The sequence below is a fragment of the Mobula hypostoma genome, chromosome 11 (genome assembly GCF_963921235.1).
Source record: "Mobula hypostoma chromosome 11, sMobHyp1.1, whole genome shotgun sequence".
Classification (NCBI taxonomy): domain Eukaryota; kingdom Metazoa; phylum Chordata; class Chondrichthyes; order Myliobatiformes; family Myliobatidae; genus Mobula; species Mobula hypostoma.
The window spans coordinates 80,013,508-80,157,686 of NC_086107.1; the positions used below are offsets into that span (position 1 = coordinate 80,013,508).

The following is a 144,179-nucleotide window of genomic DNA, read 5'->3' on the forward strand; positions in this document are numbered from 1 at the left end:
TAGCCCTGTACTCAACCTCATCTCCCTTGCTGATGCATCCGACTATGGCAGAGTCATCCGAAAACTTCTGAAGATGACAAGACTCTGTGCAGTAGTTGAAGTCCGAGGTGTAAAAGGTAAAGAGAAAGGAAGACAAGACAGTCCCCGTGGAGCCCCAGTGCTGCTGATCACTCTGTCAGACACACAGTGTTACAAGCACAAGTACTGTGGTCTGCCAGTCAGGTAATCAAGAATCCATGACACCAGGGAAGCATCCACCTGCATCGCTGTCAGCTTCTCCCCCAGCAGAGCAGGGCGAATGGTGTTGAACGCACTGGAGAAGCCAAGAAACATGACCCTCACAGTGCTCGCTGGCTTGTCCAGGTGGGCGTAGACACGGTTCAGCAGGTAGACGATGGCATCCTCAACTCCTAGTCGGGGCTGGTAGGCGAACTGGAGGGGATGTAAGTGTGGCCTGACCATAGGCCGGAGCAGCTCCAGAACAAGTCTCTCCAGGGTCTTCATGATGTGGGAGGTCAATGCCACTGGTCTGTAGTCATTGAGGCCGCTGGGGCGCGGCGCCTTCGGCACAGGGACGAAGCAGGACGTCTTCCACAGCACAGGAACCCTCCAGAGCCTCAGGCTTAGGTTGAAGACATGGCGAAGTACTCCACATGGCTGAGGGGCACAGGCTTTGAGCACCCTGGTACTGACACCATCCGGTCCTGCAGCCTTGCTTGGGTTGAGATGTTTCAGCTGTCTTCTCACCTGTTCAGTTGTGAAGCCCACCGTAGTGGTTTCGTGTGGGGGAGGGGTATAGTCATGAGAGCAGGGTGGGGGACTGTGAGGAGGGGAAGGAGGGGAGAGTGGAATATGTGTTGGTTGGGGGCCGACAACGGATGACTCATGTGGGGGATGGGCAGGGGCCACAATGTCAAATCTGTTAAAGAACAGGTTAAGTTCATTGGCCCTGTCCACACTGCCCTCAGCTCCTCTGTTGCTAGTTTGCCGGAGCCCAGTGATGGTCCTCATCCCCCTCCAGACCGCTCTCATGTTGTTCTGCTAATAACTGTTCCTGAATCTAAGGCTCCTGGACCTCCTCCTGAAGACAGCAGCAAAAAGAGAGTATGACCTGGATGGTGGGGATTCTAATACATGAGAATTAGTAAATAACTGTCCAAAAGTCAGTGTTGCCCCAGAATCCTTCATTTGTATCTTTATCTTGGCTTGCTGACCTTGGGTACCAGGCTTGAACAGAAATGCTGTATGAGAGTTAGGTATTCAAGAGCCATGTTCAGCCGGGGTGACCGCATTATGTCTGCACACGGTCCCTGTCCACTTATCCTCTTGACTGTTTCCACACATACATAAGGCTGTACAAAGTGTCTGCACTCTTTTCTGTTCATACACCATCTTATCCCTCTCCTTGCCCAACTTCCACATTGGCATTGGTATTGGTTTGTAATGACCACATGTACAAATACACAGTGAAAATCTTGTTCATACAGATCAAAAGTACCCAGACAAGAGTAGATGTGCAGAGGATGTTTCCGATAATGGAAGAATCTACCCACCACAGGACACAGTCTCAGAACAGAAGGACATCCCTTTAGAACAGAGATGAGGAGGAATTCTTTTAGCCAGAGGGTGGTGAATCTGTGGAATTCATTGCCACAGGCAGCTGTGAAGACCAAGCCATTAGGTATATGTGAAGTGGAGGTTGATAGGTTCTTGATTAGTCAGGGTATCAAAGATTATGGGAGAAGGCAGGAGAATGGGATGAGAGGGAAAACAAATCAGCTGTGATCGAATGGTGGCCTCCAAGAGGACCATAACCTTGTTGTGGTTTGGAGGCTTGCATGTCTCAATGACCTGGAGAGCTGTGTTAGCTGCAGTCCAGGCTTTATGCTTTGGCTGCACACTCAAAAAGTGGGAGAAACACAGAAAGCCAGGCAGAATCTAATGAAAAAAGTAAACAGTTGATGTTTCAGACGGAGACTCTTCATCAAGACTGGAAAAAAAGATGAGAAGTTAGAGCAAGAAGATGGGGGAAGGAAAGGAAGAAGTACAAGGTGGTAGGTGATAGATGAAACCAGGAGAGAGGGAGGGGTGAAGTAAAGAGCTGGGAAGTTGATTGGTGAAAAAGATAAAAGGCTGGAGAAGCAGGAATCTGGTAGGAGACGGTTGAAGACCATGGAAGAAAAGGAAGAGGGTGGAGCACCAGAGGTAGGTGATCGGCAGGTAAGCAGGTAAGGTGAGGGAGGGAAACAGGAATAGGAATGGTGAAGGAGTTCGGGGTGTGGGGGGGGGGAGAACAATAACCAAAAGTTTGAGAAATCAATGTAGAGATGTTTATGCTTTGGCTCTTGGTTGGGTCACCCATGCCAAGCAGGTCAAAGGGTAGAGGCCAGACTAAGAATGGTCACCGCTCCTCCAGATTCAGGGTTCAGCTTAGGGCTAACAACCCTGACTGGTAAAACGAAACTGTTACAGAAACAGCAATGAAGAATCTTTCTATATCTGAGTGAGGCAGTATTCCCGAGTCTCCACCCAGGTCTTGCATGACTGACAATAGTGAAAAACAAGAGAAAGCTACTGATGTGATGAAGGAAGATCTGCACACCACCAGCGATGAAGGACCTTAATTTCTTCCCTAAGTGCCAGCGGTAAGTAAGTAAGCAGGTGGTAAGTAAGATTGAATGGTGGAGTAGACTCGATGGACCGAATGGCCTAATTCTGCTCCAGACAGGAAGCCTGAGGAATGATGTGGATAGTCAGCATTAGAACCGGCCTTCAAAAATAAAACCTTGTTTGAGTGTAAAACTACTAGGGGTGATCAGTTTTGAAATTAAAAATACAGTAATCTAAATAAACAGTACTCCCTGCAGAATGCAGGCTACTCGAGAGATGTGGTTTGCAAACTGACCAAAGGCAGCAACGTCCTCCCCAGGCCATGTGGGTTTCGTCCAGCTGCTCCGGTTTCTACCCAAGCTCCAAAGACATATGGGTTAGGGTTAGTGAGTTACCGTCATGCTATATTGGTGCTTGGCCACAACTCACTAAAATAAATTTATAAAATAGTGAGGTAGTGTTCATGGGTTCAGAATTCTGATGGTGGAAAGGAAGAAGGTGTTTGTAAAGTGTTAAGTGTGTGTCTTCAGGCTCCTGTACCTCTTCTCAGATAGTAGTAATGAGAAGAGGGCATGTCCTGGGTGGTGGGGGTCCTTAATGATGGATGCTGCCTTTAGAAGGTGTCCATGATGGTGGGGTGCCTGGTACCCATAATGGAGCTGGATGAGTTTTACAACTCTCTGCAACTTTTTCTGATCCTGTACCAGACCGTGTTACAAGTTTTTTAATGTACGTCAGTAATGTGACAATAATGAAACTATTTCTCATATGCATCAGCCACCAGGATTATACTAATTGGTTCTCATCAAATCAGGTGTCAGATACCTGTTTAAGTTATGTTACACCATTGTGACTGAGATCAAGGAAGCTTCAAGACGAGGCTTAATATTTTTTAGCACGTCAAACAGAGTTATAGGCATACACTTTATTAGGTATTTGTATTAGGTATATGTATTCCTGTGTATGTTCATGTTCTTCTGCTGCTGTAGCCCATTCACTTCAAAGTTCAAAGTGCTGTGCATTCAGAGATGCTGTTCTGCATGTAACGTGTTGTAACGTGTGATTATCTGAGTTTCTGTTAGTTTCCTGTCAGCTTGAACCAGTCTGGGCATTTGCCTCTTATTAGCAAGGCACCTTTGTCACCGAACTGCTCACTGGATTTTTTTTTTTGTTTTTCACACCATTCTCTGTACACTCTAGTGACTGCTGTTTGTGAAAATTCCCCGAAATCAGCAATTTCTGAGATACTCAAACCATCCCATTTGGCACCAGCAATCATTCCATGGTCAAAGTCACTTTGATCACATTTCTTCCCCATTTTGATGTTTGCCCTGAACAACAATTGAACCTCTTGACCAAGTCCGGATGCTCCTATGCAATGATTAGTTGATTAGATGTGTGCATTAATGAGCAGGTTTACAGGTGTACCACTGAGGGTGTTTGCTCTATTCTACAATAACTAGAACATTTCAATTCTGGTACTGTACTGTAAGGAGTCTCTGTATGTTCTCCCTGTGGAATGTGAGGGTTTCCTCTGGGTTCTCCAGTTTTCTCACGCAGTCCAAGGGCCGTAAGACGTAGGAGCAGAATTAAGCCATTCAGCTCATCAAATCTGCTTCGCCATTCCACCATGGCTGATCCCGGATTCCACTCAAGCCCATACACCTGCCTTCTTGCCCTATCCGTTGATACCCTGACCAATAAGGAAACGATCAACTTCCGCCTTAAATATACCCACGGACTTGGCCTCCATCACAGTCTGTGGCAGAACATTCCACAGATTCACCACTCTTTGGCTAAAAAAACTTTCCTCCTTACTTTTGTTCTAAAGGGTCGCCCCTCAATTTTGAGGCTGTGGCCTCTTGTTCCAGATACCTCCACCATAGGAAACATCTTCTGCACATCCACCTTATCCTTGTATCCAGATCCTTTTAACATTTGGTAGGTTTTAATAACATCCCCACACGTTCTTCTAAATTATGTGCCAGGCAGGCTAATTAGTCATTGTAAATAGTGCCATGATTAGGTTAGGGTTAATTGGGTTTGTCAGGGGTTGCTGGGGAGGGGTGGTTCGAAGGACCAGAAGGATCTACTCTGCACTGTATCGCAAAATAAAATAAAATTTGTGGACTCAAACCATCACCATGCCACTTTTGTGTGCCCAGATTCTGTCTTTAGAAAGCTTTTAGGTGATTTTGTGAAGTACTCTGTAACAGCAAAGTGTTTGAACACTCAGAGGCTTCTTGCCAATTACAGTGTGCTCCCATTGTAACCATCTAATTCTGGAGAAGTATTTGTCAGACACAAAATATTGAAGCAAATGATGTCTTTCTAGCATTGAATCACTCAGTGTTATTTTGTTCTTGGGAGTAAAGAAACCTGATGCACTGAGATTAGAAAATTTTGTACTGAGTGGAACTCGAATAGAATGGCGACTAATTATGATGAATGAAAGTCTATTGATGTCCCAGAATCAGGTTGAATATCAGCAGCATATGCCGAGCTTCAACATCTTTAGTGGCTCAACACCCTCAAATAAATTGTTGAAATAGATGAACAGCACACACAAAATGCTGGAGGAACCCACAGGTCAGACAGCATCTTTGGAAATGAACAAAGAGTCAACGTTTTGGCCAGGACAGGAAAGGAAGGGAAAGAATAAAAAGGTTGGGGGGGCGGGGTGGTGTGTGGAAGGTGATAGGTGAGGCCAGGTGGGTGGGAAAGGTAAAGGGCTAGAGAAGAAGGATCTGACAAGTGAGAGGAGTGAATTATAGGAGATATTGAAGGAGGAAGGGCACCAGGGGGAGGTGACAGGCAGGTGAGGAGAAGAAGTAAGAGGCCAGAGTGGAGAATAGAAAAGGAAGGGAAGGGGAAAAATACTGGAAGGAGAAATGCCATCAGGCACCTAGAGGTGTTGCATCTTCACCCCAAGAGTAGCCTCATCATGGCAAAAGAGGAGGCCATGAACCGATACGTCAAAATGGGAATGGCGATAGGAATTAAAATGGCTGGCAACTAGGAAATTCCACTTTTGCAGCAAAGGTGCTCGACAAAGCACTGCCCCAGTTTACGTCGGGTCTCAGCAGTGGGGCATGGTTCTTAGACCTGCACAGGATCAACAGTGGAGAATAACATATTAGGATATAAACCTTTTACAGGTTTCAGAAATATAATAATGCATTGGAATAGGATGAAAAACATAAGTAATAGACTATAATAATCAATAATAATCGCCTGTATTAATGCAAAAAGTAATAAGAATAAAATAAACGAGCTGGAATTATATGGAAGTGCAAACAAGTATGATATAATAGCAATAACTGAAACCTGGCTGAGCTCAAAGGGTGGTGATGAATATAGTATTAAAGGATATATTTTACTGAGGAAAGACAGGGGAGGTCGTAAAGGTGGATGAGTAGCCATATACATAATAGAGAATTTAAACATGAGGCTGCTTATGATAGGAGATGAATCAAGACTTAGTGAAGACATCCGGGTGAGAATTGAAAGCTATAAGGATAAATTGAAAAGCTATAAGGAGAATTGAAAGGCTATAAGGAGAATTGAAAGCTATAAGGGGCAGCGTAGTTTGCGGGCGGCGGAGTGAGCCAGGAGCAAAGTGAAGGCTTAAGGGCTTAACAGGCTTAGGCGGAAACAGGCGAGGCGAGGAAGGTTTGGTATTCATTTTTTCCTGTTATTTGGGGAGAGGGGGAAGCATGAGTGTCAAGGGCAGCTTGTTATTCTCAGTGGAGCCTCCTTTATTCTCCCAGCCTCCGGACGTCCACATCTGTGCCAGGTGCGCCGAGATGCAGCTCCTAAGAGACCGCGTTAGGGAACTGGAGCTGCAGCTCGATGATCTTCGTCTGGTCAGGGAGAGTGAGGAGTTGATAGAGAGGAGTTACAGGCAGGTGGTCACATCGGGGTCACAGGAGGCAGACGAGTGAGTCACGGTTAGGAGGGGGAAGAGGAAGAGTCAGGTAATAGAGAGTACCCCAGTGCCTGTGCCCCTTGACAATAAGTACTCCTGTTTGAGTACTGTTGGGGAGGTGGGGACAGCTTACCTGGGGGAAGCAACAGTGGTCGTGCCACCAGCACAGAGTCTGGCCCTGTAGCTCAGAAGGGTAGGGAAAGGAAGAGGAGGGCAGTAGTAATAGGGGACTCGATAGTTAGAGGGTCAAATAGGCGATTCTGTGGACACAGTCCAGAGACCCGGGTTGTAGTTTGCCTCCCTGGTGCCAGGGTCCGGGATGTTTCTGATCGTGTCCAAGATATCCTGAAGTGGGAGAGAGAGGAGCCAGAGGTCGTGGTACATATAGGTACCAATGACTTAGGTAGAAAAAGGAGAGCGGTCCTGAAAGGAGAATATAGGGAGTTAGGAAGGGAGTTGAGAAAAAGGGCCGCAAAGGTAGTAATCTCGGGTTTACTGACTGTGCTGTGCGACAGTAAGCGTAGGAATGCAATGAGGTGGAGGATAAATGCGTGGCTGAGGGATTGGAGCAGGGGGCAGGGATTCAATTTTCTGGATCATTGGGATCTCTTTTGGTGCAGGTGTGACCTGTACAAAAAGGACGGGTTACACTTGAATTCTAGTGCGACCAATATCCTGGTGGGGAGATTTGCTAGGGCTACTGAGGTGACTTTAAACTAGAATTGTTGGGGGGTAGGAATCAAATTAAAGAGACTAGGAGAGAGGAGGTTAGTTCACAAATAGAGAAAGCAGGTAGACAGTGTGTGAGGGAGGATAGGCAGGGGACAGAGATCAGGAGCACTCAGACCAAAGATTTAGGGGACAAGGAAGAAAAAGATAACAAAGTTGTCTGCTCCATTAAGGATAAACAGAGAGTAAGCGGTGGAGAGTTTCTTAAATGCATCTATTTTAATGCTAGGAGCATTGTAAGAAAGGTGGATGAGCTTAGAGCATGGATTGATATCTGGAAATATGATGTTGTAGCTATTAGTGAAACGTGGTTGCAGGAGGGCTGTGATTGGCAACTAAATATTCCAGGATTTCATTGCTTCAGGTGTCATAGAATAGGAGGGGCAAGAGGGGGAGGTGTTTCATTGCTTGTCAGAGAAAATATAACAGTGGCGCTCTGGCAGGACAGATTAGTGGACTCGTCCAGGGAGGCTATTTGGGTGGAATTGAGGAATGGGAAAGGTGTAGAGATGCTTATAGGGGTGTATTATAGACCACCTAATGGGGACCGAGAACTGGAGGAGCAAATTTGTAAGGAGATAGCAGATATTTGTAGTAAGCACAAGTTTGTGATTGTGGGAGATTTTAATTTTCCACACATAAACTGGGAAGCCAATTCTGTAAAAGGGCTGGATGGTTTGGAGTTTGTCAAATATGTGCAAGATAGTTTTTTGCAGCCATACATAGAGGTACCAACTAGAGAAGGGGCAGTGTTGGATCTCCCGTTAGGGAATGAGATAGGGCAGGTGACGGAGGTATGTGTTGGGGAGCACTTCGGGTCCAGTGATCACAATACCATTAGTTTCAATATAATTATGGAGAAGGATAGGACTGGACCCAGGGTTGAGATTTTTGATTGGAGAAAGTCTAACTTTCAGGAGATGCGAAAGGATTTAGAAGGAGTGGATTGGGACAATTTGTTTGATGGGAAGGATGTAAAAGAGAAATGGAGGTCATTTAAAGGTGAAATTTTGAGGGTACAGGATCCTTATGTTCCTGTTAGGTTGAAAGGAAAGGTTAAAAGTTTGAGAGAGCCATGGTTTTCAAGGGATATTGGAAACTTGGTTCAGAAAAAGAGAGGGATCTACAATAAATTTAGGCAGCTTGGAGTTAATGAGGTGCTCGAGGAATATAAAGAATGTAAAAGGAATCTTAAGAAAGAAATTAGAAAAGCTAAAAGAAGATACGAGGCTGCTTTAGCAAGTAAGGTGAAAATAAATTCAAAGGGTTTCTACAGTTATATTAATAGCAAAAGGATAGTGAGGGATAAAACTGGTCCCTTAGAGAATCAGAGTGGACGGCTATGTGCGTAGCCAAAAGAGATGGGGGAGATTTTGAACAATTTCTTTTCTTCCATATTCACTAAGGAGAAGGATATTGAACTGTGTAAGGGAAAGGAAACAGGAAGGGTAGTTATGGAAAGTATGATGATTAAAGAAGAGGAAGTACTGTCGCTTTTAAGGAATATAGAAGTGGCTAAGTCTCCGGGTCCGGACAAGATATTCCCTAGGACCTTGAGGGAGGTTAGTGTGGAAATAACAGGGGCTCTGACAGAAATATTTCAAATGTCATGAGAAACAGGGATGGTGCCGGAAGATTGGCGTATGGCTCATGTGGCTCCATTGTTTAAAAAGGGTTCTAAGAGTAAACCTAACAATTATCGGCCTGTGAGTTTGACGTCAGTGGTGGGTAAATTGATGGAAAGTATTCTTAGAGATGGTATATATAATTATCTGGATAGACAGGGTCTGATTAGGAACAGTCAACATGGATTTGTGCATGGAAGGTCATGTTTGACAAATCTGATTGAATTTTTTGATGAGGTTACTAGGAAAGTTGACGAGGGTAAAGCGGTGGATGTTGTCTATACGGACTTCAGTAAGGGTCTTGACAAGGTTCCACTCGGAAGGTTAGTTAGGAAGGTTCAGTTGTTAGGCATTAATATCAAAGTAGTAAAATGGATTCAGCAGTGGCTGGATGGGAGATGCCAGAGAGTAGTAGTGGATAACTGTGTGTCAGATTGGAGGACGGTGTGTAGTGGTGTGCTTCAGGGATCTGTACTGGGTCCAATGTTGTTTGTCATATATATTAATGATCTGGATGATGGGGTGGTAAATTGGATTAGTAAGTATGCAGATGATACTAAGATAGGTGGAGTTGTGGACAGAGAGATTTAGGCCAGTTAGAAGAGTGGGCTGAAAGATGGCAGATGGAGTTTAATGCTGATAAATATGAGGTGCTACATTTTGGTGGGACTAATCAAAATAGGACATACATGGTAAATGGTAGGGCATTGAAGAATGCAGTAGAACAGAGGGATCTAGGAATAATGGTGCATAGTTCCCTGAAGTTGGAATCTCATGTGGATAGGGGGGTGAAGAAAGCTTTTGGCATGCTGGCCTTTATAAATCAGAGCATTGAGTATAGGAGTTGGGATGTAATGTTGAAATTGTATAAGGCATTGGTAAGGCCAAATTTGGAGTGTTGTGTACAGTTCTGGTCACCGAATTATAGGAAAGATGTCAATAAAACTGAGAGAGTACAGAGGAGATTTACTAGAATGCTGAGCAACACACATCAAAGTTGCTGGTGAACGCAGCAGGCCAGGCAGCATCTCTAGGAAGAGGTACAGTCGACGTTTCGGGCCAAGACCTTTCGTCATGATGTCAGAATGTTGCCTGGGTTTCATCTCCTTAGTTACAGAGAAAGGTTGAACAAGTTGGGTCTTTATTCTTTGGAGCGTAGAAGGTTGAGGGGGGGACTTGATAGAGGCGTTTAACATTATGAGGGGGATTGATAGAGTTGACGTGAATAGGCTTTTCCCATTGAGAATGGGGGAGATTCAAACAAGAGGACATCAGTTGAGAGTTAAAGGGCAAAAGTTTAGGGGTAACATGAGGGGGAACTTCTTTACTCAGAGAGTGGTAGCTGTGTAGAATGAGCTTCCAGCAGAAGTGGTTGAGGAAGGTTCGATGTTGTCGTTTAAAGTTAAATTGGACAGATATAGGGACAGGAAAGGAATGGAGGGTTATGGGCCGAGTGCAGGTCGGTGGGACTAGGTGAGAGTAAGTGTTCGGCACGGACTAGAAGGGCCGAGATGGCCTGTTTCTGTGCTGTAATTATTATATGGTTATATGTTAAAGGAATAACATTGGGTGGATGTTATAGACACCCTAATGTTGATAGTGATTTCAATAAACAACCCAATAAGAATATTAGTAAAGCAAGTTCTGAGGGTTATAGTTATGGATGACTTTAATTTCCCAAATATTGAGTAGGAGAACCCAGTGACTAATGGATTACAGCAAAGTGAATTCATTGAGCTATTGAATGATTGTTTTTTGTCCCAGTATATTAATCAACAAGAGGACAGGTCTGTCTAGATTTGTTATCCTTTAGCAATCAGGACAATCAGGATTTGTTATCCTTTAGCAATGAGTACAGAAGTTGTTGAGCCGTTATGAGTGATCATAATATTGTTAGTCTCAAAGTACTTTGGGGGAGTATATCAGTAAAAACAAAAGTTATTAAATTAAATTTCAGAAAATTAGAATGCAGCAACAACATCTAAAGGAAAACAGGAAGGATCTGCTTGGACACTGAGTCAGTTGAGGAACAATGGGGTCGATTTAAGGAGGTAATACACATATTGCAGGAAATGTTTATACCCAAGTTTAGGAGAAGCAATAAAAACAACAGATCAACTACATGAATTAATAAAGATATACATAAGAATTTTAGAGAAAAGACAGCTATATAAGAAATACAGAAACAATAGTAACAACATTAGCTGTGGGGCATATGAAAATATGGACGCTATAGTGAAGAGGGAAATTCAGATTGCTCAAAGGCAGGTCCAGAAGGCTATTGCTGATAATGCTGATTGACTCTAAGAGATGTTTTCAATGCTTTATCAGTAAAAGAAAAGTCAAGGAGGAAGTTAAGCGTATTAGGAATAATAACAGCGTGTTAAATTATGCAGAGAAGGACATTGTGGACACTCTTAATTCATATATTGCTAAAGTATTCGCCTGTGAAGAATGTAGTCAATATGCCAGTAAGTGTAGAGAAAAATAAGGTTGTTTTAAGTGACTTGGTGATCTTAGAAAGTGAGGTCCTGCTTCAGCTGAAAAGGCTGAAAGCTAATAAATCTCCAGGGTCAGGACACGTATATCCAAGGGTACTTAAACAGGTCTGTGATTATATATACAAACACCTAATATTTATTTTTCAAAAGTCATTGAAGACTGGTGAAATCCCTAAGGACTGGAAATGGGCTAATGTTGTCCTGGTATACTGTATAAAAAGGGTGACTGTACTGACCCTGGTAACTGTAGACCAGTAAGGTTAACATGTACCACTGGCAAGATAATGGAAACAAACATAAAGAATGAGCTGGAAGAGCAGTTGATAAGAACAGGCATGTTAACAGAAAGCCAGCATGGGTTCAGAAAGGTGAAATCATGTTTTACTAATATGCTGGAGTTCTATGAGGAGGCAGTAAAAGCTATGGTAATATTAGAGCGATTGATATCACCTAGTTGGATTTTCAGAAGGCTTTTGACAAGGTACCCCATGAGAGGTTAATAATCAAATTACAGGAGGTAGGGATTAAGAGAAAGGTGTGCGAATGGGTGCAGAATTGGCTCAAAAATGAGTTATGGTGAGAAGATCATTTCCACACCTAGAAGATGTTAGAAGTGGGACTCCGCATGGATCAGTTTTGTGGCCGCTGCTGTTTATAATTTACATTAATAATTTGGATAAACCAGTAAAGTTTGCCAATGACACAAAATTAGTGGAATGGTCTAATAAAATTCAGGCAGCAAAATCAATACAGTTAGATCTAAACAAAATCCATTTGTGGATAGATAAATGATAGATGAAATTTAATGTAAGTAAATGCAAAGTATTACATATAGAAAGTAGAATTATTAGATATAAATATACAATGGGGGGGGGGTCTTGAGCTAGAAAGTGCACTGTATGAGGAGGATTTGAGTGTCCTGGTAGACTCATCATGATCAACATCTAGACAATGCACAGAAGCGATTAGGAACACTCATAGAATGCTGGGCTATATTGTGCTATCAGTTGAGTTCAAGTGCAGAGATGCTTTCTTGAATGAGGCCATACCTTGAGTACAATTTTGGCCCCCATATTGTGTAAAGGATGTGAAGGCACTGGAGAGAGTCCAGAGAAGGGCGACTAATCTCATTCCAGGTCTGCAGGATATGACCGATGAAGAAAGATTGAAAGAATTAAATCTTTTTAGAATGAGAGGAAACATGACAGAAGTGTTCAAAATCATTAAGGATATACTATAAGTAAGATGGATGCCAGCTGCTACTTCAAAATTAATCCATCATCAAGGACACGGAGCCATAGGTGGAGAATGGTTAAAGGGAGATTTCGGATTAACATTAGGAAGCATTTCTTTACACAGCGAATTGTGGACGCATGGAACAAATGGTCTAGTTGTGTAGCTGAGAGTAGTAGCTTAGAGACTTTCAAATCTAAACTGGATAGTTATTTCAACACACGATGTGAATAGGAATGTGGCAGGCTCTGAGGGCTGAATGGCTTGTTCTTGTCAAAGACTTTTCAATGTTATAATGTTCTGATGTAAAGAAGGTTGCATCGGGAGCACCAGATACAATAGATGACCCCAACAGATTCGCAGGTGAAGTGTTGCCTCACCTGGAAGGACTGTTTGGGGCCCTGAATGGAAGTGAGGGAGAAGGTGAATAGGCAGGGGTAGAATTTCAGTTGCTTGCAGGGATACGTGCTGGGAGGGAGATTAGTGGGGAGGGACGAATGGACAAAGGAATCATGGAGGGAGCGATCCCTGTGGAAAACGGGGGAGGGGGTTGGGTTTGGTGGCAGGGTTCTGTTGAAGATGGCAGGAGTTGCAGAAGATGGTGTGTTGGATGCAGAGGCTCCTGGGGTGATAGGTGAGGACAAGAGAAATTCTACTGTTGTTGTGAAGCTGGGAAGAGAGGGTGAGTGTTGATGTTCAGGAAATGGAGGACATGGGGGTGAGGGCAGCATCAATGTTGGAGGAGGGGAACCCATATTCTTTGAAGAAGGGGGACACCTCTGAGTCCTGGAAAGGAAAACCTCATCCTGGGAACAGATGTGGCGGAGACGAAGAACTGAGGAAAGCAAATAGTATTTTCACAGGAGGCAGGATGGGAAAAGTTATACACAAGATAGGCATCGTTTATAAAAGATGTCAGTACACAGTTTATCTCCAGAGATGTGAACAGAGAGATCATGAAAGGGGAGAGTGGTGTCAGAAATAGACCAGGTGAAAGTAAGGGCAGGGTTTAAGTTGGAGGCAAAGTTGATGAAATTGACGAACTCAGCATGGGTGCATGAAGCAGCACCAATGCAGTTGACAATGTAGCACAGGAAGAGCTGGGAGGCATTACCAGAGAAGGCTTGGAACATGGACTGTTCTACATAGGCAATGAAAAGGCAGGCATAGCTAGGACCAGTGCAGGTGCCAATGGCCACCCTTGAGGTGAGAGAAAGTGGGAGGAGTGAAGGAGAAATTGTGAGAGTGAGGACAAGTTCTGCCAGACAGAGGAGGGTGGTGGTAGAGGGGAAATGGTTGGGCATTGGAGAGCTTTAAAGCCTTTTGAAATGTATAGAGACAGAATATCCATAGTGAAAATGTAGTGATCAGGGCCAGAGAATTGATAGTTTTTGAGGAGATTGAGAGCATGTGAAGTGTCGTGGATGTCGGTGGGAAGGGACAGAACTAAGGGGAACAGAATGGAGTTGAGGTATGCTTACTTGAGTTTAGTGGGGCAGTAATAAGCAAAGACCGGACCCATTGTTGAAATAGATTGTGGCCAAAGGCCAACCCCGGCAGTACCCCAACAGCATAAACACAAAAAATTCTGCAGATGATGGAAATCCAGAGTAACACATACAAAATCCTAGAAGAACTCAGCAGGTTAGGCAGCATCTATAGAGGGGTGGTAAATAAACAGTCCATCTGAAATAAATTTCCTACAGCTTGAACATCCATTTTGCTAACTTACAGTAATGTCTATCCCTTTCCCCCTTCTTCTTCTAACGTTCCCCATTCTGGTTCCCCTCCACACCTTCTCTTCTCACCTGCCCATTACCTCCCTCTGATTCTCCTCCCCCTTTCCTTTCTCCCATGGTCCACTCTCCTCTCCTATCAGATTCCTTCTTCTTCAGCCCTTTACCCTTTCCACCTATCACCTCCCATTTTCTTACTTCATTCCCCCCTCTCACCTACCCACCTTTCCCCTCACCTGGTCTCGCCTGTCAGCTTGTACTCCTTCCCCTCCTTCCACTTTCTTATTCTGGCTTCTTCCTGCTCCTTTTTGGTCCTGAATGAAGGCCTCAACCTGAAACGTCGACTGTTTATTTCTCTCCATAGATGCTACCTGACCTGCTGAGTTGCTCCTGCATGATGTCGTTTGTGTGTTGCTCTGTATACCAACAGTCACAGCCTGCCAGCTAAGAAGGATCTATTTACACAGGACCCCTCTGCTGTCTAAAGATTTAAAGATTAGTTTTATTAGTCACATCAAGACATCAAAACATACAGTGATATGTGTCATTTGCATCAAAGACCAAAGATATGATGAGGGGAAACCCACAAGTACCAAAAGCCTGTCTCTTCTCGGGGCACACCAGCTCAGCTGCCGTCAGCATGCATGCTTTGATGAATTCCCCCTCTGAGTATAGCTTTGATGCAGCAGCTATCAATGAGTCTCCCGACTTTTGGTGAACATTGATTGCTGTTTTTTCAGAGCTGCTTCGATGTCAATTTTTCTTTTCTTGGAAAGCATTTTGAACCACAGCAGCAAACAGTCTCAGCCTTGCTACAGGTGTTATTTACCTGAGTACTCTGTATGTTTATACTGTGTCTGATGACGTAAGTGGGGTCCTAGTGGTCTTCAGTGCAGGGTGGTAGGTGCTTATGCACAGCAGGTGGTTAACTGCTGCCTGTTGTTTTCCAAGTACACACAACAAGCTGCTGACGCAGCAAGCAGTACAGACAGCGGTGGGAGAGAGAGCGGCTGCCGTACAGATACATAATAAATGGTTGTGAATATACTTTTTCCCCCCAAATCATCCCGCGGGCCGGATTGGACACCTTCACGGGCCGGTATTTTGACACCCCTAGAATAAGGTATGTTTCAAATCTCTCTCTTTCATTGGCTACTGCAGATTTTAACATGTTTTCTTGTTAACCCAAGCACAACTGAACAACACCAGCGGCAGCGATAAGATGGGGGTTATTTCTTGTTGCTGTCTGTGAGAAGTTTGTATATTCTCTGATGACCATGTGTGCTTCTTCCAGGTGCTCCGGTTTCTTCCCACATTCCAAAGACACGTGGGTTAAGGTTAGTAAGTTGTGGGCATGCTGTTTTTGTGCTGGAAGCAAGGCTATAATATCAGCTTGTCAAAAAATATTGTGGCAGAGAGAATCGGGGACCTTGCAGGAGATTTGAACAGTCAACTAAAAGACAAAGTGAAGTCATTTATTGCCTTCTCTATTGCAATTGATGAGAACACCGACGTGACTGATGTAGCTCAATTGGGAATATTTATTCGTGGTGTTGATGCATCTTCAACCGTCACTGAGGAGTTTGTGGAGATGGTGCCCATGACAAACACCACAACGGCAAACAACGTTTTCTTCCGCCTCGTTGAGGCCTTGGACAGATTGGAGTCACGCTGTTAGCGTGGCAATAGATGGCGCACCGTCCATGGTTGGGGAAAAAGGCAGGTGTTGTTACGAAACCCAGAGAGAAAGTTCAGATAGAGAACCCAGAGCAGGAATTCTGGAATTTTCATTGTATTATACACCAAGAGGCGTTATGTAGCAGGAGCCTGAAAATGGACAATGTCATGGATGTAGTAATCAAAGCGGTTAATTTTATTAGAGCCGAGGGACCCAACCATTGGCAATTTGACACTCTTTTGTCCGAAAGTAATATTGGACATGGCCTACCCTACCACACCGAAGTCCGCTGGTTGAGCAGAGGGGTTGTGCTCAAACGTTTTTTTCAATTACGTGCAGAAATTGGACTATTCATGAACGCGAAAGGGAAGCCAGTGGCAGAGTTGGATGACCCAGTCCGGCTTCACGATCTTGCATTTTTGGTGGATATAACAGAGCACTGAAATGTACTTAATGTTTACATGCAAGGCTGCAACAAACTTGTTACGGAATACTAGGACAGCATTCGTGCCTTTCACATTAAATTAGACCTGTGGGAGATGCAACTATCCCGGAACAACCCAGCTCATTTCCCCTCTTTGCAGTCTGTGCGTGTCACTCATGGGAATAATGACAACATGGACAGGTACAAGGACAAAATATCACGGCTGAAGAGTGAGTTTCAGAATCGTTTCCAAGTCTTCACTCAGCTCGAGAAGGAACTCTCACTATTTTGCTCGCCGTTTGCCGTCAACACAGCATCAGATGTGCCGGAAGATCTCCAAATGGAACTAATTGAAATTCAGTGTAACTCGGCTTTGAAATATAAATTTGAGACTGTGGGTCTGGACTCATTCTATCATAACCTGGGACCAATGTACCCCAAGATGACAGACTTTGCCTCAAAGATCCTTTGCATGTTCGGGACAACATATCTCTGTGAGCAGGCGTTCTCCATAATGAACATTAACAAATCCAAACTGTGCTCGCAGCTGACACACAGACATCTAAATGACATTATGAAAATCACAACTGCTCAGAAACTGGTCCCTGATGTTGACAGGCTGGTTAAAGCCAAGAGATGTCAGGTGTCTGGAAGCAGCAAGTGAAAAATGAGTGACACTGTTCAATGCACTGCGACATTAAGCAAAATGCATTATGAAATATTGAGTGTCATAATATTGTAATTCATTCATTTTCTGACTATTCTATTATTGTAAATGTGATCACTTCAATAAAAATTAGAGGCTAACAGTGTTCATTGTGTGAGTTTGATTGCTGGAAGCAGGCTAATAAAAATTAGGTGCAGTTATGTAGCCGACATTTACAATTTATTTCGTTAGGTCTACATTTGTGTCTGCTAATGTTCGATTTCAAATGGTTTGATGGAAAGGATGTGACTCCCAAAACAATCTTAGCCAAAATAGCATGGTTTTTTTCTCTCTCTTATTACAACTTTCTTGTAGCCTACGACTGTAAGTTAATACCAATCATAAAAATAATGCTTGCTAGGCAATCTTCTTCATAAGAAACGAGATTTGTAAAGTGAAGCACTTTGTAGTTATAGCAGAGGCTGAGACACATGAAAGCAAGTTGAAAAAACGAAAGCAACGAAAGCTGTGGGAGCACACGTGCGTGCGTTCAAGCGTGCATAACTGATCCGGCCTGCATGAAGTCGCATTTTGCCCAATCTGGCCCGTGTCCTAAAGTGAGTTTGACACCCTGCCTTATTCATACTTCATCTCTCCCCCTCCAAGTTTCACCTATCACCTCTTTCCTCTCCCCCACCTCCTTTTAAATCTATTCCTCAGCTTTTTTTCTCCAGTCCTGCTGAAGGGTCTCGGCCCGAAACGTCGACTGTACTCTTTTCCATAGATGCTGCCTGGCTGGCTGAGTTCCTCCAGCATTTTGTGTGTGTTGCTTTTGGATGTCCAGCATCTGCAGATTTTCGCTTGTTTATTCTTTTAGTGATTTTTGTGTGGGTGGGCACACGTGTGTGTACATGTGAGTCTATACTCACAGGAATGAGGAGGAATTGCTTTAGCCAGACGGTGGTGAATCTGTGGAATTCATTGTCACAGGCCAAATCATTAGGTTATTTAAAGCAGGGATTAATAGGTTCCTGATTAGTAAGAGTGTCAAAGGTTATGGGGAGAAGGCAGGACACTGGGATTGAGAGGGATAAAAAATAGCCAGGATGGAATAGACTCAGTGGACTGAATGGACTGTCTGCTGCTATGTCTTATGGTCTTGTGGTCAAGGACAGAGAGGGGTAAGTTGACCTTGTTTCAACCAATGGGAATGGCTTCCTCAGGTTATGGTTACTCAATGGTTAGGTTAGATTAGGAAGCCTTAGACACACTTTAAATGTTGTCAGAGTTTTCGATCTGGCCTTGAAAAACACTGATACTTCACACAAGATTTGAGAAGTTTAACCAACGGGAAATAAATGAGGCCAACAAAAACAGCAATGAAACAAACTGTCATGTATCAGGTATAGGCTCCGAGCTTCAGAGGTACGGGCACCAAACAGTACAGACAGCAAGTTGTACATGTACAGGCACCTGCTAATACAGGCACTGATGTGGTCAATACAGGTACAGTCAAGATAGTACAGGTGTAGACACTAGGTTGTGCTAGTCCAGCTTTTACAGGTAACAGAAAGATACCCAACAATAGACAAAAGGGTATTAGGCAGTACAGTGTAACAGCCAGGCAATGGAGGTACAGGCATAATGCAGTACAGGTACAGGCACCCAATAACAGAGTACAGGCACCCAGGAGTACAACTGTCAGCACGGTACAATGACCAGGCAGTTCAGGCACAGGAGTCAAACAGCATAGACAGGCACCTTGAAGTACAGGCAAGGGCACCAAGCACTTAGTACAGGCACCTGCCAGTACAGGCACATGTATCTGGGTGAACACGGAATGCAGTACAGTTACAGAATCTATATGTGATACAGTACACAAAAACATCACTGCAAATGGCACAAATGTCCAGGTGTCTGGTCATGACGGCAACAAATCACAGCATCAACTTAGATGTCAGATCTGATCCCACTGCTACTGGCAGGCTCCAAGTTCTTCACATGTTCCTTCACAAGGTGAAGATCAATCCACTCCTTGTGTATCACAAAGTATGACTTGCATTATACTTGCATTCAGGGTCTTAAAGGTGGTAGAACATTGCACATTTTCACTGGCTCTTACAAAGATATCTCACTGTTTTATTTTCCTTGAAGAACCATTTTCCACTCTCACCTTGACCAGTTAGGTGTATGTTGGTGGAACTGGATGCCAGCACTTGGTGTGTTAGGTTTTGGGGTTGGGAAAGCAACTGTCTGTGCCACTGAACCCCACCTCTCAGTCCACCTAATCCTCAACATGGTGCAAGACTGTAGAACATTGCCTCCAGTGGACAAAGGGTTCTAACCATCCCATCTCCCACCTGGAAAAAGTTCAGCTAATTCGGCCCAGAACCTTTCTTGCTCTGGGTGGTCCAATCCCAAGGTGGAAGGGTTTGATAGATACAGATCTGTTCATCACAGGAGGAGAGTGGAAAGAAACAGACAGTCCTTCGATCCTGGCGGGTTACAAGTCACTGATCTCCAGTGGCCCACTTTTGACACTGTTGGGCAGGACTTCCCCAGGCATTTGCTGCTCTGGGCTCCTCTCCACAAAACCCACTTGGGCTTGCGCCTCCTGCGCGATATTGTTGACGTGGCACATCTCCACGTAGCTGCTGCCCGTGACCTTGCTGCCAACGTTCTTGTCGTCCACTCGTCTGGTGGTGCGGCAGAGGATCTTGCGGAAGCCCTGCTTGAAGTTGTCCGAGAGGAAGCTGTAGATGAAGGGATTGGCGCAACTGTTGGTGTAGGACAGGAGCACCACGAAGAAGTAGAGGCCGACCAGTGATGGCTCTGAGGGCATGGTGGACACCAGATTGACAATATTCATGACATAGAAGGGTAGCCAGCAGAAGACAAACACAGCCACCACGATGACCACCATCCAAGTTACCTTCCTTTCCGACTTCTTCCTTTTGGTGGAGGTGGCCCTTACCTTCCGGCCTGAGGACTTTAACTTGATCACAATGAGGAGATAACAGAGGCAAATCACCAGCAAGGGTCCAAAGAAGCCCAGGGTGGCTGTGTAAATGATGAAGGCTGTTGACCAAACCATGATGGGCTCTGGCCAGTTAATGTTACAGGTGTGCATGCCGATCTTCACGCTGGAGAAGATGATGACCGGGAGGACCACGACAAAGGAAATGGCCCAGACCATGACATTGATAACCTTAGCCACCTGAGGCTTGCGCCACTTGATGGACTTCACTGGGTGGACCACAGCCAGGTACCTGTCGATGCTCATGACAGTCAAGCAGAAGATGCTGGTAAATTGGTTGATGCCGTCCACTGTCATCACCAGTCGGCACATCAGTGAGCCAAAGGGCCAGTAGGACAAGGCATTCTGAATGGCAAGGAAGGGGAGGCCAAGCATGAACAGCTCATCGGCGATGGCGAGGTTCAGGATGTAGATGTTGGTGACCGACTCCATCTTGGCATAATGCAGGATGACATGGATAACGAGTGTGTTGCCACCCAGACCAATAATGCAGACGGTGAAGTAGATGACGGGAATCAGGATGGCACTTCCACTGGTACTGGCCGTGGGTTGCACGGTGCTGTTCTCGGATATATTTTCGATCCACAGCGTGGGAATGTTGAATCCTTTGGAAGGTGCTGCTGTGGCCAGATATGGTAAAGGTTTCTCCATTTCCTCCCGAAGTGACAAATGCAGATGTTGAGGATTCCTGCAAAAAGAAACAACATTCTTCTATTTGTGTTACGTTATTTTATTTTATTCAGAGATTTAGCACAGTTACAGGCCCTTCCAGCCTAACGAGCCCACATTGCACTCATGTAACCAATTACCCTACTAACCTGTATGTCTTTAGAATGTGGGAGGAAACTGTAGTACCCAGAGGAAATACACTGGTCACAGGCAGAATGTCCAAACTCCTTACAAACAGCAGCATGAATTACGAGGGTTAATATCTACCCTGTCCTCTGATTTTCCACACAAAAATACCTTTATTCACAGAGTAGATTTTGCGTTACATTATTCCTTAAAAGTGGTGTCACAGTTAGATAAGGTTGTAAAGAGAGCTTTTGGCACATTGACCTTCATAAGCCCCTATTGACATCAATGGAACTGGGGTTGAGAGAGTAAACAGCTTTAAGTTCTTCGGCATCCACATCACTGAGGACCTCACGTGGTCCGTACACACCAGCTGTGTGGTGAAAAAGGCACAACAGCGCCCCTTTCAACACAGACAGCGGAGGAAGTTTTGTATGGGCTCCTAAATCCTAAGATCTTTCTACAGGAGTACAACTGAGGGCATCCTGACTGGCTGCATCACTGCCTGGTATGGGAACTGTACCTTCCTTAATTGCAGGACTCTGCAGAGAGTGGTGTGGACAGCCCAGCGCATCTGTAGTTGTGAACTTCCCATGATTCAGGACATTTACAAAGACAGGTGTGCAAAAAGGAGCCCAAGGGATCATTGGGGACCCGAGTCACCCCAATCACAATCTATTCCAGCTGCTACCATCCGGGAAACGGTACCGCAGCATAAAAGCCAGGACCAGCAGGCTCCGGGACAGCTTCTTCCACCAAGCCATCAGACTGCTTAACTTATGCTGATTTGAGTGTATTTCTATGTTATATTGACTGTTCTATTTATTATAAATTATTATAAATTACTACGACTGCACATTTAGATGGAGACGTAATGTAAAGATTTTTACTCCTGATGTACGTGCAGGATGTAAGAAATAAATTCAATTCAGTTCAATTCAAAGTATTAAGTACAGGAGATGGGATGTTATGTTGAAGTTGTATAAAATGTTGGTGAAGCCTCATTTGGGGTACTGTTTGTAATTCTACTTACCAACCTACAGGAAAGATATCAATAAGACAGAAAGAGTACAGAAGAAATTGACAAGGCTGTTGCTGGGGCTCGAGGACCTGAGTTATAGGGAAAGGTTGAATAGGTTAGGATTTTATTCCCTGGAGCACAGAATGAGGGGGGATTTGATAGAGGTATACAAAATTATAAAGGATATAGACGTGGTGAATGCAAGCAGGCTTTTTCCATTGAGGTCAGGAGAGACTCAAACTACAGCTGATAGGTCAAAGATGAGAAGTGAAATATTTAAGGGGAACTTCTTCACTCAGAGGGTGGTGCAAGTTGGAATGAGCTGCCAGCAAAAGTAGGAGATGAGGGTTTGATTGCAACATGTAAGAAAAGTTTGAATAAGTACATGGATGTGGAGGACTATGGTCTATGCAGGACTTAGGGACTAGGCAGAATAATAGTTTGGCATGGACAGGATGTGCTGAAGGTCCTGAGCTCTATGACACTTTGACTAGTTAATTTGTGCTATTTGTAAACTTTATGCTACTTTAACTATTCTTTTTTGCACTGTTTATTTATTTTTATAATTTATAGATGTTTCTGTCTTTGTACTGTTTGTCTCTTCTGCCACAAAACAACAAATTTTATGTTGTATTTCAGTGATAATAATCCTGATCCTGATTCTGACGTGAACAATATTTATTTCAGTCAACCATTTTAATCATTCCAATAACCAATAAACTTCACCTCCATTGGCTCCATCTGCTCTTCGGGAAAGCAGCCAAAGTAATCAAGGACCCCTCCCACACTGGTCATTCTCCCTTTTCACCCCTTCTATCAGGAAGAAGATACAAGGGTTGAAAGCATGTACCACCAGGCTGAAGGACAACTTCAATCCCACTATGACCAATCTCTAACAGACATCTCATACACTAAAAAATGTAGTTTTGATTTCCCAACCGACCTTGCAGTGGCCTTTGCATATGAGAGAATGGCAGGGCAGACTCAATGGGCTGAAAGGCCTAATTCTGCTCCGCTGTCTTATGACCTTATGGTCTTATTTGTCTACATGCACTGCACTTTCTCTGTAACAGAAACACTGTAATTCTACACCTGGTTTCCTTCCCTAAGTTTGAAACATTAGAGATGTGACTAGTGGTGTGTCTCAGGGATCGGTGCTGAATCCTATGTTGTTTGTCATCTATATCAATGATCCAGATAATAATGTGGTTAACTGGATCAGCAAATTTGAAGATGACACCAAGGTTGGGCGTGTAGTGGACAGTGAGGAAGACTATCAGAGCTTGCAGAGAGATCTGCATCAGCTGGAAAATGGGCTGAAAAATGGCAGATGGAATTTAATGCAGACAAGTGTGAGGTTTTGTACTTTGGTAGGACCAACCAGGGTAGATCTTACACAGTCACTGAGGAGTGTGGCTGAATACAGGGATCTGGAAACACAGGTCCATAATTCATAAAAAGTGCAGGCAGATAGGGTCCTAAAGAAAGCTTTTGGCTCATTTCCCACCGCTGTCTGTAAGGAGTTTCTATGATCTCCCCATGTCCACCTCTGATAGGTTTTCTCCATGGTACAAAGATGTCCCAGTTGGTGGGTTAATTGTCCTGTGATTAGGCTGGGTTAAATCGGGGGTTGCTGTGCAATACGGCTCGAAGGGCCAAGTCCGTGCTACCTCAATAAATAAATCAATACTTTGAATGGGTAGTTTCTGGGATGTGTTGATACCTACCTTATGAGTAAATATGGCCAATCTGGCTATGACAATCAATCTGTGATGACACCATCACCCCAAATACATTGAGAAAACATCTCACAAATAACCTCCAGGTGTAAGAAGGGAAGACCGGCCTTCAAATCTTAGCATTTTTACGATCTCCTGAAAGAATCAGTGAACTTAACTCTCAGGAATGCAGGTATGGCACCTTACAGACACTGGCGGAAAAGAGAGCACCCATTAAAGCAACAAGCTCGATGAAAGTCCTGAAAGTGTTGAATTCTTAAAGCAGAAAATGAAGCAGTGTTCAGTCCCGCTACCCCAAGCCAGCCAAGATACCCCACCTGAGCCCGGTTTGTTTGCATCTCACCCATATCCCTCTCTTCTTGCTACGGCCATCGAGCTGGAGCTGCAGGAGCTTTGAGGTCCCATGTCAACAGGTTCAGGAGCAGTTGGTGCCCTGCACCCAATGGGCTCCTGGACTGGCTTCACTCACCCCAACGTGAACTGTTTCAGGTGTGGACTCACATTCAGGGACTCAGACCTCAAGTTCTAAGTATTAATTTGTTTACCTGTTTTATTATTTACATGATTTGTCCTTTCTTGTTTCTTGGTCTTTGTTAAGCATGGCTTCTCGTGGGTTCTATTGTATTTTTTATTATCTGTGGGAGCTCGCAAGAAAATGAATCTCAAGGTTGTATATGGTTTATACACTTTGATAATACACTTACTTTGAACTTCGGCATCAAAATAGGACTTGATATCACTTGGGCTCCACGTGGACAGAATGTTGAAAACCAGCGAATTAAAACTTTTTGAGAATTCTGCTCAGGGGATTTTTTTTTGGCTGGTTTAGCCCATCAAAGACAATAAAAAAACACAGGGACCTTTGAAAAAGACAGGTCAGTTTACATTATTTCACACAACCACCTAGAAATCTACTGTTCTTGGTGTTTCTTTATCTCTCTGTTCCCTTCTGAAGAGTGTTTGTGCCAAATTCAGCAGTGCTGGCACGCACAGGGCTCACAGCCTTTGGTCATTCACACCCAGGGTGTCAGACCATGGATCATCAGATGCCATTAAATGCAAACATGCTCCCTCCTATCACTGGAAGTAGATGTCACGCTGGAATTTAACTCTTTCCGTACTCCTAACCCTGAGTGGTTGTGCACTAGTATTGAGTGCCCTTACAAAGAAGGCACAGCAGTGCCTCTCCTTCCTTAGTTGTTGGAGAAGAATCGGCACGTTACCTAAAGCTTTGACAGACTTCTATAGACCTGTGTTGGAGAGTACACTGACTGCTTACATCACAGCCTGCTATGGAAACACCAATGCCCTCGAACAGAAAAGCCAACAAAAAGTAACGGATCATAAACACAAAATAATCTGCAGATGCTGGGGTCAAAGCAACACTCACAACACGCTGGAGGAACTCAGCAGGTCGGGCAGCATCCGTGGAAAGTCCTGAGGAATGGTTCCGGCCCGAAACTTCGACTGATCTTTTCCATGGATGCTGCCCGACCTGCTGAGTTCCTCCAGCGTGTTGTGAGTGTTGCTGAAAAAGTAATGGATACAGCCCAGTACATCGCAGGAAGAACCATTGAGCAGATCTATGTATAGCAGTGTCGTAGGAAAGCAGCATCCATCATCAAGGACCCCACCATCCAGGTCATGCTCTCCTCTTGCTGCTGCCATCAGGAAGGAAGTACTGGAGCCTCAGGACTCACACCACCAGGTTCAGGAACAATTATTACCCTTCATCCATCAGGCTCCTGAACCAGAGTGGATAACTTCACTCAAACCAGTACTGAACAATCTATGGACTCACTTTCAAGGACTTTACAACTCATGTTCTCAATATTGATTAGTTATTAATATTCTGCTTTTGTTCTTTTTTGTATTTGTACAATTTGTTGTCCTTCGCACATTGTTTCTTTGAATTGGATTGAATGATCTTCATTGTCATTATACACAGGTAAAATGAAACTCTGTTTGGCTTCCTCTCAGGCAATTAAACAAAGCGGTAGATAAAAACAAGACAGTAATAGAAACACAGTATTAAATAGATAAGTAGCAGAAAATAAGTTGCAACAGCACCAGAATATCACAGTAATGCACAAAGTGCCATTAGGGCAAGTATTTGAGTCCTAGTTTGTGCTTGATGTGCTCACAGTTTCAGTCATTGCTCTGTGGGAGTGCTGTGATGGAGGCCACAGCTCTGGGCTAGAAGCTGTTCCTCAGTCTATTTGTCCTGAACCTTTTGCTGGATGGCTTTGTGTGTCTTTGCGTGCAGTATTTCATTGACTCCGCTGTGTTTCTTCGTATTTACTATGAATGCCCACAAGAAAATGAATTTCAGGGTAGTACGTGGTGACATGGTAGCATTTTGATAATAAATTTACTTTAAATGCTGGCCTTTGAGCCCTGCTGTACCACTGTTCATATGGTGCATCAAACTGGTGCCAATACCTCAGGCATTCACTCCAACACTAGGATTTAGATATCGATTTATTTACTATGTGTACATGAAAACACATGGTGAAATGCCCTGTTTGCTTTAACAACTAACACAACTGAAGGAAGTGCTGGGGGCAGCCCACAAGTGTCGCCACACATTCCAGCACCAACGTAGCCTGCCCACAATGCTTGGCAGAACAACACAGAATACAACAAACAACAATAGCAAAACAAGCTCTGTTCCTCCCTTGGTCCCACCCAGACACAGACAGTCATTTAACCGCATAACACACAGTCTTTTTCAGCCTCCAGTGGACTCAGATTTCGACTCGGGCCTGCAGATACTGGGCTTTGACTTCCCCAGGGGACTTGCAGAGATTCGCAGACTTGGCTCCGGCCAATGGGCCTCGACATCTGGACTTCCAATTTAACCCTCAGGACTTGATCCACTGCATTGATCTCAGAACACACCCATCAATGAACTCTGAACACTGGCTATCAAACACCAGACTCACCGATGATGGGAACCCAATCAGAAAGCCTTGAACTCTACATCCAGTCTCGTCCATTAGGGTCAGTGATCAGCATCAGTGCCTGGACCGGCTATAGTCCTGGGCCTGCGATTTCCCCATTCCACTGGGTAAGTCAGAGGCCCGATGTCTCTATGTCCATGAGTTCACAGGAGGCTGAAGGGCTGGAGGCAGCCTGTCCTGGGGTTGGAGTGAGTTGGTGAGTTGGTGAGTGGGCAGGTGGGAAGGAGAAAAGGGGCTTGTTTTGTAGCTGTGGTTATTCCTTGTGTTATTCTGCCAAGCGTGGTGGGCAAGCTATATTTGTGCCAGATTGTGTGGTGAAACATGCAGACTGCCCCAGTCCATCCTAGGTTGTGTTGATTAACACAAACAATGCTTTTCACTGTATGTTGGATGCAGATGTGATTAATAAATAAAGCTGAATCTGAGTCACTGTTACGAGGCACAATACAGGTTTGAGGAACAGAACTCCTTCGTGCGGACTCAAAGGTGAATTCTCCAGATAAGTCACGTTTTCTGTCAGTCTGTAACAGAACAGTACAGCAACGGATGAGGACCTTCAGCCCACATGTACATGTTCAGCACAATGCCAATTTAAACTAATCCCATCTGCCTGCACATTCAGATCCAGATATACTTATTTGTCACATGTACATCGAAACACACAGTGAAATAACAACCAAACACTCAAAAGCATTGACCTTTTAGGGATAATCAGCATGTCTTTGTGCAAGGGAAGTTGTGTCTTCTTTGAGGAGGTGATGAAGAGGTGGAGATACGTCTTTGCCAAAGGTGCTCCTTCCCTCCACTAGCCAGCAGGTCACCCTCAGGCAAGGTGTAGCACCTGCTTAGCCCTCCCCCACTCCCCACTCATCATGGTCACGTGATGCCATGAAGACATGGCAGCAGGTGGTGGATGGTTGTATGAGCAGCTGTTGCATATCACAAGTCCTGGTTATGCCACCACTGATGCCAGATAGACAATCCCTGAAGAGTATTGATTATGGCTGGGATCATGTGTCTTGTAAAGACACTGCCCAGAAGAAGGCAATGGTAAACTACTTCTGCAGAAAAATGTGCCAAGAATAGTCATGGTCATGGATTAGACCCTGATCGCCTACGACATACGAAATGACACACAATGGATGATGGTGAAGATGTAGGGTAGAGCAGTGGATGTTGAATGTATGGATTTCAGTAAAGCTCATGACAAAATTTCCCATGGCAGGCAAATGATTAAGACACTTGGCATCCATGGAAACTTTCAGTTCTACACATCTATCCCATCTTCCTTGCAAATATTTTGCTCCAAGATGTTCGAGCTACAACTTCTACTGCATTGCAGCTCAGATTTAGTTGGTATTTAGTTTCCTTTTTGGTTCATAGAGATGGTTTTGGGGACAGAGATGGGAATTAGGGGTCAGGTTAGAGTTTAGAAGCAAGGATGTGGGAGAATTAGAGGTCAGACGAGAGCCTAGGTCACCGCTTCACATTCAAAGGCCAGTGAAGCAGATGTGGGACATATCATGATAAGTAAACTTGAATCTTGAGATGAAAACTAACAGATTTTCTCTCTTTCACAGTTCAGATGAAGGGTCTCAGACCTGAAATACTAAATCTGTTTCTCTGCCAGCTGACCTGAGATGTGTTTCCAGTATTTCTAGTTTCATTCGAACATCGGGGATATTGACTCACCTACCAACACCAATATTTAACATACCAATTTCAATCTCTCCCTCTCCCAGTGCAGAGTGCTCTCCTGCTTCAAACATCCACCATTGTCCCTGTATCTAAAAAGACCAAGGTAAGATGCCTAAACAACTGGCGTCCTGTCGCACTCAACTCGATAATAAGCAAATGCTTTGAGAGGCTGATCAAGGGCTACATCTGCAGCGTGCTACCGCACACACTGGACCCCCTACAATTCACCTACTGACACAACCAATCGACAGATGATTGTCCTTACATACCTGGAGAAGAGGGGTGCTTATGTGAGAATGCTGTTCTTGGTCCACATTTCAGCATTCAACACCATAACACCCCCTCCAGGCTTGACAAAAAGCTCAGAGACCTCTGCCTTCACCCTGCCTTGTATAGCTGGATCCTGGACTTCCTGTCAGATCACTGGCAGGTGGTAAAAGTGGGCTCTCTCATCTCTGCCCCTCTGACTCTCAACACAGGAGTTCCCCAGGGCTGTGTCCTAAGCCCCCTCCCTTACACTCTGTATACCCATGCCTGTGTTGCCACGCCCAGCTCCAATCTGCTAATTAAATTTGCTGATGATACTACATTGTTTGGCCTTATTTCAAATAATAATGAGGCAGCCTACAGAGAAGAAGTCATCACCCTGACATAGTGGTGTCAAGAAAACAACCTCTCCCTCAATGTCACGGAAACAAAGGAGCTGGTTGTGGACTACAGGAGGAATGGAGACAGGTTAACCCCTATTGACATCAATGGATCTGAGGTTGAGAGGATGAACAGCTTTAAGTTCCACAGTATCCACATCACCAAGGATCTCACTTGATCTGTACATATTGGCTGTGTGGTGAAAAAGGCACAACAGCACCTCTTTCACCTCAGACGGTTGAAGAAGTTTGGCATGGGTCCCCAAATCCTAAGGACTTTCTACAGGGGCACAATTGAGAGCATCCTAACTGGCTGCATCACTGCCTGGTATGGGAACTGTACCTCCCTTAATCGCGGGAGTCTATAGAGAGTGGTGCGAACAGACCAGTGCATCTATATACGTGTATTTCCCACTACTCAGGACATTTACAAAGACAGGTGTATAAAAAGGGCCCAAAGTCAAGTCAAGTCGCTTTTTATTGTCATTTTGACAATAAATTGCTGGTACGGTACACAGTAAAAATGAAACAACACTCCTCCAGGACCATGGTGCTACATGAAACAACACTAAACTACACTTGACTAAGTGAGACAATACAAGGCTACACTAGACTACGTAAGACAACACAAAAACTACACTAGACTACAGGCCTACACAGGACTACATAAAGTGCACAAAACAGTGCAGGGCAGTACAATAAATAATAAACAAGACAGTAGGCACAGTAGAGGACAAATTACAATATAATAATAAACGATGTAGATGTCAGTCTAGACTCTGGGTATTAAGGAGTCTGATGGCTTGGGGGAAGAAACTGTTACATAGTCTGGTCGTGAGAGCCCGAATGCTTCGGTACCTTTTGCCAGATGGCAGGAGGGAGAAGAGTTTGTATGAAGGGTGAGTGGGGTCCTTCAAAATGCTGTTGGCTTTACGGGTGCAGCATGTAGTGTAAATGTCTGTAATGGCAGGAAGAGAGACCCTGATGATCTTCTCATCTGACCTCACTATCCGCTGCAGGGTCTTGCAATCCGAGACGGTAAAATTCCCGAACCAGGCAGTGATACAGCTGCTCAGAATGCTCTCAATACATCCTCTGTAGAATGTGGTGAGAATGGCGGGTAGGAGATGGACTTTTCTCAGCCTTCGCAGAAAGTAGAGCTAGGCTTTCTTGGCTATGGAGCTGGTGTTGAGGGATCAGGTGAGATTCTCCGCCAGGTGAACACCAAGCAATTTGGTATTCTTAACGATGTCAACAGAGGAGCCATCAATGTTCAGCAGAGAATGGTCGCTTTGTGCTCTCCTGAAGTCAACAAGCATCTGTTTTGTTTTGTTCACATTCAGAGACAGGTTGTTGGCTCTGCACCAGTCTGTTAGCCACTGCACCTCCTCTCTGTATGCTGACTCGTCGCTCTTGCTGATGAGACCCACCACGGTCGTGCAATCGGTGAACTTGATGACGTGATTCGAGCTGTGTATTGCTGCACAGTCGTAGGCCAGCAGAGTGAACAGCAGTGGACTGAGCACACAGCCCGTGCTCAGTGTGATGGTGTTGGAGATGCTGCTCCCAATCTGGACTGACTGAGGTCTCCCAGTCAGGAAGTCTAAGATCCAGTTGCAGAGGGAGGTGTTCAGGCCCAGTAGGCTCAGCTTTCCAGTCAGATTGTGTTGAATGCTGAACTGAAGTCTATGAACAGCATTCGAGCGTACGTGTCTTTTTTGTCCAGGTGGGTTAAGTCTAGGTAGAGGGTGACGGCAATGTAATCGTCTGTCGAACGGTTGGGACGGTACGCGAACTGCAGGGGGTCAGGCGAGGGGGGCAGCAGGGTCTTGATGTGCCTCATGACCAGCCTCTCGAAACACTTCATGATGATGGATGTGAGTGCGATGGGACGGTAGTCGTTGAGGCAGGACACCAAAGACCTTTTCAGCACGGGGACAATGGTGGTGGCCTTGAAGCACGTTGGAACGACAGCGCTGCTCAGGTAGATGTTGAAGGTGTCAGTGAGAACATCTGCCAGCTGGTCTGCACATCCTCTGAGCACTCTGCCAGGAATATTGTCTGGTCCAGCAGCCTTCTGTGGGTTGGCCCTGCATAGAGTTTTCCTCACATCAGCCACAGTAAGACACAACACCTGGTCATTGGGAAGGAGGAGTGGTCTTCCTCACCACCACATCATTTTCCGCCTTGAAACGAGCGTAGAAGTTGTTCAATGCATCTGGGAGGGAAAGGCAGGTGATGTTATCCTGTAGTTGGTGATGTCCTGGAAGTAGCTATGGATTCGCTGGGCGTGTGCGCGCTTTGCCTCTCTGATGGATCATTGGGGACCCATGTCATCCCAATCACAAACTGTTCCAGCTGCTACCATCCAGGAAACGGTACCACAGCATAAAAGCCAGGACCAACAGGCTTCTTCCACCAGGCCATCAGACTGATTAATTCATACTGACGCAACTGTATTTCTATGTTATATTGACTGTCCTGTTATACGTGCTATTTATTATAAATTACTATAAACTGCACATTGCACATTTAGACGGAGACGTAACATAAAGATTTTACTCCTCATGTATGCGAAGGATGTAAGAAATAATGTCAATTCATATTCAAATTCAATGGAGATGTGATAAACTACAGATGTTGAAATCCAGTGCAAGAAAAATACAAAATGCTGGAAGAACTTGGTGTGTCAGGCAGCATCTGTGGAAGGAAATGGATATTGAAAGTTTAGGGTCAAGATCCTTATCTGGACTGAACTACTGGAGGAGAGAGGGAGGTGAGGGTTGAGTTGGCAAACAATGGGTTGATCTAGGTGATGAGGAGGCGGCGATGGCAGAGGAGGGGAGAATGGAGAGAGTGACAGAGGCTGGGAGGTGAGAGGTGGGGGTGACAAAGGGCTGCAGATGGTGGGATCTGAAGGGAGAGGAAGGTGGAACATGAAACCGAATAGGGGAGGTGGGGAGGGCAAATGGGAACATATCAGGAGTGTATGCAGTGGGAGGAGTGTTTTGGTATGTGGGTGGAGGTTGAGAAAGAAATATAATGACAGAGTGGGATGTTGTGGGTGGGTGTGGGAAGACCTGGATAGATTAGGAGGAGCGAGAACTCCCTCTTCTCTTTTGGGCCCATATCTAAGGCCCATTAGCACCCGCTCTAAATCTTCAGCCACCGGCACTAGGGGGTCACTTACAGTGGCTAATTAACCCATCGACCCACGCTTCACTGGGTTATCAGAGGGAGCCCAAGTATCTGAGAGAAATCCACGCGGTCACCAAGTGAGTGTAAGGAAGGGTGTGCTTCCGTTAGAGAGAATCCAAAGGAGGTTTATGAAAATAATCCCAGGAAAAGAAGGTTAACATATGAGGAACATTTGATGGCTCACTGAAGTTTAGGAAAATGTGAGGGGAATTCATTGAAACCTATCCAGCCTTGAAAGGGATACCACACACAAAATGCTGGAGGAACACAGCAGGTCAGGCAGCATCTTCCCCCTTCCTTTCCAGTCACGATGAAAGGTCTCAACCCAAAATGTCAACTTCTTATTCATCTCCATAGATGCTGTTTCTCCAGCACTGTGTGTGTGTTGCTTTGGACTTCCAGCATCTACAGAATTTCTCATATTTAGAATATTGAAGGGCCTAAATTGAGTGAATGTCCAATAGCCAGAGAGCACAGCCTCACAATAGAAGGTTGTCCCTTTAGAACAGAGATGAGAAGGAGGAATTTCTTTAGTCAGAGTGTTAAATCTGTGGAATTCCTTGTCACAGACAGCTGTGGAGGCTATATTATTGGGGATATTTGAAGTAGAAGTTGATAGGTTCTTGACTAGTAAGGGTGTCAAAGATTAGGAGGGAAGGCAGGAGAAGACCATAAGACCCTTAGACATAGGAGCAGAATTAGGCCTTTTGATCTATCGAGTCTGCTCTGCCATTTCATCATTTCATCATGGCTGATCCAATTTTCCTCTCAGTCCCAATCTCCTGCCTTCCCCCCATATCCCTTCATGCCCTGACCAATCAAGAATTTATCAACCTCTGCCTTAAATATACATAAAGACTTGGCCTCCGCAGCTGCCTGTAGCAACGAATTCCATAGATTTACCACTCTCTGGCCAAGAAATTCCTCCTCATCTCCACTCTAAAAGTACACCCCTCTATTCAGAGGCTGTGTCGCCTGGTCTTAGACTCTCCCATCATAGGAAACATCCTCTCTATATCGACTTTATTGAGGCTTTTCTTCATTCGATAGATTTCAATGAGGCCACTCCTCATTCTTCTGAATTCTAGTGACTACAGGCCCAGAGCCATCAAACACACTTCATAGTCAGAGGCTTTTTCCCAGGGCTGAAATTGTTACCACAAGAGGACACAGGTTTAAGGTGCTGGAGAGTAGGTACAGAGGAACACTCACAACACGCTGGAGGAACTCAGCAGGTCGGACAGCATCCGTGGAAACGATGAGTCGATGTTTCGGGCCGGAACCCTTTGTCAGGACTGTAGGGGGAAGGGGCAGAGGCCTTATAAAGAAGGTGGGGGGAGGGTGGGAAGGAGAAGGCTGGTAGTTTCCAGGTGAAAAGCCAGTAAGGGGAAAGATAAAGGGGTGGGAGAGGGGAGGCAGGGAGGTGATAGGCAGGAAAGGTGAAGAAAGAATAGGGGAAAACACAATGGGTAGTGGAAGGAGGCGGAACCATGAGGGAGGTGGTAGGCAGCTGGGGGAGGGGGCAGAATGACACAGGGATAGGGGAAGGGAGGGGGAGGGGATTACCAGAAGTTGGAGAATTCTATGTTCATACCAAGGGGCTGGAGACTACCTAGACGGTATATAAGGTGTTGCTCCTCCAACCTGAGTTTAGCCTCATCATGGCAGTGGAGGAGGCCACGTATGGACATATCCGAATGGGAGTGGGAAGCGGAGTTGAAATGGGTGGCTAGTGGGAGATCCTGTCTGTTTTGGCGGACGGAGTGGAGGTGCTCGACGAAGCAGTCCCCGAATCTGCGTCGGTTTCACCGATGTAGAGGATGCCGCACCGGGAGCACCGGATGAAATAGATGACCCCAACAGACTCACAAGTGAAGTGTTGCCTCACCTGGAAGGACTGTTTGGGGCCCTGAATGGTGGCAAGAGAGGAGGTGTAGGGACAGGTGTAGCACTTACGCTTGCAGGGATAAGTGCCAGGTGGGAGATCCGTGGGGAGGGACGTGTGGACCAGGGAGTCGCGGAGGGACTGATCCCTGCGGAAAGCAGAGAGGGGTGAAGAGGGAAAGATGTGCTTAGTGGTGGGGTCCTGTTGACGGTGGCGGAAGTTGTGGAGGATAATGTGTTGGAGATGTCAGGGGTAAGTTTTTTACTCAGAGAGTGGTGAGTGCGTGGAATGGGCTGCTGGCAACGGTGGTGGAGGCTGATACGATCGGATCTTTTAAGAGACTTTTGGATAGGTACATGGAGCTTAGCAAAATAGAGGACTATAGGTAAGCCTAGTAATTTCTAAGGTAGGGATATGTTTGGCACAACTTTGTGGGCTGAAGGGCCTGTATTGTGCTCTAGGTTTTCTATGTTTCTATATTTCATATGACAAGCTATTCAATCCTGGAATCATTTTCATGAAGGGGTTAAGAGGAAAAGTAAATTGAATGGCAGAGCAGAATCAATGGGCCAAATGAATAATTTTGCTCCTGTAGTCTTATAGTCGTCTAGTGTGCTTAATTTCTAACTTACTTTTGAAAGGTCATTGATCGGAATTCATAAACATGAGAAATTCTGCAGTGCTGGGAATCCAGAGCACCACACAGAGAATGCTGGAGGAAGTCAGCAGGCCAGGCAGTATCTATGGAAATGAATAAACAGTCAACGTTTGGGGTGGACACTTTTCTTCAGGACCGGCAAGGAAGGGGAAAAGATGTCAGAATAGAAAGATGGGGGGAGGGGAAGGAAATGCCATGTCTGTTTCTCACCCCATAGATGCTGCCTGACCTGCTGAGTATTTCATAAGCCAAAATAAATTTATTATCAAATTACATAGAGTATATGTCGCCATATCATACTTGAGATTCAGATTCTTGCAGGTATTTACAGGAAATATAATGGAATTTCTGTATAAAAACAATCCAAAGACCAAGACAGACAAACAACTAATGTGCAAAGGGTCACAGAGAGAAGGTAGGACAATGGGGTTGAGAAGGAAATGGATCAACCATGATCAAATGTTGAAGCAGACCCAGTGAGCCAAATGGCCCAATTCTTCTCCCAAGTCTGAGGGTCTTATGATCAAAAATAAGACAAATTGTGAACAAAAAAGTAATTCTGAGAGTATGAGTTGTAGAGTCCTTAAAAGTGAGTCCACGGACTGTGGAATCAGTTCAGTGATACAATGAGTGAAGTTATCCACACCCAGTTCGGGACCATGATGGTTCCTGCACATGTGAATTTCCTACCAGACCATGATTTACGTTTTCATTTATTGAGATACGGTGCAGAATAGGCCCTTTGGGACCTTGAAACTACACCAGCCAACAACCCCCAATTGAACCCTAGTCTAATCACAGTACAATTTACAATGACCAATTAACCTGCTACCTGGAATATCTTTGGACTGTGGGAGAAAACTGAAGTTCCCAGAGGAAACCCACATGGTCATGGTGTAACCAGTCAGAACACTGAATGGTACATCTGTAGAAGTTTAAGTTGTAGAGTGCCCCACTTTTTGTTTTTAGTCACTGTTGAGGGTATGCCCCATGTAAAACAAATCCTTTAAATATGACAGTTCCCTTTTCTCGATATGTTGCAAACCCACTACTTATTCCTAATAGAGACAGCATGGTAGTGCAGCAGGTAGTGCTGCTGCCTCACTGCCCTGGTTCAATTTGGGCTTCTGGTGCTGTCTGGGAGGAATTTGCATGTTCTCATTGAGACTGTATGGTTGCTCCAGTTTCAAAGGCCTGTGGCTCAGTCAGTTAACTGGACACTGGAAGCTGCTGCTAGTGTTTGGGTGAGGGGCGCAGTTTGTTGGGGGGGAGAGATGAAGGGAACATGAAGAGGATGACTTACAGCGAAAATTAGTAGGGAGAGCCCTCTCCACCACTGAGCACGTTTACATGGAGCACTGCCATAAGAAAGCAGCATCCATCATCAAGGACCCCACCATCCAAGCCATGTTTCCCATTGGGCAGAACTTACAGAAGCCTTCGGTCTCACACCACCAGTTCAGGAACAGATATTACCATCAGACTTCTGAAGTGGCGTGGATAACCTCAACAATGAACTGATCCCACAACCTGTTCTCAGTGTTATTTTTTATTTTGCCCAGATTTGTCTTCTTTTACACATTGTTTATTTGTCAGTCTTTACCTATGTATAGTTTTTAACAAAATTCTACTGTTTTCCTTTAAATGCTGGCAAGAAAGTGAATTTCAGGTTAGTGTATGCTAACATACAGTACTTTGATTATAAATTTGCTTTCTATTATTTGCACAATTTGTCTCCTTTTACACATTAGTTTGTTGGTCTTTGTCATGTAGAGTTTTTTCAGAAGTTCTATTGTATTTATTTATTTTCCAGTAAATGCCCGTAGGAAAATGTATCTCAGGTTTGTATATGGTGACATATATGTATTTTGATAATAAATTTACTTCATGTTTAACTTTGAACTTTTTGTTCATTCAGCAAGCTTTCTCTGTCATATGAAATTGTGTAATATTCAATCTTTTGTCATTGTCCTATTCCTGAAATTATTTTTCAGTTTTAATTCCATTCATTAAAGCCTCAAGTTGGACTGAAGCAAAATGGAATTGCCGTAAGTTAGCTTAATTCTGGAAGGTTAGCCCACACAGATTTATGATGGATTTAACAGACAGATGTCCAAAGGTTCTCTGGACTACTGAGACAAGCTATTAATATGCTTAGAGACACACTTGGCAGGGCCACTCAGCGTATCTTGCCACACTTGGCTGGACCCTTTGAAAGACTCTCAAATCTGTCCCGAGAGATTTGCCAGGTTGTTACTAATATACTTCAATCATGTTTCATAGATGAATTTTTGCTGGCTCATTTCAAATGGCTTTATGTCAAAATAGGTTAACAGGGTTAAGAACATGAAGCTTAGAAAAATAGAGGGCTATGGGTAACCCTAAGTAATTTCTAAAGTAAGTACATGTTCAGCACAGCATTGCCGGCCAAAGGGCCTGTATTGTGCTGTAGTTTCTCTATGTTTCTAACATTACAGGCCTTTCAGTCCACATCCCTCTGCAGTCCCTTGCAATCCTGTGCAGAGGTCCCTCCATACCAAGTGGTGATGCCACCATTCAGAATGTTCTCCAGGGTGCTTCTGTAGAAATTTGCTAAAGATTTTGGTGACATGTCAAGTCTCCTCAAGCCTCTAAGAATCATAGTCACTGGTGTGCCTTCTTTGTGACTTTGCATCTATATGTTGGGCCCAGTATAGATCCCTGGGGATGTTGATGCCCAGAAAACTTATTGTTTTTTTCCTGCCTTGCCCAACCCAGCCCTGCCACAGCAACAGAACACTACTGACCATCTCTCGCACTACCATGGACTTGCCTCTGAATGTACTTCTGTCTGCATCAGTGTTTTGCTTTAGAACACAGAACACAGATGTCGTGCCAACCTCCTAACCTACTCTATAACCATTCCCTCCTACATCACCATCATTATGAGTCGTGTCGTGTGACATAGGCGATTGTGGTCTCATCACCATGGTTATTCTTGGCAAATTTTTCTACAGAAGTGGTTTGCCATTGCCTTCTTCTGGGCATTGTCTTTACAAAACAGGTGACCCCAGCCATTATCAACACTCCCAGAGATTGTCTGCCTGGTGTCATAACCAGGACTTGCAACATGCACCAGCTCCCACACCACCACCCCGGTAGCATATTCCACCCACACACCATTCTCTGTGTGAAGAATTTACCTCTGACAACCCCTCTGTACTTTCCTCCAATCACCTTAAAATTATGCCCCCTTGTAGTAACCATTTATGCCTTGGGAAAAAGTCTCCAGTTATTGACTCAACCTATCTCTAGTACACCTCTATCGAGACACCCCTCATCCTCCTTCGCTCCAAATGGAAAGCTGTCCTGTATCGTATAATTGATATAGAGGTGTATAAGATGATGAGAGGTATTGATCATGTGGATAGTCAGAGGCTTTTTCCCAGGGCTGAAATGGCTGCCACAAGAGGGCACAGGTTTAAGGTGCTGGGGAGTAGGTACAGAGGAGATGTCAGGGGTAAGCTTTTTACTCAGAGAGTGGTGAGTGCGTGGAATGGGCTGCCGGCAATGGTGGTGGGGGCGGAAACGATAGCGTCTTTTAAGAGACTTTTGGATAGGTACATGGAGCTCAGAAAAATGGAGGGCTATGGGTAACCCTAGTAATTTCTAAGGTAGGGACATGTTCGGCACAACTTTGTGGGTCGAAGGGCCTGTATTGTGCTGTAGGTTTTCTATATTTTTATGATATACTGAGGTACAGTAAAGAGCTTTTAGACCACAAGACAGAGCAGCAGAATTCGAGTCATCCAGTCTGCACTGCCATTCCACCATGGCTGATTTATTATCTCTCTCAACCTCATTCTCCTGCCTTCTCCTTGTAATCTTTGATGCCCTGACTAATCAAGAACCTATCAACCTCTGCTTGAAATATACCCAATGACAATTCTACAGCCATCCATGGCAATGAATTCCATAGATTCACCACCCACTGGCTGAAGAAATTCCTCCTCATCTCTGGTCCTAGACTCCCCCACTATAGTAAACGTCCACTCCACATTTATTAGGTCTTTCGACATTTGATAGGATTCAATGTGTTTGTTTGAATCCCCTGCACCACCACCTCTCATTCTTCTAAACTCCAGTGAGTATAGACCCAGAGCTATCAAGCTCTCATACATTAACCCTTTCATTCCCAGGGTTATTCTCTGGACCCGGTTTTGCTCGCCTGCTATTGAGACTGATCTATCCGTACACTAGTAGGTACATTAGGAAACTACAAATTAAGAGGAAAACAGAATATAGAATATACTGTTACAGAGAGAGAGTGATGCAAGCAGACAAATAAAGTGCAAAGACCATGACAAAGCAGACTGAGAGGTCAGGAGTTCATTTAGCACAAGAGGTCCATTCAGACATTGCATTTTGAGCGGCACAGTTGCATTGCTGTTAGCATAACGCTTTTCAGTGCCACCAATCCGGGTTCAATTCCATTACGCTACCAGGCTGCCCCTATAGATACAAAAAAAAAACACCAAGTTCTTTGCTTAAAAATACTTCACTCCCTCTGAGTTAGACAATAAATTATGTTCAGGAGAAGGCCGCCCAGACCTTTTACTTGTATGGCCATTTAACAAGATCAAAGCTGACCATTTGGTATCCACAACAATGCATTTCCTTTGGTTTCTGGTAACCTTTCTCCCCTTGTTTGTCAGGAACCTGCCTCCAAGGCTCTGCTGCCACCACACTTTGACGGTGTGAGATCAGCATTTAAATTATTAGTAATTGTCATTTTCTTGAGTTTAACTTTCTTTAAACTTGTTTTTATGTTTTCATTGTCAGCTGTCTGTAAATGTTCAGTGTCATTTGCAGGACAGCTGGAGTTATATTTTTGTATTTTGTCCATAAGTCAGTATAAAACAAGACTGCAAACACGAGGAATTCTGCAGATGCTGGAAATTCAAGCAACACACATCAAAGTTGCTGGTGAACGCAGCAGGCCAGGCAGCATCTCTAGGAAGAGGTACAGTTGACGTTTCAGGCCGAGACCCTTCGTCAGGACTAACTGAAGGAAGAGCTAGTAAGAGACTTGAAAGTGGGAGGGGGAGGGGGAGATCCAAAATGACAGGAGAAGACAGGAGCGGGAGGGATGGAGCCAAGAGCTGGACAGGTGATTGGCAAAAGGGATATGAGAGGATCATGGGACAGGAGGCCCAGGGAGAAGGAAAAGCGGGGGGGGGGGCGGGGGGAACATTTCTACCTCCTACCCAAGATCCAGAAACCTGCCTGTCCTGGCAGATCTATTGTCTCAGCTTGCTCCTGCCCACCGAACTCGTTTCTGCATACCTCGACATGGTCCTATCCCCCCTTGTTCAATCCCTTCCTACCTATGTTCGTGATACTTCTCACGCTCTTAAACTTTTCGATGATTTTAAGTTCCCTGGCTCCCACCGCTTTATTTTCACCATGGATGTCCAGTCCCTATATACTTCCATCACCCATCAGGAAGGTCTCAAAGCTCTCCACTTCTTTTTGGCTTCCAGACCTAGCCAGTTCCCTTCTACCACCACTCTGCTCTGTCTAGCGGAATTAGTCCTTACTCTTAATAATTTCTCCTTTGGCTCCTCCCACTTCCTCCAAACTAAAAGTGTAGCTATGGGCACCCATATGGGTCCTAGCTATGCCTGCCTTTTTGTTGGTTTTGTGAAATAATCAACGTTCCGAACCTATTCTGGTATCTGTCCCCCACTTTTCCTTCGCTACATCGACGACTGCATTGGCACTGCTTCCTGCACGCATGCTGAGCTCGTTGACTTTATTAACTTTGCCTCCAACTTTCTCCCTGCCCTCAAGTTTACCTGGTCCATTTCTGACACCTCCCTCCCCTTTCTAGATCTTTCTGTCTCTATCTCTGGAGACAGCTTATCCACTGATGTCTACTATAAGCCTACTGACTCTCACAGCTATCTGGACTATTCCTCTTCTCACCCTGTCTCTTGCAAAAATGCCATCCCCTTCTCACAATTCCTCCGTCTCTGCCACATCTGCTCTCAGGATGAGGCTTTTCATTCCAGGATGAGGGAGATGTCCTCCTTTTTTAAAGAAAGAGGCTTCCCTTCCTCCACCATCAACTCTGCTTTCAAATGCATCTCCCCCATTTCACACACATCTGCTCTCACCCCATCCTCCCGCCACCCCACTAGGAATAGGATTCCCCTGGTCCTCACCTACCACCCTACCAGCCTCCGGGTCCAACATATTATTCTCCGTAACTTCCGCCACCTCCAACGGGATCCCACCACTAAGCACATCTTTCCCTCCCCCCTCGCTCTGCTTTCTGCAGGGATCGCTCCCTACACGACTCCCTTGTCCATTCGTCCCCCCCATCCCTCCCCACTGATCTCCCTCCCGGCACTTAACCTTGTAAGCGGAACAAGTGCTACACATGCCCTTACACTTCCTCCCTTACCACCATTCAGGGCCCCAGACAGTCCTTCCAGGTGAGGCGACACTTCACCTGTGAGTCGGCTGGGGTGATATACTGCGTCCGGTGCTCCCGATGCAGCCTTCTATACATTGGCGAGACCCGACGCAGACTGGGAGATCATTTTGCTGAACACCTACGCTCTGTCCGCCAGAGCAAGCAGGATCTCCCAGTGGCCACACATTTTAATTCCACATCCCATTCCCATTCTGACATGTCTATCCATGGCCTCCTCTACTGTAAAGATGAAGCCACAGTCAGGTTGGAGGAACAACACCTTATATTCTGTCTGGGTAGCATCCAACCTGATGGCATGAACATTGACTTCTCTAACTTCCGCTAATGCCCCACCTCCCCATCGTACCCCATCCGTTATTTATTTATATACACATATTCCTTCTCTCACTCTCCTTTTTCTCCCTCTGTCCCTCTGTCTATACCCCTTGCCCATCCTCTGGGTTCCCCCCCCTTCCCCTTTTCCCTCTCCCTGGCCTCCTATCCCATGATCCTCTCATAAACCTTTTGCCAATCACGTGTCCAGCTCTTGGCTCCATCCCTCCCCCTCCTGTCTTCTCCTATCATTTTGGATTTGCCCCTCCCCCTCCCACTTTCAAATCTCTTACTAGCTCTTCCTTCAGTTAGTTCTCACGAAGGGTCTCGGCCAGAAACGTCGACTGTACCTCTTCCTAGAGATGCTGCCTGGCCTGCTGCGTTCACCAGCAACTTTGATGTGTGTTGCTGAAACCAAGACTGGCCTTGTTGTCACACTGGCTGTTCTTATTGAAGAAGGCTCCTTCTCCTGTACACAAACACACAAGTTTCTGCAGATGCTGGAAATCCAGAGCAACACACAAAATGCTGGAGGAACTCAACAGGACTGGCAGCACCTCTGGAGGGGAATAAGCAGTTGATATTTTGGCCTAGACCCTTCATCAGGATGGGAAAGGAAGGGGGAAGGAGGTGGAGGGGCGTGTATGATTCTAAACTGGCAGGTGATAGGTGAGACTGGGTGAGGGGGTAAGTACCACTTCATCCATACGATGTCCTTCTATGCTGAGGCTGTGCCCTCGAGTCCTGGACCCTCCCACTATTGAAACATACTCTTTGTCTCTCAAAATGTGGAAAGGAGCATTGTGCCTGCAGCAAGCTGAGACCCCTGCAGTGAGAACACCCGCTCGTACACATCCCAGCAGTGTGCTTCGGGCTTGCTTTAGCACCCCTGGCACTGCTGCAGTTCTCCAACATGGACAGCAATTGTACAAGTCACCTGCATCAGCTGAAACTGCCAGCATTCCTGCGGCTAATTCCACTGAAAGTGGTCATTTTACTTGTAAGTCTGAATCAGAATCAGAATCAGGATAAATATCACTGACATACACCTCTATGCAAAAGTCTTCAGCACCTTTATGTAGCGAGGGTGCACGGTATTGTATTTGTCAATGTGGAGTTTGGTAATCTGGTGGGAGCAAAGGATGTTGGGAATGGCGAGGGTGAAGTGTCGCGGGAGGGGTGTGAGACAGGTGGCAGAGGAGTGTCAGGGGCTTAGTGTGTTGCGGGTACAGACACACCCAGCCCTGAAACAACAGGCAAGGTCATTTGATTCCAAACATTTGGTTTATTGATAATTACAGAATGTTTCTCTGGTGTTTCCCGCCTCCTCCCTTCTCCCTTCCACTTTTCCTAACCATGATTCCCCTCTCCCTGTCCCCTTCCCACTCAGTCCACAATAGAGACCCATATCAGAATCAGGTGTATCATCACCCACATATGTCATGAAATTTGTTTGTTTCTGTTTTGTGCCAGCAGTACAGATCAATACACAATAAAAAATCTACAAATTACAATAAGAAATACACACACTATATGTATATTATTAAGTAAGAAATTCAAAAAGAGAGCAAAAAGATAGAGAGGTAGTGTTCATGGGTTCATTGTCCATTCAGAAATCTGTCAGTGGAAGGGACAATCAGCGGAATGAACATCACCTTTTGTCAACTTGTTAATCTACCAGTAAAAGTGCAAGTTTATCACCCAATGTACAATCTAAAATTACAATGCAAGGACAAGTCTTGAATGATGTGTTGTTCTCACCGACTGTCTCAGGCTGTTTCTGGCTCCTTGTCACAATCTAAGTGAAGCTTATTGCCATCTGCACAAGTACATGCAAGCACAGGTGCGATGAAAAACTTACTCACAGTAGGATCACTAGCACATAATGTCAGATAAGTAACATTTCCAAAAAAAGCAAACACTGAATAAAAATGCAGAGCATCAAACTGTAAATGCCAGAGGCACTCGTCAGGCCAGGCAGCATCTGTGGGGTTGAATAAACAGTCAATGTTTCGGACCGAGACCCTTCATCGGGACTGGAAATGAAAGGGCAGAAGCCAGAATAAGAAGATGGGAGGAGGGGAAGAAGTACAAACTAGGTGATAGGTGAAACCTGGTGATGGGAAGGTAGATGGATGGGTGTACAGCTATAAATCATACACAACTTTTACAAGAAAGAACACTATTAAAGCAAAAGGTCCAGTTTAGGGCTGTGGTCAATGTGGTCATAACGTTGGTGGTACTGAGATAGTGGTTAGGGTGTTGCCGGTTGGTTCAAGAACCAAATGGTTGAAGGAAGTATCTGTTCTTGAACCTGGTGGAGTGAGATTTCAGGCTTCTGTACCTCCTGCCCAATGGGAGCTGTGAGAAGTTGGCATGACCCAGATGATGGGAATCTCTGATAATAGGATTTGCCTTCCTGAGGCTCCAAGTGGTACGGTACTATGGCACAGGAACAGGGCCGGATTAACCTAGTCGCAAAAGTAGCATATGTTACGGGCCCTGCATTCTCGAGGGCCCCGCACTAAATGCTTGCAAGCTGCGGTCTGGTGAAATTGGCATCTCACCGTATTCTCACGATGATCTGGCAATGCTGTTGTTTTCATGTCGGGGGAGCTGCATGCTACATGGTGCAGTATGTGTGTGCAGGCGTATGTTGGCTCCTTGCTGTGTCGTGGTGACCTTTGTGCTATCTCCCGCGCTCCCAAGCCGCTGCAGCGTGCGCTGTTACGCAGCTGGAGGGTGCCCCGCTGACTTTGACTGCGTGCTATGTTTTGCCGTCTGGACCAGTTGAAAGATTTGTGAAGTTTTTAGAGATGGAAGGTCATAGTGCTGAACAGCTCGCTGAAAGTTTACTTGACTTTATAAAGGAAAATTACATTGATATAAAAGACTGCCGTGGTCAAAGTTATGACAATGTCAGCACATGAGTGGCAAGTATAGTGGCTTACAAGCACGAATTAAAGAGCTGAATGAGTTTGCGGATTACATTCCATGTTTTGAACATTCACTAAATTTGGTTGGAAAAAGTGCTGTGAATGTTGTCAAGAAGCATTAATTTTCTTTCAATTTGTAGAAAGCCTGTACACATTTTTTTTTGCTTCTAGTTATCAGTGGGGTCTCCTTTCTGCTGCATTATCTGATGGTGGTGCTCATTTGCCCATTGTGAAAAGAATGTCAGATACCAGGTGGTCAGCTCGTGCGGATGCAACAAAAGCACTTTTACACAGCTTTTCTGCAATAAAACAAGTCTTGGATGACATCTCAAATAACAATGGAATAACAAGGCAGTGTCGACAACAGGCTCGTAGACTACTTTCAACCATGATGAAGTTGGAAACAGGAATAATGGTCATATTGTGGAATCAAGTATTACAGTGTTTTCAAATGACCAGTGCTTCTTTGCAATCTTCTGGCCAAGACTTGAACACAGCTTGTGCACTCTATGAATCCTTGCATGGATATATTCAAGCTATGTGGTCTACTTTTTCAGACACTGAGCAGAAAGCAAAGGATCTGATCAAGTGTGAAGATTATCAACAGCAAACTCGAAGAAAACACAAGCAAAATCGCGCTTATGATGATTTCAGTGGTTCCAGCACTCTTGATCCACCTGTTGAATTTCTAACACCTCAGAAGTTTAAAAGCCGAACATTTCTTGCCACTATTGACAGCATGCTTTCTGCCTGTCAAAAAGTAAGAAAGCTTATCTAAAGGTGACTGGTGTTTTTGGATTCCTTCATCAGTTACAGTTGTTTACACCTGAGGAGATCATAAAGAGGTCATCAAATCTTATTAAATCATATCCGGAAGATCTGGAAGAAAGTCTTGATGAAGAATTTCTGCACTTTACTGAACTGTTGAAAACTGATCTTGCTTCTCATATTGGCGCCAAACAAGACCTTGTAGAGTTACAGTTGTACCTTTTGATAACTGAAAAGTTTTTGGAGTCACATTTTCCAAATGGAGAAAATGCCTTGCACATCTGTTTGTCACTCATGGTTACCAACTGCAGTGGAGAATGTTCATTTTCAAAACTGAGAAAGATTAAAAATGAACTAAGGAGCACCATGGGTCAAAACAGATTGAACAATCTCACTCTAATGAGCATTGAACAAGAACTTCTGCATGAAATAGACATTTCCAGTATCATCAACAAATTTGCTCATGCTAAATCTAGAAAACGTAACTTTTAAATTGCAGTTTTGTTACTTTTGACATTTGAAATTGATACCTACATGTAAGTAATACTATTACTGAAGAGTCAGACATTTGTCGTGTTATCTGGCTATATAGCAAATGAAAAAACTGAATTACTTTACAATGCAAATAAATAATTTATGTTTTAATACTTACGTGGCCCCTTTATAACATATGCTACATGCCCCGCACTAGCTTAATCCAGCCCTGCACAGGAACGGTTAGCACAGGAAGCGTTAAAGCACTAGTGATCACTGATCAGGGTTTGATTTGTCTCTAAGGGGATGTTTCCTTCTATTCTGAGGCTGGGACCGCTGGTCCTGGACTCCTTCTCTCAATATTCACTCTATCTAACCCTGTCAACATTTGATAGGTCACCCCTCATTCTTCTAAACTCCAGTGAGTACAGGCACAGCCATCAAATGCTCCTCATACATTAACCCTTTCACTCCCAGGATCCACATGCCCATCTTAAATGTCTGTATTGTATCAGCATCTACCGTCACCTTCCAAGTACCCACCACTCTCTACCTCTAATATCTCCCCTAAACTATCCTCCAGTCACCTTAAAGGGACGTCCTCTGGTAGTGGCCTTTGTTGCCCTGGGAAAAGGGTGCTGGCTGCCCACTATCTCTGCCTCTCACACCTCCATCACGTCTCTCATCCCCTGCAGTCAGCCCAGACCATCACGGCACCACACACTGCCTGCGATGACAAGACGGTTGCTCACCTCCTTGTGGACTGTGGGTTTGCCAAGAGGGTGCGGAGAAAGCTGCAAGGACCGGCTCACTGGTTCATCCCAAGCAGCTGTGTGAGAGAGGACTCTCTGATCTACGGACATCAAGTGCAGCTGGAAGGTCACGAGCCCAGTGAAAGGCCCCTTTTGGTCTGCCGGATACTGCCTGCACATCAAGCTGTCCGTGAGGGAATGTCACTGACTGGCACGTTCCAGGCTGCAGGAGGATGTGCTGAATGGGGAGGACCACAGTGTAAAGTTCTTCAGCTACTGGACAGGGCTTGGTGAGGAAGCCTCTCATTGTTTTTTTTATTGATTTAGAGACTCAGCGAGAAACAGGCCCTTCCAGCCCTCTGAGCTGCGGTGCCCAGCAATCCCCCAATTTAACCCCGGCCTAGTCACAGGACAATTTACAATGACCAATTAACCTTCTAACCAGTGACGTGTTCTGGATTAGTTTTGATGTTGAAGGTTACAGGGAGAATGCAGGATAATGGGGTTGAGAAGCAAAATAAACCAGTCATGATGGAATGACAGAACAGACTCAATGGGCCGAATGGTTTAATTCAGCTACCACCTCTAATAGTCTTATGGTCTAACAGAAGGACAGAAGCTGCCCTTGAGCCTGTAGTGACATGTTCCAAAGTGTATGTACCATTGAGCAGAGCAGGTCCCACCAGTCTCATCTGTCCCGCTGTTATTAGACTCTCGAACGGACCTCATGGATGCTAAAAGATGATCTCGAGATCGCCCAGTCTACCTAGCCATGGTCTTTGCTCTTTCTCTGTAACTCTAATACTGTTTTTATATATCAAAATAAACCTTACTCATAATTTTAAAAATTTACAGAATAAGCCACTTTCATTCTTACACCCATGACATCCTGGGGTGGTGCAGTCCCACAATAAGTGAAGGTTTCGTCACCCAACCCACCGTCTCCCTATTCCTGGATTCTGATTTTCTTCCTGCCACCTCATTGGACTGGTGTATGGCATGAGAAGGAACTCCAAAACTAGGGGGCATAGACTTAGGGTGAAGACAGGAAGGATTTAAAAGGGACCTGGTGGGGGCAGCGGGGAGATCTTTTTCACACAGAGGGTGGTGGGTATATAAATCTGCCTTGGACAGTGCCAAGCCTGGCTGTGAAAGGAGGAGGGTTGGGTATGAGGCAGTCAACCCATCCCATAAAAACCCAGGACTACAGAAAAACCAACAGAAGCTCCAAAGTCCTCATCCCTGGATACACCAAGAAGATGAGCCACACCTGGGACAACTTGAAAGACCAGCTCAGGACAGAGTACTCTGGCAGCTGCTTTCGGCGGTCAATGTCCCAGCTGGGGTGATGGGTTAAGAGAAACAAGATGGTGGGTAGATAGAACTGTGATGTTGTGGCCATTACAGAGACTTGGATGTCTCAGGGGCAGGAATGGCTGCTCAGTGTGCCAGGCTTTAGATGTTTCAAAAAGGACAGGGAGGGAGGTAAAAGAGGTGGGGTGTGGCATTGTTAATTAAGGATAGTATATGGCTACAGAAAAGGAGGAAGTCATGGAGGGATTGTGGGTGGAAGTCAGAAACAGGAAGGGGGCAATTACTCTTCTGGATGTTTTTTATAGACCCCCTCCCCAATAGTAATAGGGATATCGAGGAGCAGATAGGGAGGCAGATTCTGGAAGGGTGCATTAATAAGAGGGTTGTTGTGATGGAAGATTTTAACTTTCCTAATGCTGATAGCTTCTCTTTAGTGTAAAGGGTTTAGATGGGGTGGATTTTGTCAGGTGTGTTCGGGAAGGTTTCCTGACGCAATGCGTAGATAAGCCAACTAGAAGAGAGGCTGTACTTGATCTGATATTGGGAAATGAACCTGATCAGGTGTCAGACCTTCTGGTGGGAGAGCATTTTGGAGGTAGTGATAACAACTCTATCTCCTTTACCATGACACTAGAGAGGGATAGCAGAAGACAATATGATAGGGGGAAATATGATGCTATTAGGCAGGAACTTGGGAGCAGATGTTCTGAGGGAAAAGCACGACAGAAATGTGGCAAGTGTTCAGGGAGTTCTGCAAAGGTGTGTTCCATTGAGGCAGGGAAAGGATGGTAGGGTAAAAGAACCATGGTATACAAAGGATGTGGAAAATCTAGTTCAGAAGAAAAGAAAAGCTTATGAAAGGTTCAAGAAACTATTAGAAACTAGGTACTGTTAGTGCTCTAGAAAATTACAACAGTGCCAGGAAGAAGCTCAAGAATGAAATTAGGAGAGCTAGAAGGGACCATGAGAAGGCCTTGATGAGCAGGATTAAGGAAGACATCAAGGCATTCTTCAAGGTGACTTGCAGCGGACTGAAAAGCTTGAGCATGTAGATATTAAGAAAGAGGATGTGCTGGAGCTTTCGGAAAGCATCAAATTGGATAGGTCGCAGTGACCGGATGGGATGTACCCCAGGCTACTGTAGGAGGTGAGGGAGGAGATTGCTGAGCCTCTGGCAATGATCTTTGCATTATCAATGGGGACAGGAGAGGTTCCGGAGAATTGGAGGGTTGTGGATATTGTTCCCTTACTCAAGAAAGGGAGTAGAGATAGCCCAGGAAATTATAGACCAGTGAGTTTTACTTCAGTGGTTGGGAAGTTGATGGAGAAGATACTGAGAGACAGGATTTATGAACATTCGGAGAAGTATAATATGATTAAGAACAGTCAGCATGGCTCTGTCAAGGGCAGGTCGTGCCTTACGAGCCTGATAGAATTTTTTGAGGATATGACTAAACACAGTGATGAAGGAAGAGTAGTAAATGTAGTGTATATGGATTTCAGCAAGGCATTTGATAAGGTACCCCATGCAAGACTTATTGAGAAAGTAAGGAGGTATGGGATCCAAGGGGACATTGCTTTGTGGATCCAGAACTGGCTTGCCCATAGAAGGCAAAGTGTGGTTGTAGACGGGTCATATTCTGCTTGGAGGTTGGTGACCAGAGGTGTGCCTCAGAGATCTGTTCTGGGACCCTTACTCTTCATGATTTTTATTAATGTCCTGGATGAGGGAGTGGAGGGATGGGTCGGTAAGTTTGCTGATGTTTGGTAAGGTTGGGGGTGTTGTGGGTAGTGTAGAGGGCTGTCAGAGGTTGCAGCAGGACATTGATAGGATGCAAAACTGGGCTGAGAATTGGCAGATGGACTTCAACCCAGATAAGTGTGAGGTGGTTCATTTTGGTAGGTCAAATATGATGGCAGAATATAGTATTAATGGTAAGACTCTTGGCATTGTGGAGGATCAGAGGGATCTTGGGGTCCGAGTCCATAGGACGCTCAAAGCAGTTGCGCAGGTTGACTCTGTGGTTAAGAAGGCATACGGTGTATTGGCCTTCATCAATTGTGGAATTGAATTTAGGAGCCGAGAGGTAATGTTGCAGCTATATAGGACCCTGGTCAGACCCCACTTGGAGTACTGTGCTCAGTTCTGGTTGCCTCACTACAGGAAGGACGTGGAAACCACAGAAAGGGTGCAGAGGAGATTTACAAGGATGTTGCCTAGATTGGGGAGCATGCCTTATGAAAACAGGTTGAGTGAACTCGGCCTTTTTTTATTGGAGCGACGGAGGTTGAGAGGTGACCTGATAGAGGTGGATAAGTTGATGAGAGGCATTGATCGTGTGGATGGTCAGAGGCTTTTTCCCAGGGTTGAAATGGCTGCCACAAGAGGGCACAGGTTTAAGATTCGTGGGAGTAGGTACAGAGGAAGATGTCAGGGGTAAGTTTTTTACGCAGAGAGTGGTGAGTGCGTGGAATGGGCTGCCGGCAACGGTGGTGGAGGCGGATATGATAGGGTCTTTTAAGAGACTTTTGGATAGGTACATGGAGCTTAGAAAAATAGAGGGCTATGGGTAACCCTTGTAATTTCTAAGGTAGGGACATGTTCGGCACAACTTTGTGGGCCAAAGGGCCTGTATTGTGCTGTAGGTTTTCTATGTTTTAAAGTATGTGAAGAGCAAGAGGATGAGCCATGTGAGAATAGGACCAATCAGGAGTGAGAGTGGAAACATGTGCATGGAGCAGAAGGAGGTAGCAGAGAGAATTAATGAATACTTTGCTTCAGTATTCACCATAGGAAAGGACCTTGGCAATTGTGGAGATAACCTCCAGTGGACTAAAACACTTGAGCGTATAGACATTAAGAAAGAGGATGTGCTGGAGCTTTTGATAGGTATTAAGTTAGATAAGTCACCGGGACTGGATGAGATAAACCCCAGGCTACTGTAGGAAGTAAGGGAGGAGATTGCTGAACTTCTGGCAATGAGTACCAGAGAATTGAAAGGTTGCAAATGTTGTTCCCTTGTTCAAGAAAGGGAGTAGAGATAACCCAGGAAATTACAGTATAGACAAGTGAGTCTCACTTCAGTGGTGGGCAAATTGTTGAAGAAGATCCTGAGAGGCAGGATTTGCGAGCATTTGGAGAGACAGTATAGCGCAATTCTCATAAACACAAGAGATCCTGCAGACACTGCAAACCTTGAGCAACACACACAAAATTCTGGAGGAATTCAGCAGGGCAGGCAACATCTTTCAGATTTCCTATTCAGATTCATTTACACATGTATATCAAAACATGAAGTGAAATGTACTAACAACCAACAAACACCTCCAAGGTAAAAGTCGCTGCACGTTCCAAGGCTGACGTAGAATGCCCACAATCGTCCGCTGAACAAGACAGAACACAACCAAAAAAAAAGCTCATTTCCTTCTTCCCACCCACGCACAGTTCTGCATTCCCAGGATAGGCTTCCAGGAGGGAATAGCAGAGTTCCTGCATCCATTTTATTTGCGTTAAACATAAACAGATAACGTGGTAGCATTATGACTGCCGCTATCCAGCACTACTTTCATTTTTGACAGAAACTGCTAATAGCGCACATAACGGCCCAATGACAGCTGTTTCTCCTCCCCCACTACTCTAACAGAGCTCAGATATTAAAATGTCTTACGCCTAGTGCCAGCAGCTCGTCATTGCACACTACAGTTAACATTATGGAGAAGATTGCTAGCAGTCAGAATGGTCCTGAGGGGTTGTCGGACCCCCAGGGTGGGAGCTAGTTAATCACAGGCTCATACTTCACCATTCATCATTTCTGCTGCAAAAAAGCAACAGGTAAGGATGTACCTCACTGATAATACCAATGGACTAGCGGCGGATCAATACCAACAACTAGCCACACACATTTAAGTCACAGTATTCAGGGTAGAAACTATACCGTCTACCGTTCACTGTACTGATTTTTCACATACATGGACAAAAGTCGATTCAAAATTTTTCCAAAGCTAATGGTTATAAACCGTTTGCTTTATTTTCCCATAATGCATTGCAGATTAGACTGCATCAAACAAATCAGGGTCCACGGGAGGAGCAAACTCATTTAAACGGTTTTTTCACCTTTGATCTTACGAGTTGTCGCAGGGATTCCCGAAAGTCGGCTAGTTGGCAGCGGGAGTGGCTGAGTTGGCTTGACTGGAAGCTGGCTGTGTTTTGCTTGATGCGTGAGTGTGTTTTGGAACCTGTTGAGGGAAAGAGAGTGGGGAAGGAACGGAAATTGCTGGGAGGTGGTCGTGTGGGTCTGGTAATGGCGGACAAGATAAGAGGCGGGATTGAGGGAAAGAAAGTGGAGAAGGAGCGGGATAGAGACTTGGGACCAGAGGTAGGCAGCTGGGGAGAGGTGGATTATTGTGAAGGGAGAAATAAAGGGAATGAGGAGGTAGTGAGGGGTCGGATGAATAAAAACCAAGACAAAGGGAATAAAAGAATAAGAAATGATAGTGGAGAGAGCTCTGAAAGTGAGGAAGATGAACAAGCTCAGAGAGGAGGTGTTGTCATAATTAGGTTTAATGAGAAGGCTCAGGGACATATGAAGAAAATTAACCCGTTTGTGCTAACAACAACTCTGACAAATAAGATAGGGGAAATAGTATTTGCAAAAGTCCGTAATGATGGCGACTTATTGGTAAGATGTGCGAATGAGGAACAACTTGAGAAAGCACTCAAGCTAAAAGAGATAGGAAAATGCAAGGTGGAATACACTGGGAGGGTGGGAGCACAAAACAGTGGTTGTAAAGGAGTGATCACGGGGATACCAATGAGTATAAATATGGAGGAGATAAAGAGGAATATCAAAGGAGGGAAAGTAATGAATGTTTAAAGACTGAAAACAACAAAGGAGGGAGTGAAAAAGGAAAGTGAATCTGTATTGATTGAATTTGAAGAAGAAAGAGTGCCAAGGAAGGTGTTCCTGGGTTTCATGAGTTACCCAGTAAGGGTGTATGTGCCAAAGCCATTGAGGTGCTATAATTGTCAAAGGTTTGGACACGTGGCTAAAAACTAAAAGGCAGAGGAGATGTGCTAGATGTGGGGGTGATCATGAATATGGAAAGTGCGGAACAGGAGTTCAACCAAAATGCTGCAATTGTGGAGGAGCTCATAATGTTGCATATAGTGGGTGTGAGGTTGTGAGAGGGGAGACTAAAATTCAAGAAATAAGAGTGAAAAGAAAGATCATGTCAAGAGAACAGAATAATGTTCCTAATGAACAGGGAGAAATAGGGATATGAGAGATGCAACAAAGAACAAATGACAGGATTTATGTAGACAAAAAGGCTCTAGTAACATTCATTGCAGGAGTGATTAATAGTACTGCTGATGTAAAGTCAAAAAGTGACAAAATTCAGCTGGTGGTAAAAGCAGCAGTAAACCATTTAGGGTTAGTAGGGCTGACATGGGAGGAAGTGAGGGAGAACCTCAGTAATCAGTCAAGCCAGGAAGTGTCATGTGTTGGTTAATACTAATTATAGTGATTCTTTTACAATGGAATGCAAGGAGCTTACTGGCCAATAGCCAGGAATTCAAGCACTTTATTAAAGAAATGGTTGTAAAACCGGATGTAGTGTGTATTCAGGAAACTTGGTTGAAACCAACTTTAGACTTTGTGGTATATGGGTATACAATGATAAGGAAAGATAGAAATCTAGGGGGAGGAGGGGGTTGTGCTATGTTAATCAAGCAAGGTATACCATATAGGGTACTGGAAAAAGGAGATGATCAGGAATACATAGTGGTGGAAGTGTGGGAGAGAGGGGAGGTAGTGGTTATAATTAACTACTACAATCCATGTAAAAGGTTGGATTTGGACAGCCTATTAAAGATACAAGGACAAAACAGACATAAAGTAGTGTGGTGTGCAGATTTCAATGCTCATAGCACAATATGGGGGGATCGGATTACAGATCCAAATGGAAAGGTAATTGAAGATTTGATGGAAGAAAGGGATTTGGTGTGTATGAATGATGGTAGCGGCACAAGGATAGATATAACAACAGGAACTGAGTCAGTGTTAGATGTTACGTTAGTGTCTAATACCTTGGCTGGCATTAGTAACTGGGGAGTTTGGACTGCTTCAACAGTAGGCAGTGATCACTACCCAGTTTTGTGTTCAGTGGGTGAAAGAGTTGAAGTAAGACCAGGTGGCGGAACCCCAAAGTAGGTGTTTGAAAAAGCTGATTGGGGCAAGTTCCAGAAGTTGAGTGAAGAAGGGTTGACAAAGATTGATATTTCTGGAAATGTAGATGAATTAAACAGTCAGGTGACTTCAGCAATTATCATGGCAGCAGAAGGATCTATACCTAGGAGTAAAAATAGGATGAATAGAAAACTGGTACCATGGTGGACAGAGGAATGTTGTCAGGCTGTAAAAAAACAGAAATAGAGCATTCAGGCTAGTTAAAAGAACCCATAATATGCAGCATTTGGTTCAATATAAGAAAGCATAGGCAGTGGTGAGAAGAACTATACATCAAGCTAAACAGCAAGTTGGAGGAGTTTTTGCGACAAGGTAGGAAGAACAACACCTGTGGGAGAGATATGGGGAATGATTAAGAGGATGGGAGGAGATAGAAGGGAATGGGAATATTCAGTAATGATATCTGAGGAGGAAACTGCAGTCTCCAGTAGGGATAAGGCTGAGGTCATGGCCAAGTCATTTGTACTGATACATAGTTCAGAAAATTTGTCTGAAGAAGGGAAAGAATAATGAGCCAACACCCAGGTGTGTTAAGCAGGAGGGAAGGAACAGATGATATAATTGATTGATCCATTTACATTAGCAGAAATGGTGAGAGCAATAAAGAGATCGAGACCAACCTCCCCAGGGAAAGATCTGATGTGCTCTGTGATGCTAAAAAATCTAGGAGAAGGAGCGCTGTTGAAGTTGCTGCATTTTTATAACAGCGTGTGGGAGGAGGGAAGATTACCAAGTGCATGGAAAGAAGCAGTAGTAATTCCAATAAGGAAGCCTGGCAAGGATCTGTCAAAACCCACTAGCTACAGACCAATTGCATTAACATCAAGTATATGTAAGATAATGGAAAGGATGATAACAGAAAGGTTATCATATGAGCTTGAGAAAAGGGGAATGCTGGCAAGTTATCAGAGTGGTTTTGGAAAGGGAAGGAATTCCATGGACTCAGTGATTATGTTAGAGACTGAAATAAGGAAGGCCCAGGCAAATAGAGAGTCAGTAGTGGCAGTGTTCTTTGACATTGAAAAAGCCTATGATATGATGTGGAAGGAAGGATTATTAATTAAACTGCACAAGATGGGGGTTGGTGGGAGAGTTTTTAATTGGATTAAAGATTTTTTGTTTGGTAGAAAAATTCAAGATCGGATTGGATCAGAATTATCAAAACAGTACATAGTGGAAAATGGCACACCTCAGGGTAGTGTGATTAGCCCATTACTTTTCATGATTATGATCAATGATATCTTCACAAAGGTACCAGTGGATATAGGTAGGTCACTGTTTGCGGATGATGGGGCCTTGTGGAAAAGAGGCAGGAACATGGACCATATAATCAGGAAACTACAAGAAGCAATTGATGAAGTGGTGGAGTGGGGTTATGATTGGGGATGTAGATTTTCAGTAGACAAAACTCAAACTGTATTTTTTTACCAGGAAAAGGGTTGAGGTAGGGAAGAAGTTAAAGATGTATGGGGTTGAATTAGAAAGGGTTGCATCATTTAAATTTCTGGGAGTTATATTTGATTCACGATTAACATGGGCAGACCATATCAGGAAAGTTGAGGAGAAATGTAAAAAAGTAATAAATGTGATGAGATGTTTGACTGGTAGGGAATGGGGAGCAAGTTGTTCAGCTTTGAAGAGAATGTATGTGGCTTTAGTAAGATCTGTATTGGATTATGGGAATATAGTATATGGATCAGCAGCTAGGTCTCTTATAAGGAAACTGGATGTGATTCAGGCTCAGGCCTTGAGAGTGTGCAGTGGGGCTTTTAAAACGTCACCTACAGGTAGAAATGGGAATAATGCCTTTGGAACTAAGAAGGATGCAACTGATGGCAAACTACTGGGCTAACTTGCAGGGGCACAATGATTCTCACCCTACTAAAGGAGTGTTGCAGGAGTGCTGGGAAAATAGGAGGTTTCAGAGGGATACCTTTAGTCGGGTAGGGAATGATATCGCGAAAGAATGTGGAGTATTTGATCTGAGGATAAGTCCTTCAGTAGTTTATCCGGTTGTAGCTCCATGGAAGCTTGTATGGCCTGACATAGACTGGCATTTGTTAGAGGTAAAAAGGAAAGAAAGATATAAAACAGATTTAGTAAATGCATTTAACTGTCATGTGATGGAAAAGTATAGTGATTATACTCACATTTATACGGATGGTGCGAAGGAACCTGAAACAGGAGTGACAGGATTTGGGGTGGTAATACCAGCAAAAGAAATTGGAATCAGCAGAAGAACATCTAATAAGTTAGGGGTGTTTACAGTGGAGATGCTGGCAGTGTTGGTTGCGTTGCAATGGGTGCAGAAAGCCAGACAAGCCAAAGCATTGATATGTTCAGATTCATCCTCAGTTCTAGCAAGTTTAAGGTCTTTTCACACAAACAGTCGGCAAGATGTACTTTATGAAGTCCTCCAGTTAGTTACAAGAATTGCAAATCAGGGAAGTCAGGTAACATTTCTATGGGTTCCAGCACATGTAGGGGTGAAGGGGAATGAGAGAGTGGATGAGTTGGCAAAGAGGGCGTTAAAGAAAGAAAATGTGGAAATGCACATTAGTATCAGTAAAGCAGAGGTTAGGTGTGTAATCTGGGAAAAAGTCAACCGAATGTGGCAAGAAAGATGGGACAGGGAGGGGAAAGGGAGGCATTTATATCAAATACAAAAGAGTGTTGCAGTTACTAGGGTAGGTAATGGAAACAGAAGAGAGGAAATTGTGTGGACTAGGTTAAGGCTGGGGCACTGTGCATTAAACAAAACATTGAAAATGATAGGGAAACACCAGACAGGATTGTGTGAGGAATGTCAGGAAGGGGAGTCAGTAGAACATGTAGTTCTGAGTTGCAGGAAGTATGGGATACAGAGAGAGATGATGAGAAATAAATTAAGGGAGTTGGGGATGCAGGAAATCACATTAAAAGGGTTGCTGGGCATGGGTGAGAGAGCACAAGTCCGGGTATTTTGAGCGTTTTTAAGGGGTACAGGGGTTTTTTATAGAATATGACGAATAAACTGGTCAAAGATGGGAGGGTGAAGTGTAGGATTGTGTGTGTGTGTGTGTGTGTGTGTGTGTGTGTGAGATTGGGTGAAGGGATTTAGAATGTATGTCTAGTGCACATTCTGGAGCAGAGGGTGGCGATAATGCACCATTAAGCTGGATGCCAACTGCCGTAAAACAAGATACAGACAGACAGATCTTACGAGTTTTCCAGCGTCTATCATTTTATTGTAATTGATTGCTCGTGCCAAGGTCGACCAGATGGGAAACTAGTACACATTATGGATTCGTTTGCTTTAGAGCTAGAAGGAGATTTACTTTTCAAAATTAAATAGAACAAAACTAAGTTTTTATTTATGAATTCGAAGTGGTTTATTATTGTCACATGAACTGAGATAGTGAAAAGCTTGTCTTGCATGCTGTTCAGACAAATAAATCAATAAGGTAGATTAATGACTGAATGCACAATAACCTTAAAAAGTTTGAAGTAAATTTAATATCAGAGTACATATATGTCACCATATACAACCCTGAGTTTCATTTTCTCCTGATGGTTGAGGGATAATAACTGCTCCTGAACCTGGTGGTGCGAGTCCCGAGTCTCCTGTACTTCGTGATGGAGGCTGCGATAATGGCAGTGGTCATTCGTCTTGTAAAGACACTTCCCGGAAGAAAGCGATAGCAAACCACTGCTGTAGAAAAATTTCCCAGGAACAATTATGAACATGGTTAGAGAGTAACTGAGTGAAGGGGTCTTCTCCATAGGCAACAATCCCTCGCTCAGTAGACAGATGGAAGACCATGATTGCCCACGTCATACAACATGTGATGAAGATGGCTAAGAAGATTTTTCATCTTGGAAAAGTGTGAAGTGATTCACTTTGGAAGGTCAAATTTGAAGGCAGAAGACAGGATTCTTAACAGTTTGGAAGAATAGAGAGATCTTGGGGTCCACGTGCATAGATCCCTCAACGTTGCTGCACAAGTTGATAGGGTGTGTGCCCTACATTATTCAGAGGATTGAATCCATGTGCCACGAGGAAATGTTTATACAATCCTGGTTAAACTACACTTGGAGTATTGTGTTCAGATCTGGTCACCTCATTATAGGAAGGATGTGGAAGCTTTAGAGAGGGTGCAGAGGAGATTTAGTGAACATGTCTAATGAGGATGGGTTGAGGGAGCTGGGGCTTTTCTCTCTGGAGCAACGGAGGGCGAGAAGTGACTGATAAAGTGTACAAGATGATATGAGACATAGATCTAGTGGATAGCCGCAAAACTTTCCCTGGGCGAGAGGTCGTTCGTTGGTGATGTAGCACGAGGTTTAAAAAGAGCTTGGGTACTTTTTGGCTTCTTTCTCCTCTAGCAATCAGTGCGAGAGGTAATTCAGTTGATGATACAGCACAAGGCTCAATAAGAGCTCGGGTACTTTTTGGATTTTCTCTCATCTGGTGGCAATCAGCATGAGAGGTCGTTCGTTTATGATGCAGCATGAGGTTTAAAAAGAGCTCGGGTCATTTTCGGCTTTTTCTCAGTGGGCAGCAATCAGCTCGGGTCAATAAAAAGAAAGGAGTTTGAAGCAGAGCAGCCATTAGTGGAGGAGGAGGAGATGGTGGCACGACGCACCACTTCGGTGGTGATGTCTGTTATTTGTCAAGTAGGGGACCGTGCACAATTCTGATTCGATGGAGACAGACGTGAGAGTATGGAGGAACATCTGGAAAACTTCTGAAATGCCCACTTGGCTGCCGCTGTTACTGTGTAGTCCGGACTCTTGGAGGAGAAGGCCCCAAATCCTCAGCTTTGCTTGTTTCGGTGGCCGGGCGAGGTTGAAGGCACTCGGCAGAGGATGGCACTTAGGAGGCTGTATCGGAGGGGCTGGTCAGAGGCTCGAAGTTTTCAGACGGACAGACTCAGTGTCGGCTGTGGTCGGGTGCATTGTTTTGCACTGCTGTAACTATATGTTATAATTATGTGGTTCTGTCAGTGTTAGTCTGGTTTGTCCTGTTGTTCTGTGATATCACTCTGGAGGAACATTGTATCATTTCATAATGCATGCATGCATTTCTAAATGACAATAAACGAGGACTGAGTGTTCTCATAATCTAATCTAATTATTGGAGTGGGGCGTTGCTAGAGTGGTCTGGCTTTGACTCAACATGCTTTGGTTCAATAGGCTTGGGCAAGCAAAGGTGGAGGTTCTAAGTAAGTAAGTAAGTAAGTGAGAGAGATTCTAGTAAGTTTTTTTGGTTAGTACACAGCTAGTGCACTGAGAATGAGTCCAGAGTTAGTGCACTATGTTCCTTGTGAGAGCTGTGGGAAATCTGTGAGTCTCCCTGATAACTGCATCAAGCTGCAGCTCCTGAGAGATCGTGTGAAGCTCAGTTACCTTCAGCTGATACGGGACAATGAGGAGGTGATAGACAGGAGCTACTGGGAGGTAGTTACCCCAAGGTTGCAGGAGGCAGGTCCCTGGGTGAGTGTCAGTAGAGGGAAAGGGAGTAGGCAACCATTGTAGAGTACCTTTCAGTAATAAGTATACCTCTTGGTATATCGTTGGTGGAGGGGACAACCTAACAGGAGAACCTGGCACTGAGTCAGGCTCTGTTACTCAGAAGGGAAGGGGGAAGAAGAGGAGGGCGGTAGAGATGGGGGATTCCAGAATTTGAGGAACTGAAAGATTCTGTGGACATGAAAAAGACACCCAGATGGTTGATGCCTCCCAGGTGCCTGGGTCAGGGATGTCTTGGATCGGGTCCACGGCATTCTAAAGGGGAAGGGTGAACAGCCTGAAGTCATCATACATATTGGTACCAATTATATAGGTAGGAAAAGGGAGGAGGTCCTGAAGAGAGAATATAGGGAGTTAGGCAGAAAGCTGAAAAGTTGGACCTCCAGTGTAGTAACCTCTGGATTTCTACCTGTACCACGTGTCAGTGAGGGTAAGAATAGGATGACTTGGCAGATGAATGTTTGGCTGAAGAATTGGTCCGGGGGCAGGGTTTCAGATTTCAGGATCATTGGGAAGGTATGACCTGTACAGAAAGGACAGGGTACACCTGAACCTGAGGGGTCCAATATCCTTGTGGACAAGTTTGCTAGACCAGTTGGAGAGGGTTTAAACTAATTTGGCAAGGGATGTGAACAGGGGTGATAGGGCTAAGGGTGGGGCATTTGGTGTACAACTAGATGCAGTGTGTAGTGAGACTGTGAGCAAGGACAGGTAGATGATTGGGCAAAATTGCAATCAGTAGGAAGAGTTAAAGTGTAACAGGCAGGCAAAACCAAAAAGGGTAATGAATACATGACTGAAGGTGTTATATTTGAATGCACGCAGTATACAGAATAAGGAGATGATCTTGTAGCAGTTACAGATTGGCACGAATGACGTTGTGGGCATTTCTGAGTCATGGCTATAAGATGATCATAGTTGGGAGCTTAATATTGAAAGGTACACCTTGTATCGAAAGGATGGGCAGGTAGGCCGGGGGTGGGGTAGCTCTATCGGTAAAAAAGGGGTGGCATAAGATCAGGATGATATAAAATCCTTGTGGGTTGAGTTAAGAAACTGCAGGGGTAAAATTATCCTGAGGGGAATTAAATACATCATCCAAACAGTAAGCAGGGTGTGGGCTGAAAATGACAACCGGGCACAGGAAAGGCGTGTGAATATAGGAAGGAGGGCACAAAAAGCAAATGAAAACGGGCACGGGAAAGGCGTGTGAACATATGAAAGAGGACACAAAAAGCATTTTTCAGATAAATAAGGAGTAAATGAGAGACGAGAGTGGATATTGGACTGCTGCAAAATTACGCTGGAGAGATGGTAATCAGGGACATGGTGGAGGAACTGAATAAATATTTTGCATCTGTCTTCACTGTGGAAGACACAAGTATAATGCCAGAAATGTGAAAGTGTCAGGGGACAGAAGTGAGTGTTGTTGCTATTACTAAGGAGAAGGTGGCTGTGAAGCTGAAAAGTTTGAAGGTAGATAGTCTCTAGGGCCAGATGGACTATGCCCCAAGATTCTGAAAGAAGTGGCTGAAGAGATTGTGGAGGCATTAGTAATGATCTTTCAAGATTCAGTAGATTCTGGAATGGTTCCGGATGACTAGAAAATTGCAAATGTCACTCCACTGTTCAAGAAGGGACAGAGGCAGAAGAAAAGAAATCATAGGCCAGTTAGCGTGATGTCAGTGGTTGGAAAGATGTTGGAGTCTATTATTAAGGATGGGGTTTCAGACTACTTGGAGGCACATGATAAAATAGGCCAAAGTCAGCATGGTTTCTAAAGGGGCAATCTTGCTGAACAAATCTGCTGGAGTTCTTTGAGGAAATAACAGGCAGGATTGTCAAAGGAGAGTCAGTGGATCTTGGTTATTTGGATTTTCAGAAGGCCTTTGACAAGGTATCACACATGAGGTTGCTTAACAAGTTAAGATTCCATGGTATTACAGAAATAGATAAAAGATTGGCTGATTGGGAGGAGACAAAGAGTGGGAGTGAAGGGACCTTTTCCGGTTGGTCTCTGGTGACTAGTGGTGTTCCACAGGGGTCACTGGTAGGACTACTTCTTTTCACATTGTATGTCAATTATTTGGATAAAAGAATTGATGGGTTTGTGGCCAAGTGTGTGGATGATATGAAGATAGGTGGAAGGACAAGTAGTGTTAAGGAAGCAGGGTATCTGCAGAAACATTTAGACAGATTGGGGGAATGAGTAAAGAACTGGTAGATGGAATATAATGTAGGGAAGTGCATGGTCATGTACTTTAATAAAGGCATGGACAATTTTGTAAAGAGGGAGAAAATTCAAAAAATCAGAGGTGCAGAGGGACTTGGGAGTCCTCATGCAGGGTTCCCTAAAGGTTAACTTTAGGTTGGGTCAACAGTGAAGAAGGCAAATGCAGTGTTAGTATCCATTTCAAGAAGACTAGAATACAAAAGCAAGGGTGTAATTCTGAGGCTTAGTCAGATCACACTTGAAATACCATGAGCAGTTTTGGGCCCCTTATCTAAGATGGCATTGGAGAGGGTCCGGAGGAAGTTCATGAGAATGATCCCAGGAATGAAAGGGTTAACGTATGAGGAGTGTTTGATGGCTCTAGGCCTTTACTGATTGGAGCTTAGAAGAATGGGGGGGGGGGAATCTCATTGAAACCTATCGAATATTGAAAGGTCTGAATAGAGTGGATGTGGAAAGGATGTTTCCTACAGTGGGGAAGTCTAGGACCAGCAGGCACAGCCTCAGAATTGAGGGACATCCATTTAGAACATAGGTGAGAAAAATTTTCTTTAGGCATTGGGTGGTGAATCTGTGGAATTCTGCTGTAGATGGTTGTGCAGGCCAATTCAGTGGGTATATTTAAGGTGAGGTTGATAGGTTTTTGATTAATCAGCACATCAAAGATTACGAGGAGAAGGCAGGAGAACTGGGTTGATAAGGATAATAAATCAGCCATGATGGAATGTTGGAACAGACTCGATAGGCTGAATGGCCTAATTCTGCTCCTAGGTCTTACTGTATTAATTTTAATATGAATGGAGGGAAGTATAGATGGAATGCCAGAGGCAAGTTATTTTACACAAGAGATGGTGGAATGCCCTGCTAGGGATGGTGGTAGAGGCAGATACATTAGGACCATTTTTAAAAACTCTTAGATTGGCACATGGATGATAGAAAAATGGAGGGCTGTGTGGGTGGTTTAGGGTTAGATTGATCTTTGAGTGGGTTAAAAGGGTAGCAGAACATCATGGGCTGAAGGGCCTGTTGCTGTTGTTGTTCAGCCATTCAGTCGAGTCCGACTCTTGGTGACCTCATAGACACCAAGCCTGCACACCAAGCCTTCTTGTTGGAAACTGCCTCTCTAAGATCCCCCAAGGTCATACACATTGTCTGAGTATTATCTATCCATTGTAGCCTCTGTCATCCTCTCCTTCTTTTACCTTCTGTTTGACCTAACATGAGAGTCTGCTCCAAGGAATCCTGCCGCCTTATGATGTGGCCAAAACATTTGAGCTTTTGTCTCATAATCAAGCCTCCTAGTGAGTAATCTGGCTGTATTTCTTCATGTATTGACTTGCTGGATCTTCTTGCTGTCGAATGAACTCATAACACTTTCCTCCAACATCCAAGTTCGAAGGCATTAACTCTTTTGTGTTCAGCCTTACAACCATACATCACAACTGGAAATACCATAGACTTGACTAAACGGATCTTCATAGTCAATGCTATGTCTCTGCTCTTCAGTATTTTATCTAGATTTGCCATTGCTGCCTCCCTAGAAGTAAGCTTCGTTTAATTTCTTGGCTGCAGTTACCATCTATAGAAATCTTTGAACCGAGGAAGACACCTAATGGATAAAAGTAACCAGAGAAACATAGAAAATAGGTGCAGGAGTAGGCCATTCGGCCCTTCGAGCCTGCACCGCCATTTATTATGATCATGGCTGATCATCCAACTCGGAACCCTGCACCAGCCTTCCCTCCATACCCTCTGATCCCCCTAGCCACAAGGGCCATATCTAACTCCCTCTTAAATATAGCCAATGAACTGGCCTCAACTGTTTCCTGTGGCAGAGAATTCCACAGATTCACCACTCTCTGTGTGAAGAAGTTTTTCCTAATCTCGGTCCTAAAAGGCTTCCCCTTTATCCTCAAACTGTGGCCCCTTGTTCTGGACTTCCCCAAAATCGGGAACAATCTTCCTGAATCTAGCCTGTCCAATCCCTTTAGGATTTTATACATTTCAATCAGATCCCCCCTCAATCCTCTAAATTCCAACGAGTACAAGCCCAGTTCATCCAGTCTTTCTTCATATGAAAGTCCTGCCATCCCAGGAATCAATCTGGTGAACCTTCTTTGTACTCCCTCTATGGCAAGGATGTCTTTCCTCAGATTAGGGGACCAAAACTGCACACAATACTCCAGGTGTGGTCTCACCAAGGCCTTGTACAACTGCAGTAGTACCTCCCTGCTCCTGTACTCGAATCCTCTCGCTATAAATGCCAGCATACCATTCGCCTTTTTCACCGCCTGCTGTACCTGCATGCCCACTTTCAATGACTGGTGTATAATGACACCCAGGTCTCGTTGCACCTCCCCTTTTCCTAATCGGCCACCATTCAGATAATAATCTGTTTTCCTATTTTTGCCACCAAAGTGGATAACTTCACATTTATCCACATTAAATTGCATCTGCCATGAATTTGCCCACTCACCCAACCTATCCAAGTCACCCTGCATCCTCTTAGCATCCTCCTCACTGCTAACACTGCCACCCAGCTTCGTGTCATCCGCAAACTTGGAGATGCTGCATTTAATTCCCTCATCCAAGTCATTAATATATATTGTAAACAACTGGGGTCCCAGCACTGAGCCTTGCGGTACCCCACTAGTCACCGCCTGCCATTCTGAAAAGGTCCCGTTTATTCCCACTCTTTGCTTCCTGTCTGCTAACCAATTCTCCATCCACATCAATACCTTACCCCCAATACCATGTGCTTTATGTTTGCACACTAATCTCTTGTGTGGGACCTTGTCAAAAGCCTTTTGAAAATCCAAATATACCACATCCACTGGTTCTCCCCTATCCACTCTACTGGTTACATCCTCAAAAAATTCTATGAGATTCGTCAGACATGATTTTCCTTTCACAAATCCATGCTGACTTTGTCCGATGATTTCACCGCTTTCCAAATGTGCTGTTATCACATCTTTGATAACTGACTCCAGCAGTTTCCCCACCACCGACATTAGGCTAACCGGTCTATAATTCCCCGGTTTCTCTCTCCCTCCTTTTTTAAAAAGTGGGGTTACATTAGCCACCCTCCAATCCTCAGGAACTATTCCAGAATCTAACGAGTTTTGAAAAATTATCACTAATGCATCCACTATTTCTTGGGCTACTTCCTTAAGCACTCTAGGATGCAGACCATCTGGCCCTGGGGATTTATCTGCCTTCAATCCCTTCAATTTACCTAACACCACTTCCCTACTAACATGTATTTCGCTCAGTTCCTCCATCTCACTGGACCCTCTGTCCCCTGCTATTTCTGGAAGATTATTTATGTCCTCCTTAGTGAAGACAGAACCAAAGTAATTATTCAATTGGTCTGCCATGTCCTTGCTCCCCATAATCAATTCAACTGTTTCTGTCTGTAGGGGACCTACATTTGTCTTTACCAGTCTTTTCCTTTTTACATATCTATAAAAGCTTTTACAGTCAGTTTTTATGTTCCCTGCCAGTTTTCTCTCATAATCTTTTTGCCCCTTCCTAATTAAGCCCTTTGTCCTCCTCTGCTGAACTCTGAATTTCTCCCAGTCCTCAGGTGAGCCACTTTCTCTGGCTAATTTGTATGCTTCTTCTTTGGAATTGATACTATCCCTAATTTCTCATGTCAGCCACGGGTGCACTACCTTCCTTGATTTATTCTTTTGCCAAACTGGGATGAACAATTGTTGTAGTTCATCCATGCAACCTTTAAATGCTTGCCATTGCATATCCACCGTCAATCCTTTAAGTGTTATTTGCCAGTCTATCTTAGCTAATTCATGTCTCATACCTTCAAAGTTACCCCTCTTTAAGTTCAGAACCTTTGTTTCTGAATTAACTATGTCACTCTCCATCTTAATGAAGAATTCCACCATATTATGGTCACTCTTACCCAAGGGGCCTCTCACGACAAGATTGCTAATTAACCCTTCCTCGTTGCTCAAAACCCAGTCCAGAATAGCCTGCTCTCTAGTTGGTTCCTCGACATGTTGGTTCAAAAAACCATCCCGCATACATTCCAAGAAATCCTCTTCCTCAGCACCTTTACCAATTTGGTTCACCCAGTCTACATGTAGATTGAAGTCACCCATTATAAGTACTTCACAGCGATTGCGCAACCACCAACTGCGACTCCAGCCTTGAACTCCAGGCCGGGTCTTTATGTGCTGCTGTTGTGACTCCCGTCTCCCCTTCCCCCACCACCACTCCGCAGCCCCGTCTTACTCAGATCCCACCGTCAACTCCTGGGCCCTCAGAGGCTCCATCTTCCTCTCACCCCAACCCTCCCCTCTCCACTGACACCCCCAGCCTCCCCCTCCCCCCTCTGATCCCAGCTCTCAAGATTCCAGCCTTGAACTCCAGGCCGGATCTTTATGTGCTGCTGTTGTGACTCCCGTCTCCCCTTCCCCCACCAATACTCTGCAATCCCGTCTCCCTCAGATCCCACCGTCAGCTCCTGGGCCCTCAGAGGCTCCATCTTCCTCTCACCCCAACCCTCCCCTCTCCACTGACGCACCCAGCCTCCCCCCTCCCCCCTCGAATCCCAGCTCTCATCTGTGCCAGGTCTTTACCATCCCCTCCAACCTTCAACTGTCGGAGGCAGAACGCTCTGTTCTCAGTAAGGGCCTCACCTTTGTCCCCCTTCGCCCACACCTCAGTGAGTTCCGTGTTCGCCATGATGCGGAACTTTTCTTCCGCCGTCTCCGTCTCCGAGCCTACTTCTTCGGCAAGGACTCTTCCACCCCCACCGATGACTCCTTCTCCCGTCTTCAACCCTCCTCTTCTTCATGGACACCCCGCTCTGGTCTTCTGCCTGCTCTGGATCTCTTTATTGCCAACTGCCGACGGGACATCAACCGTCTCGACTTCACCGCACCTTGTCCCCATTCCAACCTCACTCCTTCGGAACGCTCTGCTCTCAACTCCCTCCGCACTAATCCTAACCTTATTATTAAACCCGCTGATAAGGGGGGTGCTGTTGTAGTCTGGCGTACTGACCTCTACCTTGCCGAGGCACAGCGACAACTCGCGGATACCTCCTCTTATTTACCCCTCGATCGTGACCCCACTAAGGAGCACCAGGCCATTGTCTCCCACACAATCACCGACTTTATCCGCTCAGGGGATCTCCCATCCACTGCTACCAACCTTATAGTTCCCACACCCCGCACTTCCCGTTTCTAACTCCTACCCAAGATCCACAAACCTGCCTGTCCTGGCCGACCTATTGTCTCAGCTTGCTCCTGCCCCACCGAACTCGTTTCTGCATACCTCGACACTGTTTTATCACCCCTTGTTCAATCCCTTCCGACCTATGTTCGTGACACTTCTCACGCTCTTAAACTTTTCGATGATTTTAAGTTCCCTGGCCCCCACCGCTTTATTTTCACCATGGATGTCCAGTCCTTATGTACTTCCATCCCCCATCAGGAAGGTCTCAAAGCTCTACGCTTCTTTTTGGATTCCAGACCTAATCAGTTCCCCTCTACCACCACTCTGCTCCGTCTAGCGGAATTAGTCCTTACTCTTAATAATTTCTCCTTTTGCTCCTCCCATTTCCTCCAAACTAAAGGTGTAGCTATGGGCACCCGTATGGGTCCTAGCTATGCCTGCTTTTTTGTTGGGTTTGTGGAACAATCTATGTTCCGTGCCTATTCTGGTATCTGTCCCCCACTTTTCCTTCGCTACATCGACGACTGCATTGGCGCTGCTTCCTGCACGCATGCAGAACTCGTTGACTTTATTAACTTTGCCTCCAACTTTCACCCTGCCCTCAAGTTTACCTGGTCCATTTCCGACACCTCCCTCCCCTTTCTAGATCTTTCTGTCTCTGTCTCTGTCTCTGGAGACAGCTTATCCACTGATGTCTACTATAAGCCTACTGACTCTCACAGCTATCTGGACTATTCCTCTTCTCACCCTGTCTCTTGCAAAAACGCCATCCCCTTCTCGCAATTCCTCCGTCTCCGCCGCATCTGCTCTCAGGATGAGGCTTTTCATTCTAGGACGAGGGAGATGTCTTCATTTTTTAAAGAAAGGGGCTTCCCTTCCTCCACTATCAACTCTGCTCTTAAACGCATCTCCCCCATTTCACGTACATCTGCTCTCACTCCATCCTCCCACCACCCCACTAGGAATAGGGTTCCCTTGGTCCTCACCTACCACCCCACCAGCCTCCGGGTCCAACATATAATTCTCCGTAACTTCCACCACCTCCAACGGGATCCCACCACTAAGCACATCTTTCCCTCCCCCCCCTCTCTGCATTCCGCAGGGATCGCTCCCTGCACAACTCCCTTATCCATTCGTCCCCCCCATCCCTCCCCACTGATCTCCCTCCTGGCACTTATCCGTGTAAGCGGAATAAGTGCTACACATGCCCTTACACTTCCTCCCTTACCACCATTCAGGGCCCCAAACAGTCCTTCCAGGTGAGGCATCACTTCACCTGTGAGTCGACTGGGGTGATATACTGCGTCCGGTGCTCCCGATGTGGACTTTTATATATTGGTGAGACCCGACGCAGACTGGGAGACCGCTTTGCTGAACATCTACGCTCTGTCCGCCAGAGAAAGCAGGATCTCCCAGTGGCCACACATTTTAATTCCACATCCCATTCCCATTCTGACATGTCTATCCACGGCCTCCTCTACTGTAAAGATGAAGCCACACTCAGGTTGGAGGAACAACACCTTATATTCCGTCTGGGTAGCCTCCAACCGGATGGCATGAACATTGACTTCTCTAACTTCCGCTAAGGCCCCACCTCCCCCTCGTACCCCATCTGTTACTCATTTTTATGCACACATTCTTTCTCTCACTCTCCTTTTTCTCCCTCTGTCCCTCTGAATATACCTCTTGCCCATCCTCTGGGTCACCCCCCCCCCTGTCTTTCTTCCCGGACCTCCTGTCCCATGATCCTCTCGTATCCCCTTTTGCCTATCACCTGTCCAGCTCTCGGCTCTATCCCTCCCCCTCCTGTCTTCTCCTATCAGTTTGCATCTCCCCCTCCCCCTCCAGCTTTCAAATCCCTTACTCACTCTTCCTTCAGTTAGTCCTGACGAAGGGTCTCGGCCTGAAACGTCGACTGCGCCTCTTCCTATAGATGCTGCTTGGCCTGCTGCGTTCACCAGCAACTTTGATGTATGTTGCTTGAATTTCCAGCATCTGCAGAATTCCTGTTGTTTGCATTATAACTACTGTACCTTTATTGCACACATTTCTAATTTCCTGTTTAATACCATCTCCGACCTCACTACTACTGTTAGGTGGCCTGTACACAACTCCCACCAGCGTCTTCTGCCCCTTAGTGTTACGCAGCTCTACCCATATCGATTCCACATCTTCCCGAAGGCCAGTATTGTGATGCAATGTGCATGTAATAAAGTGTAGCATGTAGACACTAAGGTGCAAGATCATAACAAGGTAGATTGTGAGGTCAGGAGTCCATCTTATCATTCCAGCCCTCTCGCAGTGGGATAGAAGCTGTTCTTGAACCTGTTGGTATGTGCTTTTGTATCTTCTGCCCAATGGGCGAAGGGAGAAGAGAGAAGTAGGTCATTTTTGAGTGTGACGATGGTTCATCGTACCTCCAACACGCTTTCCAGCAAATAGTTTTAGACCTCACTACCCTTTATCAGTGGCAGCATGACCAGGTCCTCTGGACAATTGCTGAGACAATCTGCAGCACCCTTAACATCTACTGGAAAACAAGTCCGGTCAAGAATACCATCTGCTTTGTCAAAGAGGGTGAAAGACCAACAGAACACCAGAAAGCAACCGGGTTGCTCTTCACTGCACAGGACTGGAAGCTGAAAGCAGACCTGGGAAAACAGCTGCAGTTTCCTCCCCACATCACAGAGACTACAATGTGGCCTGACATTGTGTTGTGGTCCAACTCACTGAAGCACGTTCTTATGCTTGAACTTACTGTGCCGTGGGAAGAATGCATGGAGGAGGCCTACAAGCGGAAGAGAGCCAAGTATGATGATCTGAAGAACAACTGCCAAAGAAGAGGCTGGAGAGCAAAGTGTTGGCCCGTGGAGGTCGGGTGTCATGGCTTTGCAGGCCAGTCACTCTACAAAGTATACATTGCACTTGGAATCATGGGAGAGAGAAGAAGGAGAGCCATTTCTACCACCATAGATGCAGCAGAGAAAGCGTCAAGATGGCTCTGGATGAAGACGGCAGATCCATGGGTTGCTGCTAGGGCACAGGCAGGGGTCTGATCAACCCCAGTCGGGTCGCCTGGGCGAGGCTGGGGTCTGATCAACCCCAGTCGGGTCGCCTGGGCGAGGCCGGGGTCTGATCAACCCCGGTGGGGTCACCTGGCACAGTCCGGAGTCTGATTAACCCTGGTCAGGTTGCCTGGGCGAGGGTGTATGATGTTGAAAGACCCAAAACATCTGACGACCCCAGGTAACATCACTAATGATGTGCCCTATCTTAGCATCATGCAGATGTTTCTATAAGAAGAAGAAAGATGTGAGAAATGTTTCATCATCCAATGTCATCCGCCTTCCAATGACTTAAAACTGAGGTTTTATAACGCACTGGTCAGACCACATTTTTGGAATACTGTGAGCAGTTTTGGGCCCCTTATCTAAGAAAGGATGTGCTGGCATTGGAGAGGGCCTGGGGGAGGTTCATGAGAGTGATCCCAGGAATGAAGGGGTTAATGTATGAGGAGCGTTTGATGGCTCTGAGCCTGTATTCGCTGGAGTTTAGAGGAATGAGACGGGGAAGCCTCTCATTAAAACGTATCAGATATTAAAATGCCTTGATAGAGTAGATGTGGAGAAGATGCTTCTAAAAGTAAGACAGTCTTTGACCAGAGGCACAGCCTCAGAATACAAGGATGTTCCATTAGAATAGAGATGATGAGGAATTTATTTAGCCGGAAGTTGGTGAATCTGTGGAACTTACTGTTACAGATGGCTGTGGAGATCAATTCATTGGGTATATTTAAAGTGGAGTTTGATAGATTCTTGGTAAGGGCTTCAAAGGTTACAGGCAGAAGGCATGAGAATGGGGTTGAGAGGGAAAATTAATCAGCCTAATGGAATGGTGGAGCAGACTCGATGAGCCGAATGGCTGAATTCTGCTCCTATATCTTATCGTCTTTTGGGTCAGGCAGCATCTGCAGGGAAATGGACATCAGTGATCAGGGTTCAATTCCTGCCACCGCCTGTAAGGAGTTTGTACATATTCCCCGTGACCACGTGGGTTTCCTCTGGGTGCTCTGGTTTCCTCCCACATTCCATAGGCATGCGTGTTAGAGTTACTAAGTTGTGGGCATGCTACATTGGTGCCGAAAGCATAGTGTCCCTGGAACATCCTCGGAATGTGTTGATAGTTGACACAAATTACACATTTCACTGTATGTTTCAAAGTTCATTTGATGATTAAAGCTAATCTTTATCTTTACCTGTAAAACTGTTGTCTACCAATAAATACTGGCTGTCTATTCCATCTATGTTTCTCATAACCTTATAAACTTCTGCCAGTTCTCCCCTTGGCCTCTGCTACTCCAGAGAAACAACCCACATGGTGATGGGAGCTGCATTGTTGTCACACTCTCAATACTCAACAATCAGGAAACAGTGCGCTTTGGTCTCACTTCACTGGAAGACTGAAAATGTTTTACACTCAGTTAATTGTGTTTTAATTGAAGCATTCCTACTGTGCCGACACAGGTAAAGAGAAAACAAACTTTGCAAGCTGCTGTAAATATTAAATCCAAGTTCAAAGTTCAAGGTAAAGTCATTGTCCATGTATGCATTATGTCACCATATACTACCAGGATTCATCTTCTTGTCAGCACTCACACTGGAACAGAGAAATACAATGGAGTCAGTGAAAAACTGCACACAAAAACTGACAACCAAAGTGCAATTGAAGAGAAACTGTGCAAATACAAAAAATTATTAATTAATAAATAGATAGATAAGTAAGCTACTGAGAAGATGAGTTGTAGAGTTAAGTGAGTTGATAGGTTGCAGAATCAGTTCAGTGTTGCGGTGAGTGAAGTTGTCCTGGCTGATTCAGCAGCCTGATGGTTAAAGGGTAATAACTGTTCCTGAACTTGCTGCTATGGGCCTAAAGCTGTACCTCCTTCCCAAGGGCAGGAGCGAGAAGAGAACATAGACTACATGGTGGGGGCCCTTGATGATGGATGCTGCTTTCTGGTGGCAGTGCTCCCTGTGGATATGCTCAATGGTGGGGAAGGCCTTACCTGTGATAGACTGGGCTATATGCGGTAAGAGTCAGACAAACTGCTGTTCCTTGAGGGGTGAAGATCACCAGAGTACCAAGAGTTATCTTTGCTCTCAGTCAGTAAGGCATCTTGTGTTCATGTTGTGTCTATGGGTCAGCAAAAGTCTTAACAAACTTCTATAGTGGCACAGTGGAGTGGATACCAACTGATTGCATCATGGCCTGGTATAGAAACACCAATATCCAGGACAGAAAGTGGCAGATAGAGTCCAGTCCATCACAGGCAAAGCCCTCTCCACCATTGATAGTATATACATTGGGCGCTGCCACAAGAAAGCAGCATCCATCTTCAAGGACTCCTACCATTCAGGCTCTGCTCTCTTCTCGCTACTAACCATTGGGAAGGAAGTACAGAAGCTGAAGGTCCTACACCATCAGGTTCAGGAACAGTTATTAATCTGCAGCCGTCGGGCTTCTGAACCAGTTTGGAGACTTTCGCTCACCACAACTCTGAATTATACAGTATCTGTGACTTCAGATTCACGTTCGAGGACTCTTTGCAACTTGTACTCAGTATTATTTTTGTTTTATTTGCATTTGTCTTCTTTTGCACATTGGTTGTTTGTCAATCTTTGTTTATGTATGGTTTTTCTTAGATTCTATTGTATTTCTATAATTTACCTGTAAATACCTGCAAGAAAATGAATCTCAAGGTAGTATATAGTAACATGCTGTAAATGTACTTTGATGACACATTTATTTTGAACGTGGAACTTTGAGCGTTTGATTTTGGTTTAACATGTGTTTGAAAGACTGCACCTCCGAAACGGCAGCAATCGGCCAGTACAGCATGTGGGAGGAAACCAAAACACCCCAGAGGCAACCCTCACAGGCAGAACATACAGGCAGAGCGGGAGTTGAACCTGGACTACTCGTGCTGTAAGGCGTTACACTACGCTACTGTATCATTCTTGGGCTTACACTTTGTGGGTGGTGTTGCAGTCCCTTTGGTAACAGCCTCGGGAAGCATTGTGATGTGAGAGGAGCCACATTAATGCTCGTGGTTGTCGGAGGAACCCCAGGGTACTCTGTGTTAATGTAACACAGTCCTGCCATTATGCCAGCCTTCCGTCTCTCATCTCACATAGAACATCATAACATCTGCTCAATAACAGCGAAGATCAAGGATTCCAGCCTAGCATTTGCTCTGATTGTGAAACTAATATCGCCCACCTTTACACAGAGCCGTTGACATTTGGAAGAGTTGAGGGTGATGTCACTGCCCTTCAGGGATTTTTGTCTGTGTGGTTAAATACAGATGTAAGTGGTCTATATGCTTAAATGAGAATTATGGTTAAAATATGTGCCTGGGACTTATACGGTGAGTGGTAGAGCACTGAGGAGTGTGGTAGAACAGAGGGATCTGGGAATACAGACACATGATTCATTGAAAATAGTGTCTCAAGTAGATAGGGTCACAAAGAGAGCTTTGACACATTGGTCTTCAAATATCAAAGCACTGAGTACAAGAGTTGGGATGTTACCTTGTATAACATATTGGTGAGACCAAATTTGGAGTATTGTGTATAGTTCCGGTCACCTACCTACAGGAAAGACATCAATAAAATTGAATGTCTACTGAGAAAATTCACAAGGGTGTTGCTGGGACTCGAGGAGCTGAGTGATAGGGAGAGGCTGAAGAAGTTTGGACTTCATTCGCTGGAGACTAGGAGAATAAGGGAAGACTTGGTAGACGTATATACAGTTATGAGTGGTATAGACAGGGTTAATGTAAACAGGAGTTTTCCACAGAGGTTGAGTGAAATTATAACTAGGGGTCATAGGTTAAGGGTGAAAGATGAAATATGTAAGGTAAACTTCTTCACTCAGAGGACAGTGGGATGAGCTGAAGTGGTGGATGGAGGTTCAATTGCAACAGGCTTTTATTTTCTGTGCTGTGTGTTTTGTAACATCACCGAAACTTGTTCAGTCATTTCCTTGGGGGCTCAGATTCAGAGTCAAAATCAGGTTTAATATCACAGACATACTAGGGGTGATTGATAAGTTCATGACCTAAGGTAGAAGCAGTCAATTTTAGAAAACCTAGCACATTTATTTTTCAACATAGCCCCCTCCTACATGTACACACTTAGTCCAGCGGTTGTGGAGCATACGGATCCCTTCCTTGTAGAAGTGGTCCACAGCAGGAATGATTGATAAGTTCATGGCCTAAGGTAGAAGGAGATGAGTTATACAGCTCTCGTTACATGCACGTACAGTTCAACTTTTTGAGTGAAACTGCATAAAGTTTGAAGTTAATAATAATTGAACTTATCAATCACTCCTTCTGTGGACCACTTCTGGAGGTCCAAGACGCCGACCTCTACAAAGAAGGGATCCGTATGCTCCACGACTGCTGTACTAAGTGTGTAAATGTCGGAAAAATAAATGTGCTAGGTTTTCTAAAATTTATTCCTTCTACCTTAGGCCAAAAACTTATCAATCACCCCTCATATATCATGAAATTTGTTGTTTTCATGGCAGTGGTACATTGCAATACATAGAACATAGAAATCTACAGCACAATACAGGCCCTTTGGCCCACAATGTTGTGTAGACCATGTAACTTACTCTAGAAACGGTCTAGAATTTCCCTAGAGCATAGCCCTCTACTTTTCTAAGCTCCATGTACCTATCTAAGAGCCTCTTAAAAGAACCTGTTCTATTCGCTTCCACCATCGCCGCCAGCAGTGCATTCCATGCACCCAACACTCTCTGTGTGAAAAACCTACCCCTGACATCCCCTTGGTACCTATTTCCAAGCACCTTAAAACTATATCCCCTCATGTTAGCCATTTCGGCCCTAGGAAAAAGCCTCTAGTTATCCACACGATGCCCCGCATCAGCTTATACATCAATACGTAATACTAATAAATAGCAGTGGGAAGTATGTATAAAAATTAAATTAAATAGGTAGTGCAAAAAGAGAGAGAAAGTGAGGTAACGTTCATGGGTTCATGGTCTCTTCAGAAATCTGATGTTGGAGGGGAAGAAGCTGGTCCTGAAATGTTGAGTGTGTGCCTTCAGGCTCCTGTACCTCGTCCTTGACAGTAACAATGAGAAGAGGGCAGGCCTCAGAAGTTCCCAACCTTTATTATGCATGGACCCCTACCATTAACCGAGGACACCAGATCGGGAATCCCTCTGGTGGGGGTCACTAACGAATGGATGACACCTTCTTAAGGCATTGCCTTTTGAAGGTGTCCTGGATGCTGGGGAGGTGAGTACCCGTGATGGACCAGGCTGAGTTTACAACTTTCTGCAGCTTGTGCAATCCTATGCAGTGCCCCTTTCTCTCCAGATGGTGATGCAACCAGTTAGAATGCTCTCCATGGTACATCTGTAGAAATTAGTGGGAGATGATGACACTGGCTCTCAGCTCCTGTGACCCAAGTGTGGTCTGTGAGGAGTTTTCATATTCTCCCTGTGATCTTTTCCCCAGGTGCTCTAATTTCCTCCCACATCCCAAAGCGCTCTTAATTGCCCCTGATGTGTAGGTGAATGGGAAGTTCAAAGTGAATAGGATACAAGCAAAAAATGGGGAGAGAGCTTATTGATGGGATTGATCTGAAACATTATAGAGGGAGTCATTGATCAGGATTCAATGGGTTGAATAGTCTCCCTCTATAATATTAGGATACACACTTAATGGCCACTTTAGGTACACCTGTACCCCTGCTCATTAATGGAAATATCTAATCAGCCAATCATGTAGTGGCAACTCAAAAATAAAAAAACATGAGACATGGTCAAAAGATTCAGTTGTTGTTCAGACCAAACATCAGAATGGGGAAGAAATGTGATCTAAGGACTTTAACCATTGGTTCCAGATGGGGTATTTCAGAAATTGCTGATCTCCTGGGATTTTCACACACAACAGTCACCAGAGTTTACAGAGAATAGTGTGAAAAACAAAACACATCCAGTGAGCAGCAGTCCTGTGGGCAAAAACACCTTGTTAATGAGAGAGATCAGAGGAGAATGGCCAGACTGGTTCAAGCTGACAGGAAGGTGAGAGTAACTCAAATAACCACACGTTACAACAGTGATGTGCAGGAGAACATCTCTGAACACACAACACATCGAACCTTGAAGTGGATGGGCTACAACAATGGAAGATCATGCACATACACTCAGTGGCCACTTTATTAGGTACAGGAGGCTTGAAATAAAGTGACCACTGAGTGTATGAAAGCAGCAGGAACCACAATCAAGTGCTGATTGATCATGTGTGAGGCATAGATAGCATTGAAAGTCAGAATCTTTTTCCCAGGGTAGATATATGGAAAATGTCAAGTACTACAGGATATGTATTTAAAGGTGAGGGGAAAAATGTAAGAGAGATTGGCAGGGCAATTTGTTTTTCTTGAAACACAGAGGATGGTGGTTGCCTGGAATGTGCTGCCAGGGTTGGTAGTGGATGCAGATAAGATGAAGGCAGTTAGATAAACAGGGAATTGAGAATATGGATCATATCCAGGCAGAAGAGAGCAGGAAGGAGGTATAGGACCAACATAGTTTCTCCTTCTCTGCTATCCAATTTTTGAACGGCCCATCAACCCACGAACACTACCTCACTATTCCTCTTTATAAAGTACAATATAAATTTATTATATTATATGTCACCGTATACTACCCCAAGTTTAGTCTTTGCACTAGTTATTTATTTTATTTCTTATTGTAACTTATGGTATTTTTATGTCTTGCCACTTACTGCTGTCACCGAACAATTAAACCTGATTCATATTTAATGAGGTCCATGAACCAAAGAAGACCAGCTCATTATTCAATTGTTTTGCACTTGTGATTTTGTCACTTATAGTAATTTTATGTCTTTGCACTGCACTGCTGAGGAGAAACGACAATTTTCACGTCATATACGACAGCGATAATAAACCTGATTCTGGTGCATTCCACTTATTTATGACAACTGATAAGCAGCTGTGCCTGCAGCCCTGAACATACAAGTGCACAGCCAGATAGACAATGAGGATGAAGAGGGAAGGAAGGACAGCCTCTGTGATAGGGATCAGGCCAACTTGTGCCCTTGTGTTTCATTGCCTAAATCTCTCACTGGTGACAACAACCTTTCCCATTTAGAACACAGAACATCGAACCCTACAGCACCGAACAGGTCCTTCAGCCCACAATGTTGTCCCAAACCAATTCAATTAGTAATCAAGTGGCTAACTAAACTAATCTCACTGGGAAGAAGATACTCTCTGTCTATTCTATCTATGCCTCTCATAATCTTGTAAACCTCTGTGACAGCTTTCCTCAGCTTCCACTGCTCCACAGAAAACAACCCAAGTTTGTCCAGACAGCATCCTGGTTAAAGTCTTCTGCACCCTCTCCAAACCCTCAACGTCCTTTGGGCGACCAGAACTGTATGCAATACTTTAGGTGCAGCCTAACTAGAGTTTTACATAGCTGCTATAAAACTTACTGGCTTTTGACTCTCGACTAATGAAGGCAAGCTTGCCATATGCCTTCTTAACCACCCTATCAACCTTCACAAACACAAGAAAATCTACTGATTCTGGAAATCCCGAGCAACACACACAAAATTCTGGAGGAACTCAGCTGGTCAGGCAGCATCTATAGTAAAGAGTAAATAGTTGACGTTTCGGGCCAAGACTCTTCATCACACACAATTTTGTGTGTGTTGCTACCAACCTGTGAGCTATGTCCTTGAACCCCAAGATCCCTTTGCTCACCGAGGCTCTTTACGTTTGACCTGCCAAGGTTCAACACACTTTTCTGGGTTAAATTTCATCTGCCATTTCTCCTCCCATGTCTGCAACTGATTTATTGTTCCCTCCATGAGTAACAGAGCAGGCAGGCAGGGGCAATGAATCTGTCGTTAGTTACCTGGAGAAGCGGGGCAGGGGTCTGTGATGGCCCTTCTTCGGTGATGTGTATTTTAAGAGGATAATGAACTGCTAGTGTCTGATGTTTATCACTGGCCTGGTAAAGTACTAAACAGAGTCTGGCATTGAATAAAGTATTGCTTAGGTACTGTGGAATGTGTGTCTGTAATAGTGGAGTGATCATTCAGTCGAGTCTGATATTCTCCTGAGGGGTTGTCTATTGGTGGGTCTTCAAGTGGCTGTACAGGCCGATCTGGGATCGACATATGCTTAGGGGCTCCCAGACCTCCCTGAAGAGGGGAGGCTGATACATGGGCAGACACCACACGGTGCTTGACGGATCGGGGTCAGGGCCCAGTGGCATGGGCCGAGCAGTGTCCGTGAGGGGAGGGTGGGGGAAGGAATGTGGGAATCAGATGCCGACAGTGCTAAGTGTCTTTGTGTCAGACAGTGCAGGGTTGAAAGGGTTAACTACCATCCTGCAGTAAGGGTTAATAGATTCATCGAAGTAAGCAGCTTGGCACTGCAGGAATGCCACACCATCTTCTGTCCCACTTTAGGCATTTTTCTCTCTCCCCACCACCACCCGCCCTCCATCGGGCAAAAGATACAAAATCCTGAAAGTAGGTATCGCAGGAGCAATGACAGCTTCCATCCTGCTGTCATAAGGCCACTGAATGGACCTCTCGCATGGTAATGCTGAACACTTGACCTCACAATCTACCTCCCTGTGGCCTTTGTTCCTTACTGTCTCATCTGCATTGCATGCACTCCTTAATTGTAACTCTTTTCTCTGCATCTGTTGCTGCTTTCCTCTTGGACCCTGAGGAGCATTAATACAGGGGAGGACCTTGAGTTGCAAGCCCGTAGTTCCCTGAAAGTGAAAATGCAAATAGACAGGGTTGTAAAGAAGCTGTACACATGCCATACCCGTCATATACCCAATGACTTGGCCTCTAAAGCCAACTGTGATACGTTTTGTAACTCCAAAAACATAAAACTGATTGAAAGCAAAAGCACAGAGCCAGGAGAAACAGTGTACAATTCATTTTTACTTGAAGTGAGGCGCACACACATGACGTGGTGGCGTGATGACATTATTATTCAAACAAATGAATTATTTAATTGTACATATTGATAATTTGAGTAAAGAATACTTAATCAAACAATATATTTACAATATTACTCAAATATTAAATGCACAGCAATCCTCACTACTCAGCTATAAACTCCAACTTAAAAAAGAATGGGTCTCAACTTATGCATGTATATATCTGTATATAGAGCCATCTGGTGACGTGGTGGCATCCTCACTGGTCCTGGGTTCGAATTCTGCCGGCATGTTGCACGCTTTTCATCTGTGCTGTGTTGAGCTTTGAGCTACCAATTGGGCCTCATAAAAACAAAATGCTAAAGAAACAGCCAGGTTGCTGCCTGATGCACCACAAGGTGCGGAGAGGAAGAGTGCGCGCACACACACACGTGTATATATATATACACACAATATACTATATAATGCAACTACTATATAGACATCCGTAGCATAGTAAATTTTATACTTGTGGCCATGAATTAACCTCAGGTTCTGGGGCCTCCTCCATGGTGGATGCAAGCATCCTGAACAGTGCACAGCAATCTTCACTACATGATGTGTGAGTACCGTGTCTGACAGCACCGTTTCCTTTATCTTTTGGAAAGCCACCTCACACTGCTTTGCCCATTGCCATTTTCTCCGCATCTGCAGTAATGAGTACAAGGTGTGGAGCACAGTAGCCAGCTTTGGCAGGAACCTGTTATAGTAATTGACAATTCTTAAAAAGGATCACAACTGTGACATGCCATTTGGTCTTGGGGCATCCAGCACTGCTTGAATTTTCTCAGCACATCTATGTAATAATTATGTGTCAATGATGTGACCACAGTAAGTGATGCTTGGTTTAAAGAATTCACACTTGCTGCATTGTGCTCTGAACCCATAATCTTCCAATCTTTTTAACGCTGAGATTTTGAACATGTTCCTTGCCATCCTCACCAGTAACAATGATGTCATCCAGGTAACACTGAGTGCCTGGGCAGCCTTGGGGCACCTGGTCCATGGCTTTCTGCCAGAGTGCAGGTGAGATGCCACTACAAAAATAAGCCTATTATAGTGATAAAGCCCCTTGTGAGGGTTTCTGGTGAGAAACACTTTGGACTCTTCTTCCATCTCCAGCTGCAGGTAGGCCTCAAAATAAGTCCACTTTGCTGAAGTGTTTTCCTTCAGAAAGGTTTGCAAAGATATCCTCTATCCTGGGCAGAGGGCATTGATCTACTTTCAGTACTGGGTTGATGGTAACCTTAAAGTCACCACAGATCCTGCCAGACCTAATCTTCTTGGTTACCGGGAGCACTGGTGTTGCCCATGGCCTCCATGCAACCTTGGAAAACCTCCATGTGATCTCTCTTACTTGGTACTTTATCACTGATGGTGGAAGGAATTGAATGGGCTTTGTAAAAGTTGGGTGTGACATTTTCGTTTTACACTATTTTACCCTTGATATGTTTGAGTTCTCCAATGTCATCCTTAAACACTGCTGCAGCATCATTCAGCACCTTTCTTACTTTGCTTTCAGTTGACTCTGATGCAGGGACCTGGCATGCTGGATCTCCAGTCAAATTGTCGTTGCCTTAGCCAATCACATGCCCACAATGTTGGTCCTTCTGTTTTTACAACATACAAGCCCAAAGCAGCTTGTTGGTTGTTGTGTTTCACTGTTACAAATATCATTCCCACAGGAGCTATCTCTTCTCCAGTATAAATTCTTAGTTGGATATCTACAGTTCAGTATCTTTAAAATTCCATTCAAACTTATTTTGTGAAATGACTGAAACAGCTGAGCAAATATCCAATTCCATTTTAATTAATTTGCCGTTCACTTCTGGTGTAAGCCATATTGCTTGTCTATTGTCAGTTTCAAATCCACGCAGTCCTTGTTACTCTAATCATTATCAGGTTTTTCAACAGAATGTAGATCAGTGCTCTTTTTGAATCTGCAACTTCACTTCTTGTCTTTTTCTCTTCCCTTACAAGTCCATTTATTTTCATCTGCCCAGCATGCTCTTTGTATGTGTCCTACTCTGTTACATTTTCTGCAAGTTTCACCTTTAAGTCTGCACTTGTTTGGTGTATGCAAGTCCCTGCCACAATGGTAACACAATTTGTTCGGCCAGGCTGGTTTCTATTTAGATGTTGCAATTTTATTTACTCTCACTTTTATTCCTGACTGCAACTCAATTGTATCTCTGTTTGTTGTTTCCATTGATATAGCTATTTCAACTGCTCTTTTAAACGTGAGTTGTGCTTCAGTTAGAAGCTGCCTTTGAATGTTTTCTTGTAAGATTCCACAAACTAAACGATCTCTCTATGTGTCATTAATCCACCACTGAACTGAAAATGCTCAGACAATCTCTTCTATTCAGCCACATAAGCTGAAATAAACTCCCCTTCCTTTTGATTCTGCTTATGATCACCCATTCTAAAGACTCACTATCCATGACAAACTTGGATTATTTTTTTTGGAGCATTGGAGACTGAGGCCTACCTAATAAAGGTATATTTTTGTAACTAAAATAAACTTTATTCATCATAACAGTAACAAGAGTAAACCTTTACAATACCCTTTCATTCTTACATTCATAAACAAAGTGTTAAGCAGTGTCAAATTAATTTGTTAAAGCCACTATTGCCACTCATGTGGCCCTCTGGAGTTGTACACGACAACAATAACTGAGGGGCTTCCTCAATCAAGCCAACCATGCCCTGTGCAGGATGTACCGTAGCATTAGGAAAAGCATTAGGATGAGAAACAGCTTTCTCCCCCAGACTGTGAGACTACTGAACTCCCCGGCACCACCCAAGTCTCATCATACCTGAGACACAAGTAGCTTTTTAACTTGTTTCACAAGTGCACCTTATGCTAAATGCCAAACTCCTGGAATGTATTTTATTATTTATTAATTTGTTTGTGGTAATATTACTTTATGTGGCGTGTGTGAGTTATATGTATTGTATTGTGCACGTTGGACTGGAAGAACATTGTTTAATTTGGCAGTATGCATGCATATGGTTGAGTAACAATAAATTTGAATTTGAACTTGAATAGAGTCTTTTTCCCGGGGTGGAAATGACAAATACTAGTGCATAGCTTTAAGCTGAGAGGGGGAAAGATTAAAGCTGAATTGGAAGGCAATTTCTGCCCCACACAAAGCGGTAGGTGCTTGGAACACTCTGCCACGGCTGTCAAAGTCACAGTCAAAGTCAAGGTACATTTTTTAATCAAAGTACATACATGTCACCTTGAGATTCATTTTTTTGCAGGTATTTAGAGGAAAATGAAGAAATACAATAGAATTTATGAAAACACTTACACATATACAAAGACTGACAAACAACCAATATGCAAAAGAAGACAAATTGTGCAAATTTATTTAAAACACTGTGAACATAAGTTGTAAATAATCCTTGTAGATGAGTCTGTATGTTGTGGAACCAGTTCAGAGTTCAGGTCAATGAAGTTATCCATGCCAGTTTAGGAGCCTCATGGATAACTGTTCCTGAAGCTGGTGATGTGGGACCTCAGGCTCCTGTACCTCCTACCTGCTGGGAGCACTGAGAAGGCTGCATGGTTTGGATGGTGAAGGTCCCAGTGCTCTACAGTATGTAAATGTGCTGAGTGGTGGGGGGGGGGCTTTCCCTGTGATGGGCTGGGTGGTAGTTGAAGCAGATATAACAGCAACAATTAAGAAGCACTTAGTCAGTCACATGAAGAGGCAGGGAATAGAGAGGTACCGACCATGTGCTGGCAGGCAGGATTTGTTTAGATTAGCATTACGGCCAGTGCAAAAGAATCGTTTTCACGTCGTATTCTTCAGTGATTGATGATATTCCAGTGCGGTACTGGAGAAATTGCAGCAGATACTACCTTCCAGATACCATATTAAATCCAAAGTCTTATTCATCCTTGCAGTGAACGATAATGATTACAGAGCATCATGTGGAAGGGCAGAACATTTCTCCACTGTGCTCTACTGGATAGTCATCCATTTTTCACTCTCTCAGCATTTTTCACCCCCCCTGCTCTGAAACAATCTTTAACTATTATCTAATTGAAAAATCAAAATAAAAACCAACTTACAGTTTTCATTCTGAAGATGTTAACTCTGCTGCCTGACTTGCGAGTGTTTCCAGCACTTTCTGTATTTATGTCAACAATCGGGTCTTTTGCTGAAGTCCCTCTACATGTGGCTCATGTCTGCATATTGAATGGCACACTGAACCATCGTACAGTACTGCAGCTCTCAAATATTGGACTTTAATGTAAAATGACCTAGAGACATTGACAATTTCATAACAGACCAGCCAACTTACAATATGTTCATTTCATTCATAGTTAAGAAAAATTAAAGAATTAAGTCGTTTCCTTATTCATTATCCAGAATAATCTTATCAGAGATATTCCCTTCATTTCACACAACCCCCTCCCCCACCTTCTCTGGCACATAACATGAACTAATTTCTTAATTTCTCTGTTTCTGTTTAATATCGTCGGCTTCTATTTCAGATTTACGACTTCAGCAGTATTTATTTTCAGTAATGCGATTACTAGGAAGAATAAATGAAATGTTATGTCCCTTGACTATTAGCTACAACCACGACCAGAAGCACAAGTTATTGTAAGGAGGAGCCACCTGTGAGACATCAGCAAAGAAAGGATGCTCTTTACCCCTCTGTGTAAGTCTGGTTGCATCATGCTCTGGTACTGTAGTCTGAATGCACAGGAACGCAAGAAGCTGCAGAGAGTCATGGACACAGCCCGAACACCACAGTCACATCCCTCCCGCCCATCTGCAGTATCTATAGGGGGTGCTGTAATATCCACCATCCTAGACCTCCAGCATCCAGGCCACATGCTATCTTCTTGCAGCTACCATCAAGCAGGAGGTACAGAAGCCTGAAATCCCACACCACCAGCTATTTCCCTTTAGCCAGTTGGTTCTCCAACCAATGGGTATGACCCTACACACCACCTCAATATAGCAACATTATAACCACTTTGCACTACAAAAGACTTTGGGTTTTTAGTGTTCTAGCACACATGTACAGATGGCAATAATCTTGACCTTCACTTTGACCTTGACATGTCTTTTGACCATCTGCTGTCACCATTCACAAGATCGAGACTCATTGGCAATGCCAGCTTTTACTGTCTATCCCTTATAACCCTGAACTATAAGCAGTATGGACACAGGGCATTCAGCCCATCAACCCCCATTGTACTAACCCTACATTTAATCCTGTTTTACTTACCCCACATTCCTGTCAACTCCCTCAGACTCACAAGGAGCAATTTACAGAGAACATAAATCAGTATAGGAACAGGCCATTCAGCCCATGATGTTCTGCTGAACTAATAAGTTAATCCCTGTGTCTGCACATAGCCATTTTCCTCCGTTTCCTGCACATTCATGTGCCTATCTGAGAATCTCTTAAACACAACTATTGTATCTGCCTCCACACCACTTCCAGGCACCTACTACACTCTGTGTCAAAAATGTGCCCCACGTTTAGAGCATTTATCCAACCAACATATTTCTGAATGGCCTAATTCTGCTGCTGTATCTTCTGCTCTCTCCAGCCGCATTCCTCCAGGCAGCAGCTCTACCAGCTGGACCACTGTACAAGCAACCACTGTGGCTGGTCTGGAGCCACATGTAGGCCAGAGCATGCCAGAGTTTCCTTCCCTTTCCTTCCATCGGTGCACATGGCTGGTTTTTCACAAAGCTAAGTCCAGGTTCATTTAATAACTTTCCTCAGCTCGGAAGGTTGTTTTTATATATTCATTCAAGGGGTGTTGTGTCATCCAGCGTTTGATTGATACTGAGAAGGTCATGTTGAGCTGCTTTCAAGGACCAGCTTTATTCACCATGTACATTTACAGAGATTAGGAATTTGCTGTGGTGTATTCGCATGACATAAAGCAAAGAAACAACATTCATCAAATGTAAAGAATAAAAAAACTATATAAAAAATAAAGTTAGAGATTAAAATATGGATACAGATAAAATATGCTTAAATACATAAATTCTTCAACTGCTGCAGACTTGTGGGTAATACCCATAATACTATTGGGGATGTTGTGGGGGATAAGTTCCAGGATTTTCACTCAGCAGCTGTGAAGGAAATGTCATCTCTTTCCACGTCAAGATGGTGTGTGGTTTGGAGAGCAACTTCCAGGTGGTGGCATCTATGAGAAAGAGTAATCAGTTGACGTTTCTGATGAAGGGTCGCTGCTTGAAATGTCAATTGTTTACTCTTTTTCATAGATGCTGCCTGGCCTGCTGAGTTCCTCCAGCATGTTTTGTGTGTTGCTTGGATTTCCAGCGACTGAAGGTTTTCTTGTGTTTCAACTTCCAGGTGGTGTTGCTTTTGGTGCCCTTGTCCTTCTAGCTGACAAAAGCCACGAGTCTGCAAGGCTCACCAATGTCTGTACTCTCTGAGGAGGTTCAGCTTGTCTCCGAACCCGCTAACAAACTTTTGCCGATTTACCTTTGAAGGTTCTGACTGGTGTGGTACAGGAATTCAAATGCACTGGAACCGTTAGGCCCTGAACTGGTGTGGATAACTTTACACCCCGCAACCCTGAGCTGATTCCCCAGCACACAGACTCACTCAACAACTCATGTTCTCAGTGTCATTTGTTTTTATTTACAGTGTTACTTTGCACATTGGTTATTTGTCAGTCTTTACGTGTGTATAGTTTTTAAGTAAATTCTACAGTATTTCTCAGGGTAGTGGTATATGGTGACAAACAGTTTAAGTAATTTGACAATAAATTTACTTTGAACTTTGACCTAAGACACTGCAGAGTAGTCGACTCAGCCCAATACATCGCAGGCACATCCCGCCTCACCATTGGAGATACCTACACGAGGCACTGCCATCATCAAAGATCCCCATCACCTGGGCCATGCCATCTTCTGGCAGCCACTATCAGGCAAGGGTACAGTAGCCTGAAGTCCCACACCACTGGGTTCAAGAACAGCTACTTCCCTTCAGCCATTCCTTTCTTAAACCAACCAGCACTACCTCAGTAAAACACCATTTTGATCACTTTGTCTTCAATGGACTTTGGTTTCTCTTGTTCTCATGGTGCTCTTTCTTAGAGCATAGAACATAGAAGAATACAGAGCAGGAACAGGCCAATCGGCCCACAATGTTGTGCTGAACCAGCTAAAAATCAAATCAAAAACACCCAAACATTAATCCCTCCTACCTACACCATGTCCATATCCCTCCATCCTCCTTACATCCATGTACCTATCCAAACAACTCTTAAAAGCCTCTAATGTATTTTTCTCTACCACTGCATCAGACAGTACATTTCAGACATCCACCACTCTCTGAGTAAAAAACTTACCCCTCACATCCCCCTTGAACCTACCCCCTCTCACTTTCAATGCATGCCCTCTGGTATTAGACATTTCAACACTGAGAAACAGATATTGCTCCAAGGAGAAAAGGCCAAGTTCACTCAACTTATTCTCATAAGGCACACTCTCCAATCCAGGCAACATCCTTGTAAATCTCCTCGGCACTCTATAGTATCCACATCCTTCCTGTAGTGTGGTGACCAGAAATGAGTACAGTACTCCAAGTGGGATCTGACCAGGGTCTTATATAACTAATATTACTTCAGGGCTCTTGAACTTAGTCCCACAGTTGATGAAGGCTGACACATCATACGCCTTCTTAACAACACTGTCAATCTACTCAGCAGCTTTGAGTGTCCTCTGGACATGGACCCCAAGATCTCTCTGATCCTCCACACTGCCAAGAGTCTTACCATTAATACTATATTCTGTCTTCATATTTGACCTACCAAAATGAACTACTTCACACTTAAGCAACACACATCAAAATTGCTGGTGAACGCAGCAGGCCAGGCAGCATCTCTAGGAAGAGGTACAGTCGACGTTTCAGGCCGAGACCCTTCGTAAGGACTTGAATTTCCAGCATCTGCAGTATTCCTGTTGTTTGCGTTTTTCCCTTTTCCTAGAGATGCTGCCTGGCCTGCTGCGTTCACCAGCAACTTTGATGTGTGTTGCTTGAATTTCCAGCATCTACAGTATTCCTGTTGTTTGCGTACTTCACGCTTATCTGGGTTGAAGTCTATCTGCCACTTCTCAGCCCAATTTTTCATCCTATCGATGTCCCACTGTCACCTCTGACAATCCTCCAGACTATCTACAACACCCCCAACCTTTGTGTCATCAGCAAATTTACTAATCCACCTTTCTACTTCTTCATCCAGGTCATTTATAAAAATCACGAAGAGCAGGGGTCCCAGAACAGATCCCTGCGGAACACCGCTGGTTTTACGCTCCAGATTCCAGCATCTGCCGAGTCTTATGTCTCCTACCATGTTTCTATTTGCATCCGGGTTCTCAGTCATTAACTGATTGTACTTAATGCAGAAATGTCAACAATGCAGTGTGGTGGACAGAGTTCCCCGTGCCATCTGCTCCCGGGTGGAGTTCTTCCGCCAGTATAAGAACCAGGGGAAAAAAGTAGCGGGGAAGACTAGAATTTATCTAGCACGGCCATCCTTCTCCAGTTCTGGAGGATTCTATTTTGGGGGCCGGAGAATAACTTACTGGGCGCCAGTGGGAGTCCCACACCTGAGTCCACAAGGCTGTGTCAACCTCCCGCCCATCCCCCGCTTCGCGCTGCTCAATTTAACCACAATCCCATCGCCAATCCCTCTCAGGTGACTCTACTGTAATTTTCCCTGCACCGACGAATGGGGGAAAGGGGGCGAGCAAATCCTAAAGTTGTCCTCAGAAACAAAGCGTGGGAAAAATTGGAGTTCTTTGAAACAGATTGTGCTATTCTGGCGTTCGGCATACTCTACGTTGGGGAAGAGAGATTGCTTTATGCGGGGTAACTACTTAAAATAAACACGTTCCAGCAGCCTTTATAAGTTATTGGAGAGTCTTGCAGATTCCCACTTTCCCACATGATACAAATTAAACCATTCCCATTCAGACACGGTTCTCCAAAACAGGAGCAAAGCCCCTCTTTGCTCGGTGTCCCAAATCGAAAGCACACTTTGTCACTAGAAAGGGCACATTCCCGTCGCCTTACCTCTGGACTGGTTAGCCGGCTTCAGATAAGAGTGGTCCCGTTGGAGCCTCACACCCTCCTGGATGGATCTGTCAACGCTGCTGGCGCCGCAGGTTCACCAATTTGCAAACAGTGCCTCAACGCTCTGACACTCTCATAAATATTGCCACAAACCCTGTCAATCTGTCAGAGCGACAGTTCTGAGACCCGTTCAGAAGCTCGACTGGATCCAGTCAATTAGCTCCTTCGTGCGAGCAATACAACCAATCAGACTTCAGTGTAGGGGCGGAGATTGACAAGGTTTGGGGAGCTGACTACTATGTTTAGACGTTTGCTGTAGTTTCCTTTAATATTTATATAAAGAACTTGCTGTACCTACAGTGTGTTCACCGACAGCAGCACACATTACCATGGCTACCTTATGAAACTGACTCTCTGAATGCTGGAGATTTTCTTGGAAGTGGAACCAACTAGGATGAATGCATGGTCTCCCCCATTCCTTCCTCCTCCAACCCTTCCTCCAAGGTCTTTTACACTCCTCCACAGTCATGACCTTATTACCAATCTGTATTTAATCACCCCAATCCAGTGCAGCTGCTTGGGGCCTGAGCTGGCACGTCCCTCTCTAAACCTCTCCACCTGCCAGACCTGCAGATGCTAGAAACCCGAAACAAAAGCAGGCACTGTGGGGAAACATTCTGCAGGTCAGGCAGTATCTGTGGGGAAAAAAACAAAGGAAGCAAAGGTCTGGTATGGAGGTGCCAACGCACAGGATCAGGGATAAAGTTGAAGAGTTGTAGACACAACTGCTGGGCCATGATGCGCCCTAGCTTCCAGCATTAAGGCCTCAAAGGGCAATGCCTCAGGAAAGCAACATCCATCGTTAAAGACCCGCATCACCCAGGATATGCCCTCTTCTCATTACTACCATCAGAGAGGAGGTACAGGACACACACTCAATGTTTTAGGGACAGCTTCCTTTCCGTCATCAGATTTCTGAATAGACCATGACCAATGAACACTATCTCACCATTATTACTCTCTTTTTGAAAACTTGTTTATTTTTAAATATGTATCTTATTGAAATTTATAGCACAGTTTATGTATTGGACTGAACTACTACAGCAAAACAACAAATCCCACAACAATAGTGACAATAAACCTGATTCTGGTACACATTTGGTTGAAGAGCCTTTGTCGGAACATTCGTTAAAGCAAGGATCTTTGGAGGAAGATGAACAGTGGGCATTTTGGGTAAAATAGAGGTTCGTGATCTGAATTGTCAATGGTCCATTTCCCTCCATTGATGCCTCCTGACCGACTGAGTTGTTCCAGAACTTTTTCTATGTTGCTTCAGATTGCAGCATCTGTAGTCTCTTGTATCTCCGTTCTATAAAACACTTCTCTTTATTCATGTATTTGGTTACACATCTAAAAACCCTATAAAACACTGAACAGGAAGAGGCCATTCAGCCCCACTTGTCTGTGCTGAATATTTACACTCATCCCATCATCATGTGACATCCTGATGATCAGCCGGAAATGTTAACTCTCCTTCTCTCTTCACAGATGCTGCAGGGTAAATTATGAACATTAGTAAATTGCTTTATTATTTCCACAGGTTTCAAAGTAAAGTGAAAAACTTTGATTTACACTCCGTTCATACAGATCTTTCATTGCGTCAGCGCATTGAAGAGATACGAGGGAAACAATAACCGAGTGTTGCAGTTACAGAGACCATACAGTGCAAAGTTCAAAGTCAATACGACCCTGAGATTCATTTTCTTGCAGGCACTCACAGTAGAACAAAGAAATACAATCTAAAAAACCAAATAATGACAATAATAAATAGATACTGTGAAAATGAGTTGCAGAGTCTTTGACCATCAGTCCATTGATTGTGTCCAGTGATCAGTTTGGTGATATACTGAGTGAAATTAAGCAGGCAGACAATCAGGTGCATCGGTTGTTGTGATCTGAAAAGTTTTGTGTGATATTTTGAGATGAGGAGCTCTGGGCCTGGACTCGCTGGAGTTTAAAAGAATGAGCAAGGGATGAGAATTGAAACCTATCAAATATGGAAAGTTCAAGGTAGAGTGGGTGTGCAGAGGATGTTTCCAGTAGTAGGGAAGTCTACGGCCAGAGGGCACAGCCTCAGAATTCCCTTTAGAACAGAAATGAAGAGGAAATTCTTTAGCCAGAGGGTGGTGAATCTGTGCCACATACACTTGATGGGCTGTCATTGGGATTATTCAAGGCAGTGCTTGATAACTTCTTGATTAGTAAGGGCATCAGAGGTTACTGGGAAAAGGCAGGAGAATGAGTTTGAGAGGGATAATAATTCAGCCATGATGGAATGGCAGAGCAGAGTTGATAGGCCAAATGGCTGAATTCTGCTCTGACAACTTCTGGTCTCAAGGGGACTACATTGAAGTCGTGTTGACTTTCTCATTTGACTTAAATTTCCTTAGCAGAGTTTTAATTTCATTTATTCATGACTATTAACTCTTCCAGTTGTCAAAGCCTGCGTACTAGCGAGCAACATTTTGTATTTTTAGATCTCTGAAGGTCCAGGAAGGATTGTGGAGGAGGCTCAATGATATGGTTCCGGAGATAAGGGATTTTGGGTTCCATTATTAGAAGGGCAAAACGAGGGATGTTATTAAGAGATGTAATGTGGCAACAGGCCTTTCTGTGATGCCTAATTCCCGCCCCCCCCCCATGTGGCCAATTAACCTACCAAACCATATGACTTTGGAATGTGGGAGGAAACCGGAGCAGTCACAGGGATATGTACAAACTCCTTACAGATAGAGGTGGGAATGGCACTTGTTTCACTGGCACTATAATGGTGTTGTGCCACCTCTACACAACCATGCCACCCCCTGATGTTGTGATGAAGCTTTTGAAGTGGATGAGAACATAGAAGTTTTCAGTGGGGTAAGGAAAGGGAAATAGTTCAAGTACCATAGGGTCACAGAGTAGTAGAGTGCAGAAACAGGCCCTTCAACCCATCTCAATCATGCTAGCCATCCCACTTGCCTGTGTTTGACCCATATCCCCCTCAAACTTTCCTATCCATTACCTATACAGCTATTTTTAATATTGTTATTGTTCCTGCCTCCTATGTACACTAACTCACTATTGCTTTCTGTTTTTGCAATCCTTATTTAATTTATTGTAAATATATATTTCTTATTGTAATTTATAGTTTTTTAAATTATGTATTGCAATGAACCACTGCTGCAAAACAACAAATTTCATGACATATCTTTCATCATCATAATACGCCAAGTCGTATGATGTGAACAATTATGGTCTTCCATCTCTCTTTAATCTGAGAAGTTCCAATAAGCTCTTTAAAACTTTCATCTGTCCATCCCCTGATGTAACTCAGGAATATCATGTGCTGTCGACTCTGACGCTTTCTTCCATCACCTTTTCCCATCATATGAGATGTTCGAGCTTCTCTTTCCTCAGTGTGTGTCCCAGAAATTCCTTTTGCCCAGCTGATGATATCAGCTCTCTTGTTATTCCAGCTTTTCACAACACTTCCTCATTAGTTACTCTGTTCGTGACATATTGCAGTGATATTAAATCTGCTTCAGATTCTGATTCAACCAGATACAATAACAACATTAAAAAGACAGTTGTGTATATACTGATTACTGTTTAGGAGTCCAGAGGGATACGGGTCAAACACAGGCATCTGGCAGCTCATTCCATACATGCATCATGAAGAAGTTGACTCTCTGTTCTCCTGTAAAACTTTTACCTCTATCCTTAAACCCATACTCTCTATGTCCCAGAGGGGAACTGATGTCAATGTTTTTTTTAAGTCAGAGACTCATTGGGATCTGCAGCTCACAGCCAGGAGAGGTGGCAGAGACAGGTCCAATTATGTCTTCGAAAGGATGGGTACCTTAAAGAGAATAGCTTCCAGTCTGGTACACAGTGATGCAGCTATCAGTGTAACTGCCTGACAGCTTCTGTTGCACACACAAAATGCTGGAGGAACTCAGCAGGTCGAGCAGCATCTACGGAGGAGATTAACCAGACAACATTTCAAGCTTAGACCCTTCATCTAGACTGGGAAGGAAGGGGGCGGGGTGCGGAGGTAGAAGTCAGAATAAAAAGGGGGAGGGGACGATGACAAGCAGGCAGGTGATAGGTGAGACGAGGTCAGAGGAAGGTGCATTACTGGTGAGAAACTGAGAAGTAATGGGCGGAAGGAAACAGCTGAAGAAGAAGGAATCTGATTGGAGAGGACAGTGGATCATGGAATAGAGGGAAGGAGAAGGAGAACCAGAGGAGGTGATGGGCAGAGGGAAGGAAGAGAAGGGGTGAGAGGGCCACTAGAATGAGGGAAATGTAAAGACGGGAGTGGTAGGTATACAGAAGGGAGGTGTTACCAGATGTTAGAGCAATCAATGTTCATGCCATCAGGTTGGAGACAACCCAGATGGAATACATAACCATATAACCATATAACAATTACATCACGGAAACAGGCCATCTCAGCCCTTCTAGTCCGTGCCGAACTTTTACTCTCACCTAGTCCCACCGACTTGCACTCAGCCCATAACCCTCCATTCCTTTCCTGTCCATATAGCTATCCAATTTAACTTTAAACGACAACATCAACCACTTCTGCTGGAAGCTCGTTCCACACAGCTACTAGTAAAGAAGTTCCCCCTCATGTTACCCCTAAACTTTTGCCCTTTAACTCTGAACTCATGTCCTCTTGTTTGGATCTCCCCCATTCTCAATGGAAAAAGCCTATCCATGTCAACTCTATCAATCCCCCTCATAATTTTAAAAACCTCTATCAAGTCCCCCCTCAACCTTCTACGCTCCAAAGAATAATGACCTAACTTGTTCAAGCTTTCTCTGTAACTTAGGAGATGAAACCCAGGCAACATTTTAGTAAACCTCCTCTGTACTCTCTCAATTTTATTGACATCTTTCCTATAATTCGGTGACCAGAACTGTACACAAACTGTACACTTCCTCACTGGAAGACCTCAGTCAGTCCGGATCGGGAGCAGCATCTCCAACACCATCACACTGAGCACTGGGGCCCCCCAGGGCTGTGTGCTCAGTCCACTGCTGTTCACTCTGCTGACCCACGACTGTGCTGCAACACACAGCTTGAACCACTTCAAGTTCGCTGATGAACGATGAGTCAGCATACAGAGAGGAGGTGCAGCGGCTAACAGACTGGTGCAGAGCTAACAACCTGTCTCTGAATGTGAACAAAACAAAAGAGATGGTTGTTGACTTCAGGAGGACACGGAACAGCCACTCTCCGCTGAACATCGGTGACTCCTCCACAGAGATTGTTAAGAGCATCAAATTTTTTGGTGTTCACCTGGTGGAGAATCTCACCTGGTCCCTCAATGCCAGCTCAATAGCGAAGAAGGCCCAGCAGCGTCTCTACTTTCTGCGAAGTCTGAGGAAAGTCCATCTCCCACCCCCCATCCTCACCACATTCTACAGAGGTTGTATTGAGAGCATCCTGAGCAGCTGCATCACTGCCTGGTTCAGAAATTGCACTATCTCGGATCGCAAGACCCTATAGCGGATAGTGAGGTCAGCTGACAAAATCACTGGGGTCTCTCTTCCCGCCATCAGAGACATTTACACCACACGCTGCATCCGTAAAGCAAACAGCATTATGAAGGACCCCACACACCCCTCATACAAACTCTTCTCCCTCCTGTCATCTGGCAAAAGGCACCGAAGCATTCGGGCTCTCATGACCAGACGATGTAACAGTTTCTTCCCCCAAGCCATCAGACTCTTCAATACCCAGAGCCTGGACTGACACCAACTTACTGCCCTCTACTGTGCCTATTGTCTTGTTTATTATTTATTGGAATGCCTGCACTGTTTTGTGCACTTTATGCAGTTCTGGGTAGGTCTGTAGTCTAGTGTAGTTTTATGTTGTTTTTTACATAGTTCAGTGTGGTTTTTGTATTGTTCATGTAGCACCATGGTCCTGAAAAACATTGTCTCGTTTTTACTGTGTACTGTACCAGCAGTTATGGTCGAAATGACAATAAAAAGTGACTTGACTTGACTTGACTTGACTTGACTTAAATTGGGATTAATATTGACACCAGGGCTGAACATAGAACAGTGCAGCATAGTACAGGCCCTTTGGCCTGCAATGTTATGCTGACCTTTTAATCCACTCAGATCAATGTAACACTTCCCTCCCACATCACCCTCTATTTTAAAATTTCTAAAAGTCTCTAATGTATCTGCCTCTACCACCACCCCACCACCCCATCGCCCACGGCAGTGTGTTCTGTGCACTCACCACTCTCTGTGAAAAAAGCGTACCTTTGATTCCCCCTGTACTTTCTTTCAGTCACCTTACAATCACACCCTTTCGTATTAGCCATTTCGACCCTGGGAAAAAGGCTCTGGCTGTCCACCCTGTCAATGCCTCTTATCATCTAATGCATTGCTATCGTCAACTATCAATCCTCCTTTGCGAGCCTTAGCTCACTCAACCTTTCAAGCTGGAAGTGAGAAGGCATTCAAGAGCTCAGCTTAATCACCCCCATTACCCATCTACCCCAACACCCCTCACCCCCACTACTCGTCAACCCCCACACCCTTCGCCCCCCACCAGCCATCTACCCCCACCCACCATCTGCCCCCACACTTCTCACCCCCCACTACCCATCTCCCCCCACATCACCCCCTCCCCCCCCACTTTTTGTCAAGTGGTGATCACTAAATTACTTTCTTTTCCTGCCTCGTTGAAGCAGGGAGAGGTAATATGCAGTGAGACAGCTTTGGTGACAGGCAGGATGGGGCATCGAGTCTTGTGAAAACCAGCACTCGCGCCAAGGTAATTAAGCACAGTGCTGGAACTAATGCAGTTATGCGCTTGCAAGATGACAAGGCTTTAGGCAGGCCTCTGGATTAATGGTCCTTTCTCTATCAATGTTAATTCTGCTGTACAGTGTCAGCCTCTGAATCTCTCACAGCAGTCATTCCAATAATGTCAACTGTCACTTCTGTTTAGACAGTGAGGTGACGAATTTCCAGGGAAACTGTTAAATTTAGAGTGCATGAAAAATATCATGAGTGCTAATGAGCAAATCCAGGGCTTGGAAGAGTTAAACAGGGCAATCAAATTATTTATTGTGATCCACAACACTGGCAAGTAATTAGAACAAGTGCATAAGGATATTACAGGAACCATACCAAAGACATTTTCATATCAATAGTGGATCAGGAGTGTGGAGCCAGGACCATACCATCCTACACCAAAGACAATTTCAGAACAATACTAGATCAGGAGTGTGATGCAAGAATTATACCAAAGACAGTTTCTATCAATACCAGATCAGGAGTGTGGAGCAAGGACCATAATAAAGACAGTTTCAGACCAATACTCGATCAGGAGTGTGGAGCAAGGACTGGATGAAAGGTGAAAGTTTAAAAAAATGCAGCGCATCATCCTTGATGAAGAGTCTGAAACATTCCCACTCACAGATGCTGCTCACCCCCCTGAATAAATGCCCCTGACTGGTACATTCTAGACGTAGATGTACATGCTGAAGGATGCACTGAAGTTTGGTAGGGGAGTTTAGCTACTGACAGTTGAGTACAAGTTTGAACCTAGCCGCAATGTTTTGGATCAGCTTGTGTTCATGACTTCTTGGTAGAGTGAGGGTACGAACTGAAGCATGGAGGCTGAGGGACGATGCATGAGAATTATAATATATACAATTGTGAGAGGCATGGATAAGATGAGTTCAGTTTGAAGCACAATCATTTTAATCTATCTTGGAGCATGTTATAGAGTCAGAGCATTACAGCATAGAAACAGGCCCTTCATCCATGTCATACTTTTATTTTGCTAGTCCCATCGACCTCTGTAGCCCTCCAAACTCCTCCCATCCATGTACCTATCTAAATTTCTTTTAAATGTTGAAATCGAACCTGCATTCATCACTTCCAATGACAGCTCATTCCACACTCTCACCACTCTCTGAGTGAAGTTGTTCCCTTTAAACATTTCACCTTTCACCCCTAACTCATGACCTACAGTGCTAGTCTAACCCACCGCCTGTGGAGAAAGCTTGCTTGCATTTACCCTATCTATACCCCCATAATTTTGTGAAAATAATAAACCAACACCAATACCAATAAGGTAGATTGTCAGCCTTTTTCCCGAGGTGGAAACTTCATTACCAGAGAGCATCAGTCCATGGCAGGGGTTCCCAAACTTTTTTATGTCAAGGACTCCTACCATTAACTGAGGGTCCATGGACCCCAGATATGGTGAGAGGGAAGACTTTAAGATGCAAGTTTTGTTACACAGAGAGGTCGGTTCCAAGAAAATGCTACTGGGGAAGTAGTAGTCGAAGCAGATATGATAGCAGTATTTTTGAAACATTTATACAGGACCATATAACATAGATCAGTACAGCACAGTGCAAGCCAAAGGTTATTTTTTTTTAATTTCAAAATATACTTTATTCAAAAATAAATATATACAATAAACCATTCAATAACTTTTCATCCTTTACATACGTTTCCATTATAGTCAGTACATATCCGTATTTATAGCCACCCACATGGCACTCCAGTAGTTCAGCTTACCATATCATTGTTGAGGGGTATACTCCCCGCCCACCGACCCCTCCCACTCCCACGGGTGGAGAAACCTATACCGTGGTCCTTCCCCACCGGGCCCTTGCAGTGGCTGCACCAAGTTTCAGTGCGTCCCTCAGCACGTACTCCTGCAGCTGAGAATGTGCCAGTCGGCAGCATTCTCCCACGGACATCTCCATGTGCTGGTAGATCATCAAGTTTCGGGGCCAACCAAAGAGCGTCTTTCACCTAGGAACATATACTCAGTGGCCACTTTAATAGGAACGTGATGTACCAAATCAAGTGGCCATTAAGTGTACGTCCTGACATTTGTTGTTTGGTGGTAGCAGTGCAGATCATTTATCATGTGCCATGTCGTGTGACAGGGGCAATCATATTCTTTCCATGACCATGATTGTTCTTGGCAACTTATTTTATAAAAGTGGTTTGCCATTTCTGTCTTCTGAGTAGTGTCTTTACAAGATAGGGAACCCCAGTCATTACCAATACTCTTCAGAGACTGTCTGCCTGACACCAGTGGTCACATAACCAGGACTTGTGATGTGCACCAGCTGCTCGTACGACCACCCACCACCTGCTCCCACGGCTTCATGTGACCCTGATTTGGTGGGGCCCAGGGAGTGGGCTAAGCAGGTACCACACCTTGCCCAAGGGTGACCTGCAGGCTTGCAGAGGGAAGGAGTTCCTTACACTTCCTTTGGTAGAGACATATCTCCACCCTACCACCCTAGAAGTGCAATTTTAAAAATTACTATGGTACAATAAGAAATATTTAAAAATAAATAATGGAAAAAGAAAGTGAGGTAGCGTTCATGGGTTCACAGCCCATTCAGAAATCTGATGGCGGAGGGGAAGAAGCTGTTTCTAAAATGCTAAGCATGGGTCCTCAGACTCCTGTACCTCTTCTCTGATGAGAGTAATGAGAGGAGGCCATCTCCTGGATGATGTGGGTCTTAAAAATGGATGCTGCCTTCTTGAGGCATCTTTTGAAAAGGTGCCTAGTGCCCATGATGGAGCTAGCTGAATCTGCAACCCTCTGCAGCTTGTTTTCAATCCTGTGCATTGCCGTGCCCATACCAGGCAGCCATACAACCAGTTAGAATGCTCTCTCTTGAAATTTGCTGGAGTCTTTGGCAACATAACAAATCTTCTTGCATTCCTAATGAAATAAAGGCACTGGCGTGTTTACTTCTGTATTGGATCAGTCCGTTGGGCCCAGGACAGACCCTCATAAATGTTTTATTTAAGTATTTTATTTATTTATTGAGATTCAATGTGGAAAGGTCCTTTGACCTTTTGAGCTGCACCGCCCAGCAATCCTTCAATTTTGTCCTGGCCTCACCACGGGACAATTTACAATTATGAATTAACCTACCAACCGGTACATCGTAGGACTGTGGGAGGAAACTGGGGCACCCGGAGGAAACCGGAGCACCCAGGGGAAACCAGAGCCCCCAGGGGAAACCAAAGCCCCCAGAGGAAACCCATGCAGCTATGAGGAGAACGTACAAACTGTTTCCAGGCAGCATCAGGAATTGAACCTGGCTCACTGATTCTGTAAATCATTGTGCTAACCACTACGTTACTGTGCCATCCCAATGTTTACTCTCAGGAGCTTACTTTCCAGTCCTGATGAAGTACCTCAACCCAAAATGTTGACTGTTTATTCTTCTCCATAGATGTCGTCTGACTTGTTGAGTTCCTCCAGCATTTTGTGTGTGTTACTCGAGATTTCCAGCATCTGGAAAATTTATTGTGCTTTTACCCAGGAACTTGAAACTGCATTATTCACCCTGTCTTAATGTATAAATAAACTGTTGGGCAGCTGGGATTCGAACTGATGTTGTAAAACAAAATTGTTCAGAAATCACAATGATTTGGCATCGTGTTCATTGGAGACCCAGTTCCCCTGGTCCTTTGACTCACCAAAGCCATGTATCCCATGTAACCTTTAAACTCATCAGAAGCACACACCAGGTTCACTGAAAAAGTTTTCATACTGCATGTAGTGTCAATGCACCACAGCAAATTCCTAATGCACATAAATGTATATGGGGAACAGAGGTGATCCTTCATCTGCTATTTAAAATACATCCATATTAATATGGCCATTGTTGGAGCGGACCTGGGGCAAAATCGAAATGTCAGGGCCCAGGCCCGAGGGCAAGGAACAAGCTGATGCTTGGCCAATTTAAGAGCCCGGCCAGATGGTAAAGGTCAGGGTGTTGGGGTCAGAGGCGAGGTTCAGCTCACTGTCTGTGAGGTCTCCTCGTATCTGCGTTGAACTGAGGCTGTGGCTTGCAACTAACAGACTCCTGAACCAGCTGCAGTGATGAACTGGCTTCAAAGCTGTGGACCCCATTTCATTCTGAGTGTTACTTGTTTATTTTTTTATTGTTTGCATGATTTGTGTTTTTTTTTAACACATATTGGGTGCTTGATGGTCCTTTTCAATGGATTCTATTGGGTTTCTTTGTTTTGGTGGTTGCCTGTAAGAAGAAAAATTTCAAGGTTATGTATAGAATCGATACTTTGATAATAAATGTATTATGAACTAATATCCAACAGTGTGGAAAAACCAGCCCCAACAAAGTCTTGAAGGTGCTGGTATTAAAAGGTCGCTCAGATATTCACATTTCTATTACCATAACTTCATCTTATGTAGGAGATACCGAAGCCTGATGTCCCCCACCAAAGATACAAGAACAATTACTTCCCTTCGACCATTCTGTTCTTGAACCAACTGGCAAAACCCTAATCACAATAGATACCCCTGACCTGCTGTAATCTCGAATCATTACAGTTTAGTAACACTATGACAACTTTGACCTTTTTGCACTACACTGATAAACACAAGAGATTCTGCAGATTATGTAAATCTTGAGCGACACACACAAAATAGAAGGAACTCAGCAGGTCAGGCTCTGTCTATGGAGGGGAGTAAACAGTTGATGTTTTGGGCCGGGGCCGAGTCCCTTCATCAGGACTAGAAAGAAAAGCAGCAGAAACCAATCAGGTGTGACAGTGGAAATATGTGCATGGAGTCAGAGGAGTAGCGGAGGCACTTAATGAATACTTTGCTTCAGTTTTCACCAGGGAGAAAGACCTTGGCAATTGTGGGGATGACTTAAAGCAGAATGAAATGCTTGAGCTGTTACGTACCCCGTAACTGGGTTGCCAAACCAGCAGAAATGGATCACTCAGTTGGAGTCTGGAGTACTAGAACTAAGAAAGTTTTATTAAAGGAACAAGCAACACAGTAATCGAAAGGATAATAAATGCAACAGTTCAGCAATGATAACCACACATGTGCACAGAATTAAGATAACAGCATCAATCAAGCTCTATCGTTGTCTAGGGTTAAATGACCAAATTTCAGAGTGACTCAAAGTTCAGTCCAGTTTAGTAGTTCAGTTCGCAGTAATCGTTGCCATGGCGATGGACAACGTGGGGGGAGAGAGAGAGGGAACAGGAACAACTGATCATTCAGACACGGCTTCACTCACAGACCGGCGATTTTGGGCGGGTCCTTGGTGATGTCACCTGAGGTCACCGACTGTGACCCCTCCTCCAGATGCGGTCGATCCTCTGCAGTGAACCCGGCACCCAGGCAAGGGCGGACACACACCGGGTTCCCGCTGATCGTACCTTTCCACCCTGGCCGTTGTCTGATACTTCTCACCGACTCGTGAGAGGCGTACTGCTTCCAGGGTCTCGTTACCTCGGGTGTCGTGTGTGTCCTGCCTTAGCGAATCGGTCCCTTTTTATCCCCCTGCTGGGGTATCGCCTGTCCACCACTTCAAACAGTTCAAGGTTCAAAGAGGGGGAGCCGCTCCAGACAGCTCTCTCTCCCCTGTCCCTTCATTACACATCTCCAGACGCTGCTCCATTGTTCCTTATCTCTCCTTCCCCTGAGGGCAGGTGGCAGGCCACTTGCTGATGTCACTGATGCTAACCCAGGCCAGCAAACATCTTAATTTTATGTGTATTCTCGTCACACTTCCCCCCTTTTAAGGATTTTTACCGGGAGGTAAAAATTACAAACATGAATACATTATTTGATACATACACAAATATACATCTTTATCAGCTATTTGGCTAACACAGCGAGTTTGAAGCTGTCAACACCTTGACAGACAGTCATCACATTTTCTGTTCCTTTTACACATGTTATTAATAATCCCTTAGACCAGGCTCCAACTCAGCAAACTTCATAGTGGCCAAAAACACTGATGAATTGCGATCAATGTAACCTCTCATTTGGCTCTTTCCCGGACCACAATAACAAGGGTCGTCCCATTCCGACTCAGTTTTCTCTCGCAAGGACTTAGTAGGAGGGGGACGGGTATTGACCGCAGAGTTATTGCAAAACTTCCTGCAGTACCCCACCATCTCCAAGAGCCTTCTGAGGGCCCTCTTGTCTGTCGGGGTTGGGAGGTCAGCGATAGCCTGCACTGTAGCTTGCATCACTGCCAGCTGCCCCTGTATCACCACAATTCCCAGGTAAGTGACCCTCGTGTGGCCGAATTCATTTTTTTCAAGGTTCACTATCAAGCTGGCTTCAGACAGCCGTATTAAATTGCCAATACACACCTCTGTGTTCATCAGCCCTTTAGAAACATAGAAACATAGAAACATAGAAAATAGGTGCAGGAGTAGGCCATTCGGCCCTTCGAGCCTGCACCGCCATTTATTATGATCATGGCTGATCATCCAACTCAGAACCCAGCCTTCCCTCCATACCCCCTGACCCCTGTAGCCACAAGGGCCATATCTAACTTCCTTTTAAACATAGCTAATGAACTGGCCTCAACAGTTTGCTGTGGCAGAGAATTCCACAGATTCACCACTCTCTGTGTGAATTCCACAGATTCACCACTCTCTTTAGTCACTGAATTACTCATTATATATCGGTGTTCTTTACTAGGCTGCCCTATTGTAACAGACATCACCCAACGTCCCAGTTCTTTGCATTTCCTCGGGACAATCAAACACACGGGTGCGAGTCGTTTAATTACTTCTTCTAAAGATTCGCTTTGTTCGGGGATTAAGGGAGAGACCTTATCAGTAGACCTGGCCAAAACAATAGCCTTCTCCCATCTGACCGATCCCATCCTAATCTTTTTAAAATGGTTTCTTCCTCTTATCAGGGGGCCCCTAGCTTCATTGATTTCCACGCTAACACCGACTAGGTTTGTTAGCATATCAAAAGCCGGTGACCGTCTCAGTTCGCGTCGGTCATGATCAATAACATTTTTCCCCCTGGGCAGCCGGTAAATCTCTTTCATGATTCCACCAACTGTTTCCTCCAGCACCGCAAAATGTCCACCAGGGGGTACCTCGTGGGCCATGTTAAAAACCTCATCCCCATAACTCTTTTGCACCACCCCCCACTCCTCATCTGCGGATACTCTACTTGATTTCCCTTTTAGCACTTCCTCCTCCGCACAATAGCCTACTAGTTCCCTTGTCAAGGCTGTGTCAGAGAGAGCGGTCTCTGCCAAATCCATCAGCCCCTTGTCTTGCTCCTGCGTCTGCACAAATTCTTTCCTGGCTACTGCTACATCCGTCCCAGCTCCCTCACTACCTCTTGTCTCACTACACCCCGTCTCATACAAGGTTGGCAGAAACGTTTCAGCTAAATTCACTATCGCGGGCCCGTGATGAACCTGTGAGTCCATGGGCAGGGCCTCAATGCTGGCAGGCTGACCTGTCAATCTCACGACTGGGAAAACGATTCCTCCGGCGATGTCATTACCGAGCAAGACTTCCACGTCTTTCATCGGTAATTCGGACCTCACCCCGATCGTGACTAGTCCAGAGACCAGGTTGCTCTGTAAGTGTATCTGGTGCAAAGGGACTGACTTTGTCCCTTCCCCAACACCTTTGACCTCTACCTCCCCAGTCTGGGTCTCTGAGCTAAACTCTAATACACTCCTCAGTATTAGTGACTGACACGCTCCCGTGTCTCTCCAGATCCGCACTGGAACTGGTTTTAACCCCTCCTTCACTGACACCAATCCGGCCGAGATAAACCTCTCGCGCCCTTCCTGGACTTTTTCAGACCTGTCCTTCCCTACTGGTTCCCTTAACAGCTCGATACAGCCATTCAAAATTTCCGCTTTTCCTTTCCCTGTCTCCTTCCTTGGGGCAAAGCACCTGGACGCAAAGTGTCCGACTTTCCCACAATTATAACAGACGACCCCAGGAGACTTCCTACCAGACTGCTCCCGGTCTACCTTATCCTTTTCACTAGTCCCCGGCTTACTTTCTGACTTTTCCGGCGGACTCTCCCCGCCGTCCTGACTACCCTTCTGGTAGCCTTTACTCGGGGCAAACTTCATTTTATGCGTCAACGCATACTCATCCGCTAACTTAGCAGTTGCGGCTAACGTGGCTGCCTCTTTCTCATCGAGGTAGGGTCTCATACCCTCAGGGACACAACCTTTAAACTGCTCAATCAGGATCAGTTGTAGCAGTCTGTCATAATCCCCCTCTACCCCCTTCGAGGCGCACCAACGCTCACAATATGTCTGCATCTCACGGGCAAACTCCAAATATGTGCGGTCCCACTGTTTCCTCGCATTCCGGAACCTCTGCCGGTATGCCTCCGGGACCAACTCATAAATCCTGAGGATGGCCTCTTTCACCACCTCATACCTCTGGGCCTCTGGGCATCTTCCGCGGACAAAGCTGAGTAAGCTTCTTGGGCCTTCCCTTTCAGTACACTCTGAAGTAAGACAACCCACTTATCCCTCAGCCAGTCCTGACTTATAGCCACTTTTTCGAAGTGGAGAAAGTACCGATCCATGTCGGTACCGTCAAATGGGGGAACCAGCCTAACCTCCTGGGTCGCCCGGAACCCTCCACCTTGGTTCGGCACGAGCCCCTGCTCGGCCCTTATCTTTAACTTCTCCAGCTCAAATTCCCTTTCCCTCTGTTTCTCCTCTCTCTCCAACTGTCTGTCCCTCTCTTTCTCCTCTCTCTCCAACTGTCTGTCCCTCTCTTTCTCCTCTCTCTCCATCTGTCTGTCCCTCTCTTTCTCTTCGTGTTCTAACTGCCGTACCCGGAACTCGTGCTCGAGTCTCAGTTTTTCAAGCTGTACCTGTACCGCGTCTCCAGCAGGTTTTTCAATAGACACCACCCCCAGCTCACCTTGGGGAAACACACCTTTAGATACATAGTGCTCTACAATAGCTCTGTGTATCTCCTCTCTCCTCATTGTCGACTTCACCTTAGCAAGATTCAACCGTTTGGCCACAGCTATCAATTCCGATTTCCTGGCATCCTCTAATGCCTCCAAGGTCGGCGCCTTTATAAATTCCTCAGCCTCCATTTCTGCTGTTTGTCTTTTCTTTCTTTTGGGAATTTTAACCCAATCAATTTACTCCGTCCCAAATTTAGCGTTCAAAATCCCGGACGAGCTCCCACTTATGTTATGTACCCCGTAACTGGGTTGCAAAACCAGCAGAAATGGATCACTCAGTTGGAGTCTGGAGTACTAGAACTAGGAGTTTTATTAAAGAAACAAGCAACACAGTAATCGAAAGGATAATAAATGCAACAGTTCAGCAATGATAACCACACATGTGCACAGAATTAAGATAACAGCATCAATCAAGCTCTATCGTTGTCTAGGGTTAAATGACCAAATTTCAGAGTGACTCAAAGTTCAGTCCAGTTTAGTAGTTCAGTTCGCAGTAATCGTTGCCATGGCGATGGACAACGTGGGGGGAGAGAGAGAGGGAACAGGAACAACTGATCATTCAGACACGGCTTCACTCACAAACCAGTGATTTTGGGCAGGTCCTTGGTGATGTCACCTGAGGTCACCGACTGTGACCCCTCTTCCAGATGCAGTCGATCCTCTGCAGTGAACCCGGCACCCAGGCAAGGGCGGACACACATCAGGTTCCCGCTGATCGTACCTTTCCACCCTGGCCGTTGTCTGATACTTCTCACCGACTCGTGAGAGGCGTACCGCTTCCAGGGTCTCGTTACCTCGGGTGTCGTGTGTGTCCTGCCTTAGCGAACCGGTCCCTTTTTATCCCCCTGCTGGGGTATCGCCTGTCCATCACTTCAAACAGTTCAAGGTTCAAAGGGGGGGAGCCACTCCAGACAGCTCTCTCTCCCCTGTCCCTTCATTACACATCTCCAGACGCTGCTCCATTGTTCCTTATCTCTCCTTCCCCTGAGGGCAGGTGGCAGGCCACTTGCTGATGTCACTGATGCTAACCCAGGCCAGCAAACACCTTAATTTTATGTGTATTCTCGTCACAGAGCATATAGTCATTAAGAAAGAGGATGTGCTGGAGATTTGACAAGCATTAAATTAGATAAGTCACTGGGACCGGATGAGATATACCCCCAGGCCACTGTGGGAAGCGAGGGAGGAAATTGCTGAGCCTCTTGTGACGATCTTTGCATCATCAATAGGGATGGGAGAAATACTGGAGGGTTGCAAATATTCTTCCCTTATTCAAGAAAGGGAGTAGCGATAACCCAGGAAATTATAGACCAGTGAGTCTGACTTCAGTGGTTGGCAAGTTAGTGGAGAAGATCCTGAAAGACAGGATTTATGAACATTTGGAGAGGCATAATATGATTAGGTCAGCATGGCTTTGTCAAGGGCAGGTCATGCCTTACGAGCCTGATTGAATTCTTTGAGGATGTAACAAAACACAGTGATGAAGGTGGAGCAGTGGATGTAGAGTATACGAATTTCAGTAAGGCATTTGATAAGGTTTCCCATGCAAGGCTCCTTCAGAAGGTAAGGAGGCATGGCATCCAAGGAGACCTTGCTTTGTGGATCCAGAATTGGCTTGCCCATGGAAGGTGGTTGTGGATGGTTCGTATTTTTCATGGAGGTTGGTGACTAGTGGTGTTCTGCAGGGATCTGTTCTGGGACACCTCCTCTTTGTGATTTGTATAAATGAACTGGATGAAGAAGTAGAAGGATGGGTGAGTAAGTTTGCTAATGACAAAAGGTTTGGGGTGTTGTGGATAGTCTGGAGGGTTGTCAGAGGTTACAGTGTGACATCAATAGGATGCAGAATTACTTGGAGCACTGTGCTCATTTCTGGTCAGGAAACATATGGAAACCATAGAAAAGGTGCAGAGGAGATTTACAAGGATGTTGCCTGGATTGGGGAGCATACTTTATGAAAACAGGTTGAGTGAACTCGGCCTTTTCTCCTTGGAGCGACGGAGGATGAGAGGTGACCTGACAGAGGTGCATAAGATGATGAAAGGCATTGATCATATGGATCGTAGTCAAAGACTTTTTCCCAGGGCTGAAATGGTTGCCACAAGAGGACACAGGCTTAAGGTGCTTGGGAATAGGTACAGAGATGTCAGGGGTAAGTTTTTTACGCAGAGAGTGGTGAATGCATGGAATGGGCTGCCGGCAATGGTGGTGGAGGCGGATAGGGTCTTTTGAGAGACTTTTGGATAGGTACATGGAGCTTAGAAAAATAGAGCGCTATGGGTAACCCGAGTAATTTCTAAGGTAGGGACATGTTCAGCACAACTTTGTGGGCTGAAGGGCCTGTATTGTGCTGTAGGTTTTCTATGTTTCTAATTGGGCTGAGAAGTGGCAGATGGACTTCAACCCAGACAAGTGTGAAATGGTTCATTTTGGTATGTCAAATTTGAAGACAGAATATAGTATTAATGGTAAGACTCTTGACAGTGTGGAGGATCTGACAGTTTGACAGTGTTGTTAAGAAGGTGTATGGTGTGTTGGCATTCATTAACTGTGGGATCGAGTTCAAGAGCTGTGAGATAATGTTACAGCTATATAAGACCTTGATCAGATCCCCACTTGGAGTACTGTGTTCAGTTCTGGTCACCTCACTACAGGAAGGATGTGGATACTATCTGGAGAGTGCAGAGGAGATTTATAAGGATGCTGCCTGGATTGGAGGGCGTACCTTATGAGAATAGGCTAAGTTACCGAGGTCGTTTCCTCTGGGAGGTGACCTGATAGAGGTGCATAAGATGATGAGAGGCATTGATCATGTGGATAGTTAGAGGCTTTTTCTCAGGCCTGAAAAGGATAACACGAGGGGACATCGTTTTAAGGTGTTTGGAAATAGGTACTGAGGGGATGTCAGAGGTAAGTTTTTCACACAGAGAGTGGCTGGTGCGTGGAATGCACTGTCGGCGGTGGCGGTGGAAGCAGATACAACAGGGTCGTTTAAGAGCCTCTTAGATAGGTACATGGAGCTTAGAAAGATAGAGAGCTATATGCTAGGGAAATTCTAGGCAGTTTCAAGAGTAGGCTATGGTCAGCACAACATTGTGGGCCGAAGGGCCTGTACTGTGCTGTAGATTTCTATGTTCTATTTTGTATGTTTAAGCCAGAATAAGAAGGGGGAGGAGCACAAGCTGGTGGGTGAGAAGTGAGATCAGGTGAAGGGGAAGGTGGATGGATGGGGAAGAGTGTATGAAGTAGGAAGCTGGGAGATGAAAGTGGAAGAGATAAAGGGCTGAAGAAGATGGAATCTGATGGGGTGAGAGGGTTTTCACTGGAACTTCGGAGCTGAGGACCGACCCAAGAAAATTATGTAACATTTTAAGAGTCATGGATAAGGTAGACTGTCCCAGGATGGAAGTGTCAAATATCTGAGACCATCGGAGGGGGCAATTTTTATTCAGATGTGCTCTTCTACAATAAACATAGTTTTTTATTCTAATTGTGCTATTTCCTGTAACAAAATTGTGTATATTTTATGCTTCTCTTGTGAATGCTGCTTAGCTGATGGTCCACGTCTGAGAGTGTGCTGGAAGAGAGATTTCACTTCAGATGTACTTGTGCTTGTGATAGTAGACTCTACTTTGAACCAATAGATGATAGCAGCATTATCGGTTTACGGATTTTTATCTGATACTTCTGTCCTTTGAGAAGAACAGACATTTAAGAACTTCACATGTGATATGAACTTTCTACACTGGGTTCAGTCAGCAATATAACTTGCCCACTGTGTTTCTGTCATATTTTGAGCATCTTTTTTTTAATGTTTTTTTCAAATACCCAGAACACCAGGGTAAATAAACTGTACTGTTTGCCACCAGCAATTGGGGAACAGGAGAATTGGGAGCTGATGAGCATGAACTTGTGATCACTGTTGCAGAAGATAACAATAAAATAAAGCTAAAATATTAGGGTCAACGCAAATCAGGTTTCCAGAGTTGAAGAAACGATCTGAGGCAGGGCTGGAGATTGTTCTAACTGCAAGCTGAGGATGAGACATGGAAATAAATGGCTTGAAATTCTACCTCTTGCATTTACAAAGATACAAAAAGTGGCTATTCTGCCTATAGAGTCTATGCTGGTTCACATCACTCTCATTCCCTGTCTCCTTATTTCCCTGTACTCCTGCACACCCAGCAATTTCCCTTCAATCCTTTTTTGAGGTTAAAGGGTGAGTAGCTTCAAGTGCCTGGATATCAGCATCTTGGAGATTTATTCTGGGCCCAACATATTGATGCAATCACGACAGAGGCTCCCAGTGGCTATACTTCATTAAGAGTTAGAGGAGATTTGGTAGGTCACCAAAGACTAGCAAATTTCCACAGATGTATGTGGAGAGCATTTTGAATAGTGGCATTACCACCTGGTATGGAGGTGCAATGCACAGGATAGAAAAGAGGTTGCAGAGGATTGTCGACTCAACCGGCTCCATCACAGGCACCTGCCTGCTCATCAGCGAGGAGGCGTCTCCATAAGATGACATCCATCTTGAGTAACCCTCACCATCCAGGACATGCCCTCTTCACACTAATACCATCAAGGAGGTGCCACAGGAGCCTGAAGACCTTCACTCAATGTTTTAGGAACAGCTTCTCGCGCTCTGCCATCAGATTTCTGAATGGGCTATGATCCCATGAGCACTATTTCACAATCTTGCTTCCTCCTTGTATGATTTATTTATTCATTTTCATATTTCTTATTGTAAACTATGTTAATTTTTAAAGTATTGCACTGTACTGCTGCAAAACAACAAATTTTGTGACATATATCTGCAGTAATATACCTGATTCTGATTCTGATTCAGTTCAGTGTAAAGACATAAAAATTGCTAGAAGTTATAAAATAAATAAATTGTGCAATAAAAAGGAATAATGATGTAGTGTACATGGACCATTGCGAAATCTGACAGTGGAGGGGAAGAAGCTGTGTGTAACATCTGTGTAGTGCTTGTCTTATCTTGTGTGACTGGTCGTGGCACTCTATGAGAAAAATCAAATGACGTACTACTCCACTAGGTGCTCGTAGGCCATCAAAAACTCTAGGTTTCGGAAGGAGGCAGTGAATAGAAAACACACACTTCTGGAGGTAAGTTTTGTTTATCAAAAATCAACACATACAAAATATTTACGTGAGTAAGAACAATTCAAAATTCCAACACTCTGTTTAGCTTCCAAATATCAGATATCAGCAAAAAACAAATTCCTGTTTATTTAGAATCAGTGATATTCATTAGAATAACCTTTGTTGCTCCAATTTCTCTAACTAACTACATCTAGTGTTACTCCCTATTTAAAGGTTTACAGACTAACCTTTCTTTTTTATTTATCCCTAGTTAGTTAAAAAACTAATTGAATTCTTATTCTTAATTTTATCATTAACTTCAGTTTCAGTTCAGTCAGTATATCTACAAATTCAAATTCAAAAATTATATGTCTATACAGCTTAACTCCTTTCAAAACAATTCTCCAACATCCCAACTTTTAAACAAAGTAAATCTCCTTCAGTAACTTACCAAAGTCTTGGCAAAAATAATCAGTCCTTCCAGAAAATGAAATTCAGGTCCTTTGAATGAGAATAAACTTATACATCCAACTGTATTAAACCCTCTATGTCATGAAACATTTCGTTCCTGCGCTGGTTCTTTATCTTGAGTGGCTTGCCATCTTGGTTCTTGTTTGGTTGGATGAAATAGTTGATCATCCACAGTAAATCGACTCACAAATTTATACAAAAAAAACCCTGACCTTGGAATAATTTAACAGAACTAATTCCTGTTTACACGATAGTGATTGTGGGCACTCGTCTCTGCTGATATTGCCTCGTAAACACAAAATAATCCGCAGATGCTGGGATCAAAGCAACACTCACAGCACACTGGAGTAACTCAGCAGGTCAGGCAGCATCAGTGGAAATGATGAGTCGATGTTTCAGGCCGGAACCCTTCATCAGGGCTGAAGAAATAAGGAGGGGGAAGCATTTGAAGAATGCTTGTAGTTTCAGTTGAAAAACCAGTAATTTGAAAGACAAAGGGGTGGGGGAGGGGAAGCAGGGACGTCATAGGCAGGAAAACAATGGGTAGTAGAAGAAGGAGGCGGAACCACGAGGGATGTGATAGGCAGCTGGGGGAGGGGGCAGAGTGAAATAGGGATAGAGGAAGGGAGGGGGATGGAATTACTGGAAGTTGGAGAATTCTATGTTCATACCAAGGGGCTGGAGAGTACCTAGACGGTATATGAGGTGTTGCTCCTCCAACCTGAGATTAGCCTCATCATGGCAGTGGAGGAGGCCATGTATGGACATATCTGAATGGGAATGGGAAGCAGAGTTGAAGTAGGGTGGCTACCGGGAGATCTTGTCTGTTGTGGCGGATGGAGTGGAGGTGCTCGACAAAGCAATCCCCCAATCTGCGTCAGGCTTCATCGATGTAGAGGAGGCCGCACCGGGAGCACTGGATGCAATAGATGACCCCAACAGACTCACAAGTGAAGTGTTGCCTCACCTGGAAGGACTGTTTGGGGCCCTGAATGGTGTCAAGAGAGGAGGAGTAAGGAAGGGTGTAGCACTTACGCTTAAAGGGATAAGTGCTGGGTGGGAGATCCGTGGGGATGGACGTGCGGATAAGGGAGTCACTGAGGGACCGATCCCTGCGGAAAGCGGAGAAGGGTGGAGAGGGAAAGATGTGCTTAGTGGTGGGGTCCTGTTGAAGGTGGCGGAAGTTGCGGAGGATAATGTGCCGGATTCGGAGGCTGGTGGGGTGATAGGTGAGGACAAGGGAAACTCTGTCCCTGTTGTGGTTGCGGGAAGATGGGGTGAGGGCTGAAGTGCGGGAAATGGAGGAGGTGCGGGTGAGGGCATCATTGATGACGGTAGAAGGAAAACCAAGATCCTTAAAGAAAGAGGACATTTGAGATGTCCTGGAATGGAAAGCCTCATCTTGGGAGCAGATGCGGTGAAAACAGAGCAACTGGGAATAGGGAATGACAGTTTTGCATGTGGCGGGGTGGGAAGAGGTATAGTCGAGGTAGTTATGAGAGTCAGAGGGCTTGTAGAAGATGCCAGATTTCACCACTCCTCTCTCCTGTTCCAACCTCACTCCCTCGAACACATTGCCCTCCACTCTCTCCGCACTAATTCCAACCTCACCATCAAACCTGCTGACAAATGTGGTGCTGTAGTCGTCTGGCGGATGGACCCCTACCTCACTGAGTCCAAATGGCAGCTCTTTGACACCTCCTCTTACTTACCCCTGGACCAGGACCCCACCGAAAAACATCAAACCATTGTCTCCAGCACCATCACCGACCTTATCAAGTCCGGAGACCTTCCATCCTCAGCCGCTAAACTCATTATTCCCACACCCCGTACTGCTTGGTTTTACCTCCTCCCAAAGATACACAAGCCTGACTGTCCAGGTAGACCCATAGTTTCTGCCGGCTCCTGTCCAACCAAACTTGTATCTGCCTACCTGGACTCCATTTTGTCACCCATAGTTCAGTCCCTCCCCACCTACATCCAGGATACATCCCATGCCCTCCACCTCTTCAATAACTTCCAGTTCCCCGGTCCCAACCGCTTCATTTTTACTATGGATGTCCAATGCTTATACACTTCCATTCCCCATCAAGAAGGCCTCAAAGCCCTCCGCTACTTCCTGGATAATAGACCTCACCAGTTCCCTACCCTCCGGTTGACGGAACTGGTTCTCACACTTAATAATTTCTCTTTTGGCTCTTCCCACTTTCTTCAGACTAAGGGTGTAGCTATGGGAACTCGTATGGGACCCAGCTACGCCTGCCACTTTGTTGGTTATGTGGAACAGTCTGTGCTCCAAACCTATTCTGGTACTGCTCCCCAACTTTTCCTTCGGTACATTGACAACTACATTGGTGCTGCTTCCTGCACCCATGCTGAGCTCATCAATTTCATTGACTTTACTTCAAACTTCCACCCAGCCCTCAAATTCACTTGGTTTATCTTGGACACTTCTCTCCCCTTTCTCGATGTCTTGGTCTCCATCTCTGGAGACAGACTGCCCACTGACATCTTCTACAAGCCCACTGACTCTCATAACTACCTCGACTATACCTCTTCCCACCCCGCCACATGCAAAAATGCCATTCCCTATTCTCAGTTCCTCCGTCTCCGCCGCATCTGCTCCCATGATGAGGCTTTCCATTCCAGGACATCTCAAATGTCCTCTTTAAGGATCATAGCTTCCCTTCTACCATCATCAATGATGCCCTCACCCGAATCTCCTCCATTTCCCGCACTTCGGCCCTCACCCCATCCTCCCGCCACCACAACAGGGACAGAGTTTTCCTTGTCCTCACCTACCACCCCACCAGCCTCCGGATCCGACACGTTAACCTCCGCAACTTCTGCCACCTTCAACAGGACCCCACCACTAAGCACATCTTTCCCTCTCCACCCTTCTCCGCACGTCCATCCCCACTGATCTCCCACCCAGCACTTATCCCTTTAAGCGCAAGTGCTACACCTGTCCCTAACACCTCCTCTCTTGCCACCATTCAGGGCCCCAAACAGTCCTTCCAGGTGAGGCAACACTTCACTTGTGAGTCTGTTGGGGTCATGTATTGCATCCGGTGCTCCCGGTGCGGCCTTCTCTACATCGATGAAACCCGATGCAGATTGAGGGACTGCTTTGTCGAGCACCTCTGTCTGCTCCGTCTGCCACAACAGACAGGATCTCCCAGTCGCCACCCACTTCAACTCTGCTTCCCATTCCCATTCAGATATGTCCATACATGGCCTCCTCCACTGCCATGATGAGGCTAAACTCAGGTTGGAGGAGCAACACCTCATACACCGTCTAGGTACTCTCCAGCCCCTTGGTATGAACATAGAATTCTCCAACTTCCAGGAATTCCATCCCCCTCCTTTCCTCTATCCCTATTTCACTCTACCCCCTCCCCCAGCTGTCTATCACATCCCTTGTGGTTCAGCCTCCTTCTTCTACTACCCATTGTTTTCCTGCCTATGACGTCCCTGCTTCCCCTCCCCCACCCCTTTGTCTTTCAAATTACTGGTTTTTCAACTGAAACTACAAGCATTCTTCAAATGTTTCCCCCTCCTTATTTCTTCAGTCCTGATGAAGGGTTCCGGTCTGAAACGTTGACTCATCATTTCCGCTGATGCTGCCTGACCTGCTGAGTTCCTCCAGCATGCTGTGGGTGTTGATATTGCCTCGTTACAACTGCTGCTCATTATAGCTATAGCTTCAATAGATCTTTTATCACTATTGTCTCTCTTCCAGGGGTTTCACCCTGAGGTTTTCCACTAAGTAGGGTAGAGATACTCACTACTAATTTCACTTTTAACCATTTATAGCTTTAGTTTCTAATAGGTGCTGTGTTTCTCTTGCTTTCCCATGCTGCTTCAGCCACATCTGGTTCTTGCACAGTTTTTTCCCAAAGTTCTTTTTTTAAATTTGGTGAACTTCGTTTTCATCCCTCCACAGGTGGAGCTTTTTAACATTACATCTTTGGGTTTAATTAACCTGTGTTACATGTTCCTTAAACACTGAGTGGGGGTCTTCAGGCTTCTGAATCTCTTTCTTGATGTTTTAATGAGAAGAGGGCATCTTCTGGATTGTGAGGTTCCTTAATGGTGGATGCCACCTTTTTGAGGCACCACCTCATGAAGAAGTCCTTGATGGCATGGAGGGTTGTGCTGTGATGTACCTGGCTGAATCTACAACCATCTGCAACCTCTTGCAATGTTGTGCAATGGAACCTCCATAACAGGCTCTGATGCAACCAGTCAGAATTCTCTCCACTGCACATCTATAGAAATTTGCAGAAGTCTTTGCTGACATACTTCCCAGTCCCCGGGTATGATATGGCTAATCATACACAGGCTCATCCAGGAGGAAGTGAGCGCAGCTGTGGATGAAGAGAGAAGCACCAAAGCAGTGAACTTGAGCAGCAGGGAGCTTGGACCAGGTGGGAGCAGGCCATGGAAAGGAGAGTGACATGGACTGATCTCTGGCGAGCAGAGCAACACCACATCAAGTTCCTTGTCCAGGCATCTTTCCCAGCCCATCCAACATCCTACAGAGAAGGTTGATGCCCTAGACTGTCTGTTGTGTTCCAGGAGAGGAACCTTGGAGCACATCCTGAGCTGTTGCCCGAAAGCTGTTGGAGATTGCCAATACCACTGGAGACATGACCACATATTACAGAAGCAATCTTCTTAAGAATCCCTAACAGCAAATGAGCTCAAACTTGCAATTGAGCCATTACCTTTGTGAGAGCATGAGATCAACCAGGAGCAAAAGTAAAGCCACCCACAGGGCTTCTGTCACCCGCTCACAACTGGCAGCTGATGACTAACCTGGATAAACAACTAAAGTTCCCACAGCACATCGTCAAGGCCACATTGAGATCAGACATCCTCCTGGTCTCAGAGGCAGCAAAACGCATCATCTTGCCAGAGCTGACAGTGCCATGGGAGGAGTATCTGGAGGAGGCCCATGAGCAGAAACTGGCCAAAAATGAGGAACGGGTCAGTGACTGTCAGAGGCAGGAATTGAAGGGTAAGTACATGCTTGTTGATGTGGGCTGCCGGCGCTTTGCTGGGCAGTCTCTTCACAGAGCCCTCAGTGCATTGGGCATCGCTGGTACAAGGAGGCAGAAAATCATCAACAATATCACCGAAGCAGCTGAGAAAGCCTCAAGATGGCTCTGAGTGAAGAGAGCAAGTCCATGGGGATCTGCAGCACGTGCTACCTGAACACAAGTTGTGGCTCGATCAACCATGCCTGGGTCATCTGGGAAAGGGTGTCTGATGTTGAAAGACCCGAATCACATGAAGCCCTCAAGTTACATCACTGATGATGTGCTCAGAGCATCATGAGATGTACTGTATTCTTCAAAAAATTCTCTTCAAACTCTGAATGATGCTGGTCAGTTCAACACTATGATCACTCTGCACAACAATGGACTTTAATTTTGTTTTAATTATGTTCTTTCTTGTATAACTTTGCATAATATATCTTTGATTTACATTTCTCTTGTGAATGTGCCCCTAGTTCTATGTGCCTGCAATGCTACTAAAATATGATTTGCATTGCACTTGTGCATAAAATGAAATATAAAGGTTAACTAGCCAATAATATCAAAGAGGAAACCAAAAGTTTTGTCAGATATATAAATTGTAAAAGTGAGACAAGAGTAGGTACAGTACCAGACTGCTGGAAAATGACAATGAAGAGATAGTAATGAGGGACAAGGAAATGGTGGATGAACTGAGCAAGTATTTTGCATCATTCTTCACTGTGAAAGACACTAGCAGTGTGCTAGATGTTTGAGTGTCGAAGGAGAAGCAAGTGCAATTGCTATCACTAGGGAGAAGGTGAGGGAGAAAGTGCTTGGGAAGCTGAAAGGTCTGAAGGTGGAAAAATCACCTGGACCAGATGGACTACACCTGAGCGTTCTGAAAGAGGTAGCCGAAGAGATTGTGGAGGCATTGGTAATGATCTTTCAAGAATCACCATATAGGAAAATTGCAAATGTCACTCCACTCTTCAAGAAGGGAGGGAGACAGAAGAAAAGAAATTATAGGCCAGTTAGCCTGACCTCAGTGGTTGGATAGATGTTGGTGTCGATTGTTAAAGATATAGTTTCAAGGTACTTGGAGGCACATGATAAAATGGTCCAAAGTCAGCAAACTTTTCTTTAGGGGAATTCTTAACTGACAAATCTTTTGGAAATCATTGAGGAAATAAAAAGCAGGATAGATAAAGGAGAATCGGTAGGTGTTGTGTACTTGGCTTTTCAAAAGGCTTTTGACAAGGTGCCACACATGAGGCTGATTAACAAGTTAAGAGCCATGATATTATAGGAAAATTGGCAGCATGGATAGAGCACTGGCTGATTGGCAGGAATCAAAGAGTGGGAATACAGCGAGCTTTTTCTGACTGGCTACCAGTGACTCATGGTTTTCCAAAGAGTTCAGTGTTGGTGCCACATCTATTTACGTTATATGTCAATGATTTGGATGATGGAAGTGATGGCTTTGTGGCCAAATTTGTGGGCGATATTAAGATAGTTGGAAGGGCAAGTAGTTTTGAGGAAACAGGGAGGCTGCAGAAGGACTTAGACAGATTAGGAGAATGGGCAAAGAAGTGGCAGATAATGTATGAAAGTGTCAGAAAGTGTATGGCCATGCTCTTTGGTAGAAGAACTAAAAGTACACTATTGTCTAAATGTGGAGAAAATTCAAAAATCTGAGGTGTTAAGAGAATTAGGAGTCCTTGTGCAGGAATCTCTAAAGGTTCACTTGCAGGTTGAGTTGGTGGTGAGGAAGGCATTTCTAGAGGACTAGAATGTAAAAGCAGGGATGTAATGTTGAGACTTTATAAGGCACTGGTGAGGCCTCATTTGGAATATTGTGAGCAGTTTTGGGCCCCTTATCTTAGAAAGGATGTGCTGAAACAGGAGAGGGTTCAAAGAAGGTTCATGAAAATGCATCCACAATTAAACCCCTCAGGATATGAGCAACACACATCAAAGTTGCTGGTGAACGCAGCAGGCCAGACAGCATCTCCAGGAAGAGGTACAGTCGACGTTTCGGGCCAGCCTGACGAAGGATCTCGGCCCGAAATGTCGACTGTATCTCTTCCTAGAGATGCTGCCTGGCCTGCTGCATTCACCAGCAACTTTGATGTGTGTTGCTTGAATTTCCAGCATCTGCAGAATTCCTCGTATTTGCCTCAGGATATGAAGAGTGTTTCATGGCTCCGGGTTTGTATTCACCAGAATGCAGAAAAATGAGGAGTGACCTCATTGAACCTTTCAAATGGTGAAAGGTGTTGATAGAGTGGATGTGGAGAGGATGTTTCCTATGGTGGGAGAGTCTAAGACCAGAAAACACAGCCTCAGAATAGAGTGGCATTCTTTTAGAATGGAGATGAGGAGGAATTTCTTTAGCCAGAGAGTGGTGAATCTGTGGAATTCATTGCCACAGAGAGTTGTGGAGACCAAGTCTTCATATGTATTTAAGGCAGATGTTGATAGATTCTTGATTGGTCAGGGCATGAAGGGATATAGGGGGAAGGCAGAATTGGAGCTGAGAGGTTTTGCATACATCATGGATGTCTTGTGACTGTCTTATGACCATGATGTAATTGAGTATCTTAGGAGCATGACGTAATGGTCTTGCAGAGGTCAAATGATGTAATTTTCCCGCCAGTGAGGTCACATGATGACCTGTTCTCAACAGATATATAAAGGAGACCCCTGGTGTGACGCAGTTAGCTTTTCAGTTTAGTTTTGTGTTAGTTACTCCGTATTGCTTCATATTGGTCTTATGACACAGTTTTGTTTTAAAGTAGAGTCCTACTTTCTATTGTAAGTAGTATTGGAGAGTGAAGACCTTACCTAGGTACAGGAATTTGCCGAGTCGAGTAAAGCTGATATCGTTTGGAGGATTTGGAGAAGATCGACTTTTATTGAATCTTCATTCAAGGAGAAGTGACCTGCAACTGAGATATCCCCTGCTAAAGTAGGAAGGATAGTGCAGTGTCTATTCTCCAAAGGAAAAGGTCGATTCCTTTAAACCATTTTATTTCCGTCATTGTGAATCCTGTGGACAAGGCAGGTTCCGGCTGGGATCAGCAGTAACAATAGGTCTTTGAGGAGTTCTTTACTTCAGGAAAGTCTCTCCTAATTGACTGTTTAAGTCTCTTGGACTTTCAAATTTACCATTCTAAGAACTGTGTTTGAATTTACCACTTTAAGAACTATTTTCACATTTACCCTTTTAAGAACTGTTCCAGAGTTGCCGTATAGCAATAAAGTTAGTCATTTAAATACATTTCGTTATTTTTGAGCAGAGTTTAGTAAATGTTTCTTTTTATAAAACCTGACTCAATGGATATTCATTGTTGCCTGTCACGTGACATAAATTGGGGGCTCGTCCAGATTTGTTCCAATTTTGAGCTTAAGTGCTTGTTTAATTATCAACCTGATTTGGTAAAAGGAAATACCCAATTCTTTTGTTTGTTTGGTCTGTGGGTGGTATTCGGCAGCAATGAATATTAACGACTTTATGGAATCGCCAGACCAGGAGTTTTTAGCGAAGGCAAGAAAGGGTGATGTATCCGAGATTGCTTGAAGGTTGGATCTTAAAGGAATTATGAAGGTTGCAACAAAGCCCGTAATTCAGAGAAAAATCAAGAAACATTATATAAGTTCGGGAAAGTTTGATGATGAGGTGTTAGGGAGGTTTCCAATGAGTACACTGGAAATGCAGTTACATCTTGAACAGATAAAGTTTGAACAATTTAAAGCGGAAATGGCTGAAAGAGAGGCAAATAAAAAGAGGAAGTTTGAGCTAGTGATGGAGAAATTAGGTATGGAAAATCAGTCCTCTGGTTCTAGGAAACAGTTCGTTGCTAGTCGAGAGGTCATTTTGGCTCCTCAATTTAATGAAGCAGAAGTGGACAAATATCTCCAACATTTGCTCTGAGTTTAGTGTGGCCGAAAGATAAATGGCCAGTGATGGTACAAAGTGTAATTAGAGGCAAGGCACAACAAGTTTATACAGCTTTAACTGCTGAGCAAGCACTTGATTATGATATTGCGAAGCAGCATATATTGAAAGTGCATGAACTGGTTCCAGAAGCTTATAGAGAAAGATTCAGAAATTTGAAGAAATCTGTGTAAAATACTTATGTGGAATTTGCCTACGAGAAATCTGTGTGTTTTGAGAGATGGGTTTCTTCTAAAAATGTGAATGGGGGGTATAATAAATTAAAAGAGTTGATTTTACTGGAGGAATTTAAAAGGAGCATTCCTGTTGAAGTGAGGACATACTTAAATGAAAGGGACACTGCTACATTGCAGGAGTCTGCTAAATTAGCTAATGAGTATGCTTCAATTCATAAGAGTAAATTTTCTCCAGGTAGAACTTTTAAAAGGAAAAGTAGCGCAGAGAGTCAAGGTAAACCAGAAATTAAATCTGAAGTTAGTGAGAAAGGTAAAGATGAAGGGAGACATGTGAAGGAAAGACATTTTGTTATTATTTGTAATTATTGTAAGAAACCTTGACATGTGATAGCTAACTGTTTTCAATTGAAGAAGAAAGAGAAGGAAGCAGTCCTAGATGCTTGTGTGCAGCATATTGAAACACCTGTAAATCCACAAAGTTTGATAAATACCAATGAAGTTTTGTCAGAGTTTGACCAAATTAAGAGGAGATATGAACATTTTATAACTGAAGGATTTGCATCCTTGAAAGAGGGATCCACTCCTATACAAATAAGAATCCTTAGAGATACTGGAGCTTCTCAATCATTAATGTTAGATAGTGTTCTAAAGTTTAGTGATGAATCTGACATTGGTGAGGTAAACTATATAAGAGGAGTTGGGAGTGTCCTTATGCCGGTACATTTGCATAAAGTAAATTTAAGGTCAGGGTTAGTTACAAGGCTTGTTAATGTAGGACTACAACCCAGTTTACCTGTGAATGATGTTTCTTTGTTGTTAGGCAATGACTTAGCAGGTGGACAAGTTTTTCCTGAAGTGCATTTGACAATAAAGTCTATTTCTGAGGATCCACAGAGGGATTCTAACACAGATTCTTCCTGTGATGCAACCCGAGCTATGGCTAAAAAGACTGATGTACAGGATGAGTTTGTTACCCATGCCTGTTCAACTCAGGATGCGACATTTCGCAGGACGTGTCATACTTGTCAAATTGTGGGTAAACTTAATCAAGTTACTCCAGTGGCCCCACTGCAACCGATTCCAGCATTTGGTGAGCCGCTTTCCAAATTTATTATAGATTGTGTAGGCCCATTGCCAAGAACTAAAACTGGACATCAATATTTGCTGCCCATTATGTGCACAGCGTTTAGGTTTCCAGAGACAATACCACTCAGGAATATAACAGCCAAAACTGTGACAAAGGCTCTTATAAAATTCTTTACTTATTTTGGTTTGCCTAAGGAAATACAATCTGATCAAGGTAGTAATTTTATGTCTGGATTGTTTCAGCAGATAGTTTATAAACTGGGAGCAAAACAGATTACCTCATTTGCATATCATCCAGAATCGCAAGGAGACTTGGAGAGATTCCATTCTACTCTCAAAACTATGATTAGGACGTATTGTGTGGAAAATGAAAAGGACTGGGATGAAAGCGTACATTTACTACTTTTTGCAGTACGGGAGGCAGTACAGGAATCATTAGGTTTGAGTCCTTTTGAAATTGTGTTTGGGCATAGAGTTTGAGAATCTTTGGCCTTGTTGAAGGAACAGTCGATTAATAAAGAGGTACATACTAATTTGCTGGATTATGTTTTAAAATTTAAGGAAAGATTACATAAAGCTTGTAGCTTAGCCAAGGAAAATTTAAATTCAGCTCAGGAGAAGATGAAGACTTGGTATGATAAGGAAGCTAGAATGAGGTCATTTAAGCCTGGAGATAAGGTGTTGGTTCTTTTCCCGGTGCAAACGAACCCATTACAAACTAAATTTCATGGTCCTTATGAGATTAAATCTAAAGTAAATGATGTGGATTACGTGATAACTATAATTGTCACAGTGGCGGGGGCATTGGGAGCAAGGGTGGACCCAAATGCAAGACACATCTTGTGAGGTTACTTAGATTTAGTTTATTGTTCGATACCAGGAGAGCAAAGCAGGAGCAGGAGTAACGAACTGGACAAGGACTCAGGACTACAACTAGGCTGGGACTAGGGGTCTGGGCTAGGTCTCGGAATTGGATCCCAGAACTAGAGGAGATATGAAGAGGCTAGGGTATGGACTCGGAGCCCAAGACTGGGCAAGGACCCAGTACCTGGGTCTTGCCTCGGGCTTGGACCCCAGAACCAGGCATGGACATGACATGGGCTAGGAAGAGGAGGAATATGGAAAACAGAGCCTTGGTCTCGAGAGAGCAGGTACATGGAACCATAGTCAGACACAGAACACAGAGTCGGGACCCCTGCTTGGGTACAGGACATAGGGCCGGGACTCATGACCCTCCACGGGGCAATGGTAAGACGGCCTGACTTACCTCACAGAGGTGAGGACAAGACAAGACAAGACCAACACGAATGAACACCAGACAGTACCTATCTAGCTCTGGCGATGGAACTAGACCGAAGTGCAGGCAGGGGCTGCAGACGAGGGCTAGAGGCGAGAGGGGCAGAGAAGGGATTCAGACAAGGAGGTCAGACAAGAAACACAGACCGCCAGGGCCAGGACTTGACTCAGAACTGCGAAGCCGCCAGGGACAGGACTTGACTTGGAGCTTGAATGCCACCAGGGACAGGACTTGACTTGGTGCTTGAATGCTGCCAGGGACAGAACTTGACTTGGTGCTTGAATGCCGCCGGAGCCAGCACTTGACTTGGAACTTGAATGCCACTGGAGCCAGGACTTGACTTGGAACTTGAATGCTGCCGGAGCCAGGACTTGACTTGGAGCCTCCGGGTAGTGGTGAGCTCTCGACTCGGCCCGGGAACAGTAGACAGTGGTTCTTGATTCCCTCTGGCGGGTTAACTGATGGACCTACCTCAGTAAGGAAACTTTGCAGGCTCGTTTTGGCGAGGTAACTGGACAGGGTTGCTCTGGTGAGGAGAGGCGAATTACCGGCACTCGCTTTGGCAGAGACTAGGCTTCCTCTGGCCAGATAACATCGGCACACCGTACCTTGGATGACTTTGCAGACGCACCCGTGCCAAACGGCTGAAAGCCGGAGACTATAAACTACTGGTTCAGCCGAGCATTAATTGCCTCTAATCACCAAAGTCAAGGGACACGGGAAAACAGGGAATGAACAGTCTGGATCGTAACATAAACAAGGTAAATTTAAAGGGACCCCGATCCGGACCATGACAGTATCCCTCTCCCAATGGGAGCCTCCAGGCGACCAACAGATTTGCCTGTATTATCATTGACCCAGGTGGGTGGGGGGGATTTGGCCAGCGGGCAAAACAGAACAACAACACCTTGACTTTCAGGCTGACAAGAGTTTGGAAAAACGGTTTGTGTCTGCTGGGTCCATATTTGGCGAGAGCGTTCTGTTACAGTGGCGAGGGCATTGGGAGCAAGGGTGGACCCAAATGCAAGACACATCTTCTGAGGTTACTTAGATTTAGTTTATTGTTCGATACCAGGAGAGCAAGGCAGGAGCAGGAGTAACGAACTGGACAAGGACTCAGGACTACGACTAGGCTGGGACCAAGGGTCTGGGCTAGGACTCAGAATTGGATCCCAGAACTAGAGGAGACATGAAGAGGCTAGGGTATGGACTCCGAGACCGAGACTGGGCAAGGACCTGGGTCTTGCCTCGGGTTTGGATCCCAGAACCAGGCATAGACATAACATGGGCTAGGAAGAGGAGGAACATGGAAAACAGAGCCTCGGTCTCGGGAGAGCAGGTACATGGAACCATAGTCGTACACAGAACAGAGTCGGGACCCTTCCTTGGGTACAGGACATAGGGCCGGGACTCGCACACAGAACAGAGAGCCGGGACCCCTCCTTGGGTACAGGACATAGGGCCGGGATTCATGACCCTCCCTGGGGCAACGGCAAGAGGGCCTGACTTACCCCACAGAGGCGAGGACAAGACAAGACAGAACATGACCCCCCGCGGGACAACAGCAAGACGGCCTGACCTACTCCACGGAGGCGAGGTCAGGACACGACAAGACATGACTCCCAGCAGGGTAATGGCAAGATGGCCAGACTTACCCCCACGGAGGTGAGGACCAGACAAGACATGACCCCCCACGGAGCAACGGCAAGGTAGCCTGACTTACCCCACGGAGGCGAGGACAAGACAAGACAAGACCAACATGAATGAACACCAGACAGTACCTATCTAGCTCCGGCGATGGAATTAGACCGAAGTGCAGGCGGGGGCTGCAGACGAGGGCTAGAGGCGAGAGGGGCAGAGAAGGGATTCAGACAAAGGGGTAGGACAAGAATCACAGACCGCCAGGGCCAGGACTTGACTCAGAACTGGGAAACCGCCAGGGCCAGGACTTGACTTGGAGCTTGAATACCGCTAGGGCCAGGACTTGACTTGGTGCTTGAATGCCGCCAGGACCAGGACTTGACCTGGTGCATGAATGCCGCCAGGGCCAGGACTTGACTTGGTGCTTGAATGCCACCAGGGAAAGGACTTGACTTTATGCTTGAATGCCGCCAGGGATAGGACTTGACTTGGTGCTTGAATGTCGCCAGGGACAGAACTTGACTTGGTGCTTGAATGCCACCGGAGCCAGGACTTGACTTGGAACTTGAATGCCACTGTAGCCAGGACTTGACTTGGAACTTGAATGCTGCCGGAGCCAGGACTTGACTTGGAGCCTCCGGGTAGTGGCGAGCTCTCGACTCGGCCCGGGAACAGTAGACAGTGGTTCTTGATTCCCTCCGGCGGGTTAACTGATGGACCTACCTCAGTAAGGAAACTTTGCAGGCTCGCTTTGGCGAGGTAACTGGATAGGGTTGCTCTGGTGAGGAGAGGCGAATTACCGGCACTAGCTTTGGCAGAGACTAGGCTTCCTCTGGCCAGATAACATCGGCACACCGTACCTTGGATGACTTTGCAGACGCACCCTTGCCAAACGGCTGAAAGCCGGAGACTATAAACTACCAGTTCAGCCGAGCATTAATTGCCTCTAATCACCAAAGTCGAGGGACACGGGAAAACAGGGAATGAACAGTCTGGATCGTAACATAAACAAGGTAAATTTAAAGGGACCCCGATCCGGACCATGACAGTATCCCTCTCCCAATGGGAGCCTCCAGGCGACCAACAGATTTGCCTGTATTATCATTGACCCAGGTGGGTGGGGGGGATTTGGCCAGCGGGCAAAACAGAACAACAACACCTTGACTTTCAGGCTGACAAGAGTTTGGAAAAACAGTTTGTGTCTGCTGGGTCCATGTTTGGCGAGAGCGTTCTGTCACAGTGGCGAGGGCATTGGGAGCAAGGGTGGACCCAAATCCAAGACACACCTTGTGAGGTTACTCAGATTTAGTTTATTGTTCCATACAGGGAGAGAAAGGCAGGAGCAGGAGTAACGAACTGGACAGGGACTCAGGACTATGACTGGGCTGGGACCAAGGGTCTGGGCTAGAACTCGGAATCAGATCCCAGAACTAGAGGAGACATGAAGAGGCTAGGGTATGGACTCCGAGACCGAGACTGGGCAAGGACCTGAGTCTTGCCTCGGGTTTGGACCCCAGAACCAGGCATAGACATTGGCACACCATACCTTGGATGACTTTGCAGACGCTCCCGCGCCGAACGGCTGAAAGCCGGAGACTATAAATTACCAGTTCAGCCGAGCGTTAATTGCCTCTAATCACCAAAGTCGAGGGACACGGGAAAACAGGGTTTTCAACGGTCCGGATTGTAACACAAACAAGGTAAATTTAAAGGGACCCCGATCCAGACCATGACAATAATAGTTGTCAACCTCTGCTCAAATCCCCTGACTTTGAAAAACCATTTTCATTAGCTGTAGATGCTGGTGATGAAGCTGCAGGAGCAGTGTTACTTCAAAGGGATTTGGATGATGAAGTTGATTATCCGGTAGCTTACTTTTCTAAGAAATTTAATGCCCGTCAAAGAAATTATTCAACTATAGAAAAGGAATTATTATCTCTTGTTTTGGCTTTACAACATTTTGAAGTGTATGTTGGTACTACTCAGAAACCACTCATAGTTTACACTGATCATAATCCGTTAGTGTTTTTGAGTAAGGTGAAAAACAAAAATAGAAGATTATTAAATTAGAGTTTGATGTTACAGGAGTATAGTACTTTGGTAACTCATATTAAAGGTAAAGATAATGTGATTGCTGATTGTCTATGTAGATGTTAAATGTACAACGTAAATTTTATTTTGGAGTGGTATTTTAACATTTGTAACACTCCTACTGTATATTAGTTTGCAAGATGCTGTATAATAATACTATGTATATTGTGTAAGTTGTAAATTTTATACATTTGTAATTTTTTTTGTAAACAGTTAATTGTTAAAATGTTGCTCTTAAAAGAACAAAATTTTTTTTTGTAAGGAGGTGTTACATATCTCATGGGTGTCTTGTGACTGTCTTATGACCATGATGAATTGAGTACCTTATGAGCATGATGTAATGGTCTTGCGAAGGTCACATGATGTAATTTTCCCGCCAGTGAGTTCACATGATGACCTGCTCTCAACAGGTATATAAAGGAGACCCCTGGTGTGATGCAGTTAGTTTTTCAGTTTAGTTTTGTGTTAGCTACTCCGTATTGCTGCATATTCATCTTATGACGCAGTTTCGTTTTAAAGTGGAGTTCTACTTTCTATTGTAAGTAGTATTGGAGAGTGAAGACCTTACCAAAGTACAGGTATTGTGTAGACAGAGAACTGAGGTATATTCTGTAGACAGAGAATGGAGGGATATTGTGCAGAAAGAAAATGTAGGGATATTGTACAGTCAGAGGATCAAGGGATATTGTGTAGACAGAGAATGGAGGGGTATTGTGTAGACAGAGAATGGAGGGATATTGTGTAGACAGAGAATGGAGGGGTATTGTGTAGACAGAGAATGGAGGGATATTGTGTAGACAGAGAATGGAGGGATCTTATAGACATAGAATGGAGGGATTTTATAGACAAAGAATGGAGGGATATTGTGTAGACAGCGAATGGAGGGGTATTGTGTAGACAGAGAATGGAGGGATCTTATAGACATAGAATGGAGGGATCTTATAGACAAAGAATGGAGGGATATTGTGTAGACAGAGAATGGAGGGATATTGTGTAGACAGAGAATGGAGGGATATTGTGTAGACAGAGAATGGAGGGGTATTGTGTAGACAGAGAATGGAGGGGTATTGTGTACACAGAGAATGTTTCATTATCAAGGCATTTTCACCCTCAGAACTGCCACTCCCTGGATGTTTTTGATTTTTGCAACATCATTATGTGCTGTTTTGAATGATGTGGGCGATCATGGTCTCAGGACAATGACTATCCTTGGCAATTTTTTCTACCGAGGTGTCTTGACATTACCTTGTGCCCTTCACAGCACCCTTTGTGTGAAGATTGTTTTAATATCTTTCCCCTCTCACCTTTTACCTGTGCCCCCTGGTTTCTGATTCCTTTTCTAAGGCAAAAATACTGTGCCCATACACCTTATGTGCTGCTTTCATAAGTTTATACACCTCTGTGAGGTAACTTTCACTCACGGACATTGTTGATGACTAAGCATGAGGAATGAGAGGTGAAAATCCCTTCCCAGAGCTTGGGAATTCCCGTCCCATGATGCCGCAAAATGGAGAAAGGAGCTTTCTCTGGGAAGACATTCTAGGAAGGTGCTTTTGTGTGGAGTCCCCAGAAGCCCAGTGTGCACAACAGATGAACCACACCACCTCCTGTATTAGCCACACCTCCCTTCCTGTGAAAGATCTCTTGCTTCACATGGTGTTGTCTGGGGTTCCTGCATTGTCCCCATCATCCCCCTGAGAGCCTATAGAACTCAAGCAAATCACTCTAGCCATGACAAATTGCCCAAGAAGAGGAAGGAAACAGAATACTTGGTCATATATGACAGAGTTTTGTGAATCCAGAGGTAGAAGCCAGAAGGTCAAAGACCGAAAATAAAAACCCGAAGGAGCCACAAAGGTCCAGATCAAGTGTGACTCCAGAAGTTGAGGCCTGAATGTCAAACTCATGATTGGTGAGTCCTGGGCTGAAGTCTGAAGTTGGATGCCTGATTACTGTGAGTCTGCAAATCCAGGGACAGAGATCCCAGGGGAGCCAGTCCTGGGATAGGAGGCCTGTTTGTGTGTGAAAGTGGGTGGGGAATGGGAGGGATGGGAAAAGGGCCTGTTTTGCTGTTCTTGACACGTTCTGTTTTGTTGTCGTTGTTGACTCTGTTGCTTGTGTTGTTGCAAAATATGGTGGGCATACTATGTTGGTACTGGACTGTGTGGCGGTGCATCCTTGGGTGTGCTGGCTGTGAACGTAAATGATGCCTTTCACTGTATGTTTCGATGTAGGATCCCAATCTGAATCCAAGCACACAGTTTTATTCAAACACTAGGAAGTGTTCCTGCCTACTATTTTCCCAACAACTGATCCAGTGACAACCATATTAACTTCATTACTTCAGCAGCCCAACCAAATCACAAGCGAGAGAGAGAGAGCGAGAGAGGCTTGTGAGAGTAAGAGTTCGACACAGACTAGAAGGGCCGAGATGGCCTGTTTCCGTGCTGTAATTGTTATATGGTTATATGGTTATATGGCTAAAATAAGCCTACAGACTCTCACAGCTACCTGGACTATTCCTCTTCCGACCCTGTCTCTTGCAAAAATGCTATCCCCTTCTCGCAATTCCTCCGTCTCCGCCGCATCTGCTCTCAGGATGAGGCTTTTCATTCCAGGACGAAGGAGATGTCCTCCTTTTTTAAATAAAAGGGCTTCCCTTCCTCCACTATCAACTCTGCTCTCAAAAGCATCTCTCCCATTTCACACACATCTGCTTTCACTCCATCCTCCCGCCACCCCACTAGGAATAGGATTCCCCTGGTCCTCACCTACCACCCCACCAGCCTCAGGGTCCAACATATAGTTCTCTGTAATTTTCGCCACCTCCAACAGGATCCCACCACTAAGCACATCTTTGCCTCCCCCACCTCTCTGCTTTCTGCAGGAACCGCTCCCTATGCAACTCCCTTGTCCATTCTTCCCTCCCCATCCCTTCCCACCAATCTCCCTCCCGGTACTTATCCTTGTAAGCGGAACAAGTGCTACACATGCCCTTACACATCCTCGCTCACCACCATTCAGGGCCCCAGACAGTCCTTCCAGGTGAGGTGACACACACCTGTGAGTCGGCTGGGGTGATATACTGAGTCCGGTGTTCCCGAAGCGGCCTTTTATATACTGGCGAGACCCGACGTAGGCTGGGAGACCATTTTCACTGAACACCTACACTCTGTCTGCTGGAGAAAGCAGGATCTCAAAGTGGCCACACATTTTAATTCCTCGTCCCATTCCCATTCTGATATGTCTATCCACGGCCTCCTCTGCACTCAAGATGAAGCCACACTCAGGTTGGAGGAACAACACCTTATATTCCGTCTGGGTAGCCTCCAACCTGATGGCATGAACGTTGACTTCTCTAACTTCCGTTAATGCCCCACTTCCCCATCATGCCCCATCCATTTATTTATTTATTTGTTTGTTTGTTTGTTTATTTATTTATTATTAATTCACCCCCCCTCTCTCTCTCTCTCTCCTTTTTCTCCCTCTGTCCTCTCACTATACTCCTTGCCCGTCTGGGCTTCCTCCCTCCCCCTTTCTTTCTCCCTAGGCCTCCCATCCCATGATCCTCTCCCTTCTCCAGCCTCATATTCCTTTTGACAATCAACTTTCCAGCTCTGAGCTCCATCCCTCCCCCTCCTGTCTTCTCCTATCATATCAGATTTCCCCCTCCCCCCCACTTTCAAATCTCCTACTATCTTTTTTTTCAGTTAGTCCTGACAAAGGGTCTCGTCCTGAAACGTCAACTGTACTTCTTCCTATAGATGCTACCTGGCCTGTTGCGTTCACCAGCATTTTTTGTGAGTGTTGCAAGAGAGGAGACAACTCACAGGTTGGTGACTGAGATTTAAAATGGAGCATCCGCGGGCTTTCGGTATTTTCTACAAGTCTAATCAAATTGTGATTCATTAGCAAGGACGAGAAAAGAAGAAGGCAGGGTCAAGGGAGGGGCTGTTGTTGGAGTGGTCATTGTGTGAGTGGATCAGTGTTAGAGTGGAAAGGCTTTGGCTTATCAGGCTTTGACGAGAACGGGCATGGCCTAAGTAAGTATCTGGTAAGTTTCTTTTCCTTCATTTTTCATTCTTCATCTGTTAGTGTATAGTTAGTGCAGTAAGAATGGCTCCATGGGCTGTGTTGTGCTCTTTGTGTGAGATCTGGGAATTCTCGGAGACATCCAACCCCAGGTGCACTGAGCTGCAGCTCCTTGGAGAACATGTTAAGGAACTGGAGCTGCAGCTCAATAACCTTTGTCATATGGGAATCTGAGGAGGTGATAGATAGGAGCTACGTGGAGGTAGTCTCCCATCAATTGCAGGATGAAGGTACCTGGGTGACCATCAAGAGAGAGAAAAGAAATGGACAACCAGTGCAGAGTATCTCTGTGCCCATTCTCCTCAATAATAAATATACTGGTGTGGATATTGCTGGGGGGAACTACCTACTGGGGAAGCTGCAGCGAATGGGTCTCTGCACTGAGTCTGAAGTTGTGGCTCAGAAGGGAAGGGGGGGGGGGTGAAGAGGAGTGCAGTAGTGATAGGGGATTCTATAGTTAGTGGAGTAGACATGGCATTCTGTAAGTGTTATAGAGACACCCAAATGATATGTTGCCTCCAAGATGCCAGGATCAGGGATGTCTTGGATGGGTCCATGGCATTCTAAATGGAGAGGGTGAGCAGCCAGAAGGATTGGTACTGTGACGAGAATACACATAAAATTAAGATGTTTGCTGGCCTGGGTTAGCATCAGTGACATCAGCAAGTGGTCTGCCACCTGCCCTCAGGGGAAGGAGAGATAAGGAACAATGGAGCAGCGTCTGGAGATGTGTAATGAAGGGACGTGGGAGAGAGAGCTGTCTGGAGCGGCTCCCCCCTTTGAACCTTGAACTGTTTGAAGTGATGGACAGGCGATATCCCAGCAGGGGGATAAAAAGGGACAGGTTCACTAAGGCAACACACACGCCACCCGAGGTAACGAGACCCTGGAAGCGGTACGCCTCTCACGAGTTGGTGAGAAGTATCGGACAACGCACAAGGTGGAAAGGTACGATCAGCGGGAACCCGGTGTGTGTCCGCCCTTGCCTGGGTGCCGGGTTCACTGCAGAGGATCGACCGCATCTGGAGGAGGGGTCACAGTCGGTGACCTCAGGTGACATCACCAAGGACCCGCCCAAAAGCTGCTTGTGAGCCATCTCGCCGGTCTGTGAGTGAAGCCGTGTCTGAATGATCAGTTGTTCCTGTTCTCTCTCTCTCTCCCCCCAAGTTATCCATCGCCATGGCAACGATTACTGCGAACTGAACTACTAAACTGGACTGAACTTTGAGTCACTTTGAAATTTGGTCATTTACCCCTAGACAACGATAGAGCTTGATTGATGCTGTTATCTTAATTCTGTGCACATGTGTGTTTATCATCGCTGAACTGTTGCATTTATTATCCTTTCGATTACTGTGTTGCTTGTTTCTTAAATAAAACTTTCTTAGTTCTAGTACTCCAGACTCCAACCGAGTGATCCATTTTTGCTGGTTTGGCAACCCAGTTACGGGGTACGTAACAGTACATATTGGCACAATGACATAGGTAGGAAAAGGAGGGGGTCATGAAGAGAGAATTTAAGGAGCTAAGACGAAAGCTGAAAAACAGGACCTCCAGGGTAGTAATCTCCAGATTGCTGCCTGGGCCCTGCGCCAGTGAGGGCAAAAATAAGATGACTTGGCAGAGGAATGCATGGCTGAGGAACTGGTGCAAGGGGCAGGGGTTCAGATTTCTGGATCACTGGGAACTCTTCTGGGAAAGTATGACCTGTACAAGAAGGAGGGAGACCAATATCCTTGCAGGCAGGTTGGCCAGCGTTGTTCAAATGGGTTTAAACATCAAGGAATAGGAACCAGAGTGATAGGGCTGAGGATGGGGCAGTTAGTATACCAGCAGAGGCTGTGTGTAGTGAGACTGTCAGGAAGGTCCGACAGATGATAGAGCAAAATTGCAGTCAGTGGGATAAATTGCAATGTAGAAGGAGGACCAGTCTGAAAAGAGTGATGTATACAGGACAAAAGGTGTTACATTTGAATGCACACTGTATATGGAATAAGGTAGATCATTTTAGAGATGTTGTGGGCATCACTGAGTCATAGTAGATAAGATCAGGTAGGAACAAATGAGATACTTATGGAGCATAAGAAATGTAAGAGAACACTTAGGAAAGAAATCAGGAGGGCTAAAAGACTATAAGACTATAAGACCATATGATATAGGAGCAGAATTAGGCCACGTGGCTCATTTTGTTCATTTCACCACTCCATCATGGCTGATCCAGTTCCATACAAACCCCTCGTAATCTGCTTCCTTCTCCCTTCATGCCCTGACTAATCACAAATCTGTCATCCTCTGCCTTAAATATATCCAAAGACTTGTCCTTCACCGTCACCTGTGGCAACAAATTCTCCACTCTCTGGCGAAAGAAATTCCTCCTCATCTCTGTTCTGAAAAGTTGAAAGAGTGCAGAGAAGGTTTACAAGGATGTTGCCGGGACTTGCGAAACTGAGTTACAGAGAAAGGTTGAATAGGTTAGGACTTTATTCCCTGGAGCGTAGAAGAATGAGGGGAGATTTGATAGAGGTATATAAAGTTATGATGGGTATAGATAGAGTGAATGCAAGCAGGCTTTTTCCACTGAGGCAAAGGGAGAAAAAAACCAGAGGACATGGGTTAAGGGTGAAGGGGGAAAAGTTTAAAGGGAACATTAGGGGGAGCTTCTTCACACAGAGAGTGGTGGGAGTGTGGAATGAGCTGCCAGATGAAGTGGTAAATGCGGGCTCACTTTTAACATTTAAGAAAAACTTGGACAGGTACATGGATGAGAGGTGCATGGAGAGATATGGTCCAGGTGCAGGTTAGTGGGACTAGGCAGAAAAATGGTTCAGCACAGCCAAGAAGGGCCAGTACAGTGTTTCTGTACTGTGATGTTTTATGGTTCTATAGTTCTATGGTTCTAAATGGATATACCTCTATTCTGGGGCTGTGTCCTCTGGTCTTAGACCACCCCCCACCCAAACCACCTTTGGAAATATCCTCTCCACATCCACTCTATCAAGGCCTTTCACCATTCAATATGTTTCAATGAGATCCCCTCGTTCTTCTGAGTTCCAGTGAATACAGGCACAGAGCCATCAATCTCTCCTTGTACACTAAGCTTTTCAATCCAGGAATCATTTTCATGAACCTCCTTTGAAAACTCTCCAATATCAGCATATCCCTCTTTAGATAAGGGGCCCAAAACTGCACAAAATACTCCGTGAGGTCTCGCCAGTACTTAATAAGGCCTCAAAATTACATCCTTGCTTTTATATTCCAGTCCTCTCGAAAAGAGTGCTAACATGGCATTTGCCTTCCTCACTACTGACTCACGTGCAAATTAACCTTTAAGGAATCCTGCATGAGCACTCACAATTCCCTTTGCACCTTGGATTTTTGAATTTTCTCTCCACTTAGAAAATAGTCCATGTTTTTATTTGTTCTACCAAAGATCGTGACCATACACTTCTCAACATTGAGTTCTATCTGCTGCTTCTTAGGGGCTGGGTCGAGTCGCTGCCCTTGGAGCGGCCACTGGGTCCTGATGCTCTTGGATTTATGGATTTATAGATATTTATGGATTGGATTGTAGTTCAAGCTGACTGTAGTTCATATTGGCTTCTTTCAATTCTATGGTGTATTTCATGCTATTGTCAATTCTTTCTTGCTGTCAGTTGGTGGGCTCGGGGTTTGGGGTTTGCTGTTTTTGCTATTGCTTCTCTGTGTGGGTGATCTGTTAGTTTTTGTACAAGGGAGGGCTTTGGGATTTACAAGTTTTTGTTTTTTTTTCTTTCCTGGGGGTAGGGGAATGATATTAATGTTTTTCTTTCAACTACTTCTATAGTTTTTTGTATTTTATGACCATCTGGAGAAGATAAATTTCAGAGTTGTATTCTACATACATACTTTGATAATAAAATGAATTATTTTGCCTGGGGGTGGGGGTGATATTAATGTCTTTCTTTCAACTACTTCTATGGTTTTTTGTATTTTATGACCATCTGGAGAAGATAAATTTCAGAGTTGTATTCTGCATACATACTTTGATAATAAAATGAATTTTTGAACCTTCGAACCTTTTTTCTTTGCCCATTCTCCTAATCTGTCAAAGTCCTTCTGTAGCCTACTTCCTCAGAACTACCTGCTCCTCCACCTAGCTTTGTATCGTCTGCAACCTTGTCCACAAAGACATCAATTCTGCCATCCAAATCATTGACATATGATGGAAAAAGAAGTGGTCCCAACACAGACCCCTGTGGAACACCACTCAGTTACTGGCAGCCAACCAGAAAAGGATTTCTTTATTTCTACTCTTTGCCTTCTGCTAGTTAGCTAATGCTCTACCCGTGCTGGTATCTTTTCAGTATTACCATGGGCTCTCAACTTGTTAAACAGACTCATGTGTGGCACCTTATCGAAAGCCTTCTGATAATCCAAGTACACAATATTCACAGATTCTCCTTTGTCTATTCTGTTGTTATTTCTTCAAAGAACTCCAACAGATTTGTCAGGCTCGATGTTCCCTTAAAGAAACCATGCTGACTATGGCCTATTTTATCATGTACCTCCAAATACCCCAAAATCACATCCTTAATAATTGACTCCAAAATCTTCCCAACCACTGAGATCAGACTAACCGGCCTATGGTTTCCTTTCTTCTGCCTCTCTCCCTTCTTGAAGAAGTGGAGTGACATTTGAAATTTTCCAGTCCTCAGGATCCATGCTAAGATCTATTGATTCTTGAAAGATCATTACTAATGCCTCCACAATCTCTTCAGCCACCTCTTTCAGAACACCATCTCGTCCAGGAGGCTTAGGGCTTTCAGTTTCCCAAGTATTTTCTCTCTACTAATGGCAACTTCACTCTCTTCTACCCCTGACACTCTTGAACTTCTGGCATACTGCTGGTGTTTTCCACAGTGAAGACTGATGCAAAATAATTATTCAGTTTGTTCACCATTTCCTTGTCCCCCATTACTACTTTTCCAGCAGTGTGATATCTACTATCATCTCTCTTTTACACTTTAAGTATCTGAAGAAACTCTCGGTATCCTCTTTATTATTATTGGCTAGCTTTCTTTGTATTCCATCTTTTCCTTCTTTATGACTTTTTTAGTTGCCAAGTCTGATCTCGCTGAGGCCTGATGAACCAAAGCTACTCCAACACTGGCCTGCTCACACAATGGCCGCTCTGCTTGTCCCTGCTTTATTTTTATTCACCCTTTCTAATGAATCCCATTCACTGATTAGGTGCAGTCCAACTCCAAAATTTGCCACAAAGGACTGCCTTTTAAAATCTTCAACCACGGACCTGTTTGAAATTGTTGTTTCTTGTCATGTTACCGTTCACTGACTGGGTGCAGTCCAAAAGATGGCATAAGGTTGCCCTAGCAGACAAGGTGAAGGAGAATCCGAAGAATATGCTCAGAGTAAAAGAAGTGCAAGGGATAACATTGGTCATCTGAAAGATTATTTTTAAGCGTGTCGCACCAGACAGTCAGCCATTCTTGTTTGGCATGTGGTGCCAGGATTAACCGGGTCACATTATGAACGTTCCTGACTCGACCCTTGTATTTTTTATGAGGCCAAGTGGCTAGCTCGACACTCAACCCGGCACAAATGAAAAGCGTGCTTGGGGGTGGCCCGACTTGGATTCGGACTTGGGACCCTTCGCTCCGGAGTCCGGCGCTGATTCCATTGCACCACCAGCCGGGCGCTCTGAAAGATCAGAATGGCAAACTATGTGTGGGGCCAAGAGAGATGGCGGAGCTCTTAAATGGATTTTTTGCTTCTGTATTTACTCAGGAGACAGACATGGAGTCTATGAAGGTAAGACAAAGCATTGGCGAGTTCATGCACCCTATTTACAGAGGATTAAAGAGAAGGTGTTTGCTGCCTTGAGGCAAATAGGGTGGACAAATCCCTAGTGCCTTATAAGGTGTTTTCTCTGACCCTGTGTGAGGCAAGTGCAGAAATTGCAGGGGCACTAGTAGAGATATTTAAATAATCCTCAGCGACAGGTGAGGTACTGGATGATTATAGGAGAGCTAATGTTTTTCTGCTGCTTAAAACAGGCTCTAAATATAAACCAGGAAATTATAGGCCAGTGAGCCTGTCCTCAGTAGTGGGAAAGTCATTAGAAAGTATTCTAAGGGAGCAGATATATAGGTATTTGGATAGACATGGACTGATCAGGGATAGTCAACGTAGCTTTGTGCATGGTAGGTCATATCTAACCAAATTTCTAGAGTTTTTTGAGGAAGTTACCAGGAAAGTGAATGAAGGGAAGGCAGTGGATCTCGTCTACATGGACAAGGTCCTGCATGGGAGTTTGGTCAGGAAGATTTAGTCACTTAGCATTCAAAATGAGGTAGTAAACTGGATTAGACATTGGCTTTGTCAGAGAAGCCAGAAAGTGGTAGTAGATGGAGAGAACCCGGGTAATATGCTCCCTCATCCTGGTTTTAGTTAAGTTCTAGTAGCTAATTGAACATGAGTTGTAGAGTCCTTGAAAGTGGGTCTTTTGGTTGTGGGATTATTTCAGAGTTGCCGTGAGCAAAGTTATTCATGCCGGTTTGGACAATTGATGGTTATGGAGTAATAACTGTTCCTGACCTGGTCATATGTGGCCTATGGCTCCTGTACCTCCTTTCTGCAGTAGCAAGAAGACAGCATGGCCTAGATAATGAGGGTCTTCACCTAATGGCATCTTTCCCATAAATAAATTGGTAAATTGATTTATTATTGCCACATGTACCAAGATTCAGTGAAAATCTTGTCTTGCATGCCATCCACTGGGATCATACAGAGTGCAGAATCAGGTATTACTGCTGAAGGGAAAGTGTAGTGCAGGCAGAAGATATGGTGCAAGGCCTTGATGAGGAAGATAACCTTGGAATATACTGGTTGTCAGACCCTATCTTCCCTTGTTTGGGATTTGTTATAATCAGATGTCTATTAAGCCATGGAGGCGATCCAGGCTGTTTGTTTAGAATGTTTTCTGAAAAATAACTATTCAAACATCATGCATATTAATTTGGTCAAACATTTTGAAAATCCCCAACTATACAAGAAACTGCTAATCCCAATTTATGTCTGAGAATCTCTGCAGGATTTTAAAAGATTTGTAATTCAGTCTCGCTGGTGAGTATGTAAAAACACTAGACATTTCAGACTGAGTTAAATGTATGTGGGCAGTGTGTGGGAGTAGTTTATTTGTTTCAAATCAGTTGTAATGGAACTCAAACCCACTTAGTGGCAGCTTTTTTCCTGCACGTTAATTTGTGTTTTTAAAGCAATTCTGATGCTTCGCAGATCATTGATAAAAAACAGATATGATAAGCTTTCTTTCTGCAGAGCCTAGGGAGAGTGCTCAGAGCAATTAGATTCAAGCATGGCTCACAAGCACACTTTGAGGGTCAGCTTTCTGCTCTAGTGAATAGGTCACGAATATCCAGGGTGATATTCCAGTGTGCTGCAGGACTCTCATCGGCAATCTGCCTGATATTAGGCCATTAATTATAATGGTGAGAATTCTAAAGGACTCAGTCAATAAGAGTTATCTAATTCTGAAATTTCAATCTTTATTCAATAATTGACAGTTTGATCTCTATTTGGAAATAGTGGTTGAGGTGGGCACATTAGTGATATTTAAAAGCCATCTAAGTAAGTACATGGATTCAGATTCATTTATTTATCATGTCTGTTGAAACTATCAGTAAAATGTGTCATTTGCATTAACAGCGAGCACATGCTGAGGAACTACTGGGGGCAGTCCATATTCAGCTGCTGACAGAGCATACCCACAATGCTCAGCAGAACAACACAAGTAACAATGACAACATACTACAACAACAACAAAACAACAGCATCATAATCCTCTTTCCTCCCAACAACCCACCCACCCACTCACAAACGCACAGACAGACCTCCAACCCCAGGATAGGTCACTTCCGGGCCTCTAGCCTCGAATGGAAGCATGGACTTGCAGAGAGTAGGCCTCTGACTTCAGTCTGGGGCTTCAACCATCAGGCCTCGATTCTGGACTTGCCAACTTTGGTCTTTGATCCTCAGTATCAACTCCAGTTTTGCCAGACCCCAGGGTAGGAGGCATCAGAGGGAAATGGGACAAACATGGGAAGATGGGACTAGCTTGCTGGAAAACACAGTCAGCATGGGCATGTTTTCATGTTGTATGCCTCTGTAACTCTAGTGAATAAAGTAGATATATCCTTAATTCCAATCCCCATACCCATTTATGACATGTTGGTCCAGGGCCTCCTCTATTGCCATGATGAAACTAATTTTAAAATGGAGGAGCAACACTTCATATTCTGATTGGGTAACCTCCAACCTAAAGGCATGAACATCAATTTTACTAACATCCAGTAATTTCTCCCTCCCTCCCTTCTCTCTTATTTCATTCTTCATTCTGGCTCACCTCTTACCCCTTCGCTTCTCTTTACCTACCTATCACCTCCCTCTGATGCCCTTTCTCCCATTTTCCACTCTTCTCTCCTATCAGATTCTTTCTTCTTCAGCCCTTTACTTTTTCCACCTATCACCTCCTAGCTTCTTACTTTATCTCCCCTGCACCACCCACCTACCTTCCCCCTCACCTAGTTTCAGCTACTATCCTCTAGCTTCTAGCGTAATAAGCAAATTGCTTATTACGAGCCTGATTGAATTTTTTGAGGATGTGACTAAACATATTGGTAAAGGTAGAGCGGTAGATGTAGAGTTTATGGATTTCAGTAAGGCATTTGACAAGGTACCCCATGCAAGGCTTATTGAGAAAGTAAGGAGGCATGGGATCCAAGGGGATGTTGCTTTGTGGATCCAGAACTGGCTTGCCCACAGAAGGCAAAGAGTGGTTGTAGATGGGTCATGTTCTGCATGGAGCTGGGTGACCAGTGGTGTGCCGCAGGGATCTGTTCTGGGACCCCTACTATTCGTGATTTGTTTAAATGACCTGGATGAAGAAGTGGAAGGATGGGTTAGTAAATCTGCTGATGACACAAAGGTTGGAGATGTTGTGGATAGTGTGGAGGACTGTCAGAGGTTACAGTGGGATATTGATAGGATGCAAAACTGGGCTGAGAAGTGGCAGATGGAGTTCAACCCCTATAAGTGTGAGGTGGTTCATTTTGGTAGGTCAAATATGATGACAGGAATATAGTATTAATGGTAAGACTCTTGGCAGTGTGGAGGATAAGAGGGATCTTGGGGTCCGAGACCATAGGCCACTCAAAGCTGCTGCGCAGGTTGACTGCATTAAGAAGGCATATGGTGCATTGGCCTTCATCAATTGCGGGATTGAGTTTAGGAGCTGAGATGTAATGTTGCAGCTCTATAGTACCTGGTCAGACCCCACTTGGAGTATTGTGCTCAGTTCTGGTCGCCTCACTATTGGAAGGATGTGGAAACCATAGAAAGGGTGCAGAGGAGATTTACAAGGATGTTGCCTAGATTGGGGAGCATGCCTTATGAGAATAGGTTGAGTGAATTCAGCCTTTTCCCCCTGGAGCATCGGACGATGAGAAGTGATCTGATAGAGGTGTATGAGATAATGAGAGGCATTGATCGTATGGATAGTCAGAGGCTTTTTCCCAGGGCTGAAATGGCTAACACGAGAGGACACGGTTTTAAGGTGCTTGGAAGTAGGTACAGAGGAAATGTCAGGGGTAAGTTTTTTACACAGAGAGTGGTGGTGCATGGAATGGGCTGCCGGCAACGATGTGGAGGCGAATATGTTAGGGTCTTTTTAGAGACTCCTGGCCAGGTACATGGAGCTCAGAAAAATAGAGGGCTATGGGTAACCCTAGGTAATTCTCAAGGTAAGGACATGTTCGGCACAGCTATGTGGGCTGAAGGGCCTGTATTGAGCTGTAGGTTTCCTATGTTCTATGTCCTTCTCCTACCTCACCTTCTCATTCTGGCTTTTTCCCTTTCCTTTCCAGTCCTGAGGAAGGGTCTCAGCTGGAAATGTCAGCTGTTCATTCATTTCCATGGATGCTGCCTGACCCATTGAGTTCCTCCAGCAAGTGTGTTACACTGAATTTCCAGCAGAATCCCTTCTGTTTAGATCCTTAAATCAGTTTTTGAGTTAGCTCATGAATGAATGCCTTCTGGTTATCTCTGCGCAAATTGCTTATTTGGAGCACTTTAAGTTCCTGCTACATCAGATTTTGGTTGCCTACTCCCTCCCTCCTTGGTAATGCACTACTTCTTAAAACCCCAAATCCGTCCCTGAAGACATAAGGGGGAGCAGGGAAAAACCTCCAGCATTTGTCCTTAAACCAACAGATTTTCTGATCATTGTCTTGCTTTGGGAGTTCAGGAATTATTGAAATGGGCTGTTCTGTTGCCCACAGTCCTTCCAGTAAGACACTCAGGCGCAGCAGTTTCTGCAGGGTGAACTTAAGGTGTTATTGTCTTTTTTAAAAGTGTTTTTATGAATGCTAGGTCCTACAGACATTTAAGAACTTAAAGTACTGCAAGTCTAGCCTAAAAGCGAACTGCTCGTTGAAAGTGAAGGAGCTGGACTTGATGTGGACCATGCTGCTGTCAGCAACAGAGGTACATCGGTACACGAAAGCAGTGTGCAGTCTAACAACAAGTGATGATCTAGTTTCTTTTTTTGTGATCGCAAGGCCCTGTTGGACATTGGAGGTATGGAATGTTGCACAACCCTTTCATTGGTTTATTGGCGAATGGTGGGGGTGCTGGACGGCCTCGGTTGTAGAGGGGACTGGACCTTGAGTTGTTTGCTGTCTCCCAGGGGAAGCTTCAGAGTTGGGCACTCCACCAGAGTGCCGGAGATGGTGTGGCGTAGTTTCCATGCTGGAGTCAGTGCTCCCCCAGTGTTTGCTCCAGCAGAAGACAAGCTGCATTGTGTTTGACTGCACACTGCCGCACCATTCATGGGCTCAGGGTCGTGGACTATATATTTTTGTGTGTGACTGTATTTGACTGCTATCTTATACGTGCTATGTGTGCCTTGTGCAGTGAATGACTGCAGGCACTGTGTTTTGCACCTTGGCCTCATTAACGCTGTTTCTTTTGGCTCTACTCATGGGTTTTCATGTATGGTTGAATGACAATTAAACTTGAACTTGAACTTGAACTACATTACGACCCTAAACAATCTTTATCAATGCACCACAGCGATCAGGATGCACCAGAGCTTGTTTTGGTAACTTTTTTGCACCTGAACACAAAAAACTGCAGAGTTGTGGACACAGCTCAGTACATCAAGGAAACCAGCCACTCTTCAATGGATTGTGCCTACACTGCTCGTTGCCTCAGCAAAGCAGCCAGCATAATCAAAGACCCAACCCACTCCGCACATTCTCTCTTCTCCCCTCTTCATCTGGCAGAAGATACAAAAGCCTGAAAGCACACACCACCAAGGTGAACAACAGTTTCCATTCCACTGTTATCAGACAGGTACAATAAGATGGACACTTGGTGTGAGAGTCTAGGACCAGAGGGCACAACTTCAGCATACACGGTCATCCCCTTAGACCAGAAATATGGAGGATTTTTTTCAGACAGAGGGTGGTGAATCTACAGCCAAATGCCATTGGAGGCCAGGTCTTTGGTTATATTGAAAGTGGAGGCTGATAGGTTCTTATTTAGTAAAGGTGTCAAAGGTTACCGTGAGAAGGCAGGAGCATGACGTAGAGAGGAAAAATAAATCAGCCATAGTGAATGGCGGAGCAGACTTGATGGCCTAATTCTGTTCCTATGTCTCATGGTCTTAACAGTAAGTAAACATGTCCAGATTATGACACTTGAAGACCTCTATGCTTTTCAGTGCTGTGCATTATAGGGGCAGATTCATCCCATTTCTCCAGGGGCAGATTCATCCCGTTTCTCCAGGGGCAGATTCATCCCATTTCCCCAGGGGCAGATTCATCCCGTTTCCTTGGGGGGGGGTGAGATTCATCCCATTTTCCCGGGGGCCAGATTCATCCCGTTTCCCCAGGGGTAGATTCATCACATTTCCCTAGGGGTAGATTCATCCCATTTCCCCTGGGACAGATTTATCCCCTTTCCCCTGGGACGGGTTCATCTCCTTTCCCCAGGGGCTAGATTCATCCCATTTCCCCTGTCAACTTTTTTTTCACTCACAGTGTTACGTACCCTGTAACTGGGTTGCCAAACCAGCAGAAATGGAGCGCTCGTTGGAGTCTGTGATTACTAGGAACTAATAAAGTTTTATTAAAGAAATAAGTAATACAGTACTCTAATCGCAAGGATATAAATGTAACAGGTTAGCAATGATAATACACACATATACACAGAAACAGGGTAATAGGAATCAACCAAGCTCTATCGCAGTCTAAGGGTAAAATGATCAGTCTTAAGTGAAGCAGAGTTCAGTTCAGTTTAGTGCAGTTCGAAGTAATCGCTGTTGCTGTACCGTTGGAGAGAGAGAGAGAGAGAGAGAGAGAGAGATGCAGTTGGTTTCGGGCAGACCTTTTGATGTCTTCTGATCCCGCTGTGGTCACTGACTGTGACCTCTCCATTCCGGATACGATCGTTCTTCCGCGGTGAACCCGACCCCCAGGCAAGGGCAAACACACACCCCAGGTTCCCACCGATCGTACCTTTTCACCCTGTGAGCCTCTGACCAATTCCGGCGAACCGGTCCTCCAAACTCCAACCAACTTGTGGGGGCACACTGCTCTTTCTAGGGTCTCGTGGCGTGTCGTGCCTTAGCAAACCTGCTCTTTTTATCCCCCTGCTGGAGTATCACCTGGCCATCAAACTTCAAACAGTTCAGGTTCAAAGCAAACGGTCTGTCAATATCTGAATTGTGTTTCTTTCTTGTTAATCTCTCTCTTCTCTCTTATTAGCATTTTGAATGTTTCTCCATTGTATTCCGTTATCTCCTTCATTAGCATCATCCGTCCAGTAGCTCTGCTCGGCGTCACACATGACACCCCCACCCTTAAAAGGACTTTTACCAGGGTAAAAATTATGGGTATGAATGCACTAATAGTCATCAGCTATTCGGCTAATACAGAGAACTTTAAGTTTTAACACCTTGACAGACAATCAGCAATCACATTGTCAGTTCCTTTTATATATTTTATCTTAATATCAAATTCCTGTAATACCAGGCTCCAACTCAACAAGCGTTTGTTTTTATCTTTCATTGTAGCCAAAAGCACTAATGGATTGTGATCAGTGTAAATTATCAGTGGTTTCCGTTCCAGACAAATATAAACCTCAAAATGTTGTAATGCCAGTATGATTGCCAGTAATTCCTTCTCCACAGTGGAATAATTTCTCTGATGGACATTAAACTTCTTAGAAAAATAAGCCACTGGGTGTTCCATTTCCTCTTTGTCTGTCTGCAACAGCACCGCCCCTGCCGCTTCGTCGCTAGCATCTGTTGCTAGGGAGAAGGGTTTTGAAAAGTCAGGCACATTCAGTACAGGGTGGTGACACAGAATCGCCTTCAGACTCTCGAAGGCTTGTTAACAAAGGTCGTTCCACACAAACTTCGCATTCTTCGGCAAGAGCTTAGTAAGAGGGAGGGTAATATCCGCAAAGTTTTTGCAAAACTTCCAATAGTACCCCACCAACCCCAAAAACCTTCTCAGGGCTCTCTCGTCCGTCGGGATGGGAACTTTAGAGACAGCCTGCACCTTAGCCTGCATTGGTGCCAGCTGCCCCTGTCCTACCACACACCCCAGATAAGTGACCTTAGCGTGGCCAAACTCACTTATCACGAGGTTCACTGTCAGGTTGGCTTCAGACAGCCGTTTAAACAGTTCCTCTACTGCCACAATGTGCTCCTCCCACGTGTCACTCCAGACCACTAAATCGTCTATATACGCTTCTACGTTCTTTAACCTTTTTATCACTGAATTAATCATCCTTTGGAAGGTCCCTGGGGCGTTCTTCATGCCAAAAGGTAAAACATTATATTCGTATAACCCAGATAGAGTGACAAATGCTGAGATTTCTCTAGCCCGGTTGGTTAAAGGAACGCACCAGTACCCTTTCAGCAAATCGATCTTTGTGATGTACTTAGCTCTCCCCACTTTATCGATGCAATCGTCTACCCTTGGGATGGGGTAAGCATCAGTTTTTGTGATGGTGTTCACCTTACTGTAATCTGTACAGAATCGTATGCTCCCATCGGGTTTCAGGACAACCACACAGGGAGAAGCCCATTCCGATTTGGATGGCCTAATAATACCTGTGGCTAGCATGTGTTCAATTTCTTTCTCCACTAGCTTTCCCTTCTCCAAGTTCATCCTATAGGGGTGTTGCTTAATAGGCTGATCTGATGTGACAACAACATCATGTACTGTCCCCTTGCATCGCCTCGGGACATCCGGACATACATCTGTATGCTGGTTAATTAGCTTTACCAGCAGCTCGCTCTGTTCATGGGTTAAGTGAGAGACCTTATCAGCAAAGTTGGCCAGAACAATTGAGTTCTCCAATCTGGTTGGCAGTATATTTATCTTTACAAGATGGGTTTTCCCCTTATCATTTGGCACCCCAGCCTCATTTATCTTTGTGATAACACCAACTAGATCTGTTTTCTTATCATGGTAAGCTTTTAACATATTAATATGCATTAACTGTGTCGGTTTACGTCTACAATACTCAATAATATCCTTCCTCATGTTGGGCCAGTAAAACTCTTTCATAATTCAATTGACTATTTTCCTCACCCCAAAATGTCCACCGAGGGGTATCTTGTGGTCCAGGTTAAAAATCTCGTCCCTATAAATTTTCGGCACTACCACCTGGTGCACCACCCCGCACTCCTCATCTGCGGGCACGGTACTTGGTCTCCACTTCCTCATCAGTACTCCCTCCTTCATATAATAGCCCATTGGTTCCCTTTTTATTTCTGCTTTGGAGAGAGCTGTCTCCGTCAAAACCATCAGCTTCTTGTCTTGTTCCTGTGCCTGTATAAATTCTTTCCTCCCTAATGATAAATCTACCTCAACTCTCTCACTTCTTTCTGCTCCACTATGCTCCTTCTTCTCACTTTCTAACCCCTCCTGGTACAAGGCTGGTAAAAACGTCTCAGCGAAATCTACATTCCCTTCGGCATCCTTTCTCGACTTGCGCCGAGTCACTGCGCAAACGGGATAAACCTGTGAGTCCATGGGCGGGTCCTCAGTCCTGGCAGGCTTGCTCGTCAGCTTTACTGCTGGGTACACATCTCCACCTGCAAGGTCGATACCGAGTAAGACCTCCAGGTCTTCATCGGTAATTCGGGCCTCACCCCTATCGTGACCGGTCCGGAGACCA

General features: G+C 44.8%; 1 protein-coding gene and 1 non-coding gene across 3 annotated transcripts; both read right to left on the bottom strand.

Moving 5' to 3' along the window:
- Positions 1 to 14,599: 14,599 nt before the first annotated feature.
- Positions 14,600 to 88,275, bottom strand: LOC134353859 (somatostatin receptor type 5-like). Of its 2 annotated transcripts, none has more exons than XM_063062336.1 (2): positions 88,139 to 88,275; positions 14,600 to 20,835 (listed from the first exon to the last, which is right to left on the bottom strand). In XM_063062336.1, the coding sequence occupies exon 2, from the start codon at positions 20,796 to 20,798 to the stop codon at positions 19,614 to 19,616; it is 1,185 nt and encodes a 394-aa protein (XP_062918406.1). In that variant the 5' UTR covers positions 20,799 to 20,835; positions 88,139 to 88,275; the 3' UTR covers positions 14,600 to 19,613. The 2 variants fall into 2 exon arrangements, with proteins under 2 accessions (XP_062918406.1, XP_062918405.1); XM_063062335.1 differs by lacking the exon at positions 88,139 to 88,275 and adding an exon at positions 78,704 to 78,811.
- On the bottom strand, positions 51,519 to 51,643 carry LOC134354431 (U8 small nucleolar RNA). The gene has a single exon (XR_010019792.1). It is a non-coding gene; the product is annotated as a U8 small nucleolar RNA (small nucleolar RNA).
- Positions 88,276 to 144,179: the final 55,904 nt, after the last annotated feature.